Genomic DNA, 144179 nt, shown 5'->3' with positions numbered 1-144179 from the left:
AGATGGGGGGGTGATATAATATGTATATATCAGGGTATAGTATAGATGGGGGGGTGATATAATATGTATATATCAGGGTATAGTATAGATGGGGGGTGATATAATATGTATATATCAGGGTACAGTATAGATGGGGGGGGTGATATAATATGTATATATCAGGGTATAGTATAGATGGGGGGGTGATATAATATGTATATATCAGGGTATAGTATAGATGGGGGGGTGATATAATATGTATATATCAGGGTATAGTATAGATGGGGGGGGTGATATAATATGTATATATCAGGGTATAGTATAGATGGGGGGAGTGGTATATGTATACCTGGGTATAACATAGGGGGGGGAGGGGGTGACATAATATAATATGTATATATCAGGGTATAGTATAGATGGGGGGGGTGATATAATATGTATATATCAGGGTATAGTATAGATGGGGGGGGTGATATATGTATATATCAGGATATAATATAAGGGGGTGATATAATATGTATATATCAGGGTATAGTATAGATGGGGGGGGGTGATATATGTATATATCAGGGTACAGTATAGATGGGGGGGGTGATATATGATGTATATATCAGGGTACAGTATAGATGGGGGGGTGATATAATATGTATATATCAGGGTATAGTATAGATGGGGGGGGGGGGGGGGTGGTATATGTATACCTGGGTATAACATAGGGGGGGAGGGGTGACATAATATAATATGTATACATCAGGGTATAGTATAGATGGGGGGGGTGATATAATATGTATATATCAGGGTATAGTATAGATGGGGGGGGGGGGTGGTATATGTATACCTGGGTATAACATAGGGGGGGGAGGGGTGACATAATATAATATGTATACATCAGGGTATAGTATAGATGGGGGGGGTGATATAATATGTATATATCAGGGTATAGTATAGATGGGGGGGGGTGATATAATATGTATATATCAGGGTATAGTATAGATGGGGGGGGGTGGTATATGTATACCTGGGTATAACATAGGGGGGAGGGGTGACATAATATAATATATTACCTCTCGGACGTCCTGCAGGCACTCCAGCACGGCCAGGTTGTTGTTCCACGAGTTCTTGGGGCAGATGCGGGTGATGTCCTCCCGGCAGGCCTCCTCCTCTATCAGTCTGACGCCGGGGAGCCTGCGAGGCTGGGAGGCCCCGGGCTGAGCCGCCACCACTGCCCCGGCTGCCGCCACATCCTGCGCCTCAGGCTGGAGCTCCGTCCTCCCGTGCACAGCCAGCCCCACGCTCACCACCAGGCACCACCACAGCCGGACACGTCCGCAGGCCGCCATCTTGGGATCAGCCAGTCACGGAGCTGCAGGCGCGGTCCTGTCCACCGGGTAATGCCGGAACGCGCACGTCGGGACGCCAAAGGCTACGTAATGACGTCAACACAGTCGCTGCACGACCTGGCTTTACCCTGGCCAAAGATGGCGGCTCCTGTCACTGTCCTATGACGGAAATCCCGCCGTCTGAGCGTCTGATTGCAGCGTGTGAGTGGGGGAGAGGCCAGTACCTGGAGCACCGCTAGTATTCCCAGAGTAAGAACCAAAGCCACGTCCCTGTCCGCCGCTGGCTTCACATAGCTAAGGTTCCTGGTCTCCAAGGAAATGGCGGCGGCCGTACTCTGTGACGCCCAGAGAGGCCATGATTGCGGTGACATATACCTGGCTGAATAAATAGAGGACAATACATGGGCCCCACACATTTATACAGTGGCCCTTGGCACCTACACACAGTAGAGGCTGTCATTGTGTGATCTAAATCAATATTTATATTTTCAGTTTAGTAGCAATTAGTGGCACCTCTGTGGAATGAGGCACTTTGTGCCTCTGTGTCAGTGAATAAATTAGTTCCAAGTGAATTTATAGGCCACACCCTGACAAATACTGTGTTATCTCACCATACCAATCTGCTCCTCATAGCATTGTGTATAATATTGTTACCCTAGTAAATACCGGGGAGGTGGGCAGTGTATTTCAATGTATTGTGTCTGTTGTAATCAGTGATGGCCAACCTGATATATATCAAGGGCCGCATGTGCCCACATTGTTCATCCCACTTGTCAAAAAAAATGCAACCACAGATCCAACCTGTACCGCAATCCTCTACCACTTGCCACTCAGACCTCGCATGCCCCTCACCCTCCCCGGGTATCCTGCCATTGTGCAGAGGTCATGTGACGTGTAGGTCGCTGCTCTTGTTCAGTATTATAACGAAGCAGAGAATAAGAGGAGCCGGATGGGGGGGGCTGCAGGTAAAGGCTCCCTGGCCCGCCTGGTGCCTATCTATATATTGCGTGTGTGTGATGCAAGCGCACAAGCTGGTGAGAGGTACAAGAGTTAACCCAGACTCCCCCTTCTGGTAAATGAAACATCCTAATATGGGAGGGAAGGTATTGTCATCTGCTGTAACAAAGATTGGACACATTTATTCAGCCATCTTAAACCCTTTGAATAAACTATTACTGAGTCCACTGGGTGATGGTTTGTAGGTACCTACAGATGGGGCATGCTTTGGGGGCAGCTTACAAGCACTATTATGGATGCCACCATGAAAAAAGTTCTCCAGGTATCTAGGGCAAGGAAAGCAATATTGAGTATATAGGTGTTTCTGTTGAGGGAGCTAAACTCAAACAACATTTTTGTGTTTCAGATAACATGTGAGGGAGACCTGGGTCCTTTTCTGGTGGTGAATGGGTATATATCCTATGTCACCATATGAGGCTGTGGCTTCCTAGTTTTAGAAAACACTGCACCCCCCTCCCCAGACCCTAATTTGTACAGACATAGCTACAAGTTATACCGGTCTTTGCTTTATATGATCTCTTCTGCGGATTAAAGAACTGGACACCAATTACAGTAACCTATACAACCTGCCCCCACTCTTTGACCTCCCACTGAGAAGATCAACAACTTCCTTGTCCAGGGTCAGCTCTCTAAATTGTCCCGAAGCTCTGCAGCATACTTCAGTGGGAAACCATAAAATCCCAAACGATCGGTAAATCTCCCCAAATCCTTGCCAACAATCAATTTCTGCCTTGATATACTGCGGCCAGTCCTTAATATTCTTTGTTGGGATTAAACAGGATCAGAATTATTTTTGGAAAGTGTCTTTGCCTTCTGCTCCTCTATCAGATTGAGCAACAGCAGAATAAGTTCTGGATGAGTTCCAGTCCCTCAGCAGCTTCAGGGTATATAATTAATCTCTTAAATATAATCCACGCTATAGACCTAAGCAACGTCCATCCTATAACCACTCCCGGAATGTGCATCCTCTAATCCGTAGTCTTGTAACGATACCAGAGGACTATGATCAGTCTTACACGTTAGATATTCTGTTCTAATTATTTTTATCTTTCAGACAATACATTGTATTAAAGGAATCACAAAACATTGGTTTCACATTGTGTCTGATCAATGGTTCTCATCACAGCACCAGACCAAGGACTCTGCAATTATATACAAAAGGTGAATACTGATGATGGATTATAGATACACTGATCCATGTACTAAGAATATAGAGAAAACCCGCCGGCTACCTCATAGAAGAAATATTCACATGATTTTAATGACTAACCGTTGTGTTTTGGACACAAGTGCCTATTGGATTACCTTTAACAAAGAATCAACATCTCGTAAGTAAAGTGAGACTTCAGCCTTACCACGGTAACTGATTTGGCATTCAGTGTCTGGTACAGAGTAAACACCGCAGATTTTATATACAGTAACCATTACGAGTTTGGCTCAGCTGCAGCACGAGCCCCTACACAGGGCACATAATCCTCCGTAACCAGAGCGTTATATGCTATAACTTGCTGCAGACACAAAGAACACCCAGGATAAAGCTCACTGCATAGTTGATGCAATAAAATTAACAAACCTTTATTCCAACAAAAAAAGGGGGGGAAAAAAAAGAAAGGAGGAGGAGGAGGAATGTCTTTACACGGACAGATACATATGTACAATATACAGAGAGGAAGCAATGATTAATATTCCTGGATCCAGAGAGAACAGGTGCGGTCAGGCAGTGTATTTGGGGAGAGGACAGCCCGAGTGGGGGCACCAGGAATGTAGTCCCGTAGCAGCACTGTGGGGTCTGAACCCTCGTCCATTTTACTCCCATTTGTAGACTTTCACCATCTTTTCTGTTAGCGTGGCCAGCATGTGGCTCTGATTCACTTCTATGGGACAAATGTCCAGCACCGGCTGGTCAGCCTGTAGCTTCTGGAGGAGGGAACCGTTTCCCGAGTGCCAGAGCTGAAACAGAGAAAGGAGAAGGTGGTGAGATGTGCGAGGATCACAGACCACAGTCTACACCGATCCTCAGGAGGGATCAGTAACTGCCGGAGCGACATACCAGATAGGAAGAGACTTAGTAGCCCAACCACAGAATGAATACGTTGTATCATTTATACTAGAGAAGCATGGCCATACGTAAGACACCAGTCCTCACCATAGCCGAGTTGGAGGACTCGTCTCCCGCGCACACCAGGATGCTGCCGTCTCGGTCAGGGCTCTGGAATATGGCGTTCTTGGTGAGGAGTTTACAGGTGGGACCAGCGTTGAAGGTCTGGACCGGGTAACAGGAGCAGCTGTACTCCTCTTGTGCGTCAGTCAGCCGGCTGCTGCTGAGCTCCATCATCACACAGCGCAGGTAGTTGTGGGTCTTACCTGGAGAAGACACAAGGATGTCTGGGGGTGGGGTGTAGACAGACGCACACACCAGCGCTGCTACAAGATGGTTCACATACTTACCTGGGCGGTAAGTCACCAAGCAGTGCCGCGTACTGCTCTCTGTCTGGATGTCGGTGCATCCTCCGGGCTCTAAGGGGAGAAGGTGGGGCCTGTACTGAGCGTCTTTCATCTCCCAAAAACAAGCTCCCTCCAGGGTCCCAGCCAGCACGCCCCCACAAGGGAAGACTTCAGAGGCAGCCCGGGGAACGTAAGAGAGCGAGACCACAGGACAGCTAGGGTACAAACGGTACATCATGAAGCACTACATTCTGTACAGCGTTACAGAACAGGGTGGCGCTATGAAAACACCTACCGAGAACCTAGTGGCACCAGCTCCTTTACATACTGGCTGGTGTCTCTCAGGTCGTACACCAGCACGGAGCCATTAATCAGACCGGCATAGACGTAGTTGGTATCATCAGAGCACCAGCAGCAGCTCCACACCGGCCGGCCGGCGTTGTACGTCTGGACCACGGTGTTTGTCAGCAGGCTGCAGAAAGAGGAGAGCACTTAGTGTAGAAGACACAAGCGGCATCGTCCCATGTATGTGTGTGATGACCGTCCTCACCTGGTGAGTTTCACAGTGTTATCCAGAGCAGCAGAGAGCAGCAGCCCGTCGGAGCGGTCGTTGAAGGCCAGGCCCCTGATCTGCTTGGAATGGATGGGGACGTACTGGCTGCTCTTCAAATTGGCCGCACTCAGCTTCTTAACCCCACAACCTGAAGAGAGCAGAGATAGTGGTCACAAAATACTCCGAGACCTCGCAGCTCCTGACAAACTAACGCAGATCAAACAGGTATCAATGTTTATCTATGGAACACTCCTTGGTATGATATCGGGAGAAGAGAACTAATAAACAAAAAATAATGACTGTACTCAGATATTTTCAGGACTTCAAAAACCTGTAAGAAATTTAAACACAAAACCCCTTTCCATCAGCCCATGTGAGTCTTCACCAACTGGCAAGTAGAAGATCCGGCCGTTACCAGATTTGGGCTCCTCCGACTGGCAGAAGGGCCCGGGGCCCTCCCCAGCATAACAGAGACGTAACGTGGAGAACTCACAAAGGTTTTGGGACAGTGCCGAGGAATGGTGGCAGCTGTCTGGTGCTGCATTGATCCAAATGTGTCCAGATATCAACCCCATCACCTTTGTAAGTTCTCTGTCTGAAGGACACACTGCACACAGGACTTACTAATAGAAGAGCTCACAGAAGGGACCTTCGCAATTCTGCTGCAGAAAATGTTCAAATCCTTGTAGAAGTTAAATAACAGCTGCCAGAAGCATTGGATTTTCTAAATACATATAAATGACTAATTATCAGGTCTTACCAGGGACGAGTGTGGTGTGGGATGATGGCTGCGATACCACAAGGCAGCTCAGGCGCTCACAATACGACATGACGCGACAGTTCCCCCCTTGAGAGATCAGGATGGCCTTTTCAAAGTTGTACTTGTGCTGACCTTGGCTGGACGACAGCGAGCCGGACCCCCCGACCCGTGAGAAGGAGGGCTGCTGAGAAGAGCTGCTTCCATGCTGGGCCATCAGCATCTTAAACTCCTGTCAGGAAGAACCAAGCGGACTGATCAACTGGCATAAACCCCTAAACTACTCTACCGCCTACGGAGGAGACACCGTGGCTTAATGTGCCCACACATCAGTACGGTACAGAAGATTCGCCAGAAGTTAGAAAAAAAAATCTTCAGAAATATAAACGGAAATCGTGGGCTTCTATATATTATAAAGATTTCTTTCACAAAATAAGATAATTAAAAAACTTGATATAAACAGATATCAATATCTGAAAAATAACTTATAATAAACACTCATGAATGAGTAAGTAAGTTTCTGAATCTGTGGATTCTTGTAGAATCTATTCAGCAGCATTTGAATCTTTATTAGAAGTTATTTTTCAAATATTGATTTCTTTGAATATCAAGTTTTATAATAATTTTATTTGTGAAATAAAAAATAAATAAATAATAAAAAATAATAATCTATAATTGTACATAGAAACACACAATTTCCGTCACATTCCTGAAGATGTTTTCTAGCTTTCGGCGCACCTTTCTTATGGTTTCGGGTATTGTTTTTATTTAGGGATCGGGACCTCTAAGATAGGTAGCGACAATAGGTCATTATATAGTGTGAGAGCCTGAGAGATTATTTTTATTTACACATTTATTTGTAAGTTTCATTTAATCAGGAGCAGAGGTTGGAAAACGCCTTTCATAACAAACTACCCCCAACTACCCGATGATACAAGGACATGGCTGAAAACGCAATGCAATTAAAGTTTCAGGCAGATTAGTCTTAATACAAATCAATAACCCGAGGACAGAATCTCTGTCTACGGGTGTAACTAGAGGAGCTTATTTTCCTTTTCAAGATCTCGCTATGCATTATATCAGACTGCAACTTGCCCACGATCCGCTCACCTGGATCTGTTTGCGGAGTTTCCCACATTCATCTGTCAGAACCTGGACTTGAAGTCGGCATTGCGCAGACTCGATCTCCGCCTTCCGCCGCAACGACTGTTCATTCTCCAGGGAACTGAAAGGACATTACAGAGCGTATACAGGGAAGATGAAGGGGTTTTATTGATAGGAAGGAAAAGCCTGAAATAACCATAAAGTTTTCTGATGCGGATCCTCGAACAAGTGCAATTCAGAACGTCAACGGCTTAATATTGAAGGACTTTTCCCCTTCACAAAACAGTCACAAATAATATCAGGAAGTCAGCTTAGTAATGCACTTACTAGATGTGGGTGCAACATTTATTAAAATCTTTCCATATACTGAACAAATGTTTTGTTAAATATACTATATTTACATCAGAAAAAACTAATGTCATTTCCTTTGTTGAAAGTGCTTCTTCCACCATCATTATTCAGAGTTACTATTAAAATATTTTTTAAAAACTTCAAAATCACTAAAATTCTTTTTTGATAACTACTTTAATTAAAACATTTTAGAACTTGCTAGATTTGGTGGTTGTTTATATTCCAGAGTGTGTCCCAGAGCAGTAGTCCCATCTGGCTCAGGTGCTGCCAAAGAACGTTCACGGCTTCTCCAGCGTGAACAGAACACAGGAAGCGGAGAGGCCGCATTCACACTAGGAACCGCCAAACGGCTCCACTGAGATAGGCTACGAGGACGACCTGCTGACGGACAGCACCAACTCATCTCCACATACAGAAATATTATATTACCTCTTCATACGTTCCTGCTCACTGGTGTCCAGAGCTTTTAGTGTGCGAGCATAGAGAACCACAATGTCTGAACGCTTGGCCTTCTTATTGCACTGGGGGGGTCAGAGAGAGATATAAGTTACTGAAAGAGGAGACACAAAGATTCCATATTAGAACATAGGAAAACACAGTTATTACACCCCGGTCTGTGCAGGAAGAAACAAAGACCCAACATACACTGATGATACCGACCTGCGGACACTTGGCTGCGCCTCCCTTCAGCCAGCGGTCAATGCAGGTAAAGCCAAAGAGATGACCACAGCGAAGGGCAGAGAGACGGTGCTGCCCAGCATTGGTCCACGATTCAAAGCATATGGCGCAGGTGTCCCCTTCATCCTCCTCCGCTGCCGCAGGGGCCGCTGCCGAGGTCGTCTTCACTGGCGTCCGCTGTGGAAAGGGAGTTCAGAATTAGACGAGTGATTGGTCATTCAAGCAGCACAGGAAACGAAGGGGAACTAATGTGGCTGGTGCGGTCACTGGCAGCAATCAGACATGCGCTGTCATGTTATACCATGGCCAAAAGTTCTCAGAATGACCCAAGTATTGGTTTTCACAAAGATTGGTGCTTCAGTGTTTTTTAGACCTTTTTGTCAGATGTTATTATGTTATACTGAAGTAAAATTACAAGTATTTCATAAGCGTCAAAGGCTTACAGGATTACATTAAGTTTATGCAAAGAGTCAATATTTCCAGTGTTGACCCTTCTTTTTGAAGACCTCTGCAATTCGCCCTGGCAGCTGTCAATCAACTTCTGGGCCACATACTGATGGCCGCCGATTCTTGTCTAATCAGTGCTTGGAGTTTGTGGGTTTTTGTTTGTCCACAAGTTCTCAATGGGATTAAAGTCTGGGGAGTTTCCTGACCATGGACCCAAAATTTCAATGTTTTGATCCCCGAATCACTTTTGCCTTACGTCAAGGTGTCCATCATGCTGGAAAAGGCATTGTTCATCACCAAACTGTTCTTGGGATGGTTGGGAGAAGTTGCTCTTGGAGGATGTTTTGGTACCATTCTTTATTCATGGCTGTGTTCTTAGGCAAAATTGTGAGTGAGCCCAGTCCCTTGGCTGAGAAGCAACCCCACACATGAATGGTCTCAGGATGCTTTACTGTTGGCATGACACAGGACTGATGGTAGCACTCACCTTTCCTTCTCCAGACAAGCGTTTTTCCAGATGTCCCAAACAATCCGGAAGGGGATTCATCAGAGAAAATGACTTTACCCCAGTCCTCAGCAGTCCAATCCCTTTACCTTTTACAGAATATCAGTCTGTCCCTGATGTTTTCCCTGGAGAAAAGTGGCTTCTTTGCTGGCCTTCTTCACACCAGACCATCATCCAAAAGTCTTCACCTCTCTGTGCGTGCAGATGCACTCACACCTGCCTGCTGCCATTCCTGAGCAAGCTCTGTACTGGTGGTGCCCCGATCCCGCAGCTGAACCAACTTTAGGAGACGGTCCTGGACGTTCTTGGGCGTCCTGAAGCTCTCTTCACAACTACTGAACTTCTTGATCTAATAAATGGTTGATTTAGGTCTTACTGGCAGCAATATCCTTGCCTGTGAAGCCCTTTTTGTGCAAAGCAATGATGACTGCACGTGTTTCCTTGCAGCTAACAATGGTTGACAGAGGAAGAACAATGATTTCAAGCACCACCCTCCTTTTAAAGCTTCTAGTCTGTTGCTCTAACTCATTCAGCATGACAAAGTGATCTCCAGCCTTGTCCTGGTCAACACTCTGACCTGTGTTAATGAGAGAATCACTGACCTGATGTCAGCTGGTCCTTTTATAGCAAGGCTGAAATGCAGTGGAAATGTTGTTTTTGGGATAAAGTTCATTGTCATGGTAAAGAGGGACTTTGAAATTAATTGCAGTTCATCTGATCACTCTTCGTGACATTCTGGAGTATATGCAAATTGTCATCATAAAAACTGAGGCAGCAGACTTTTTGAAAAGTAATATTTGTGTCATTCTCAAAACCTTTGGCCATGACTGCCCTAGAAAACACCTGGAATCACCTGTTTGATCGGGACGGGGGAGGCGGAGGGTCCACTCTCATTTACAGCCACCGCTTCCAAGGTCTCTGTGGCTTCTGACCCAGCTTCTACAAGGTTTATTCGAAGCTCTTCAGGAGCTAAAAACAAAAAAAAACAAAACAGAAGATATAACAATAGTCCACATTAATGAATGCCTGGTGCTTATAAACCATATCTGGGGCAGCGATACCATGTCCTAATGATATAACAGGGGGCAATACATTCGCACACCTGGCTCGGCCGGCTGAGCGGCTCTAGCATCATTTTCTCCTTCATCCACTTCAGTGGAGCTCCCCCCTTCATCATCACTCAACTCCACGGTCTCATCAGAGCTTTCCCCCGCATTTCCTGTGGACTGCCTCAAGAACTCTGATGGCAGAAGAGAGCGCGACAGGGCGGACCCCTGACTTCTGTTGACTTGAAAGAAGTTCATAAGTCCTGTTCGAGAACTGAAGACACAAAACATTAGAGTCTGAAACGTCAGTCGGCTGTAGGACAAGGATGGCAGGGAGGTTCACCGACTCTTACCTAGTACCCGCAGTGCGTTGGGAACCACCTCTCTGTTGTCTTCTGGCATTTCTCCTTAGAGTTCGCGTCTGATGTGAACTTGAGCGATGCTCGGCAGCTTGGCGCAGCTGTTCAAGAGCGCCCTGGAGCATCTGTAGAGCATTGGATGTGTGTGACTCCACCGGCGACGGTATGTGGAGCGGGAGGTCTTCCCCGGAATCCAGTACAATCACCTCATTGTTTGGCTCTGGTCCAGAGATCTCTTCTCTCATGAGCTCAGCGTAAGTTATTGGAGGTGGTAAGAGAAATATGGAATCACTGCCAGGTGACTGGCGAGACGCAGGGTTTTCGGCCGGAAGGTCTAGACTAGAAAGGTCCACGTCCATTTCCTCCTGCGCCATTTCCAGACCTGGAACACAGCAGCAACGTGATAAGTGCATAATATATTGTTAGAGAGTTAATGTTATGCTGTATAAATGTGGAGTAAAACACACAAACATACGTGGAACAACCAAGTTCTCTAGATATGAACATGTGGAGGGTATACTGCCTGCTAGGCCCATCAGAAATGGAAGAGGCAATGTCTGTTTTTAAGTTCTTTCTCTAAGGAGACAGAACTTTGTGCCCCCCCCCCCTCTAAACAATAGTCTGAAAAGAGGAAAGCGATTTCTTAACTGGGAAAAACAAGAACAAAGGTGGTGCTTCAAATGGGCTGTTCACCCGCTGTTTTATGGGGCTCTTGTATAGACAGTAATGGATGAAAGTTATTGTGATCATTTGTCATGTATCAATATTTTTCTTTAGAACGCCATTAGATAAATCAGCCACAGACAACGCAACAGCAGCACTAGTTGTTAAATTCTCCTAAAATATTGTGGCACAGTTACATGACCTCACCCAGCAACACTGTCTCAACACAGTGGGGGATAGCTATGAAAACCAACCATGAAAAACTGGCCTTTCCCAAAGCAGCCAATCCAATCCCTGCTTCCATTTTCTAAACTGTACTATGAAAATAACAGCTAGCTTCTGATTGGTTGCTATGGGTAGCACCAATATTTTCGACAATGCTTCCACATGCCTCTTAGACAGTGGTTCTATTGTTTAATTCAGCAGGTAGCACTATGAACGGCTTTATTAACAGGCATAGAATGTGCACCTATTGAAGTTTTCCTCTCCTGCTTATTAGCCAATCAGGTCATCTTAATGCTCACATCAGCACAGAGTATTTCAGCAGACGAATGCACTGATCTTATAGTATGCAGTGACCTATTCACTGGCGTTATTGTGTAACTAGACAGTTTTAGCATTATTGATATTTAGTGTTAGTGATACCATATATTGGTATATTTTAATAAGAAAAACATCTCAGTATGTGTTATATTTTGTTTTTTCCTATTAGAAAATGAATCAAAAGACACAAATTTAATGTTAATGGTTCATACTAAAGCTTGAATACATAAACACTGACAAAAGCAGCCAGCAGTTATTGCTATGTGAATTCATTAACCTTTCATAATTAGATGTAGCTCTACTGCCACCTACTGTCTTAAGTTATAACTTGTCTTCCACGGTAATGTTGCTTTCTGAGCAACATGTCGGGATCGAACTCATGACCGCAGTGCTGTGAGGCAGAAGTGCTACCCACTAAGCCACCGTGATGCCTTTGTATTCTATAAGTAATCAGAACCAGAGAAGAGACATTTTCACATAAAATGTCTGTCAAAAACAAATCTATATAAGACAACTTTGGATAAATAATCCCCTTTTTCATGATTTCAAGCCACGTCCTGCCTCAACCATACCAATTCTCCCTCATTTAGAGAATAGCATCAACATCATGATGCGAGGAGGGAAATAGAAATAAGCAGGGACCCACAGACCGTTGTATAGTGGAAGGGGCAGAATTCACAGCAGCACATAGTATTTCAGGAGTGCATGTCCTCATGTTCTAATACTACTCTTCTTTTGATAGAAACTTTCAAATATATGAAAGTTTCTATCATGTCCCCCTGTTCCCTTCTCTGCTCCAAACTATACATATTAAGATCTTCGAGTCTTTCCGGATAAGTTTTGTGCTGTAGGCCATGCATCATTTTAGTTGCCCTACGTTGTACAGTCTGTAATGTATTTATATCCTTCTGGAGATACGGCCTCCAGAACCGACCACAGTATCTAGATGAGGCCGTACCAATGACCTATACAGTGGTATTATTACTTCTTTCTTTCTGCTACTTATTCCTCTTCCTAAACAACCCAGCATCTGACTTACCTTCCTCATTGCTCTGTTACATTACTTACCTGCCTTTATGTCACCTGAGATAGTGACTCCTAGATCCCTTTCCCCCTCAGTAGTTTCCATTATTGTGGCATTAATACTACATTTAGCCTTTGGGTTTTTGATACCCGAATGCATGATTTTGCATTAAATTGTAGTTGCCACACTCTTGACCATTGCTCTAGTCTATCTAGATCATCAGTCATTTGTTGTACCCCCCCTGGTGTGTCTACTCTGTTGCATATCTTGGTGTCATCGGCACAAAGACATACTTTCCCTTCAATAACATTTGCAGTATCCCCAATAAAGATATTAAAATGCACTGGTCCAAGTACAGATCCTTGGAGTACTCCACTGGTAACCTATCCCTCCTGTCAATGTACTACATTTATTAGAATCACAGAAGACTATTAACCATTCATCCCCCATGATCTCTTGCAGCTCAAAATCGAAGCCTTTGCCTCACCGGCTGCACTATGACATATAACATACGCACCAGTTATGTTATCTCATTAAAAACAGCTTCCACCACCGGCAACGACCTGGTGCTCAGCGCATGGAGAGAATAAATACACTGAGCCAAGATTCACACACGAGAAAGACGTAAAAAGCAGATAACGCCGCACCAGTAGGCGTTTCACATGTAGCAGCCAGGGGATAGTAAGCAGAGGAATATACCCAAGAGCGTTTTCACTGGGTCAGCCAATGCAAAATGCACCTAATGTCCATACCCTGATATACCAGTGGTTACTTCCTAGAGAGGAGAGGAAAGCCCAACATGGAACATACTACAACGGGAGCATAAGGGTGAATGCTGAGAATGATGCTCTGCCCCTATACAGAGGGACCATGCTGGGAACGTTCACCTGCAATTTACAGATCACAATGGCACCATATCCTGGCAAGGAGAGTGTTAATGCTCACTTCTCCGGAATACTGACCACGTGACGCACAGTACAGACGTCTTATGCACAGAGGTCCCTGCTGGCTGAAGTGATGAATGATGCTCCTGCCAATAGGATTGTCCCAACTACAGATGCTGGAGTTATTGGGACTGGCTCAAAGTTCAATCAAATGTGACATATTGGAGTGTACACGGTACGATTCTGATTTATTGGGCCTGTTAGATTTAGCAGCAGCCAAGTTTCCGGACACAGCTCCAGTTGCCATTTTCTTGTATTTTTTCATTTCAAAACAGAAATCATCATCGCATTCAAGTTTGAAGCTTGCATTATACCATACATACACTATTTAAGATTGAACATGGTCAAACCCCTTCACCTTGGTTGAAATTAGCTCCGTTTTTTTGAGTCTATGTAAACTTTAGAAAGAATTTAATGCAAATAGTCAAACTTTAGAGCCAATTTGACAAACAAATTTGAAACACGTATCGGCATCTCTGGTCCCAGTTCTAATGAAGGAGGATCTACATTGGATAAGCAACTAAAACAATTACATATAAAAACTGGAAAAGAAACATGCATGGAGGGCTCTTATATACGTTACCCCGTATTAATACCCCAATTAATTACAGACAAGAGCATCTGATTAGCAGAAGCACATTGACATTGGAACCAAGGCTTCTCAAATAACTTAAATTCATGGCTTAAATCCAATAACTTGCTGTCTGGGTGATGAGTGCTGGGAAAAACAGTTATTTGGGCACCGAACATCAAGACGTAGCACCTAAGAGATCAGTGCTCCAACAGTCGCAGCCATCACAGGGCCCAACAAGCCAACATCCAGGATGCGGTGATCAAGTGTTGGGAACTAAAGGGTCTGTTTCCGGGACCAACACGGCTGCATCCAACAGTTACACAGCCCGCAGGAGACCAAGGTATAGTGTGGTAGAGCACCCGCACTCATCATCATCACCATTTATTTATATAGCGCCACTGCTTCCGCAGCGCTGTACAGAGAACTCACATCAGTCCCTGCCCCACTGGAGCTTACAGTCTAAATTCCCTAATAAACACACACACACACACACACAGAGACTAGGGTCAATAACAGTCAATTAACCTACTAGTATGTTTTTGGAGTGTGGGAGGAAACCAGAGCACCCGGAGGAAACCCACGCAAGCACATGGAGAACATACAAACTCCACACAGATAAGGCCATGGTCGGGAATTGAACTCATGAACCCAGTGCTGTGAGGCAGAAGTGCTAACCACTGAGCCACCCCTTGGCCATGGTGACATACCAGGACAGATGAATTGCCCTTTGCAATCCATCCAGACCAATATGCAACATGTGACTCTTACCCCTTTCTACCACTCTCCTATAGATTGTAAACAGCACCCTCTTACCACTTTGTCTATCTGTTAATACCCAGACATGTTTTATTACAGTGTTCACTCCTAGGTGCACAGTGCTGCAGAGGATGCTGAAACCACTTCCATACATCCAGCCTGCAATTATGCAACTATATATGAATGACAGACACATGTACTGACAGAGGTGGAACCATTCTGTACCCAGAAGACCGTCCACCCCTACACTAAACACATAGTACAATCCACGACAACCTTTTATCACTACAGACAGAACCATCATACAAGTGAGAGGTACTGATGTCTTCTCCCCCTATCCTGCACAGATGGAGTAATCCAGGATAATGTTATTAAATATCAGAGACAGACCACTGGTGTCACATACAGGGGTATTATGTCTACGCACATAATTCATACTACAGCCACATCACTAACCTCACTACTGCCCGAGCACAGTATATCCGTGGCCCGTAAGACCACCACCAAATGTCCACTCACTTCAGATCATTCTCCCCGCCAACCACCGCTGCTCCGCCCGCTAATCCCGCTCAATTGCTATTGGCCAGTGACACTGCCACTCCTAGGAAGGTCAGACCGGTCTCTGTAGCAACAACAACTTCCGGAAAGTCTCTCTGAATCTGATGATTGGATGAGCAGAACTGTCAATCAAATCTAATCACGTGTTTGTGTTGAGGCGGGAAAAATGGTGAGAATTTGACGGAGATAAACACGTCAATGACTATTATTATATACAGTATATTATATATCACCTACTATTATTATATACAGTGTATTATATGTCACCTTCTATTATTATATACAGTATATTATATGTCACCTTCTATTATTATATACAGTATATTATATGTCACCTACTATTATTATACAGTATATTATGTGTAATCTACTATTATTATATACAGTATATTATATGTCACCTACTATTATTATATACAGTATATTATATGTCACCTACTATTATTATACAGTATATTATATGTCACCTACTTTTATTATATACAGTATATTATATGTCACCTTCTATTATTATATACAGTATATTATATGTCACCTACTATTATTATACAGTGTATTATATGTCACCTACTATTATTATACAGTATATTATATGTAATCTACTATTATTATATACAGTATATTATATGTCACCTACTATTATTATATACAGTATATTATATGTCACCTACTATTATTATATACAGTATATTATATGTCACCTTCTATTATTATATACAGTATATTATATGTCACCTACTATTATTATATACAGTATATTATATGTCACCTACTATTATTATACAGTATATTATATGTCACCTTCTATTATTATATACAGTATATTATATGTCACCTACTATTATTATATACAGTATATTATATGTCACCTACTATTATTATATACAGTATATTATATATCACCGACTATTATTATATACAGTATATTATATGTCACCTACTATTATTATATACAGTATATTATATATCACCGACTATTATTATATACAGTATATTATATGTCACCTACTATTATTATACAGTATATTATATGTCACCTACTTTTATTATATACAGTATATTATATGTCACCTTCTATTATTATATACAGTATATTATATGTCACCTACTATTATTATACAGTATATTATATGTCACCTACTATTATTATACAGTATATTATATGTCACCTACTATTATTATATACAGTATATTATATGTCACCTACTATTATTATATACAGTATATTATATGTCACCTTCTATTATTATATACAGTATATTATATGTCACCTACTATTATTATATACAGTATATTATATGTCACCTACTATTATTATATACAGTATATTATATGTCACCTACTATTATTATACAGTATATTATATGTCACCTTCTATTATTATATACAGTATATTATATGTCACCTACTATTATTATATACAGTATATTATATGTCACCTACTATTATTATATACAGTATATTATATATCACCGACTATTATTATATACAGTATATTATATGTCACCTTCTATTATTATATACAGTATATTATATGTCACCTTCTATTATTATATACAGTATATTATATGTCACCTTCTATTATTATATACAGTATATTATATGTCACCTACTATTATTATATACAGTATATTATATGTCACCTACTATTATTATATACAGTATATTATATGTCACCTACTATTATTATACAGTATATTATATGTCACCTACTTTTATTATATACAGTATATTATATGTCACCTTCTATTATTATATACAGTATATTATATGTCACCTACTATTATTATACAGTATATTATATGTCACCTACTATTATTATACAGTATATTATATGTAATCTACTATTATTATATACAGTATATTATATGTCACCTACTATTATTATATACAGTATATTATATGTCACCTACTATTATTATATACAGTATATTATATGTCACCTTCTATTATTATATACAGTATATTATATGTCACCTACTATTATTATATACAGTATATTATATGTCACCTACTATTATTATACAGTATATTATATGTCACCTTCTATTATTATATACAGTATATTATATGTCACCTACTATTATTATATACAGTATATTATATGTCACCTACTATTATTATATACAGTATATTATATATCACCGACTATTATTATATACAGTATATTATATGTCACCTACTATTATTATATACAGTATATTATATGTCACCTACTATTATTATATACAGTATATTATATATCACCGACTATTATTATATACAGTATATTATATGTCACCTACTATTATTATATACAGTATATTATATATCACCGACTATTATTATATACAGTATATTATATGTCACCTACTATTATTATACAGTATATTATATGTCACCTACTTTTATTATATACAGTATATTATATGTCACCTTCTATTATTATATACAGTATATTATATGTCACCTACTATTATTATACAGTATATTATATGTCACCTACTATTATTATACAGTATATTATATGTCACCTACTATTATTATATACAGTATATTATATGTCACCTACTATTATTATATACAGTATATTATATGTCACCTTCTATTATTATATACAGTATATTATATGTCACCTACTATTATTATATACAGTATATTATATGTCACCTACTATTATTATATACAGTATATTATATGTCACCTACTATTATTATACAGTATATTATATGTCACCTTCTATTATTATATACAGTATATTATATGTCACCTACTATTATTATATACAGTATATTATATGTCACCTTCTATTATTATATACAGTATATTATATGTCACCTTCTATTATTATATACAGTATATTATATGTCACCTTCTATTATTATATACAGTATATTATATGTCACCTACTATTATTATATACAGTATATTATATGTCACCTATTATTATTATACAGTATATTATATGTCACCTTCTATTATTATATATAGTATATTATATGTCACCTACTATTATTATATACAGTATATTATATATCACCGACTATTATTATATACAGTATATTATATGTCACCTTCTATTATTATATACAGTATATTATATGTCACCTACTATTATTATACAGTATATTATATGTCACCTACTATTATTATATACAGTATATTATATGTCACCTTCTATTATTATATACAGTATATTATATGTCACCTACTATTATTATACAGTATATTATATGTCACCTACTATTATTATATACAGTATATTATATGTCACCTACTATTATTATATACAGTATATTATATGTCACCTTCTATTATTATATACAGTATATTATATGTCACCTACTATTATTATACAGTATATTATATGTCACCTTCTATTATTATATACAGTATATTATATGTCACCTACTATTATTATATACAGTATATTATATATCACCGACTATTATTATATACAGTATATTATATGTCACCTTCTATTATTATATACAGTATATTATATGTCACCTACTATTATTATACAGTATATTATATGTCACCTACTATTATTATATACAGTATATTATATGTCACCTTCTATTATTATATACAGTATATTATATGTCACCTTCTATTATTATATACAGTATATTATATGTCACCTACTATTATTATATACAGTATATTATATGTCACCTACTATTATTATATACAGTATATTATATGTCACCTACTATTATTATACAGTATATTATATGTCACCTTCTATTATTATATACAGTATATTATATGTCACCTACTATTATTATATACAGTATATTATATGTCACCTTCTATTATTATATACAGTATATTATATGTCACCTACTATTATTATATACAGTATATTATATATCACCGACTATTATTATATACAGTATATTATATGTCACCTTCTATTATTATATACAGTATATTATATGTCACCTACTATTATTATACAGTATATTATATGTCACCTACTATTATTATATACAGTATATTATATGTCACCTTCTATTATTATATACAGTATATTATATGTCACCTACTATTATTATACAGTATATTATATGTCACCTACTATTATTATATACAGTATATTATATGTCACCTACTATTATTATATACAGTATATCTCACCTACTATTATATACAGTATTTTATATGTCACCTACTATTATTATATACAGTATATTATATGTCACCTTCTATTATTATATACAGTATATTATATGTCACCTATTATTATATACAGTTTATTATATGTCACCTACTATTATTATATACAGTATATTATATGTCACCTGCTATTATTATATACAGTATATCTCACCTACTATTATATACAGTATATTATATGTCACCTACTATTATTATATACAGTATATTATATGTCACCTTCTATTAATATATACAGTATATTATATGTCACCTACTATTATTATACAGTATATTATATGTCACCTGCTATTATTATACAGTATATTATATGTCACCTACTATTATTATATACAGTATATTATATGTCACCTACTATTATTATACAGTATATTATATGTCACCTGCTATTATTATACAGTATATTATATGTCACCTACTATTATTATACAGTATATTATATGTCACCTGCTATTATTATACAGTATATTATATGTCACCTACTATTATTATATACAGTTTATTATATGTCACCTTCTATTATTATATAGTATATTATATGTCACCTACTATTATTATATACAGTATATCTCACCTACTATTATATACAGTATATTATATGTCACCTACTATTATTATATACAGTATATTATATGTCACCTTCTATTATTATATACAGTATATTATATGTCACCTATTATTATATACAGTTTATTATATGTCACCTACTATTATTATATACAGTATATTATATGTCACCTGCTATTATTATATAGTATATTATATGTCACCCATTATTATTATACAGTATATTATATGTCACCTACTATTAATATACAGTATATTATATGTCACCTGCTATTATTATATAGTATATTATATGTCACCCACTATTATTATACAGTATATTATATGTCACCTACTATTAATATACAGTATATTATATGTCACCTGCTATTATTATATAGTATATTATATGTCGCCCACTATTATTATACAGTATATTATATGTCACCTACTATTATTATATACAGTATATTATATGTCACCTTCTATTATTATATACAGTATATTATATGTCACCTACTATTATTATACAGTATATTATATGTCACCTACTATTATTATATACAGTTTATTATATGTCACCTTCTATTATTATATAGTATATTATATGTCACCTACTATTATTATATACAATATATTATATGTCACCTTCTATTATTATATACAGTATATTATATGTCACCTATTATTATATACAGTATATTATATGTCACCTGCTATTATTATACAGTATATTATATGTCACCTACTATTATTATATACAGTTTATTATATGTCACCTTCTATTATTATATAGTATATTATATGTCACCTACTATTATTATATACAGTATATCTCACCTACTATTATATACAGTATATTATATGTCACCTACTATTATTATATACAGTATATTATATGTCACCTTCTATTATTATATAGTATATTATATGTCACCTACTATTATTATACAGTATATTATGTGTAATCTACTATTATTATATACAGTATATTATATGTCACCTACTATTATTATATACAGTATATTATATGTCACCTACTATTATTATATACAGTATATTATATGTCACCTACTATCATTATACAGTATATTATATGTCACCTACTTTTATTATATACAGTATATTATATGTCACCTTCTATTATTATATACAGTATATTATATGTCACCTACTATTATTATATACAGTATATTATATGTCACCTACTATTATTATATACAGTATATTATATGTCACCTTCTATTATTATATACAGTATATTATATGTCACCTACTATTATTATATACAGTATATTATATGTCACCTACTATTATTATATACAGTATATTATATGTCACCTACTATTATTATACAGTATATTATATGTCACCTTCTATTATTATATACAGTATATTATATGTCACCTACTATTATTATATACAGTATATTATATGTCACCTACTATTATTATATACAGTATATTATATATCACCGACTATTATTATATACAGTATATTATATGTCACCTACTATTATTATATACAGTATATTATATATCACCGACTATTATTATATACAGTATATTATATGTCACCTACTATTATTATACAGTATATTATATGTCACCTACTTTTATTATATACAGTATATTATATGTCACCTACTTTTATTATATACAGTATATTATATGTCACCTTCTATTATTATATACAGTATATTATATATCACCGACTATTATTATATACAGTATATTATATGTCACCTACTATTATTATACAGTATATTATATGTCACCTACTTTTATTATATACAGTATATTATATGTCACCTACTTTTATTATATACAGTATATTATATGTCACCTTCTATTATTATATACAGTATATTATATGTCACCTACTATTATTATATACAGTATATTATATGTCACCTACTATTATTATATACAGTATATTATATGTCACCTTCTATTATTATATACAGTATATTATATGTCACCTACTATTATTATATACAGTATATTATATGTCACCTACTATTATTATATACAGTATATTATATGTCACCTACTATTATTATACAGTATATTATATGTCACCTTCTATTATTATATACAGTATATTATATGTCACCTACTATTATTATATACAGTATATTATATGTCACCTACTATTATTATATACAGTATATTATATATCACCGACTATTATTATATACAGTATATTATATGTCACCTACTATTATTATATACAGTATATTATATATCACCGACTATTATTATATACAGTATATTATATGTCACCTACTATTATTATACAGTATATTATATGTCACCTACTTTTATTATATACAGTATATTATATGTCACCTTCTATTATTATATACAGTATATTATATGTCACCTACTATTATTATACAGTATATTATATGTCACCTACTATTATTATACAGTATATTATATGTCACCTTCTATTATTATATACAGTATATTATATGTCACCTACTATTATTATATACAGTATATTATATATCACCGACTATTATTATATACAGTATATTATATGTCACCTACTATTATTATATACAGTATATTATATATCACCGACTATTATTATATACAGTATATTATATGTCACCTACTATTATTATACAGTATATTATATGTCACCTACTTTTATTATATACAGTATATTATATGTCACCTTCTATTATTATATACAGTATATTATATGTCACCTACTATTATTATATACAGTATATTATATGTCACCTACTATTATTATACAGTATATTATATGTCACCTTCTATTATTATATACAGTATATTATATGTCACCTACTATTATTATATACAGTATATTATATGTCACCTACTATTATTATATACAGTATATTATATATCACCGACTATTATTATATACAGTATATTATATGTCACCTTCTATTATTATATACAGTATATTATATGTCACCTTCTATTATTATATACAGTATATTATATGTCACCTTCTATTATTATATACAGTATATTATATGTCACCTACTATTATTATATACAGTATATTATATGTCACCTATTATTATTATACAGTATATTATATGTCACCTTCTATTATTATATACAGTATATTATATGTCACCTACTATTATTATATACAGTATATTATATATCACCGACTATTATTATATACAGTATATTATATGTCACCTTCTATTATTATATACAGTATATTATATGTCACCTACTATTATTATACAGTATATTATATGTCACCTACTATTATTATATACAGTATATTATATGTCACCTTCTATTATTATATACAGTATATTATATGTCACCTACTATTATTATACAGTATATTATATGTCACCTACTATTATTATACAGTATATTATATGTCACCTACTATTATTATATACAGTATATCTCACCTACTATTATATACAGTATTTTATATGTCACCTACTATTATTATATACAGTATATTATATGTCACCTTCTATTATTATATACAGTATATTATATGTCACCTATTATTATATACAGTTTATTATATGTCACCTAATATTATTATATACAGTATATTATATGTCACCTGCTATTATTATATACAGTATATCTCACCTACTATTATATACAGTATATTATATGTCACCTACTATTATTATATACAGTATATTATATGTCACCTTCTATTAATATATACAGTATATTATATGTCACCTACTATTATTATACAGTATATTATATGTCACCTGCTATTATTATACAGTATATTATATGTCACCTACTATTATTATATACAGTATATTATATGTCACCTACTATTATTATACAGTATATTATATGTCACCTGCTATTATTATACAGTATATTATATGTCACCTACTATTATTATACAGTATATTATATGTCACCTGCTATTATTATACAGTATATTATATGTCACCTACTATTATTATATACAGTTTATTATATGTCACCTTCTATTATTATATAGTATATTATATGTCACCTACTATTATTATATACAGTATATCTCACCTACTATTATATACAGTATATTATATGTCACCTACTATTATTATATACAGTATATTATATGTCACCTTCTATTATTATATACAGTATATTATATGTCACCTATTATTATATACAGTTTATTATATGTCACCTACTATTATTATATACAGTATATTATATGTCACCTGCTATTATTATATAGTATATTATATGTCACCTACTATTAATATACAGTATATTATATGTCACCTGCTATTATTATATAGTATATTATATGTCACCCACTATTATTATACAGTATATTATATGTCACCTACTATTAATATACAGTATATTATATGTCACCTTCTATTATTATATAGTATATTATATGTCACCTACTATTATTATATACAGTATATCTCACCTACTATTATATACAGTATATTATATGTCACCTACTATTATTATATACAGTATATTATATGTCACCTTCTATTATTATATACAGTATATTATATGTCACCTATTATTATATACAGTTTATTATATGTCACCTACTATTATTATATACAGTATATTATATGTAACCTGCTATTATTATATAGTATATTATATGTCACCCACTATTATTATACAGTATATTATATGTCACCTACTATTAATATACAGTATATTATATGTCACCTGCTATTATTATATAGTATATTATATGTCACCCACTATTATTATACAGTATATTATATGTCACCTACTATTAATATACAGTATATTATATGTCACCTGCTATTATTATATACAGTTTATTATATGTCACCTTCTATTATTATATAGTATATTATATGTCACCTACTATTATTATATACAGTATATCTCACCTACTATTATATACAGTATATTATATGTCACCTACTATTATTATATACAGTATATTATATGTCACCTTCTATTATTATATACAGTATATTATATGTCACCTATTATTATATACAGTTTATTATATGTCACCTACTATTATTATATACAGTATATTATATGTCACCTGCTATTATTATATAGTATATTATATGTCACCCACTATTATTATACAGTATATTATATGTCACCTACTATTAATATACAGTATATTATATGTCACCTGCTATTATTATATAGTATATTATATGTCACCCACTATTATTATACAGTATATTATATGTCACCTACTATTAATATACAGTATATTATATGTCACCTGCTATTATTATATACAGTATATCTCACCTACTATTATATACAGTATATTATATGTCACCTACTATTATTATATACAGTATATTATATGTCACCTTCTATTATTATATACAGTATATTATATGTCACCTACTATTATTATACAGTATATTATATGTCACCTACTATTATTATATACAGTTTATTATATGTCACCTTCTATTATTATATAGTATATTATATGTCACCTACTATTATTATATACAGTATATCTCACCTACTATTATATACAGTATATTATATGTCACCTACTATTATTATATACAGTATATTATATGTCACCTTCTATTATTATATACAGTATATTATATGTCACCTATTATTATATACAGTTTATTATATGTCACCTACTATTATTATATACAGTATATTATATGTCACCTGCTATTATTATATAGTATATTATATGTCACCCACTATTATTATACAGTATATTATATGTCACCTACTATTATTATACAGTATATTATATGTCACCTACTATTATTATATACAGTTTATTATATGTCACCTTCTATTATTATATAGTATATTATATGTCACCTACTATTATTATATACAGTATATCTCACCTACTATTATATACAGTATTTTATATGTCACCTACTATTATTATATACAGTATATTATATGTCACCTTCTATTATTATATACAGTATATTATATGTCACCTACTATTATTATATACAGTATATTATATATCACCTATTATTATATACAGTTTATTATATGTCACCTTCTATTATTATATACAGTATATTATATGTCACCTACTATTATTATACAGTATATTATATGTCACCTACTATTATTATATACAGTATATTATATGTCACCTACTATTATTATACAGTATATTATATGTCACCTTCTATTATTATTATATACAGTATATTCTATGTCACCTACTATTATTATACAGTATATTATATGTCACCTACTATTATTATACAGTATATTATATGTCATCTACTATTATTATATACAGTATATTATATGTCACCTTCTATTATTATATACAGTATATTATATGTCACCTACTATTATTATACAGTATATTATATGTCACCTACTATTATTATATACAGTATATTATATGTCACCTACTATTATTATACAGTATATTATATGTCACCTTCTATTATTATATACAGTATATTATATGTCACCTACTATTATTATACAGTATATTATATGTCACCTGCTATTATTATACAGTATATTATATGTCACCTACTATTATTATACAGTATATTATATGTCACCTGTTATTATTATACAGTATATTATATGTCACCTACTATTATTATATACAGTTTATTATATGTCACCTTCTATTATTATATTGTATATTATATGTCACCTACTATTATTATATACAGTATATCTCACCTACTATTATATACAGTATTTTATATGTCACCTACTATTATTATATACAGTATATTATATGTCACCTTCTATTATTATATACAGTATATTATATGTCACCTATTATTATATACAGTTTATTATATGTCACCTACTATTATTATATACAGTATATTATATGTCACCTGCTATTATTATATAGTATATTATATGTCACCCACTATTATTATACAGTATATTATATGTCACCTACTATTATTATACAGTATATTATATGTCACCTACTATTATTATATAGTACTAGCAGAATACCCGGCGTTGCCCGGGATTTAAAGAATTTTAAGACACAACTGTGTTACAAAGTGTTTCTCTGAGTTTGAAGAGACCAGTTACTGGATGAAGCGGCATTAAACCATTCCCAATATTTAACAAATGATCAGCAAACTGACCGTCCATTGTGTTGCCATGCAGAGAAACTTTCATATTTGTGGTTAGTCGCAAAGTGCGAACATGCCTGCAAAGATGTGATTATTTAAGGCATGCATTAATTTCATCCGCCATTGTTCCTTTTGGAATGACCGGCAATGTTTGTCGAAAATCTCCAGCCAATACAACAGTGACTCCACCCATTAGTAAATCATTGCTTCTTAAAAATTGAAGTGTTTGATTGAGAGCCTGTAAAGCATTTTTGTGTGACATGGTGCATTCATCCCATACAATGACCTGACATTGCTGCAGAATCTAAGTTTTTTCTGTTCGTTTAGTGATATTGCAGACGGGAGTTTCACTTCGGGCCAGATTAAGCGGTAACTTGAAAGCTGAATGTGCTGTTCTTCCACCAGGGAGCAAAGTTGCAGCAATTCCAGAAGAGGCCACAGCAATAGCTATCTTGGAATGTACTCGAATTTTAGCAAGTAACAACTTGATGAGAAACGTCTTACCTGTTCCTCCGGGTGCATCCAGAAAAAATATATTTCCCCTTTTTTTTGGAACTTCTTCCAAGACATTGTTCCAGACATTCCAGAGTTATGGTCGTTTTCGATGATTTTAAGTTGTTACCCCCCTCGCCACCCCCACCCTTAGGAGTGCTAGGGGTGTTTTGCCCCCACAATATTTGTTGTCAGACTGTAAGTCATATGTGTACCAGGTTTGGTGTAAATTGTTCCAGACATTCCAGAGTTATGGTCGTTTTAGATGATTTTTAGGTGTTACCCCCCTCGCCACCCACACCCTTAGGAGTGCTAGGGGTGTCTTGCCCCCACAATATTTGTTGTCAGACTGTAAGTCAAATGTGTACCAGGTTTGGTGTAAATTGTTCCAGACATTCCAGAGTTATGGTCGTTTTCGATGATTTTTAGGTGTTACCCCCTCGCCACCCACACCCTTAGGAGTGCTAGGGGTGTCTTGCCCCCACAATATTTGTTGTCAGACTGTAAGTCATATGTGTACCAGGTTTGGTGTAAATTGTTCCAGACATTCCAGAGTTATGGTCGTTTTCGATGATTTTTAGGTGTTATCCCCCTCGCCACCCCCACCCCGTAATGAATTTCAATTTCAAAAATTTTTAGTTGCCTCCGTCATGTTTTAATACACTCGTATGCAAAATTTCATGATCTTCGCTTGAAAAATGTGGATTTGTATAGAAAGACAGACAGAAGGACAGAAGGACAAATTTTCTCTTTTATATATTAGATATTATATGTTACCCGCTATTATTATGCAGTATATTATATGTCACCTACTATTATTATATACAGTATACTATATGTCACCTATTATTATACAGTATATTATATATCACCTGCTATTATTATATAGTGTATTATATGTTACCCGCTATTATTATACAGTATATTATATGTCACCTACTATTATTATATAGTATATTATATGTCACCCACTATTATTATACAGTGTATATTATATGTCACCCACTATTATTATATAGTTTATTATATGTCACCTACTATTAATATACAGTATATTATATGTCACCAACTATTATTATACAGTGTATATTATATGTCACCTACTATTATTATACAGTATATTATGTCACCCACTATTATTATACAGTGTGTATTATATGTCACCCACTATTATTATACAGTGTATATTATATGTCACCCACTATTATTATACAGTATATTATATGTCACCCACTATTATTATACAGTGTATATTATATGTCACCCACTATTATTATACAGTATATTATATGTCACCTACTATTATTTAGGGGTGTGCACCGGGCACTTTTCGTGTTTTGGATTCTGATTAGCTTGAGGTTTTGGGTTCTGATTTGTTTTGCCAAAACACCTGACGAAAGGTTTTGATTCTGATTTAGGGTTTTGGGTTCTGATTTATTTTTAAAAATGCATAAAAAGCACTAAAATCCAGTTTTTTGTTTTTTTTACACTCCTACGCTATTATTAACCTCAATAACATTCAATAACAATCATTTCCACTAATTTCCAGTCTATTCTGAACACCTCACACCTCATAATATTCTTTTTAGTCCAAAACGTTGCACCGAGGTAGCTTTCTGGACTGCGTAGTGGAGTGGCCCCGGTACCCAATTTGGTACCGGGGCCACAATATCTCCTCCAACTGGTCTGAATTCCACTGCACAGATGGCTGCTCCTCCATCCTCTGCAGCATATAGAGGGTGGAGTTCTAGCGCGTCAATACCTCTTGTTTTCGATCATGACAGTGCATTTTAATTATTTTTGGATTTGCCCCCAACACTGAATGTAGTTTAATATCTGATACGCATCTATCTGGACTGCGTAGTGGAGTGGCCCCGGTACCCAATTTGGTACCGGGGCCACAATATATCACCCTTAACAGGTCTGAATTCCACTGCACAGATGGCGGACACCGGATGGACGTCTAAAACCAACATGGATGTTAAGACCACAGTTCCTCTTTTTTGGGACTGCACAAACAATTAACGTAGTAATATAAATGGAAGTTACTATTTTTTTGAACTACAGAAAGAAAGAACGTAGTAATAAAAATGGCAGTTACTCTTTTTTGGAACTACAGAAAGAATGAACGTAGTAAATGTTATATAGATTGCAGTACCTATTCTCTTGCACTGCTTAAAAATTGAACGTATTAAATGTAATATAGATTGCAGTACCTATTCTCTGGAACTGCTTAAACAATGAACGTAGTAAATGTAATATAGATTGCAGTACCTATTCTTTAGAACTGCTTAAATATTATTTTTTTTTATTAATTTTGTATAATTTTTAAAATATTTTTTTTTTAGTAATTTTTAAGAGATTTTAATAATTATTAAATTTGTATGGACTTAGCACAACAAAGCACAGGACTAAAGCACCACTGGACTCAGCAGGACAGACACTGGCCAAAGCACCACTGGACTCAGCAGGACAGAGCACAGGACAAAAGCACCACTGGACTCAGCAGGACAGAGCACAGGACAAAAGCACCACTGGACTCAGCAAGGACAGAGCACTGGACACAGGCATAAAGCACCACTGGACTCAGCAAGGACAGAGCACTGGACACAGGCATAAAGCACCACTGGACTCAGAAAGGACAGAGCACTGGACACAGGCATAAAGCACCACTGGACTCAGAAAGGACAGAGCACTGATCACGCAGGAGCACCACTACCCTACACACCCTCCCTCTTCCCTGATGTCGGGCGAAATGAAGATGGCGGCCGCAAGGTGAGTATTTATGACATCCGAGTATCGCGAGATCTGACGCGAGACTTGGATGTCATAGCCTCGTTTCGGATTCCTTTGGCGGCCGGAAGTACCCGAACAGTGCTCGGATCCCGTCGGATCCGAGACAGATCCGGGTATTGGCGCCAAATTCAAATCTGAAACCGAGGCTCTGACTCATAATCCCGTTGTCGGATCTCGCGATACTCGGATCCTATAAATTCCCCGCTAGTCGCCGCCATCTTCACTCGGGCATTGATCAGGGTAAAGGGGGGGTGTGTTAGGTGGTCCTCTGTCCTGCTATATCTCGTGCTGTTCAGTTCAGTGCTGTGCTGTGCTGTGCTGTGCTCAGTCCAGTGGTGCTGTGTCCTGTGCTCTGTCCTTCTGAGGTCAGTGGTGCTGCTGGGTCCTGTGCTGTGTCCTGTTCAGTCCAGTGGTGCTGTGTCCTGTGCTTTGTGCTTCTAAGGGCATAGTTATTTCCCCATTATTCCCAAGTTTTTTTTAAAAAAAAAAAAAGTTATAAAAAAAATAAAAATAATTTTTTTTTAAAAAAAATATAATTATAACCAAATTTGCAAAACCAATCCAGCAGTATAAGCCCATTGGTACTGCAATATTACCAAGTTCACACATTCAGCAGTAAAAGTCCAGTGGTACTGCAATATTACAAAGTTCACACATTCTGCAGTATCAGTCCAGTGGTGCTGTGTCCTGTGCTCTGTCCTGCTGAGTTCCGTAGTGCTGCTGGGTCCTGTGCTGTGTCCTGTTCAGTCCAGTGGTGCTGTGTCCTGTGCTCTGTGCTTCTAAGGGCATAGTTATTTCCCTATTATTCCCAAGTTTTTAAAAAATAAAAAAAAAGTTATAAAAAATAAAATAAAAAATAAAAAATAAATAAATAAATAATTATAACCAAATTTGCAAAACCAATCCAGCAGTATAAGCCCATTGGTACTGCAATATTACCAAGTTCACACATTCTGCAGTATCTTGTGCTACATATAATGGAGACCAAAAATTTGGAGGATAAAGTAGGGAAAGATCAAGACCCACTTCCTCCTAATGCTGAAGCTGCTGCCACTAGTCATGACATAGACGATGAAATGCCATCAACGTCGTCTTCCAAGCCCGATGCCCAATCTCCTAGTACAGGGCATGTAAAATCCAAAAAGCCCAAGTTCTCAAAAAAGAGCAAAAAGAGAAACTTAAAATCATCTGAGGAGAAACGTAAAGTTGCCAATATGCCATTTACGACACGGAGTGGCAAGGAACGGCTTAGGCCCTGGCCCGTGTTCATGACTAGTGGTTCAGCTTCACCCACGGATCTTAGCCCTCCTCCTCCTCCCCCCCCCCTATAAAAAATTGAAGAGTTATGCTGTCAGCAACAAAACAGCAAACAACTCTGCCTTCTAAAGAGAAATTATCACAAATCCCCAATGCGAGTCCAAGGGTGTTGGTGGTTGTCAAGCCTGACCTTCCCATCACTGTACGGGAAGAGGTGGCTCGGGAGGAGCCTATTGATGATGTAGCTGGCGCTGTGGAGGAACTTGATGATGAGGATGGTGATGTGGTTATTGTAAATGAGGCACCAGGGGGGGAAACAGCTGATGTCCATGGGATGAAAAAGCCCATCGTCATGCCTGGTCAGAAGACCAAAAAATGCACCTCTTCGGTCTGGAGTTATTTTTATCCAAATCCAGACAACCAATGTATGGCCATATGTAGCTTATGTAAAGCTCAAATAAGCAGGGGTAAGGATCTTGCCCACCTAGGAACATCCTCCCTTATACGTCACCTGAATAACCTTCATAGTTCAGTGGTTAGTTCAGGAACTGGGGCTAGGACCCTCATCGGTACAGGGACACCTAAATCCCGTGGTCCAGTTGGATACACACCAGCAACACCCTCCTCGTCAACTTCCTCCACAATCTCCATCAGATTCAGTCCTGCAGCCCAAGTCAGCAGCCAGACTGAGTCCTCCTCAATACGGGATTCATCCGAGGAATCCTGCAGCGGTACGCCTACTACTGCCACTGCTGCTGTTGCTGCTGTTAGTCGGTCATCTTCCCAGAGGGGAAGTCGTAATACCGCTAGTCTTTCACAAAACAATTGACCGTCCAACAGTCGTTTGCCATGACCACAAAATACGATAGTAGTCACCCTATTGCAAAGCGTATAACTGCGGCTGTAACTGCAATGTTGGTGTTAGACGTGCGCCCGGTGTCCGCCATCAGTGGAGTGGGATTTAGAGGGTTGATGGAGGTTCAGGCTGTTGCAGAAGCAGCTGGAGAAAGTGAGGGAGGAGCTGGTAAGCCATTGCGATTACACCAAGCATGTAGCTCTTGTGGATGTAGCCCTTCGTACGCTTTGCCAGGATCCGAGGGTGGTCACTCTTTTAAAGTCAGAGGAATACATTCTGGCCACCGTGCTCGATCCTCGGTTTAAAGCGTATGTTGTGTCTCTGTTTCCGGCGGACACAAGTCTACAGCGGTGCAAAGACCTGCTGGTCAGGAGATTGTCCTCTGAAGAGGACCGTGACATGCCAACAGCTCCACCCTCATTTTCTTCCACATCTATGGCTGCGAGGAAAAAGCTCAGTTTTCCCAAAAGAGGCGCTGGCGGGGATGCTGATAACATCTGGTCCGGACTGAAGGACCTGCCAACCATTGCAGACATGTCTACTCTCGCTGCATTGGATGCTGTCACAATAGAAAAAATTGTGGATGATTACTTTGCTGACACCATCCAAGTAGACATGTCAGACAGTCCATATTGTTACTGGCAGGAAAAAAAGGCAGTTTGGAAGCCCCTGTACAAACTGGCTCTATTTTACCTGAGTTGTCCCCCCTCCAGTGTGTACTCGGAAAGAGTTTTTAGTGCAGCGGGGAACCTGGTCAGTGAGCGGCGAAGGAGGTTGCTTCCTCATAACGTTGAAAAAATGATGTTTATAAAAATGAATAATCAATTCCTCAATGAAGTACAGCACTGCCCTCCAGATAGTACAGAGGGACCTGTGGTTGTGGAGTCCAGCGGAGACGAATTGATAATGTGTGATGAGGAGGAAGTACACACTGTAGGGGGAGAGGAATCAGAGGTTGAGGATGAGGACGACATCTTGCCTCAGTAGAGCCTGTTTAGTCTGTACAGGGAGAGATGAATAGCTTTTTTGGTGTGGGGGCCCAAACAAACAATCATTTCAGCCAAAGTTGTTTGGTAGGCCCTGTCGCTGAAATGATTGGTTTGTTAAAGTGTGCATGTCCTATTTCAACAACATAAGGGTGGGTGTGAGGGCCCAAGGACAATTCCATCTTGGAACTTTTTTTTTTGCATTATATGACCAATCAACAGTCGTTTGCCACGTTCAAAAAGTAAAACCAAATTTAAACAAATTCAAGAAATTAAACCAAAAGTAAAATGCCCTGTCATAATTTAAAACAAGAGGTATTGACGTGCTCTAAAACTACTGTATTGTTGTTTATATTTTATAAACACTACACTTGAAAGCTTGAGTCTTTCAATGAAAAAGTAACTGTCCATTGCACGAATATTTGCAACAGGGACAATTTTAGGGTTAAGAAAGTCAACTAATAACACTTCGACGCTGTCTGTCTTTATAAACACTACACTTGGAAGTTGGAGGAGGTATTGTGGCCCCGGCACCAAATTTACTACCGGGGCCACTCCACTGTGCAGTCCATATTTAGGTGTATCAGATATTAAACAACGGTGACAGTTGATGCCCAATTTTTTAATTATATTGTTGGCGCTGTAAAAAATTGTGTTCCGGGCACACCACACTACGCAGTCCATACCCTTTTTTGGTGGAATTCTGACCCGTGGAGGGTTTTTTAATTATATTGTGGCCTCGGTACCAAATTGTGTACCGGGGCCACCACACTACGCAGTCAAGATAGATAGATAGATGCGTATCATAGATAAAGTACATTCAGTGGTGTGGGGCAAATTGAAAAATATTCAAAATGCACTGACATTATCAAAAACAAGAGGTTTTCACACGCTGAAACTCCAACATGTATATGATGGAGAGGATGGAGGAGCAGCCGTATGTGCAGTGTAATGCAGACCTGTTGAAGGTTTTTTATATATTTTATTGTCGTGCCCAGTGCCCACTACTCTACGCAGTCCAGATACTATTTTTGGGTGTAATTCTGACCTGTTGAAGGTTTTCTATATATTATATTGTGGTGGCCAGTGGCCAGTCCTCTATGCAGTCCAGATACTATTTTTGGGTGTAATGCAGACCTGTTGAAGGTTTTCTATATATTATATTGTGGTGGCCAGTGGCCAGTCCTCTATGCAGTCCAGATGCTATTTTTGGGTGTAATGCAGACCTGTTGAAGGTTTTCTATATATTATATTGTGGTGGCCAGTGGCCAGTCCTCTACGCAGTCCAGATACTATTTTTGGGTGTAATTCAGACCTGTTGAAGGTTTTCTATATATTTTTTATTGTGGTGCCCAGTGCCCACTACTCTACGCAGTCCAGATACTATTTTTGGGTGTAATTCTGACCTGTTGAAGGTTTTCTATATATTATATTGTGGTGGCCAGTGGCCAGTCCTCTATGCAGTCCAGATACTATTTTTGGGTGTAATTCTGACCTGTTGAAGGTTTTCTATATATTATATTGTGGTGGCCAGTGGCCAGTGGCCAGTCCTCTATGCAGTCCAGATACTATTTTTGGGTGTAATGCAGACCTGTTGACGGTTTTCTATATATTTTTTATTGTGGTGCCCAGTGCCCGCCACTCTACGCAGTCCAGATACTATTTTTGGGTGTAATTCTGACCTGTTGAAGGTTTTATATATATTATATTGTGGTGGCCAGTGGCCAGTCCTCTACGCAGTCCAGATACTATTTTTGGGTGTAATTCAGACCTGTTGAAGGTTTTCTATATATTTTTTATTGTGGTGCCCGGTGCCCACTACTCTACGCAGTCCAGATACTATTTTTGGGTGTAATTCAGACCTGTTGAAGGTTTTCTATATATTATATTGTGGTGGCCAGTGGCCAGTCCTCTACGCAGTCCAGATACTATTTTTGGGTGTAATTCAGACCAGTTGATGGGTTTTTAATTGTATTGTGGGGAACACTCCTCTACGCAGTCCAGAAAGATACCTCGTTGCAACGTTTTGTATTTAAAAAAAAATAATTATTGTGAGGTGTTAGGTGTTCAGAATAGCCTTTAAATTAGTGGAAATTATTGTTATTGAATGTTATTGAGGTTAATAATAGCGTAGGAGTGAAAATAAGCCCAAAAACTTGATTTTTACACTTTTTAGTTTTTTTTCAAAAAAATCCGAATCCAAAACCTTAAATCCGAACCAAAACGTTTCGGCAGGTGTTTTGCAAACCAAATCCGAACCCAAAACATTGAGAAAATCCGGATCCAAAACACAAAACACGAGACCTCAAAAGTCGCCGGTGCACATCCCTACTATTATTATACAGTATATTATATGTCACCCACTATTATTAAACAGTGTATATTATATTATATGTCACCCACTATTATTATACAGTGTATATTATATGTCGCCCACTATTATTATACAGTATATTATATGACACTTACTATTATTATACAGTGTATATTATATGTCGCCCACTATTATTATACAGTATATTATATGTCACCCACTATTATTATACAGTGTATTATATATGTCACTCACTATTATTAAACAGTATATTATATGTCACCTACTATTATTATATAGTATATTATATGTCACCTACTATTATTATATACAGTATATTATATGTCACCTACTATTATTATACAGTATATTATATGTCACCTACTATTATTATACAGTGTATTATATATGTCACTCACTATTATTAAACAGTATATTATATGTCACCTACTATTATTATATAGTATATTATATGTCACCAACTATTATTATATACAGTATATTATATGTCACCTACTATTATTATACAGTATATTATATGTCACCCACTATTATTATACAGTATATTATATATGTCACTCACTATTATTATATACAGTATATTATATGTCACCTACTATTATTATACAGTATATTATATGTCACCCACTATTATTATACAGTATATTATATGTCACCCACTATTATTATACAGTGTATTATATATGTCACTCACTATTATTAAACAGTATATTATATGTCACCCACACTTATTACATAGTGTATATTATATGACACTTACTATTAATATATAGTGTATTATATATGTCACTCACTGCTATTATACCGTATATACTATATCAGTGTATACACTGGTATACACATTGTATACTATGTCACCCACTATTATTACACAGTATTATTATCACACACATTGTATTTCTACACACATGGCTTTCTGTCACACGCTATATTATTACACATGGCTATCTGTCATTCTATATTTTTACACTCGGCTGTTTGTCACACACATTATAATACACATGGCAATGTGTCACACACTACATATTACACACAAGTTATAGTCACACACTTTTATTACAGTGTGTATACAGTATATTGCTGCACTTGTGGTATTTGCTGTAACGTTTTCTGTTCTCTCCTCTTGGTAGGAATTAAGTACACATGAGCAGGGGATATACGAAACACTGGCGTAAGTGAAATATCATCTTTAGTCTATATATTGTACTAACATTTTACACTGCTGTTTGTTCATTCACATAAATCCCTGCCCCAGTAGAGCTAACAATCTAATTTCCTCATCTAGAGCCAATTTGCAGCCAAACAACATACAAGTGTTTTTATTTACTGTGGGTGGAACTGGATGCAACATACAAGCTCCGCAGATAGCACCCTGGTTTGAATCGAACCCTCGACCCCATTGTTGCAAGGTAACAATACTAGCGCAGTGCCACCCTAATACAGGGCATGCTGAATCCATGTCTGTATGTGCTGTTGGCATGTTCTTTGTAGGATTATTTAGTGCTATTTGCTGTGATGAGTAAATATGGTGATGGCAGCTCCCAGCAATAGTATTACAGGCTCGCTGCCTGTATGAGATCACAGTGGTGTGACAAGGGCAGTGTGATGCTTTGCCTGACCCATATCTCCCATCAGCCACTTTACACTCTCTGTCCACTATTATTATACAGATTATTAGTGTATTGTGCTCCTCCTCCAGTTTATAATTAAATCTGACAATGCCAGCACTTGCTATTGCTTGTTTTATACTGTGTGTTTCATGTAGAAATTATATTTGCGTAATGTTTGTACAGCTGAACATGTCATGTTTTTACACTGTTTTACTATGTGCAGTATATAAATGCTGTCTCTGTGGGATTGTAATGTATAATATAAATGAGGATGTGTAGTATTTTGTTATTAGAAGAGTTGAATGTTTATTTTCTGTTTGTTGAGGTTTATTGTAAAATCATTGTTGACTTTTTACATGCTGAATATGTTTATTATTTCTATTGCTTCTCTGCTATGTGACTGTAGATACTGTGCTGTGATACAATTTGCTGCCATATGATACCTAGTGTTGCTTTGTGATGCCACCAGTAGTATTCTTATGGCCTAGTCTGCTTTATATCCTACAGCGGAGAATAAGCTTTAACGAGAGCAGCCACATTCTGCATCCTGTGACCTCCTCTGCACAATGCATGGAGGTCAGGTGACAGGCAGCACATCCAATCAGAGGTGGAGGAAGGAGTGCAGTGTATTTAGCTCCACATGGTCTTTCTCCATGCTCTGTAGGCTCCAGATATGCGGCCTTGAAGTGTATCAGGTTGGCCATTACTGATATGCACTATATCAGGGTACCTCTGCCCCCCTCATGTTTACAATCCACGTGCCCCCTACTATCTATACATTTTTACTAAGTAATTTCTGATCTGATGTGTGTAAATTTAGGGTGGGGCCACGTGAGAGCTTATTGTGCTGCATTTTTTCCACCCGGGAGAAACAGATTTTCTTTTAAACATTCCTTTTAAATGTTGTGTCTTGTCGGTGGCCTCAATTTCTGTTTCTGGGCTCTTTGTTAAGAAATATCCTGCATCATAGCGGCTGCCTTATCCACCATGGGTGCTATAAAGAGGGTGGGGTGGTGTGGTAACACATTTTATTGTACTTATTTACTGTGTGATACTTTATACTGCCATGTGGTGCTACCTGTGCTTCGTTGTGATATATTGTACTTTGTTGTGTAGCTTTACATAGCCAAGGTCTTTACAAGCATGGTTGTTGATCACTGTTCCTGAAGCTGAACTGGCGAACACAGGTTTTTTTTTATCACTAATACTTAAAGACGCAATACCACCTAGTAAAAGACTTTACTAACCCATAAACAGAGCCTTGGGGGCCGCTGTTTTTCACCTTTAAATGGCAGTATATGTAAGCAGAAGACAAGCTACAATCTGTTGTAAACATAGAGTAGATAATATGCATATAAAAACCACCTAGAAAGAGACTGAAATAGACGGTGTATTGTTCCTTATACTACTAGAATAATATATATGATTATATAATCATTATCCTTTATTTCTAAAGCCCCAACATATCACTCAGTGCTGTACCTTGAGCAATCATGATATAAATAAATTGCAAACAATGATATGGAACAAAAAAGTAAAGAAGCTATATCTTATAATGTAAGCCTTAGTTGTAGTGCTACTGCTGCATACTGTCCACATCATTTATACGTAGAGTACTACTGCCATCTACTGTCTGAAGTTATTATTGAGTTATAGCCACACTGAAGAATGTATATAAGAATGTGGAAGGAGGGAGGGTGCTTTGGAATCTGTCAGTTGGATGGAGAGACATTGTTCAGTGTCCTCAATGTGAAGATTGTCTTTGGAGTGACGTGGGATGCAACCTAGGTTAGCATAGTGATCCAGAGTATTGTAAAACCTCATTAATCAAAGTTGAGTAAAATAATTTCTCTATTCTTTTATCCATATATTTTGTGTCGTTTGTCATAGCTGATGATGATGATGAGGATGCTTCTTTGCTAGTATTTCACGATCTTAATAACCTGATAAACTGTTTCCTCTGTCCAGACTCCCATCCCACCACGACCTCTCTATTGTCGTCAACAACACCACCATCTCCTCTGTCACCCAACTCCGCTGCCTGGGGGTCACCCTCGACTCCTCTCTCTCTTTTGCCCCCCACATTCATTCCCTTGCCCAAGTCTGTCGCTTCCAACTACGCAACATCTCCCGCATCCGTCCCTTTCTCTCTTAGGATGCCACCAAGACTATCATACACGCACTCATCATCTCCCGCCTGGATTACTGCAACCTCCTCCTCACCGGCCTCCCCCACTCCCGTCTCTCCCCCCTCCGCTCTATACTCAACGAGGCCGCAAGACTCATCTTCCTCTCACGCCGCTCCTCCTCTGCCTCCCCTCTCTGCCTCACCCTACACTGGCTTCCCTTCCCCTACAGAATCCTCTTCAAACTCCTCACCACCACCTACAAGGCTCTCTCCCACTCTACTGCCCCCTATATCTCTAACATCCTCTCCAATCACACTCCTGCCCGCTCCCTGCGCTCAGCCAATGATCGCCGCCTCTACTCCACTCTGATCACCTCTTCCCATTCCAGAATCCAAGACTTTTCCCGTGCTGCCCCCCTTCACTGGAATGACCTCCCTCGTTCCATCCGTCTCTCTCCTACTCTGTGCTCCTTCAAACGTGCACTGAAAACCCACCTCTTCCTCAAAGCCTACCAACCATCTGTATAACCCCTTCACCTCCTCCACTCGCCCTCGCCCCTTGCCTCATCTGGCTCCCCTTGTGCCTGTTCTGTTTTCCCTCCCTTAGGATGTAAGCTCACATGAGCAGGGCCCCCTTCCCTCCTGTCTCCCTACCTGTTCTTTTGCTCCATGTTTACTGCATCAACCAGCCTGGAGTTTCTGAAGTACAGGTATTTTTTTGTTTATTGTTTTGTACCGTTTCACCCTGTATAGTGTGTATAGTGTATAGTGTACTGTTTGTATGGTGTACGGCGCTGCGGAAATCTTGTGGCGCCTAACAAATAAAGGATAATAATAATAATAATAATAATAATAATAATAATAATCACATTTTAAATTGATCTCCCCCTTCAATGCTACATGGTTTTACCTTACTTGCTTACTTTTGCTTAACTTTGCTTAATGAATTAGGCCCATATGTATTAAGAAATTCATGTAATGTGAGACAACTTCCAAAGACGTGTCTGGACGAGTAAATGTGTTTAAAGACTGAAAGTGCCTTATGATCCCTGGTTAGGGAGTCAATGTAATGCATAATTGGGAAAGTAGTGAAACTGCTCCCTTGAAGATGCTTTATGAAGGGATTGAATGTTAGAGAAGAGCTGGATTTAATTAAACCAGCACAGATTAAACATTCTGGAGAAGCTCCTGGAGTTCATTGACTGAAATCCACCCGAGTCAGCCTAGGGGAAAAATAGGTAGCCTTTAATTCTCGCCAAGGGTAAATATTGAGACATAAGGTTATGAGTCAATATAACAGAGCTCCTTCCTGAGGAGACTGAGATAATTAAGATGCAGGTGTAGAGGAGAGAACATAAACTTTTCAATCGCAGCCTGATGGCAGTTGGGTATTTCCAAAGATCCATATTGAGGTCTCTGATTTGGCATGCAGAGCTGACTAGTGGTGCACTATTTAGGAGGCCTGATAGTACTTAATTAAGCTGGATACACCCATTCCCTTCAGTTAGTGAATATACATAGTTTCAGCCCTTATTCTCAGGCCAGTAGACTACCAGAGAAAGGACCAAATGTTTTCCTGCATTAGCCAAAGAGTGGAACTGCGGAAGCCGTTTGTAAGGACTCTAAAGTAATATAAAAGTGTATGGAGGAAGGACATCTTTATGGTATAAATATATACTAGCCAGGGAAATTAAAATTTGCTCCAGGTGTCCGGATCGCTACTCAAATGCCAAGAGAGCTGAACAAATAGAGGTCTTTATATGTAGTAGAAAGTGTTATACCCAAGTACTCCATGGTAGACTTGAAACAAGAAGAGTCAAAATTCAGCTTCAGTCATTTCACCAACAGCTTTGGCAATGCAATATTGAGGGCATGCTATCACTATTTAAATAATCTGAGGCAGGAGTGGGCAACTGGCAGAGAGTTTTTACATTAAGGCCGCTTGCTGATGTTAGCAGGTGTGCACCGTGGCATTAGGTAAAAGGGCAGAGTGTGCCAGCCTCATTCAGAAATGCTGCCACGCATAGCGCGGTGTGACATATCCTTCTTCATAAAGTGCACATGCCAAGTTTCATTGTCTTTTCTGCAGGGAGTACCTCTTTTTTCACAAACCATACATGCCAGGTGTATTTATCTACGTATTGCACACCGTGCTAACTTGTAAATGACGATCACGCTGTAAAAATGTTTTCATGTTCTTTCAACATGTAACATATGATCAGCTTATTATACTTATATAATATTCAGCACTGAGGTATGTACTTTCAGTATAGAACAACAGAAAAATGAGCTTGCAATATGCATCCTTCAATTTAGCAACCACAGGCATCTACATTGTAGGTTAATCCCCCTAGTACTTTACTGTAATCTTGTCTCCACAAAGTAACTTTTTCTGATTCACTAGAACATCACAACATTACAGCATAACAGATGTTTACTTCAGAAATCCTTTGTTATTCTTCATCGGCTCCTGCCTTCTGCTGGTTTATAAGGCTGGTTTATGATCCCTGCTACTTTAGTTTTGGAAAGGGTTCACATTAACTAGGATTAGTGTTATTTGTTAGATCCAAGACTGTATGGTTTATGAGCTGATAACATTTCATGCTGGACACTTTTGTACCTCTATTCCACTGCCCATTTCAGCTATAGGATAACAGCCAACATCTCAGCAGTATTGGGGGATATCGGGTGAGTGCTGAATGATGGCTTGTATTACGTTTAATCATTATTTTTCCAGTAAAAGCAAACATTTTACAACAAAGACTGTAGTTCACAAGGAAACATGATGGTTGGATTTAAGCCAGTTTAATATATCTAAAAATTTTTTTTAAAACTGTGATAAATACATGGCTCAGTTTGACCTCAAAATCCAGGAGAGGTGTGAGAGTCCCTGAGTGGATTAATGTGATAGTAACAGTGATTCCAACTCTGAACTCTTGGAGTCTTTTATGTCCTTGTGTGGAACAGCCGCTCCAATACATATGTTCATCTCCTCGGACAGGTCATTGTATCTGGCCTACAGGTTCCTAGGGTTCTGTCTGGCCCAGGTGAGCAATCAGTATATCAGCAATTTCTGCAAACAACAAGAATAGTCATCTCAAAATGTTTTATAACAATATAAAAGACTATTAAACAGGAGTGGGATTCATGTTGTAGCACTACATGTAGGAACATTATGGACTTCCTTCTAGCAGTCTGTTGAGTCTTGGCACAAGAAATAAAGCAGACATTTATCTTCAATGCTGGATTTACAAATCAGATGAGAATTATTGGGCCCTGGTAACTATAAATAGCAGCAAGACCCTCTTGAAGATCTGCTTATTTATATAGTCTGGATAATAATGTGAGGACTGTAAGTTGATTGAGGACATTAGGTAATGGGCTGGTATTAGGGCTGCTGTTCCCCCCATGTCTAAGATGACACACATGAACCTCGACACTGTATATATGCGATATAGATATAGTCAGAGAATGTTGCACCTTGTGAATTGACGTCACTAAGTATTGGCTTTCTACAAACCTCCAGCTGAAGGACGACCACCTGGATCCCTTCCCAGGCTCCTGCTGATGATGTCACGTAGAACAGGGGGACACGTGGTAGGGAGGTTGGTGTTCACCTCCGCACACAGCTTCTGATGTATGTTGTCCAAATTTCCATTAGAAATAGAAAGGCCTATGGTGAAACAGAAACAAAGCACATCTATATGAGAAGAACTTAGAGATACGTTGCCTAGGCCGGGAATCAGAAAGAAGAAGTGTTAAATCTGTCTATGAAGGGTCACATAATGACCCAAGGAACCCCCTGTGAGCTGCTGATGGAAGCCATACCTTACAGAACAACTAGTTCCAGATTCTCAACATTTTGAATTAAATGTACAGTATTTTCTATAAGGATCAGCGTTAATCCTATATGATTTTTCCAAAACATTGTAGATAGGATCCACTGTGCTCATTGTATATGCCGCAGAGAAACCTCTTGTGACGCAGTCAGTTCAGCAAAGAAAACAAATAAATATGATGTTACAATTTCTTTTATCAGGGTTATGTTATTGTAAGAAAGGTTTTTTTATCCTGAAAAGTCACAGCTACATGTATCTAATCATCGTTGTGTCATAGAGTCTTGTATCTTTCCTGTAAAACAGCAGTCCCACTTTTTTCTTTTAAATAGCAAATTAAGTACCTCTTAAGCATGCATCTGATCATGTTATGTTTCTTAGCTGTCCTCCTACAAGTCATTATCTCATTTTCAAAATCTTTCTAGAGGGGAGACAAGTATAAATGCCAATCACACTCAGCTGGAACGCATTTGTGTGTCAGTGAATCAAGCTTGTTCTCTGTTTCCTCAGAGTTGTGTGCAGAGTAGGAAGCTTGTGTGATGGCAGAGGGGGAGAAGGCGTGAGCTCAGGGGGGGCATTCTAAAGACTCATTGCTCACCACAACATGTACCATGTGACTGTGTTTCCCATGGTACTCACACAACACTGTGCAAACTATAAATCATTATTAGCAGCCTAAAGAAACAAACCAAGGAAACATGATTATTACCAAGCGGCTTCTTATAGTCTGACAATAATTTATGTTGAAAAAAAAAGCATATCTAATTTTTTCACAGTATTGCTACGTTAACTCATTATTTGTACTTCCCATACATTGTACTTTATTATATATTGTTAAGCTGTGTGTGACTGTTTAAGACACCTGGCCAGGGGGACAGATTATCTGCACAATAAATGCTCTAATCCCTTTACTATCATAAAATGGGTTTGTCCTCCTTCTTTACACATTCATTCCAGTGATAACATTTCAGATCATAAAGGAAAAGTAACCAATCCAGCTAAATATACATTTTTTTCCACTTCCTAACCATTGTACTCATAGGGGGCTGAAGACTCCCACTACCACTCCGGGCTCATCATCATCAACAACATCTATTTATATAGCACCAGCACATTCCATAGCGCTTTACAGTTGGGAACAGATATTAATAAACAATACCAGGTAATACATACAGACAGAGAGGTAAGAGGGCCCTGCTCACAAGCTTACAATCTATGGGACAATGGGAGTTTGATACACAAGGGCACGTGTTGCATATTCCATATTGGTACAGCTAGAATGCAAAGGTAAAAGTATTGAGTGGGCTGTGTGATCAGTCACACAGAAATGTTGGTCAGAGGGTTGTTGTCTTGTGTTAGCTGTGTAGAGGGTGGCAATAGGGTAACCTAGGGAGATTAAGATGCTGGTTGAGGAATATTATAACCTTGCCTGAAGAGGTGGGTTTTCAGAGAACGATTGAAGGTTTGAAGACTATAGGAAAGTCTTACTGTGCAAGGGAGGGAATTCCACAAAATGGCTGCAGCCCGAAAAAAGTCCTGTAACCGAGAATGGGAGGATGTGATGAGAGTGGAAGAGAGACGCAGATCTTGTGCAGAACGGAGGTGTCGAGTTGGGAGATATTTTGAAACAAGTGAGGAGATGTATGTCGGTGCAATTTTGTTGATGGCCTTGTATGTTGGTAGAAGTATTTTATATTGGATTCGTTGAAAAACAGGCAACCAATGTAGGGACTGACAGAGTGGTTCATCAGAGGAAGGGCGGTTTGCAAGGAAAATCAATCTAGCCGCTGCGTGCGAAATATAAGCTCATGCAGGCTCATGTACGTTTTTCTGGTTCAGTAATTCCCAGGATACATAGCCTTACCTTGGCAGGAGACCCATAGTTACTGCTTCCTGGATAGGCCTAGATACCCTTCATATTTTAGGAGTCCCAGCCAAACACCACCCTCCAAAATCAGTCTAGACACTGATGGCCATGGACCTGACAAAGGTCCAGATAATATACTGACTGTTATAGCTCTGCCTATATTTTATATGTGGCAGCAGTACCTCAAATCTACCAAAAGTGCTGCTGTTCTGCTCCTGAACTTTACACCATGCCTGTAGGAGTTAATCTCCTTGCCTGATTAGAACTGCACCTGTCTCACAGCTTCAAATACCTGCGTCAATCTGTGCTCCATGCAGTTCATCGCTAATCCCTGGCTGCTGCTTGTTTCTCCCTGTTCCAGTGTTTGTGCTACTGCTGCTTGATCTCCCGTTGTGACCTCGGCCTGATTACGGTTTATGCTTATTCGCTTGTGACCCTGAACTCTGCCTGGATACTGGATACTGCTTGAACTCTTGTTGCCCAGACCTCTGCCCGGTCACTGGTTTCTGCCACTCTGTTGTTTCACTGGACAGACTCGTGCATCCTGGCAATAGGGTAACTCTATACTTGTTCCTGCATTTTAACTGTATCTGTCAGTGCATGGAACCTATTGCTCTGTGGACTTTCCACGCATTTATCACACCTATTCATATTTGTGTACTGGAGTTATTACTGTTTATGCTGCTACCTGAAAATCTGCATATTCCATGAACTGAATCCTTGTTCATATATTTTGCCTGAATGAAGACATTTGGGTTTTATACTTCTGTTGCCGCTTCCTGAGTTCGTTGGGAATCATAACACTAACCTGCATGTTTAGAACAGATGGACAGTCCAGCAGTGGGCATATTGAGGGACTTAGCTTCTTAACCCTGAAATGACTTCTCTGATTAAGTACTGAATAGCAATCACCCCTGAGAACCACAACGTCACACAGAAATAAGGATGAGAACAGGAAAACAGTAGCTACATCTTCCAAGGGGGATGGGTGTATTTTAGTGACACTCTACTACAAGCGTTCACATAAAAAGCAATATGATTGGCGCTACATAAATAAACAATAATAAAAAGCAGATGCAGAACAAATATATCAATATACAAATGTAATTGTCCAGCTGTACGTGCCAGGTTCATTCACAGAGAACCTTTACCCTGTCTGTAATGAGGGAGAGCTAAAACCAATCTGGGCATTGCAGACAGTAGGACTTACCCTGTAATGGGATTTCACCAGTAGCGATCTCGTAAATCACCACACCCAGACTGAAAGAGAAGATGTGGATTAATTAGTCTATGGATGGCAGAAGTGTTACAGTATATGCAGAGCGCTAAGAAAAATAAACCTCCCATAGTAATGTTAATTTATTGAAAAGGATAAAAATTTGCAATTTTTTGTCAGAGAATATATAAGCTTAGGTAATTTAGCCACTGTGCAATCAGGTTAACCAGGATCCAAAGAGTTCCTATGCTACACTCTAAGGGAACAGTTCCTTCAACAGGCAATCGCTTGATCTATATGAGGTTTATTGTTCTCTAGTGTTCTCCATACTATTACAAATTCAGCATTCAACTTCCTGACCAGAGGTGAGCACTGGGAGGTAACTCCCTGACCAGAGGAGAGCACTGGGAGGTAACTCCCTGACCAGAGGTGAGCACTGGGAGGTAACTCCCTGACCTGAGGAGAGCACTGGGAGGTAACTCCCTGACCAGAGGTGAGCACTGGGAGGTAACTCCCTGACCAGAGGTGAGCACTGGGAGGTAACTCCCTGACCAGAGGTGAGCACTGGGAGGTAACTCCCTGACCAGAGGTGAGCACTAGGAGGTAACTCCCTGACCAGAGGAGAGCACTGCGAGGTAACTCCCTGACCAGAGGTGAGCACTGGGAGGTAACTCCCTGACCAGAGGTGAGCACTGGGAGGTAACTCCCTGACCAGAGGTGAGCACTGGGAGGTAACTCCCTGACCAGAGGTGAGCACTGGGAGGTAACTCCCTGACCAGAGGTGAGCACTGGGAGGTAACTCCCTGACCAGAGGTGAGCACTGGGAGGTAACTCCCTGACCAGAGGTGAGCACTGGGAGGTAACTCCCTGACCAGAGGTGAGCACTAGGAGGTAACTCCCTGACCAGAGGAGAGCACTGCGAGGTAACTCCCTGACCAGAGGAGAGCACTGGGAGGTAACTCCCTGACCAGAGGTGAGCACTGGGAGGTAACTCCCTGACCAGAGGTGAGCACTGGGAGGTAACTCCCTGACCAGAGGTGAACATTGGGAGGTAACTCCCTGACCAGAGGTGAGCACTGGGAGGTAACTCCCTGACCAGAGGTGAGCACTGGGAGGTAACTCCCTGACCAGAGGTGAGCACTGGGAGGTAACTCCCTGACCAGAGGTGAACATTGGGAGGTAACTCCCTGACCAGAGGTGAGCACTGGGAGGTAACTCCCTGACCAGAGGTGAGCACTGGGAGGTAACTCCCTGACCAGAGGTGAGCACTGGGATGTAACTCCCTGATCAGAGGTGACCACTGGGAGGTAACTCCCTGACCAGAGGAGAGCACTGGGAGGTAACTCCCTGACCAGAGGAGAGCACTGGAAGGTAACTCCCTGACCAGAGGTGAGCACTGGGAGGTAACTCCCTGACCAGAGGTGAGCACTGGGAGGTGTCACTCCACTCTGGTACGTGGTTCTCCATCTTTCCCGCTCACACCTGTGTGGAACCGCGGCCGTCCGCCATCCTGTCGCACTGCGCATGCGCAGGTCCCTTTAACAACTACACCTGACCACTAATGTGATTGATGGATCAATCACCCCTCCCTACTTAAGGCTCCTGCAGCCTTAGGTAGTTGCCTGTTCTTGAAGTCTCACTCCCAGTGAACTTCTATAGGTGTGTGCAGTTTCCAAACTGCTTCCAGCTCTACTCCTGTGTGCAGTTTCCAAACTGCCTCCAGCTCTACTCCTGTGTGCAGTTTCCAAACTGCTTCCAGCTCTACTCGTGCTTCAGCTTCCACGATGCTCCCTGCTCAACTCAGCTGCGGTTCCCATACCGCTACAACGCTTCACTTCTCAGCTGATTCCGGATCTACACATTTGGGTATGCTCTACTGACTATTGACTATTGCCTATTGCTCGCATACCAGGTGTATCCATTGTTGTTTGCTGCACAGGGTACAAGTACCCATATAGACTGTGTTACTGCATTGCTTCATTTAGGACAAGCTTTCACTCAAGCTACGATATCTCCTCACGCTACTACTTAGCGTTATTGTGCATATCTGCTGTGACCAGCTTCTCCTCCCTGCAAGGCATCTACTCCATACAGACTATGCATTGTGCCTTCCATCTCTGCCTCACAAGACATTGCTCTACTCGCGCTGTTCCCATACAGCCACAGTTTGCCTCTCAACTTCACTCTCCTGCACCTGGACAAGTCCTCCTATCACAGCGGTGGTACAACTTGCTGCACGCAGACCACTGACTTCCCTATTACCTACCTACACCTGGACCAGACTCCTCACCATAGCGGTGGTACAACTTGCTGAATGCAGACCACCGACTACCCTGCTTCCTACCTGCACCAGTACTATTCTTCCCATCACTGCAGTGGTACAACTTGCTGTACGCAGACCACTGACTCCTCCTCTACCTACCATCACCTATCCACGTCCACTCCTCGTGTTACATTATCTTCAGCCTCCAGTTTACTGCTCCAAGTCGCTGACTTTCCTCTAACCATAGCTGCAAGTCGCTGACTTCCTCAGACTATCTCTACTCTCCTGCTGTTGTGTCGCTCCAATCATTCACCTGCCTGCTTTGAGGTGCGTGCCATATCCCCGCCTCTCTAGCAGAGTTCCATCTGGTGAAACTCGGGTAAGCAACTCCTAGTGCCCGTGACAGGAGGTAACTCCCTGACCAGAGGTGAGCACTGGGAGGTAACTCCCTGACCAGAGGTGAGCACTGGGAGGTAACTCCCTGACCAGAGGTGAGCACTGGGAGGTAACTCCCTGACCAGAGGAGAGCACTGGGAGGTAACTCCCTGACCAGAGGTGAGCACTGGGAGGTAACTCCCTGACCAGAGGAGAGCACTGGGAGGTAACTCCCTGACCAGAGGTGAGCACTGGGAGGTAACTCCCTGACCAGAGGTGAGCACTGGGAGGTAACTCCCTGACCAGAGGTGAGCACTGGGAGGTAACTCCCTGACCAGAGGTGAGCACTGGGAGGTAACTCCCTGACCAGAGGTGAGCACTGGGAGGTAACTCCCTGACCAGAGGAGAGCACTGGGAGGTAACTCCCTGACCAGAGGTGAGCACTGGGAGGTAACTCCCTGACCAGAGGTGAGCACTGGGAGGTAACTCCCTGACCAGAGGAGAGCACTGGGAGGTAACTCCCTGACCAGAGGTGAGCACTGGGAGGTAACTCCCTGACCAGAGGTGAGCACTGGGAGGTAACTCCCTGACCAGAGGAGAGCACTGGGAGGTAACTCCCTGACCAGAGGTGAGCACTGGGAGGTAACTCCCTGACCAGAGGTGAGCACTGGGAGGTAACTCCCTGACCAGAGGTGAGCACTGGGAGGTAACTCCCTGACCAGAGGTGAGCACTGGGAGGTAACTCCCTGACCAGAGGAGAGCACTGGGAGGTAACTCCCTGACCAGAGGAGAGCACTGGGAGGTAACTCTCTGACCAGAGGTTAGCACTGGGAGGTAACTCCCTGACCAGAGGTGAGCACTGGGAGGTAACTCCCTGACCAGAGGTGAGCACTGGGAGGTAACTCCCTGACCAGAGGTGAGCACTGGGAGGTAACTCCCTGACCAGAGGTGAGCACTGGGAGGTAACTCCCTGACCAGAGGTGAGCACTGGGAGGTAACTCCCTGACCAGAGGTGAGCACTGCGAGGTAACTCCCTGACCAGAGGAGAGCACTGGGAGGTAACTCCCTGACCAGAGGAGAGCACTGGGAGGTAACTCCCTGACCAGAGGTGAGCACTGGGAGGAAACTCCCTGACCAGAGGTGAGCACTGGGAGGTAACTCCCTGACCAGAGGAGAGCACTGGGAGGTAACTCCCTGACCAGAGGTGAGCACTGGGAGGTAACTCCCTGACCAGTGATGAACATTGGGAGGTAACTCTCTGAACAGAGGTACAGCTGTAAGTCTTTCCTTTAGCTATACACACTTGGGTGCTCTTACTCTTCCTTCCTTTGGTGAAAATGTTGCAGTAAGATCTGGCCTGTGTGATGTCATCCTATAAACCACACCTTTGTCCTTAAAATAGAAATAAGCCCCCACTTTTCTTATATCGTAAAACTAAGACTTAATTCTGACTTTAGATAGTTATTAGAAGGCTGCAGAGATAATGTTAGATGCTAATAATATCTAAAATGTTTACTTTACCTAATACCCCCCACCCTTACCCTTTACCTTCTGATATTCCTAATCAGTAAATACACCCATGTCCCACCCGAATCAAGCAATGCCCTTAACAATGTAAGTGCTGTAACAGCTTCATGTCTGTGTATTGGAGAGTGGGAATAGTTCAAGCGACGCTGTGTCAGCTCCTAACAGAGATACAGAGAGGACTGAACTGTGTCTGTGCCCTTCTCATGGTTGTTGACATTGGCACAAGTAGTGTTGCTGCACTCACTGATTGAGTTCCCTCAAACTGCAGAAGTCCATTGCTTCAGTCTCCTGCAGTCCTGTAGTTTGGAGGTAAAGGTAATGTTTGTGCCGTCAATAAGGGACACACCTGCCGACAGTTGTGACGTTCAAATGTGGATAGTGGATATATTTTAGTAAATGTCTTATGTTTACAGCTGCACTGGGTTTTATATTTCAAATAGCAATTGATTGATGTTCAAACAAAATACAGATAATTTAGTCTATTATGTTTTGTCAAGGACTTGAAGCATTCACATAACATTTTTCAGCATCACATTATCTGTGACTAATTGTCGGCACTGACCTGTAAATCTCGCTGCGTTTATCGTATGCGTTGATGTCCTGCAAGGTCTCGGGGGCGATGTACACCAGCTCGCTGCTGTCTGTGGCTCTTTTTACCGGATTTCTTCTCATAGACGATTCAGTCTTTGAGAGCTCAAACCCGGATAACTGTGCAAATAATATGGGGCTGGATGAGCAACTATAAGACATTCCAAGAATGCTTTCGGTATGTTTCTTATTTAGTGTCTCTGACAGTTGTATTAAGGTCTTAGGGCTAGATTTACTAAGCTGCGGGTTTGAAAAAGTGGGGATGTTGCCTATAGCAAACAATCAGATTCTAGCTTTCATTTATTTAGTACTTTCTACAAAGTGACAGCTAGAATCTGATTGGTTGCTATAGGCAACATCCCCAGTTTTTCAAACCCGCAGTTTAGTAAATCTAGCCCTTAGTGTTCATATAACAGACTGTAACGGCACAACGATCAGTGATTGCTCTGCTTCTTTTCTCTCTAGTCTACAGGTGACTGTCTTATTGGTCACAATTGATTATTATTGCCTTTGGAAAGCTTCTTTCTAGAATACAATTATACCCAATACAAAAAGCACATTCTCTAAAACAAAGCAATAATAATAATTCTCAACCAGGCAATGCTCTTACATGACTTGTTATCTATCTATCTATCTATCTATCTATCTATCTATCTATCTATCTATCTATCTATCTATCTATCTATCAGTCGGTTTGTATGAGTAAACCACAATCCTGTATGTGCTCAGTTGTACTGCACTACAGAATATGGTACTGAAACTGAGAGGGGGGATGTAACTGTAAGAATCTCTTTTCTTACCTTGACACAGTACGTCCCATCCACCAGGAACTTAGAGCTGCTTAGATTCCCATGGAGAATGGCTTTTATCTCCGTCTGATGTAACCTGTATATCGAGATCATGATTAGAAATAAAGCCAATTGTAATGGTTTTATCTATATGAGATTTCCCAATTATCTCCAGTTCTGGCCCCTAAGTTAGAACTTTAAGTAAATACTTATGTTGTTAAATTTAGATAAGAGATTAAATACAGCACCGATATAGAGCCCTGGCAGCATCTAGTGCCATTAGAACTCTCCGCTCCCATGTCAGGTCTGTCTCTTTTTTGAGCAGTTTTCTCAGGGTCCCTTTCTCACAGAACTCTATTATCAGAGAGTAACAGAGTTCTGTACCTGAAACAAAGGAGAGAAGGGAGAATGAGGACAGGAACCAGAGACAGGAAACTAGGAGTAACAGGGTTCTGTGCCTGAAACAAAGGAGAGACGGGAGATTGTTGACAGGAACCAGAGACAGGAAACTAGGAGTAACAGGGTTCTGTGCATGATACAGAGGAGAGAAGGGAGAATGAGGACAGGAACCAGAGACAGGAAACTAGGAGTAACAGGGTTCTGTGCCTGAAACAAAGGAGAGAAGGGAGAATGAGGACAGGAACCAGAGACAGGAAACTAGGAGTAACAGGGTTCTGTGCCTGTTACAGAGGAGAGAAGGGAGAATGAGGACAGGAACCAGAGACAGGAAACTAGGAGTAACAGGGTTCTGTGCATGATACAGAGGAGAGAAGGGAGAATGAGGACAGGAACCAGAGACAGGAAACTAGGAGTAACAGGGTTCTGTGCCTGTTACAGAGGAGAGAAGGGAGAATGAGGACAGGAACCAGAGACAGGAAACTAGGAGTAACAGGGTTCTGTGCATGATACAGAGGAGAGAAGGGAGAATGAGGACAGGAACCAGAGACAGGAAACTAGGAGTAACAGGGTTCTGTGCCTGTTACAGAGGAGAGAAGGGAGAATGAGGACAGGAACCAGACACAGGAAACTAGGAGTAACGGGGTTCTGTGCCTGTTACAGAGGAGAGAAGGGAGAATGAGGACAGGAACCAGAGACAGGAAACTAGGAGTAACAGGGTTCTGTGCATGATACAGAGGAGAGAAGGGAGAATGAGGACAGGAACCAGAGACAGGAAACTAGGAGTAACAGGGTTCTGTGCCTGTTACAGAGGAGAGAAGGGAGAATGAGGACAGGAACCAGAGACAGGAAACTAGGAGTAACAGGGTTCTGTGCCTGTTACAGAGGAGAGAAGGGAGAATGAGGACAGGAACCAGAGACAGGAAACTAGGAGTAACAGGGTTCTGTGCCTGTTACAGAGGAGAGAAGGGAGAATGAGGACAGGAACCAGAGACAGGAAACTAGGAGTAACGGGGTTCTGTGCATGATACAGAGGAGAGAAGGGAGAATGAGGACAGGAACCAGAGACAGGAAACTAGGAGTAACAGGGTTCTGTGCATGATACAGAGGAGAGAAGGGAGAATGAGGACAGGAACCAGAGACAGGAAACTAGGAGTAACAGGGTTCTGTGCCTGTTACAGAGGAGAGAAGGGAGAATGAGGACAGGAACCAGAGACAGGAAACTAGGAGTAACAGGGTTCTGTGCCTGTTACAGAGGAGAGAAGGGAGAATGAGGACAGGAACCAGAGACAGGAAACTAGGAGTAACGGGGTTCTGTGCATGATACAGAGGAGAGAAGGGAGAATGAGGACAGGAACCAGAGACAGGAAACTAGGAGTAACAGGGTTCTGTGCATGATACAGAGGAGAGAAGGGAGAATGAGGACAGGAACCAGAGACAGGAAACTAGGAGTAACAGGGTTCTGTGCCTGAAACAAAGGAGAGAAGGGAGAATGAGGACAGGAACCAGAGACAGGAAACTAGGAGTAACGGGGTTCTGTGCCTGTTACAGAGGAGAGAAGGGAGAATGAGGACAGGAACCAGAGACAGGAAACTAGGAGTAACAGGGTTCTGTGCATGATACAGAGGAGAGAAGGGAGAATGAGGACAGGAACCAGAGACAGGAAACTAGGAGTAACAGGGTTCTGTGCCTGTTACAGAGGAGAGAAGGGAGAATGAGGACAGGAACCAGAGACAGGAAACTAGGAGTAACAGGGTTCTGTGCATGATACAGTGGAGAGAAGGGAGAATGAGGACAGGAACCAGAGACAGGAAACTAGGAGTAACAGAGTTCTGTGCCTGAAACAAAGGAGAGAAGGGAGATTGTTGACAGGAACCAGAGACAGGAAACTAGGAGTAACAGGGTTCTGTGCATGATACAGTGGAGAGAAGGGAGAATGAGGAAAGGAACCAGAGACAGGAAACTAGGAGTAACAGGGTTCTGTGCATGATACAGAGGAGAGAAGGGAGAATGAGGACAGGAACCAGAGACAGGAAACTAGGACAGAGAGTAACAGGGTTCTGTGCCTGTTACAGAGGAGAGAAGGGAGAATGAGGACAGGAACCAGAGACAGGAAACTAGGAGTAACAGGGTTCTGTGCCTGTTACAGAGGAGAGAAGGGAGAATGAGGACAGGAACCAGAGACAGGAAACTAGGAGTAACAGGGTTCTGTGCCTGTTACAGAGGAGAGAAGGGAGAATGAGGACAGGAACCAGAGACAGGAAACTAGGAGTAACAGGGTTCTGTGCCTGTTACAGAGGAGAGAAGGGAGAATGAGGACAAGGAGCAATGATCAGAAACAGGATAAGAAGCACATAGAATGGATGGGCAGCTGGTTTTTCTCACTTGAATTATCAATGCAGATGCCGTAAAGACGTAAAATGTTTGGACTTTCATATTTCTTCATAGTCTGAGTCTCGGAATTGAATGTCTTCCTTATATAGCTGTGAAAAAAACAGACATCTGCAATGACACCTCTTGATATCGATAAAGTGTTTCTGAGACACTATGTTTCTCCTGTGCCCAGGAACGACACTGGGTGACTCACACATCATCTCTGCTCAGCTGGCCCTTTAAGACTTTGATCACCACTCGACTCTTGTGGTACTCTCCTAAGTACAGACTGTGGCTGTCCTTCATCAGACCAGGTTCCCCCAGTAAGTCTCCACGTTTCAGATCTGTAGCTCGAATTTCTTTAATATCCCATGGTCTGGCAATGCCTGAATTTACTGTGAAACCATAAAACATAATTATAACATGATGAGAGGAGTCCTGTTATGTTTCCGTGGATTGATGAAACAAGTTTGATGTGCAGTATATTCACATAGAGCCACATTTCTCATGTTTATTGTTTCTCTAGTTATATCTGATAACAATTGGAAGCTGTAGAACCATAGTAGACGTCACTTAGGAAACGTCCCATGCACAGGGATTCCCTGCTGTGTGCAGCACAGCCTTTCCCACTCCACAAAACAATTCATTTTTGCACCAGTTCAGAGCTGCGGTTTGTGGGTCTTATCCAATACTTTTAAGGGGACAAATTTGGCACCACATGTAATAATAAATGTCTCAATGCCCCCTTTCACTCATAAATACAATAAAGCATAGATGAGGCTAAACCAAGTAGTGTTTTAGGGAAGGTTCTTAAGTGGTAGAATGTTAGACTTTGACTTTGATTTTACACTTACACTTTTGGATAGTCCACCTCTGAACATTTATTCGCTTGCAGAGGCATCTCCCAAGAGTGGTGATGTGCACAAGTACAGAACCAAGGATTGTGCATTGGGGTGGGGTTTGTAACATGACTGTCGTACACCACTATGTTTGTAATTGCTGTCTTGAATATTGTCAGTTGTTCCTGGGGATCAGGGTTACATTACTTACTGGTACCTAACTGTTCCACTAATTGCTACCTGGACTGTTCTCAGTTGTTCCTTTGGATCTGGGTCGCATTAATGTCCTGTAACTGAATGTTATACTAATCTCAGCCTAGACTGTCCTAAATAATTTGGGGGGAATCTTGGTCATATTAATGTCTGACACCTAATTCATCCGATAGATCTATTCTTGGAGTATTCTCAGCATTCCAGGGATTTGAGTCATTTTAGTGTCCTACACCTATCTGTTTCAGTGATTACTGCCTGGACTGTTCTCAGTTGTTCCTAGAGATTTGGGTTACTTTACTGTTCTGCACTTGACTGGTGCCCTGATTTCTGCCTGGTCTGTTCTCTGTTGTGACCCAGATCTCCAGGAATCTTACTATCCTTTATCTGACTGTTCCACTAATCGCTGCCTGGACTATTCTCAGTTGTTTCTGGATATGCAAATCACATTACTGTCATGTATCTGACTGTTCCACTGATCACTTCCTGCACTTTTCTCAGTTGTTTCTTTGTTTATAAGTCACATAACTATCCTGCACATGACTTTTCCTCTAATTGCTGCCTGAATTTTTCTCAGTTGTTTTGGGGATCTTGGTAACCTCACTGTCCTGCACCTGATCATTCGTCTAATTATTGCCTTTTCTGTTCTCATCTGATCACTGGCTTTATGGTCTCAGGGTTACAGGAACGTTACATATTGTAATCAGTTATACTTACATATTTCTCGAAAGTTCTTTAATTCGCTATATGTGGAGTCCACCTTGTCACCTACAGATCTTAGCTCAGCTATGTCACCTGCATCAAATAAATGTTCAAAATGAGTGTGTGAATTCTAGCTTGTGAGACATACAAAGCATTGAACAGAGGGGTAATAACCTCACTCCAGCCATTATTGAATGTATAGTCGACAGTTACACATATGTAAAACTCCACATTTCAGCATTGATATCACTCATGAATAACGCGCTGTACGAAGCTTCTACCCACTGAAAGATATTGGGAGCAACGTTAGTGGAATAAGGGAGTAGTCGGGATCAATGTGATGGAGTTACGTTGTTTATCATTTTGCTTTTATTGAACCTTTAAGGCAATTGTGTATTTACAGTTTCTTAAATACACATGTTGTAGTAGACAAATTAGAACAGGTTAAAACAAGGGTACTGCTATTTCTGTGTGATGCATCATTTGTAAAGTAAGTATACTGAATAGCCTGGATTACTCTTATTTCCACTGCTGTCTATGAAGAGGCTTACATGTTGGCCAAATTCTATCTAAAGGCGCAATTCTCAAAGTGCCATATTGAATATTATACTGACATATTAAGCAATTAAAAGAAGAAAAATGTTGTGTGCTCAACACTGCCTATCACTTCACTAGTATTTAGAGACATCATTAAAATATGAGGCACTACCCTTGGAATGCTTAAAGCAGAGATATTAGATATAATTTACTTAGACAGGAGAGCTACTGTTCCTGACATAGAAAAAGGTGGAGTGAAATCTCAGAAAAAGTGGGGAACATATATTGAATCGTTAGAACATACAGTTCAGTAAAATATTTTTAAATTATTCAAATTTACTACTTGGTACTTACTTAGACAATTGCGTTAACTGAGTATAATTGATAAGATATGCCTAAACCCTATAAAAAAAAGGGGAGAGAAAAATGCTGTCCTGATGCCCCTCTTCCCTGGTCCTCACTACACCCCTCGAGGACTTTAGGTTGTTAAAAGAGGGGCCTACATCCCTCTCTGTGGCTAATATATAGAGACAACTATCAATCCCTCCGTCCCTTTCCTCCCCTTGATTATTTGTTTTTGGTTGTGTTTGTTCCCCTTTTAGTATCCCATGCATACTAATTATTCTAACAGGACAATTACACTTGCAAATAGGTATTGGTAAGGTAAATTATATTTATATATTTTTTCTCATAACACAAGGAATGCAATTATTTTAATTGTGATAACACTTGATGCTGAATGATTGTATTAAAATGTTATGAGACTCTCAGTTGTATCAAAACTTACTAATGTATGTAACTGATATTGTGCACAATGTCCTTGATACTATTGATCTGCTTTCTTTTTCTTTCAAAAATAAATAAAAAGAGTTAAAAAAAAAAAAAAAATGAGGCGCTTGGTGGCTCATGCCTCAGTGATGTTGCTGGATCCCAGTGATGGATAGACTGAATACGACGCAGCCCACAGTATTGCTGCTCCCATTAGACCTCACTTACAACAGAGGAGCATGGCTGTGATTGTGGAGCAAGATGGCGGCATTCCCTGACAAGTAGGAGTTTGTCCCACCTAATGGGAGGAGTTAGGAGAAATGAGGGTGGTCTTTGGGTGGACCATCCAGTCACACTGCTGCAGAACCAAAGGCGATTCACAAGTGAAGTCTGCTGTGTGCAAATAACACAGCACTTTATTAGAGATGAGCGGGCTCGGATATCTGAAATCCGAGCCCACCCGAACGTTGCTGATCCGAGCTGGATCCGAGACAGATCCGGGTATTCCCGCCAATTGCAAAACTGAAACCGAGGCTCTGAGTCATAATCCCGCTGTCGGATCTCGCGATACTCATATTCTATAAATTCCCCGCTAGCCGCCGCCATCTTCACTCGGGCATTGATCAGGGTAGAGGGTGGTTGTGTTAGGTGGTCCTCTGTCCTGCTATATCTCGTGATGTGCTGTGCTGTGCTGTGCTGTGCTCAGTCCAAAAAAAGTTATAAAAAAAATAATTATAAAAAAAAGAAATTAAAAAAAAATATCCAAAAACAATCCTGCAGTATAAGTCCATTGGTACTGCAATATTACAAAGTTCACTGATTCTGCAGAATAGACTGGGAATTAGTGGAAATGATTGTTATTGAATGTTATTGAGGTTAATAATAGCGTAGGAGTGAAAATAAACCAAAAAACTTGATTTTAACACTTTTTATGTTTTTTTCAAAATAAATCTGAATCCAAAACCTTAAATCCGAACCAAAACCTTTCGTCAGGTGTTTTGCGAAACAAATCCGAACCCAAAACCTCAAGCAAATCCAAAACACAAAACACGAGGCACCAAAAGTGGCCGGTGCACATCCCTACACTTTATAGATTTTGTTTTTCCACCGACTTACTTTCTATTAATGGCTTCAGCTTGGCTAAATCCTCTATAATATCTCTCTGATTCTGCCTCTTCACGCTTTCTTCATTAAAGCATCTGAGAAATTCCGCTCTGCCCTCCACATTGATTAGGACGTGTAAAACCTGTGCTGTATCACTCAGCCGATCATTTATGTGAGCAAACTTTTTCTCTATGCCACTGGCCTGTAGAAGCATTCTCCACCACCCTCGCCTGGTGTATTTATTCACCCAGCGTTCAGCATTTTGCAGATTAATCAGCAGATCCGACAAAGTAGCTTCCAACTCTTTAGATTTGTCTGGGTCGTCTCTCAGCTTCTCTACAGGAACCAGGAGCAGTTCAACCCTCTTCTTCAGACGATTGCAGCGCTTCTTGTTGTTCTCAGCATTGTCACACTGATCGTAAATTGTTTTTGCAACACTAAAGGCACCTTTTACCAACTCCATCTTCCTAAAGGTATTAGAGAGAAACACAATAGGAAATCAGCCTGAAACGTTTTTGATTATTCTTCTAATACCCAAAACATTTTGTGACTGTAAAGTAACCCTGCAAATGTTTCTTCTCTCCATGCAATGATATTTTTGGGGTTTTATATATATAATGAAGTAACAAGATGCTGTAAACTTGGATCTGATGGAAGATTTCATCTTATTTTAAACTTAAGCAACTTATATAATGCAGCCATTTCAGTGACAAGAACCCTCACCCCACTTCACTGCTTTGACATTCAAAATAAAATGGTTTATGTGGTATGTCTTACAAGGGAACTCCAGCTAGAAGATAACTTTCATTCCTAAGCATCAGTCAGGACAGATATACCCACCGCCTAATTCATACACCCAGGGTGTCCCATGTCGTATGATAGCTTAGAAACCTTCCAATGCAAACATCCATTGCTGGGCTGTTAGAGAGATTCTGATTGGTCGCAGCCGTAATTTGCCTAATGATTTCTTCCCACAACAGTTTTATCCTTGAAAAATTATCTGCTGCAGGCTGAAGTTGGTATATCTTGAATCTACTACCTGGTATGAGGGTGGTTTAGGATTAAAAGTCACCTTATGGTAACTCTTTAACCTCTTAGGTACCAGTATAAATTGTTTTTCGCCTTCATATGATTGGCTTATACCCTCCTGCTTTTTTCTTTAAAATACATTCCGTTCCTCTCTATCTCCCATATTTGCTTTTCAACCTTTTATTAATATCAGGCAGGTAATTTAAGTGGCTGCAAATGATGCTGTATTTCGTGATACTGTGTGCCTCTTTTATTGCCAGTGTCCCTGTTTTTACAGTCTTTTCTATAGAGTTTGAGGGTGAGAGTATATTAATGGGGAATGGACCAGGTGAGGTTTAGCTCACAGTCTTCCTGTAGGATGCTGTGGAGGTTCTGGTTATTGAGAGTGGACCTATATGGCCAATTGGACACCTTTTACACCTTCTTGTTAGGATTGAGGACCTGAAGTCTGATATCCTAGTGCAGTTTGGTCCCTTAAACCAGGATTTCTGCAGCTCTCTTTACCTGCTTTTCAGCAATGCAGCAGTAAACCATTTTTCCTATGGCAGCTAATTGCCACAGCTGTTGCATGCCTATTTATACCTGCAACACCTGTCTCATAATCTCATTATCTCATTAAATGTTTCCTAGCATTCCACTGATGACTTTTCCTGTTTTCTGCAAAGTACCTGGCCTATACCCTTTAGACCAGGGTTGTCCAACCCGCGGGCCGCATGCGGCCCAGCACGCCTGTAAATGTGGCCCAGACGGAGTTTTGGTTGTGGCAAGGGGGCAGCACTGTTAATGGAAAAAAAAATCCTGCAAAAAAAAAAAGAAAAGAAAATACTTACCTTGCGGTCACACGGTCACGTCAGCTGGCTCCCCCCCTTGTCTCCTCCTCCGTGCGGTGCTCGCAGTGAATGTCGGGCGTGATGTCATCACGCCCAACATCCATTGCGGAGCGCAGCACAGAGGAGACACCCGCGCGGGAAGAACAATCAGCAGCACAGAATTGGAGAAAAGAAGAGAAGAGGACAGGAGAACAAGCCGATTAAAAGGTAAGTTAAGGGGGATTTTTTTTATTATTTCAAGGGACGCTGACAAGTGAATAAAAGTCACCTGGTCCTGGAGCATCATGGACCTTATCTCCCTGCTACATACTTAGCCTTAGTTATACACATTTACACATATGATAACCCATCCACTATCTCACAGCACTGTGAATAGCATGGTATTTACAAACAGTGCCCTCATTGGGACATATATTCATGTGTTTTTGTTCAAATTGAGAGCAAAAGAGGACCCCACATTACTTATAAATTGATTGAGCAATTATCATTTTGTGTATTACTGTTGGTGAGGCCTGCATGGTGTCACTAGATGACAACCTAATCAATGACATAGTTTGGCAAGATGGTTACAGTTTCCTTACCATGGATGTAGAGTCTCATTATACCAACATCCCTCATTTCGAAGGGATGAATGCCCTTAGCGATCATCTCAGAAATGAGAGTGGAATCTCGGAGGACACTGTAAATCTATCACTGATGCTATTTTTTTTCATATTCATGCACAAGTATTTTCTGTTTGACCTTTCTTATTATTTACATGTGATGGGAACGTCCATGGGAACCAGGTTCGTGCCCAGCTATGCTAATTTGTTTATGGGTGACCTTGAGTCCCGGTACATCTGGGGCAGAGGCTGGGATGCACACTAGGTTCTCTATGACCATTACATAGATACTTATTTTTCATTTGGAATAGGGAGGAACGCTCATCACTCAGTTTTGTATCTAAGTACCAATGAACACAAATACATTTTCACTCATACATATAGTAGAATCTCCACAAACTTTCTGGAACTGACTCTGTCAGTTCAGAGTTCCAAGATTGTTACATCCACTTTCCAAGAAAAAAGTTGATACTAATAATTACCATCACTAGAATAGTGTACATTATGGCCTTGGAAGCATAATATTCCAAAGGGCCAATTGTTATGTCTGAAGAGAAATTGTTCTTCAGATAAAACCTTTACTACAGAAGCGAGGGGTATGTTGAATAGTTTTCTTGAGAAAGGCTATCCCCACTACATAGTACAATGAGCCAATGAACATGTCAGCTAGATGGGAGTACTCTTTTGACTATGAATAAGAAAGATACTATATTGCAAGATGTAAAGATGACTTCTAGTAATAATAAAAATATAATTTAAATATAGATAATTTAATATGAAAAATATAATTTTTAAAAATGTTGAATTCTAAAACAAGATCAAACACTTGATACTTTAATTTCTGAGAAACTAGTTGTAGTTTTTAAAATAATAGCAAATGAAAGGATTTGGCAGCTCCAAATCTTTTTGATGGATGTAAAAGATCTCGTTCCATAGATGGACCAATAAAAGCAACAGATTGGCTCCCAAGGAGCCCGTTAGGCTGCTTTAAATGTGGATAGACCTCATCCATAACCTGGTAACATATGGCCAATAAAGTAACATATTTTCATTCATGTGTAAACAAGAAAAGAATTGTTATTAAAAATGTCACTAATTGTAATTTGAAATATGTAATTTTATTATATTCAGTATATATATCATCATCACCATTTATTTATAAAGCGCCACCAAGTACACAGCGCTGTACAAAGAATGTTTGTCATTCACATGCCCCACTGGAGCTTACAGTGTAAATTCCCTAACACACAGACAGACTAGGGTTAATTTTGTCAGCAGCCAATTAACCAACTTTAGGGTATGTGGGATAATAGAACACATTGGGCCTGATGCAGGGTTGCATAGCGTAAAATCTGCAAATTTGTACTATGCATGCCTACATAAAGGCCAGGTATATGCAGATATACCTGCATCTGACACTTGTGCATGCTTGCGTCTGAAGAGGCTAATTACTAACGGACGCAGACCTGCACCTAGACACATATATGCCCGTCAGTAGACCTATGACTTGCGGGTGTCTGAGGGCTGGTGCAGATACACACTGATGATGACGATGACGCCAGTACTAGTTAGCCGCTGCTGATTGGCAGATTGCAGATTAGTCTCTGAATCTGATAGGTGCTTTCTTCATTGTGATAATAATTTAAAAATATTTTTTTTTGCTACTTTCATTTGTATGTAAGAAGGAGTATTATGCCTGCTGTATTCTAGAGGCTTTTATGTGACTTAAATCAAACATAATGGTGAATGCCTTTTTCTCTATTAAAACAATGTTTAAAAGCTTTTGTTATGCGTATGACCTGGTTATGTGTATAAGTGTACGGCTGATGTAAACCTGGCACATACAGTAAGCTGCTGATACAAAGCATACATCTTATATGTGTATATTTACTATTTAGACCAGGAAATCTGGAATTTGAAAGTGGAAACTCTGGTTGAGAGATTCATTGCTGGAGAGGAGTATAAGTGCCATGTGTATAGAGTGTTGGATTATCACCCACAGTCAGAGGGTATGTGGGGAACTCACCTCACTAAAGAGTGTCAACTTGTGCAGAGTATAATCCACTTCCCTTGTTAATGGAGATATTTACAAGTGTGACTCCTGGTTCCTTCTTTCTTCCTGAATCTAGCAGGACATGAAACTCCTACTTTGTTTTCTATCCAGGAACCTCCGCCCTTAACTATTCCTAAACTTAAAGCAGATATGCGACAGCTGTGTGTGATTTACATGTCCCCTCCCCCCTAAAGTGTGCGATCTGCATGTCCCCTCCTCCAACAGTGTGTGATCTGCATGTCCCCTCCCCCAAAAAGTGTGTGATCTGCATGTCTGCTTCCCCAGCAGTGTGTGATCTGCATGCCCCCTCCCCCAGCAGTGTGTGATCTGCATGTCCCCTCCCCCAGCAGTGTGTGATCTGCATGTCCCCTCCCCCAGCAGTGTGGGATCTGCATGCATTTCCCAGAAAGCACAGGCTTTCTGTAAATGAGGTGTTTTAACTTTCGCTTTCTATATGCACAGAAGCACTGAAAATATAAATCTGGAGTATAGAAAAGTATACATATGGAAGGCAAGAATGTGCCCTGGCTGGAAATCAGGAAGTTTCCACATAACTCTAAGGCTTTGCGTTCACTTAACCCATTTGTAGCTTTTTTTTTTATTTCAAAGCCTGGAAACAGTGCAAGACATAAGTTAAAAAATAAACAGTGTGCACAGAGGGTGTGTAACGTTGCCATAGTCCGCGACCCCAAAGGTCCCTTAGGGGGCAAGGGTCTTCAGAATCCCTTTGACGCAAGACCAGGGGGGCCCCTTTTGCCCCTGGGATCCGCTGAAGCTCCACCCAGGGCATGACAACTGGCCTACCCCCAGAAGGGTGAGCAACGATGGTGGTTCAGGGGGGCCGGAACCTAAGGACCACACAGCCCCGCCTAGATGGTCAAGGATAGAGCCCATAAGGGTGTGCCTGCACCCCTAAAATCCAAGAGAAAAAAATACAAAAAAGTAAGTGACAAACAAAAAGATGTAATAAATAGAAAAATAAAAGAGTGCAGAGTAGTTATGGCCCCATCCTCCTGGCTGGGCATTTATAAAAAAAAATCCCACCCAGACTGGGGCAAAAAGGAAGGCGAGTGTGTAAATGAATGTGGTATAATGTGCTAGGTACCAGCAAGGTCAAGGTGTAACACTACTGATTTATGGCACCCCCACGTTGTCACTCTGGGGGCACATGTATAGTCATGTGAGTTACAGCTGATAGCAGAATTACTGTGTGTAAAGCAGGGAGATGAGAGAACGAGGCCGAGGGAGACTTGCTCACACATTAGACTATAGAGAAAAATGTTAAGAGGTTATATTTGCTGCTGACCAGGGTGTAGGGTGGGCTCTGCCCAGAATACAAATGTTGGGGGCAGTATGTAACATCCTGTCGGCTGTCTGCTGTTGTTCTTCCTATGGTTAGGGAGCAGGCAGTATCTGTAGCTGTGTTTGTTGATTAATTTATAGCTACAGAGGATGGGACTAGCTCCAACTCACCTTTGTGCTTGCACTGATGCTGTTACTGTTATATACACTATGGTGGTAGCCGATCAGAGGTCATTTATAAAGCGCCCCGATGAGTCCAGCAAAGCACCTTGGTTGTGCACCGATGGATGTTGGCAGAAGATGCAAAGTATAAACGGCACAGAGTCCAGCGTCCAACTTTTATTTCACAACACTTTTCAGTTTCTCTCCTAAAATCTTGCCTGCTTTAGCAGAAATATATCAAAGGGCGGAGAAATCAAGAATGTTTTTTTTTTGTTTGCAATTCTCTTTTGTTTGTGATTCAAATTCTTATTTTATTTTGTATTTAAACCCGAAAGGTGAGAGGGAGCAAAATAAAAGAGTGGGACAGAAGGGCAATGGAGGGTAATAATAGTGCAAATACAGATACATATGTAACCTACATAGATAAAATGTATCACATTTTGTTTATACATAATACAGAAGTACAGCAACATTCAGTAGAGGTGTATAAATGTTAGACGTAAGGAGCATTGTAATAGGCATAAAAGGGAATACAAATATTATAATATACTCATGAGGGGCAAGTTAGTTCTCATTTAGATTAATCTCAGGATTCCAAACCTTTGGAAGAACCTGGCAGTCTTTCACTATTTCTGCAAGTATTTAGAGAAATTAATATTGAGAAAAGCCTTGACATCAGAGATTGTGATCACCCATCCCATATTAGATATCTGGGGAAAGACTTATCTTAACATTTAAATGCCAATTTCCATCCTATCACAATCAGACTACGTAACTGAGAGTGTCAAGACAAAAATTGACCCTTTCCACAGCCGAAAGTGCTTACAGTGGGCTTGTGAGCGCCAGAACTGGACCATGGAGCAATGGAAGAAGGCGGCCTGGTCTGATGAATCACGTTTTCTTTTACATTATGTGGACGGCCGGGTGCGTGTGCATCGTTTACCTGGGAAAGAGATGGCACCAGGATGCACTATGGGAAGAAGGCAGCCGGCGGAGGCAGTGTGATGCTCTGGGCAATGTTCTGTTTGGAAACCTTGGGTCCTGGCATTCATGTGGATGTTACTTTGACACGTACCATCTACCCAAACATTTGGGTAGGTGGTACCTGTTAAAGTAACCCCTTCATGGCAACCGTATTCCCTGATGGTAGTGGCCTCTTTCTGCAGGATAATGCGCCCTCCACACTGCAAGAATTGTTCAGGAATGGTTTGAGGAACAAAATTCCCCAGATCTCAATCCGATCGAGCGTCTGTGGGATGTGCTGGAAAAACAAGTCGGATCCATGGAGGCCCCACCTCACACCTTACAGGACATAAAGGATCTGCTGCTACCGTCTTGGTGCCAGATATCACAGGACACCTTCAGAGGTTTTGTGGAGCTCATGCCTCGACGGGTCAGAGCTGTTTTTGTGGCACAAGGGGGACCTACACAATATTAGGCAGCTGGTTTTAATTTTTGTAGCTGATAGGTGTATCTCAAATGGAGCATATAACAAGCAAACAATGAAACGCCTCTGCATCTTCCACAAGTATGGGTCCCTTGGTCATCCTATCACAACCAAACTCTTGGTCTCTGTCCCCTCTGAGTTTTGGTTTCCTCTTTTGTAGTGCACTGCTTTCCCTCTAGATCCTTATTTGTGTGGCTTGTTGTCTGATAACAGAGGACAATAGATTCCTGTGAGGTATTACATTTGAGTTTGTAAATCTTCCATTATTGGATCAATTTGTATTGCAGGTTTAATGACCATTTAATATTTTGTTGTTCTAATTTCTTTCCCTTTGTGACTGCGTCTCACATCGCCTGATTATTGTCATAAAGGAGATATCAGGAGAGGGGGACCCCTTGGGTCTATCGTACTCAGGAGCGTAGGTCCTGCCCTCTGCAAAGATCACCCCAATAACCTGCACTTTGTACTTCAATACCTTGATTTATTTCTCTGTTACTTTACAGTATATATCTGTACCTCTGCTGTGAGTGGGGAGACAGCTGTGTGTGCATAAATATATTTCATTTGTCAGGAATAGTGATAGTGAGCTCAACCATCTTTTTCATTAAATAATTTCATAATATCTATTTCAAAATAACCACAATCATGAATTATATACTCAGAGTTGATAATTCTAATAAACAGTTCCTAGAGGAAGTCAATCATTCAGTGCTCCTATAAAGGGAATTAGTCTTCTGAAGACTGTGTACCAGCGCCTGCTTCTTACCAATCTATGTATATAACAATGTATAAGAAATACACAATAAGTCCGCCTGTCAATATAATCGAATACATTTAATATTAAAACTGACACATAAAAAAGTATATAAACAAATTAATTAAGCATTCATAAAAGTTACTGGCCAATCAATCACTATGATTCAGTACTATTTAATTTCGATATATAGTGATTAGGTGATACACTGTATTCTGAAGAATATTACAGACAACACTAAGATGATAAAGATCTGCAGCTCCGAATCATCCAGGGCTTAGTAGATCTGTAGTAATAAAGGAGGGGGGTGGCTCCATAGTGCAGATAACATAAATGTAACAGTTTTAAGGCCAGATGTGATTGTTTAACAGATGTGATACCAGAAGCACAAGGTTATCACATATTACCACTGCTCCACATTAAAGTTTACAAGACTGAAACATTTACTTTTCATGAGTTGTAGAAATGCAGGAAGCAGTAACATCAGTTTCGGCGCAGTGCTGCGTTTGCTTCATGTCACAGTAATTGTGATAATCTGTCATTACCGTGCCATGCTGGAATATGAAGTTGGATCACCCTGCTTCATATGAGACGCTCAGGCAAATGTAAATATGTCGCATAGCGACTAATTAAATGTCTGCTGTAACTGCACCAGACTGATGAGAGCTAATGTCTGATTGGTTGCTATGGGTAACAGCACACTTACAGTATGTGCAGCTTGTTACAGACTGTACAGAGGATGAACATACAAACACTGTGTCTGAAGATTATTCTGCAGCCAGACGTTGTAACATGGATTGTGACGGTCCAGGAGCTCCTTGTTCTGTGTAACCAGACTCACAGCGAGAGGCTCACAGATTTATAATGAAGATTTTTAGGACTCTCTCTGGTTCAAATGAGCCATCAGCTGGTCCACAAGAACTGCAAAGACAAGGAAGAATTTCTAGAGACACTCATCACAATTGTGTATAAATAAGACACAGGGCCACATAGGCAGGACTATAGATAAATGCAGAGGGTGGCGCTTTTTATCTTCTGAAACAGACTGATTTTTTTTTCGATCTGTTCCAGATCTGCTCTGTCTGCCGTGAGGATTAGGGCATCTAGCGTCATAAGCCAACCTCATTACCCGGAGTGCTCCACCTGCTTATAGAAAGTTACATGCAGCACGCTAACTATAGCTTAATCGTCACAAGGAAACGTCAGCCGAGTAGCGTTCAGGCGAAGGAGCAGCCTCTGTAACCAGTCAGCACTGGGGAGCGAGTATGGGAGGACGTAGTAGGGTGTTTGCTCTGGCCATAGCGCTGTTTGCTGACATTTGGAAACTATATGCTGGCAATATTAGACACCTGAGGCCATACAACGGTACTATGGGGCTATATATTGCAGCATTATGGGGCTGTATACAGCGACATATGATGGCATGTGATGTGGAATGTTCTGCATGTATTGTACATTATAATATCACCCGGAGGGCTCAGTCTGAAGTCAGAATAACTGTGTAAAACTAGTTACCTCCAGCAGAGGGGCGCCCACTAGGATTCTTCTGCAAGCTCCTTTTAATGAGGTCGCGTAAAACAGGCAGACAGGAAGCAGAGAGCTCAGCATCTACCTCCTCAGCCAGCTTCTGCTGCATGGCAGCCAGGGTGCTCTCCGTGACCGGCAGGTCTATAAGGGTAACAGACACATCTTCTATAAAACCAATTGTGCAATCCCAGCTTTATAACAGAGTTACATGTCCTAACTGACCACATTAACCTCAGTCTTGTGCAATGAATGAGGAACCAAGAATCCCTGATACAACAGATGGAAACATTCTAAACTGTGACATGTAAAAGTTTTTAAACCTGTGATTTCCCCTTTATGAATTGATTTTTGTGAAACAGAATGGAGGGTGGGGTAGCAGAACTTACCCTGAAATGGGAGTTTTCCTGTTGCAATTTCATAAATCACCACACCGAGGCTGGAAAAGAAGATGGTAGGTATTATGCTCTGCTTATTAAGCAACAGCGCTGAGACCAGAGAGAAAACGGCCCTTGGGTAAAAATGACACATGCAGTTTAACACCTACCAGATTGGTGTAGCCCTGTGCTTATTATTATGTTTTATTTATGGAGTGCCAGCAAAGTACTCTGCTGTATACAAATAGAGTACATACAATGACAAGAAGGTAAAGATGATCCTGTCCAAAGAGCTTACAATCCAAGAGGTGGCCCTAAATGAACTAACAAGCCAGAAAAAAACCCAACCTTCTCATTCTCATCATAGCTCTCCTGCTAATACGCCAAAACAGGAGCTATGGACTTGCGTCCCCAGGCCTAGATATGCCCAAGGCCGCCAGCTGCTCTGCCTACTGCTTGACCTGGCCCTGACTCTTCCCCTACACACAGCTCAGACCATCATTCTGAGAACTCACAAAACGTGATGTCACATCTGCATTCTCAGTCCCACAATAGCTGCCCCCAGTGTGTGTAGACAATTGATAGATTCTCTTTTATAATAGTTGACCTTTAGACTGACTTGTATATATTATGAAGGCAATAATAAGTGCAGCTCCTTCTGGATCTGACCTGTAAATCTCACTGCGTTTATCATAGGCATTTATGTCCTGCAAGGTTTCAGGAGCGATGTACGCCAGCTCAGTGCTCTCCTTCCTCTTCTCCACGTTAGATGGTTTCCTAATGGACGACTCCGTCTTCGATAACTCAAATCCAGAAAGCTGCAAAGTCCAGAACAATAATCTATTATCCAACACATGAGTTTATATCCTGTTAGAAGAGATCAGGCTCCAGTACCCATAATATCATTACCATTCCTCTGGAGTCTCATTTACTGCTCTAACATGTAAGTTCAGTTATGAAAGTGTTTCCCATAAACACATTTGAAAAAGTACTATCGTTATTAGTTAATTTCATGTAACATTGCTCTGTATATAGAATCATTTCCCCCGCTCGTATATTACCTGCTCATTCGACAGAGTTAAAGTTATTAACCATATATACACTATAGCAGTGCCACCTAGTGATCAAATTATATAACTACAGTAAGGGCTTTAACAATAGCTCTGGAAACAGGTTGATTCCAACAACTTGGTTTCACGCTGGTGCACCTATATGGTCTGCCCAGCACACATCAATGCCCGTGCCCACACGCTCGCAATCAGGAGATGCCTCCGCGACCTAGAAGGGCAGCTAGGTGTGCGGAGAGGTGGGAAAGCCTGAACAGGTGCACTGTGCAAATGATAAACATCACATCAATGACGTCACATCCACGGGCATGCCTACTCTTAGCAAGGAACGCCCCATCTGCACATCTCCCATCAGTGCGAACTTCTGCTCCTCCAAAAACATCACCAACTTCTTCTACAAACCCTTGTGCTCTGGCAGATCTCTAGGTACAGATAGACTCGTACAGCGCCATGAAAGAGAAGTTTAAGCTGCGCGCTGCCCATTTTATGCTTAATAAATGAGGCCCAGTATTGTATATAGTGCTTATTATTTCAATCAGTCCATATTTGGTAAACAGGTTTGGACTGATCAAAAAACTTTGCTGGCTGGTCCTACATGCTGCAGTTTGATGCTGGGTAATGGTAGAGGAATCTGGGTTGGGGCTGTCTATTACCTTCACACAGTACGTCCCATCCACCAGGAACTTGGAGCTACTCAGACTCCCGTGCAGAATGGCTTTTATCTCCGTCTGATGTAACCTGTATGTCAAGATCAAGGATATAAATAAAGTGTCATAATGGTCTTATCTATAGAAGTCCAAGAGGGTTGGATCTTATTCATGATATAAATACTTGTGATTGTGAAATTGAGATAACAAATAAAATACCGCACCGGTATAGAGCCCTGGCAGTGTCCAGAGACATTAGAACTCTCTGCTCCCATGTCAGCTCCGGCTCTCTTTTCAGAAGTTCTCTCAAGTTCCCTTTCTCACAGAACTCAGTCACCAAAGAGTAGCAGGGTTCTGTGCCTGTAACAGAGGAGAGAAGTGAGAATGAGGGCAGGAAACTAGGACAGAGAGTAACAGGGTTCTGTGCCTGTAACAGAGGAGAGAAGGGAGAATGAGGACAGAAAACCAGGACAGAGAGTAACAGGGTTCTGTGCCTGTAACAGAGGAGAGAAAGGAGAATGAGGGCAGGAAACTAGGACAGAGAGTAACAGGGTTCTGTGCCTGTAACAGAGGAGAGAAGGGAGAATGAGGGCAGGAAACTAGGACAGAGAGTAACGGGGTTCTGTGCCTGTAACAGAGGAGAGAAGGGAGAATGAGGACAGGAAACTAGGACAGAGAGTAACAGGGTTCTGTGCCTGTAACAGAGGAGAGAAAGGAGAATGAGGGCAGGAAACTAGGACAGAGAGTAACGGGGTTCTGTGCCTGTAACAGAGGAGAGAAGGGAGAATGAGGACAAGAAACTAGGACAGAGAGTAACAGGGTTCTGTGCCTGTAACAGAGGAGAGAAGGGAGAATGAGGACAGGAAACTAGGACAGAGAGTAACAGGGTTCTGTGCCTGTAACAGAGGAGAGAAGGGAGAATGAGGACAGGAAACTAGGACAGAGAGTAACGGGGTTCTGTGCCTGTAACAGAGGAGAGAAGGGAGAATGAGGACAGGAAACTAGGACAGAGAGTAACAGGGTTCTGTGCCTGTAACAGAGGAGAGAAGGGAGAATGAGGGCAGGAAACTAGGACAGAGAGTAACGGGGTTCTGTGCCTGTAACAGAGGAGAGAAAGGAGAATAAGGGCAGGAAACTAGGACAGAGAGTAACAGGGTTCTGTGCCTGTAACAGAGGAGAGAAGGGAGAATGAGGACAGGAAACTAGGACAGAGAGTAACAGGGTTCTGTGCCTGTAACAGAGGAGAGAAAGGAGAATAAGGGCAGGAAACTAGGACAGAGAGTAACAGGGTTCTGTGCCTGTAACAGAGGAGAGAAGGGAGAATGAGGACAGGAAACTAGGACAGAGAGTAACAGGGTTCTGTGCCTGTAACAGAGGAGAGAAGGGAGAATGAGGACAGGAAACTAGGACAGAGAGTAACGGGGTTCTGTGCCTGTAACAGAGGAGAGAAGGGAGAATGAGGACAGGAAACTAGGACAGAGAGTAACGGGGTTCTGTGCCTGTAACAGAGGAGAGAAAGGAGAATGAGGGCAGGAAACTAGGACAGAGAGTAACAGGGTTCTGTGCCTGTAACAGAGGAGAGAAGGGAGAATGAGGACAGGAAACTAGGACAGAGAGTAACAGGGTTCTGTGCCTGTAACAGAGGAGAGAAAGGAGAATGAGGGCAGGAAACTAGGACAGAGAGTAACGGGGTTCTGTGCCTGTAACAGAGGAGAGAAGGGAGAATGAGGACAGAAAACCAGGACAGAGAGTAACAGGGTTCTGTGCCTGTAACAGAGGAGAGAAGGGAGAATGAGGACAAGAAACTAGGACAGAGAGTAACAGGGTTCTGTGCCTGTAACAGAGGAGAGAAGGGAGAATGAGGACAGGAAACTAGGACAGAGAGTAACAGGGTTCTGTGCCTGTAACAGAGGAGAGAAAGGAGAATGAGGGCAGGAAACTAGGACAGAGAGTAACGGGGTTCTGTGCCTGTAACAGAGGAGAGAAAGGAGAATGAGGGCAGGAAACTAGGACAGAGAGTAACGGGGTTCTGTGCCTGTAACAGAGGAGAGAAAGGAGAATTAGGGCAGGAAACTAGGACAGAGAGTAACGGGGTTCTGTGCCTGTAACAGAGGAGAGAAGGGAGAATGAGGACAGAAAACCAGGACAGAGAGTAACAGGGTTCTGTGCCTGTAACAGAGGAGAGAAGGGAGAATGAGGGCAGGAAACTAGGACAGAGAGTAACAGGGTTCTGTGCCTGTAACAGAGGAGAGAAGGGAGAATGAGGACAGGAAACTAGGACAGAGAGTAACGGGGTTCTGTGCCTGTAACAGAGGAGAGAAGGGAGAATGAGGGCAGGAAACTAGGACAGAGAGTAACAGGGTTCTGTGCCTGTAACAGGAGAGAAGGTAGAAAGAGGACAGGAAACTAGGACAGAGAGTAACAGGGTTCTGTGCCTGTAACAGAGGAGAGAAGGGAGAATGAGGGCAGGAAACTAGGACAGAGAGTAACAGGGTTCTGTACCTGACACAGAGGAGAGAAGGGAGAATGAGGACAGGAAACTAGGACAGCGATTAACAGGGTTCTGTACCTGACACAGAGGAGAGATGTTGACAGGAACCAGAGACAGGAAATTGTCGTAACACAACCCGAATGAGCGGTTTGTTTTCCTTACCTGAATTATCAATGCAAATTCCAAAAAGCCGTAAAATATTTATACATTCAAATCTCTTCATGGTTTCACTCTCGGAACGGAATGTTTTTCTTATATAACTGGTAAAGAGAAGACATTTTCACTTTAGAAATCATATATAATATGTTTTTTTCCATTTCACTTTAGGGCTTGTATCTTTAACAGAGTAACTTACTCTTCATTTTTGAGAAGTTGTCCCTTAAATACTTTGATAGCCACTGGGCTCTTGTGGTACTGTCCTTGATACAGAAGATGGCTGGGTTTCTCTAACAATAGCGCCCCGCGCTTTAGATCTGTTGCTCGGATCTCAGTGATATCCCAGCATGAGCGCTTACCTGCAGACACAAGGAACAATTTAATTTCCACTCAGGATATGTACTAAAAGCTAGGCAATTACCGCTTGTACTCTATTAAAGAACATTTCAAGCATTGGTGTATTACTGGGTGAATATAACTGAAAGAACTGAATGTGTGTATACTACTAAGCTCAGAGAAAGTAGCTATTGCTTATGAGAAGGCCTTTCTATATTGCATCATTCTGGCATGTGTGAAACCAGAACTGATACCAACTACCTGGAATGGGGAAGGAGAATTGCTCACACCAACTTCACTTTTTCACAGAACTGCAGTGGGATGTCAGGGCATGCGTCATCAATGCATTTACAATTTGGGGTTTAGTTCTTAAAGACAAAGGGCTAGATTTACTAAGCTGCGGGTTTGAAAAAGTGGGGATGTTGCCTATAGCAACCAATCAGATTCTAGCTATCATTTTGTAGAAGGTACTAAATAAATGACAGCTAGAATCTGATTGGTTACTATAGGCAACATCTCCACTTTTTCAAACCCGCAGCTTAGTAAATCTAGCCCTAAAGCTTAATTTGTGGCTGTTACAGAATGGAGACACTGAGAGATGCGCCCAATGTAAATTACAATCTTAACGTTGGTGCCCAGAACACATATTCTAATCTACAAAGATTGGAATATTATTATCACCTTATTATTAAATAGCAAACTTTGCTTACACAGAGGTTAAAAACGTAGGAAATGTGTGGCTCTCCAGCTGTCATGAAACTACAAGTTCCAGCATGCTGGGGGGCAGCCTCACAATAACTGGAAAGTCATATTTTGCCTGTGTCTGCTCTATAATCTTTTATGTACAGTATTTATAAAGTGGGCGGTCACTAGTGATGTCTGCTGGCTCTGAATTCACACAATCATTGAGGGTAGATGTCATATAACATTGTTCTATCAGAGTTTACAGCATGGATGGCCAAGAATATCTATAGATACCACAAAGAACCATGCCATGCAGATCTTCCCACATGTCCCGCTAAACTCAGACCTGGCCACGTGCCCCTAACATGCTCATGTGACATCCCCCTATTGCCTTTCCAACAGACTCAGAGTAGAAGAAGGAGGGGGAGCACACTGCACTCCCTCCTCCGATTGGTTGTGCAGCACTGCTACGTGACCGCCCTGTGGTGTGCAGAGGACATCATGTGACATGGATGTCTGCTGCTCCCTGTCAGTCTTATTCTTTGATTGACGACAAAGTGGAGGTAAAGATTGGAGGGTGCAGGTGAAGGCACCACTGATCGATAATGTTGGGAGCCACATTTAGAGCCAAGGGTTGGCCACAGCTACTATACAGAATAAGATGTAAGATATGATTGTTTGCTAGGGGTTACAGCACATATGTGCACATTGCACCATGTTGTAGTGTCGGCAGCACTTACATGCAGCTCTTATTGTTTCCATCTCACGGAGAATGTCACTCACTCCATCGGCCACCTCGTCCACTTTTCCCGATATGCTGGACACACAAGCTGTAGGAAACCGAATAATACATACATTAGTATCACATCATAGAGAGGACATTATTCTGATGTAACAAGGTAATCTCCAGGGTCACTTAGCTGTGGACCTACAAGCCGTTCATAATGTGTTCTACAAGGCCCACCCTACGCTGCAATCCATATTGTAGCTAAACTTAATGGGACATAATAGGACCAGTTCAGTCTTGTGCAATAGGTGAAAATTTAAGGACACACGACAAAGCTTTATATGCATTTATGCACCCAAAAGTTCTATCCAATTCAGTGGAAGCACCTACTCAGCAGACCTTGAAAGGCAAGTGCGGTATTTGGCAAACTGGAAAGGTTAGCGCAAAACTAAAAGTTTAGTGAGCAGGGCTGATTTCCCATCTGTTTCTGCCTAAACCATTGAGGAACTGCTGCAGCTATTGTGCAATGTTGATGCTTGTTGAACCACAAGCACCAGCATGCCATTCCAATCAATGACTGCTTGTGCATTCTGCAACATTTGTTCCACAATAGCAAAACAAAGTTTAGTTGAATAAAACAGTAACATAAACATCTATAATATATAATAAAATGTTCTCTTTACATCCTCTGTGTGTCGACGTAACTACTCTCTATGAGTGCACGCTGCTGAATGTCTGACCTGGAGCGACAGAGACTACCCTTAGCCCCTAACCATCACAAGGCTAATTGCTTGTGATTGGCTAATGGGGCTCTTGGTCATAACAGGTCACAGTCATCCAGTGGCAGACGCTCATTGTGAGCAACTGCATCCCCTTTTTATGGGGGTTATTTTTCTCAAATTGGATTCCAATGGCTGAACAAAGAAATACAGTTTTATTTTATATCAAAGTAGTTAATAAGGGTTTAGGGACTGATAGGCCTATTAGCAGAATTGGAAATGCACTGCCTGCCTGTATATTGTCTGGTTCTTTCTACAGCCTTATTCAGTATTGCTTTTGTATCTTCTATAACAGCAACAATGTAGATAATATAATAATAATAATAATAATAATTATGGGGGGCAGGAAATCTAAGCGCAGTTAGAATAACGTTTTCAGCGTATATCACCCCAAGGTCTATTTGGCACAATTAAAAAGTGATATTTACAAGTTAGATAATTGTTCAGCTCCTTCAAGTCTTCTTCTATATCTTTCTGATTCTGCCTTTTCCTGGTATGCTCAGTAAAGAAACGAGACAAGTTCTCTCTGTGCTCCGCTGCCAGGAACAGACATAACTGGCTGGCTGCGTCCCCGAGACGGTCATTGATCAAATCAAACTCTTCCTTGATGCTGTTGGCTTGAAGTATCATCCTCCACCATGCGTTATGGGAGTATTTAATGACCCAACACTTGGCGTTGTCCAGAGTGACCACCAGCTCCATCTCCACCGCCTGCAGTGATTGAGGCTTATTCTGCTGGTTCTCCAGCGCCTGAGCAGTCAGCACCAGCATTTTAATCCGCTTCTCCAGACGCCGACATTGCGACTTGTTGGAGCTGGACTGTTCACATAGGTCGTAGATTGTCTTGGCAATTTGCAAAACTTGACCCAGCACGTCCATCCTCTACAAACAGAAGGAGAAAAACATACTCAGACTCTAATACTATCTGGCTGGTAATTTACAAGGAGAAGTACTTAATGCATACCAGAAGGAAGGACCTAGGTGTCAAGGAAGCTTGCAATCATTTCCTAATCAGTTATCTATTTTGTGGTGTTTACATGAAAGGAGATTTAAACACCTGTTTTAAAACTTCCGGTAATAGACATTGATACATGTGAAAGGGATACATTGGTATTCTATATCACTTATATCTCTGTACAATCTCAGCATCTCCTGACTGGAAGCCGCCATGATGATCTTAGTGGGTGGAGCTGTGCTGTATGTACTGAGAATAAAGACAAAAAGCCCTGACATTTCCATATGACAGAATTTATCACCGCGATAACTGATAAACTCCAACAAAGACTATATTCTTATATCTCAACATCTCTTCCCTACATGTGAAAGGGGAACGAACTATATTATTGTTTCTGACTACGCACCCCTAAATCCATTAATATCCACAATGGGCTACTGTTAGACAATTTACAAGGAGCAGGAGATTCCCTGGGCATCTGAGCCCATCCAAGACCTTCCGTCGACATCTCCAATCCATGGGGCACAACTTTGCCGACAATATAGAACACTTAGACAATACCACACTATTTTGGGAATACCTCCAAAGCTGAGAAGACATATCATATCCTATATACATAGTAAGACCAAAGGCGTCACAAACAAACTCTCAGACCTTAGCATTGTTCTCACAGCAGCATGCTGGGTAAATGCAATGGAATATGCTGGTGCTATATAAATAAATGTTTATAATAATAATAATATCTACAACACAGATCAAACAATGCTCCTGGTAAGACCAACTGTTTCCATGCTAAACATATTCATGACACTCTGCTCACCAAAATAGCTCAAAGACAACACAACATTTTAAAGAATACATTTTATTGATTTGGTTATAAATCTGGCAAACCAGTTGCAAACATCACAGATCCCACTACAATATGTGACACATTTATGCAATACTACAAAAGTCTACACAAGAGAACAGGACAATAAGAAAGAGGGATTAAAGTTCCTAGAGTAATCTAACCCACCGAAACTCTCAGCAGAGGAAAGGTCGCTACTGCCATACACAGAATCCACCAATAACATCAACTCATTAGTAAACCTCCCAGACCAGATGGTTCCAGTGCAGAATATTACAACATCTGACACTCGATATCCAACCACATCCTTCTTCAGGTCAACCACAGGATAGATGGAACAAAGCCAGATTCATGGTCAACCCCAACAAGATATTACAAACCTACCTCACCTCTTAACCGAAATTTTAATACTCTTACTAAAAAATGACCAATAGACTGCAACCTCTTTGGCCACGTCTGGTCTCACCCACAGAATGAGGCTTTTTAGACATGCACATTCAGTGGTATCTAGACAGCAATAACAACTATCACCACCACACTTTTGGCCAAGTTTAGAGACAACATTATAGTAAACACTGATGCTGATAAACGTGTGACAAAATTCCAACTCTTTAGTTCGATCTTCCGAAACCAATTACGCACCAAATACTCGTAACAACATTAATTCTAAACCATTTTAGCTGCAGAGATTAAGTAGGTTGTGTTGTCCACCGCTCATCCCTTAATCCGTTACTTGACACTTTAGACAGACTTCATGGCATAAATATGGAACCAGAGAGCTCAAATTTACATGTTTTGCTGATGACTTCCTCTTATTCACGTTACCTCCAATCCTAAGCAGTTGATACCCGTAATTAGCAGTACAGATCATATATTTGCATTTTTTTCGGGGTCTACCATCCATAACCTTTGCTAAATCTGAAGCCCTGGCAATGTTTGGTTGGGTCAGGCTGGTAACACAACTTTCCCTTTCACTGGGCCCAAAAATATCTGACCTACCTGGGAGTGGCATCCCCTCACATCATAACAAAGTTTACACCCACAATATTAAAACAGTCATCCAGCAAGTCACAGAGACTTAAACTCCTGTCGAGAAAATATCTTAGGTCAATGCAACTTGTTCAAATTGTCTACCTGTAAAACTAGTATCAGCATAACCAAACTGCAACAGCAGCCCACCGAGGTAGTCTGCCAAATATTACATTACACAGTCTCCCTTTTGTGGGGAACTCGGAAATTCAAAAAGTTAAAGCTAAACACCCCACTGATGAATGAGCTTATATGGGAATCACTAAACTTAAAGACCTTTTAGATGCATCTCACAAACCTCTCTCATACAATGAGGCCCCAGTGAACTACAGCATTCTACCCCACCACAATTTCCCATTTATGCAAGCAGCATACTATATATATACCATATATATATATATATATATATATATATATATATATATACATACAAGTTAACCCGTGCATGATACTCATGCATTCTAGTCAAATCAAGCTACTTAAGGTGTTAAAAAGGTTCTTGTCATGCATTTGTGCCATAGCCCAGGCCTCAACCACCAACCACTCCCCACTGTCACCCCCGGCAACCACCAACCACTCCCCACTGTCACCCCCGGCAACCACCAACCACTCCCCACTGTCACCCCCGGCAACCACCAACCACTCCCAACTGTCACTTCTCCTTCAAGAAATATATATATATTTTTTTTTAAATCTTTATAAACACTTTTAACAATTAACAAATTAAATTAACAAATTAAAAACATCTTAGTATACCAAATTTCAGCCCTTTCTGATTTTTTTTTTCCACACACACTAAGAATTTAGTAGGTCAGTGTATAACTCTGCCCAGCAGGTGGCGCTGCAGCTTGGTTTTATTTTTTCCACAGACAGACAGACTAACACACGCCACTAGACATTTATATATTAGATATATATATATATATACTTTCCACTGAGTTGTGGAACAACATCATGAATTAGTGAAACTAGATTTACTAAGAATCGAGTTTGGTGGCGGTTTGAAACCACCACCCATTGCTGGCGGTTTAGTGGTCCAAACCGACGCCTTTACTATACGGCGATTTGAGTCTGCAATTTGAAATGGCTGGCAATGTGTGGCGGTTTGGAAACCGCAACACCGCCGCTATCAAAACCCCCATCCAAAAGACAGGTTTTTAAATACCTGCCTCTGGTTGGCTAACTGCTTGCTGTTTGAGCTATTTTGCCATTCAGAACATAAGAGGAAGCATGAATCATATATAAATTATTGAGGCAATCATTATTTATTGATTAAGGTGCAAAATTAATTTATAATTTACTTATGAAAATTTTAAGGGGGCAAAATTATGTAATTATTATATTAATCTGGCACTAGGTAATGCCAAATTGTGCAATCAAAACAATAATATTCACTGTTATCAATCACTTAATATTATTAATATTATATTTGTTGCACAATTTGGTATTACATAGTGGCAGAATAATATAATAATTCAATAATTTTGTCCCCTTATTTTTTTTTTCTATTTTTTTTCCTCATAAGTAAATTATGAATTAATTTTGCACCTTAATAAATAAATAATGATTGCCTCAATAATGTATATATGATTGATGCTTCTGCATATATTCTGAATGGCAGCATGCAGTTTGAGCAATCTCACCACTCACAGCCACCTCTTTCATTTTGGCTGTTTGGATGGCTGTTTTGTGGCAGTTTGAAAACCCCAGCTTAGTAAATCTTGTAGTTTGTATGTTCATCGTAAAAATCAGGATGATGATTTGTAAAGGTTTTGAAGAATGTCAATTCTAGCCGTTTTAACGGCGGTTTGGGCTTTAGTAAATCCAGGGGTTTCAAAACCGCTGGAAAAATAGCCAAAAACCGGCGGTTTGACCAAATCGTCCTTTAGTAAATCTAGCCCCAAGACTCACTCATACAAATTGTCTTACACACTACTTCAGCCATTTCTACAAGAATTGAACAAGTGTTAACTCAGGAATCAGAAAGTGGACTCAACACTTTTCAAAAATGAGGGTGCTCATATGAGGGATCTCTCATATTTATAGCTCCACCAATTCCGCAGCACTGTACAGAGAATGTTTGCCATCAGTCTCTGCCCCATGGAAGCTTACAATCTGAATTGACATCTCACACAGACAAGGGTTAATTTTGTCAGCAGCCAACTAACCTACCATTATGTTTTGTGGAGTTTGGGAGGAAACCCACGCACACACTGGAAGAACATACAAACTCCACACAGATAAGGCCCTTGTCGGGAATCAAACTCATGCCCTCAGCGCTGTGAGGCAGAAGTGCTAACCATTAAGCCACCGTGCTGCTCAGCCAGTAACTATAGATGCATGGAATACAAAATCTTTCACCAGGCTTATATGTCACCAAAGAGGAAACACCCGATTGACCTCTCCTCAGAGAGGACCTCCACAAAATACGGAACGGTTGGGCAGCACAGTGGCTCAGTGGTTAGCACATCTGCCTCACAGCACTGGGGTCATGAGTTTGATTCCCAACCATGGCCTTATCAGTGTGGAGATTGTATGTTCTTCCTGTGTTTGCGTGGGTTTCCTCCATGTGCTTCCGTTTCCTCCCACACTCCAAAAACATACTGGTAGGTTAAATGGCTGCTTTCAAAATTGACCTTAGTCTGTCTCTGTCTTTCTGTCTGTCTGTGTGTGTATATTAGGGAATTTAGATTGTAAGTTTCAATGGGGCAGGGACTGATGTGAATGAGTTCTCTGTACAGCGCTGCGGAATTAGTGGCGCTATATAAATAGATGATGATGATGATGATGTAGGCCTCTTCCACTGCCTATGACAATATGTATCTACCCAAGCTTTCTGGATAGATGGCCCAGCATGGTAGCACAACATCACGTTTATCCTCTGATTGTACTTCCATAATGTGCTATATTTGGCTGCCTGACAATGCAACCAAGTATTCTGTGTATAGACAAAAATGTCTAATGTCACAAAGCCATATTGCTGCCGTGGATCCAAAACACCATCTCAATGCCAGACATTTAGAAGAGAGATCTTAGCAGCCTTAATCCAATACTGGGGGCCCCTCTACTACACGTTAAACAAGCAATTCGGAGATGATTGGTGCACATGCTGGTATTCCTCTCTCCTACTTCCAAACCAGACCCCAATACACTTACATAAAACTTAACCCAAACCCACTATTCCAGCTAAAAATTTCAAGACCGACCACGACGCCATAAAACCAGATTATATCTCCATGGAGGGATCGCTGACGTTACAACTCCAGATGAGCAGCCACTGTAATTCTGCATTTTGTTACTATTATAATATACTAATCATGTATTATATCTGTATATAACCAGCTCCTAAAATATTACTGCATACAGTATTTTCACAATGCTACAACTTCAAGATAGGACTTTTACCAAGTTAATAGTTTAGTTTAATATTGTCCATCTGCCTTGTGACAAATGCTACCAATGTGCTTACTGCATCTCTTGCTTTATAGCTTGGAGAGGCAATGTGACATATTTTCTGGGAGGGGAGACATAAATTGAGCATTTTATTTAAAAATCGATATAAGTTAAAGGAAGAAAAGGATGATCTGATCATATGCCTGATGTGTAACCCTATGAATACGGAGTTAAGTAATCCGGAGTCACTGCAGATATGTAGGAACACTTGTTTCAGCGCAGTGATTGTTAGCTCCATAGAGTGCAGCTAATACCCCTCCTAGGAGAAATGTACTTACAGCATCTGTCTGAGAGCAGGTTCCACACAGCCGGTCAGTCAGGTCTCTAAACTCACACTCTCCTATCTGTCACTTTATAGCCCAGGATAACACTACTCCCATTTCCTCTTATTGTTTCACCAACTTTCAGTACAACCCTTCCTGTCCCTCACTCCTGGGTGATTGCAGATTAACCGCTGAGGCCCCTGAATGTAAACAGACTGCAAGGAGTTAAACTTACTTTGCTATGTAAAACCACTGCTTACAGTGTTCTAAACAAAGGACAGGAAGTGCACATTAACATGATATATATTGCACTACTTGATTCTAAATAACACAGCATAAGTGTAACCCCTGCCTACCTGGATCAGCCAACCACTCGGCTCAGTCTCTCAAATCCCTTATGGGTTGAATTTAGCAGGCATCCCTCCCTAAATTTGTTAACAAGTGCAGCAGCAGGTGTAGGGGTGAACACAGGGGCATTATGAGTGGGGTGGCCGCCCACATGTCTGATATGGGTCTGGTGGTGCCCAGTGGAGCCCTATTTGGGCTTTCAGTCTCACTTTGATGGATCCCATGCATGCTCAGAAGTCTGGGGCTACAGGCCCACTGAGCAGATATACATCGAAGAGACCTCCCCTCCAAAAAAATTATTGCTTTAAGGCCTGGTGACTGCTAGCTTTGCCCCTGGGTGCACAATACCACCAGGGAAATGACTGGGTATCAGGTTAGCTTTGTTAAATAAATAATCATTAACAATTTCATTATATACAGTCTCCTGTATTTCAATTCACAGCACAAATCACTTAGTTGCATTAGGTTATGATGCCGTTAAAATTAAATCAATTCAAGTTGTACTATCACGTCCCATGGCAGTAGTACTTTATGAAACATAAGTCTTGACGGAGGAGCTGACACTCATTCACACTCCACCTTGCTTGCTTTACACTGCAGCCTTCACGTTAACGTTCTCTCACACTCAGATTCAGACTCCCTCACTTTATTCTCAACTGCACTTAGGGCTCAGTTAAATGCAGTAAGATACCTCTCAGAGATCACCATCCAGGTCAGGCTAGTGGCAGTCTGCTCCGACCTTACACTCTCAAGATTTTATTTGATAGGTAGCTGGAACCCAGACTGGACCTCCTAGACGTTTATAAACATCCATTCAGAGATGGGGTGGAATGGAGATTTATAACATCCTAAGGGGCATATTCAATTGTCCCCGTTACTTGGAAAAGTAACTCGGCATGCGCACTATTACCGTCATAGTGCTCGTAATTACCGTTATTACGGTACCTTTAACGCTGGCTTCCTGAGCTGCGAGCTGAAATCCGACTTAGAATTACTGTAATAACGGTAATAGTTTTAACGCAGTGTAACACGGACAATTGAATATGCCACTAACAGCCACAAAGGATTCATTTAAAGGGAAAAAAAGCTCTTGTGGATATTGGTATTGTCCTCTCATAGGGCTCTCACCAAACTCTATGCTTTATTTTATCAGACCCTTACACCAGCACAGACCCCCTGATTATTCTGCAGTGACCGTGTCTGGGACAAAACGAAAGTAAAATGAATCATTCTTTCACAGGGAAGGAATGCTGGATTTCCCAGAAGGGCAGGTTCTGTTTACAGCAGAAGAAGGCTGCTGACGGACATATTCCTCCCTCCTTTGGGCTATTCCCGCTAGTGACAGTACTACCATTGGTGCAGCAGGTGCAGTGCATTGGGGCCCATGTAGATAATGGGGCCCGTTGCATGGCAGATGCAGAGGGTTGGGGGCCCAGGTTCCCTCCTGCCCGCCTCCCTGCATCGGGTCCCATGGAGATAATGGGGCCCGCTGCATGGCAGATGCAGGGGTTGGGGGCCTCGGGTTCCCTCATTCCCGCCTCCTTGCACCGGTCCCATGGAGATAATGGGGCCCGCTGCATGACAGATGTAGAGGGTTGTGGGCCCCGGTTCCCTCCTCCCCGCCTTCCTGCACGGGGGCCCACAGCTCACCAGTTCCACCTCTAATTCCCACACATATCACCAGACATAGGTCCCTATTTATCAGAACATAGTCCATCTGCAATGTGGGAAGATAATGTATGTATAATATTGTACTGTGCTGCTGTATTTATTAATGATATATAAATTATATAGTAATGATAATAAAATACAGGTCAGGGAAACCTTTTTTTTTATACAGAAATATTTCATTTGTGTTGCAAAATGAAACTATGAAGAATATGAATTCAAAGAACAATACAGAAGAAGCCCATGGGAATTCCCAGCTACTTGCGGTACACGATGAAGCAATGTTACTGTTGGGCAATAGCCTTTCCCAGATGACTTTGCAACTTGCGTTGTGACAACACTACACAGACTTACACTGTACACAGAGCTGCGCGCCACGGGCTCTGTTTATCAACCAGAGAAAAGCCTGACGAAATCTGGTGTTTTCATTGGAGATAGGACTTCTCCTTATCTATCAAAGGGTCACCGCCGGTAGTGCCACGATCTCACTGTCAAAAGCTTTCCTGTGGAAAGTATGTGGAAGGCTACATGTACCAGCACAATCCTTATTCTGTTATCATCATCTCTGGATTGATTGTATCTGAATCTTATTTGTCAATATTTCCTGCTTAAAGTAAACATACATTCATCACAGAAACATATTCATTCTGTAATCTCTCTAATACACTAATAACAGATAATAATATTATTCCTATTATTTGACATTTATTTATATAACGCAGCATTCAGTGTTTGAGTATTGGAAATAAGCATAGTAATGACTGGATGAAAGCTCCAAGAGACAGTGCCTTGGTGGGGTTCCTGGCTGAGCAGTCGGGGTCTTCAGACACTCATAGCCGGCAGAAGAGGACAGGGAGTAGCCCCCATTATCAGACAGGCAATAGAGATATGGTCGTTGGCTCACAATATTTTAGGTGAGAGCGATATGACCCTGATACACCTTCCTGGCAATCTGCAGGAATTACATAAACTTTGTAATGGAGGAAATTAGGTGAATCTACACTGAGACATATATATATTGTGACAGGGCACTTAAATCTTTTGCCCAGTTAAAACAAGATTTTGATCTGCCCATCTCCTCTAATTTTTAGTTATTTACAATTGCGACATGCTATTATTTCTCAATTTCATGTCTCTTCCCCACTAACCTCAATCTCTCCTATTAGACGATTACTGTCTACGAGAAGGAGAATGATTTCCACCCTATACTCAGATTTTAATTCTGAATTTGACCCCGATGAATTACTCACTCTCAAATTTAGGTGGGAAACTAACCTAGGTCTGATGAAGACTGGCACTTAAAAGCCTTCAGGACCCCACCTCCTGCAATCGATTACAAAAGATTCACTTATTTGTATTTCACAGGGTATATCTTACACCAGTGTCTCTGTTTAAAATGGGTGGTAGACAGGACATTTAGGGGCCTATTTGTCATACAAAAAAACTCTTAAACTGTTAAATCGCAAAAGTCAGATTCATGAATCACAGCATCGCAGCAGATAGGCATCTCTCTTCGTTTTACTGAGCAGTCCCCATAACAGTGTATGGGAAGTGCTCAGTAATGCTATTTAACAATGAATGAAATGAAGTTTTCAATCATGTTAAGGTTAATATAATTGAAAACTTTCACTGCTGATAGCTCTGTGCACAGCAGATGTGTGGAGGGATCATGTGATCCCGTCCTGTCACATGATTCTCATCGTTGGTCAGTGGTGTTTGCACTGCAGCGGCAAAAGGTAAGAAGTTCTCAGTGCGCATGCACAATATTTTTGGTCGGCGCATACGCACTATGAACTTCAACAAGACGCTGTGAAGACACTTCAGTTTGCATAGTGCAGAGGCTGAGATAGTAGTCAGCAGTTTAACGTGACTGCTGTCCCTGTTGAAGTTTTTTGATAATTATGAAAGTTAGTTCAATCCTTATCAATGCGAGGAGGATTGAAAACTAACTTTCATATTTTGTGGTGCTTCTTAAATATGCCCCTTACTGTCCGAAATGTGGATCCCATGACGGTGACTTCTGGCACCTGTTGTGGGACTGTCTGGCAGTTCAGTGGTTTTGGGTAGATGTGTGGAGGTGTACCAGGTGCAGCCCAGCTTACCCCTCTGATCTGTCTGTTTGTTGTCTCATTAGAGGATACCCTGAATAAATCGATTTGCAAATATATCTTTATTCTCCTGACACAGTAGCCTGTATGTAGTTTGCTGCTGATTACCCTGACTTACAAAAATGTCGAGTTCTGGTAAATGATGTTATGGGCCATGAACGCTACATGTACAAGGTTACTGGTGCCAGTCAGTGGCGCACGCAGGGGGGGTTTCTGAGTCTCTAGAAACCCCCCTCTGCGCTAACTAAGTGGCCACTGTCCTATACAGCAGCCGCGGCGCTGTCAAAGAAGCGTCCGCGGCGGTGCTGTATTGTATACAGCACCACCGCAGACGCTTTTTAGACAGCGCCGCGGCTGCTGTATAGGACAGCGCTGGCGAAACGGCGCAGCAGCTCTCTCTCATTTTTTTTTTTAGTTTTGTTTTTGGGTCGGCGGGGGGAAACCCCCCCCCCCCCCCCGACAATCCTCCGTGCACCGCTGCCAGTCATAAGGTATTATCAGGTATGGTTTCCACTGGTACCACTCCAAGTATAGATACATTCTGGAGATGGGGAGGTTTATGTGCCCCCTGACTAGTATATCCACAGGCTTTCGGGGTCCCTGGCTGCCATTGTCCTGCGCACCCACCTGTTTATGAGTTATTTTATGTACAGGAATTTGTTTTATATGATTTGTTAGTTTGTTCGCTGACACAGCTATATATGTTTCATATCTCTGTACTGGAACAACTGCTCTTATCTCAGCCCTTTCATCACTGATTGTTTATAGCCTATAGTTAACCATTCACCTAACTAGTTACTCACTTAGGGGCATATTTAAGACACCGCAAAATAATAAAAAATAGTTTTTAATCCTTATGGCATTGATTATACTTACCTACTTTTTGCTGGCTCCCACCGGGAGATCACTGAAGATGGGTGTAGGGGGAGGACAGAAGGGGGCGCGGAATTGTGAATTGCGTCAATTTGGCCCCGACCTCAGTGACGTAATGTCTGTTTTGGGTCTTTATACACTGGTAAAAAAAAACAAAGCAGGCACACACTCCCCTGACCTCTGGTGCTCAGTGACTCATAGTGACAGAGCTGAGTTGGCATCTGATTAGCAGAACCACCTCAAACCAGAGTAACAGCAGAGAGTCAGAACTTGAAGCAGTTCCGTATTATGCAACCAGTTTCCCTCCAATTGTTGGGGAACTACAAGCCCCTACCTGCCCGGTATGCTGGTGCTTGTAGTTCTACAGTAGCTGGAGCCTGTTGGAGGGAATAGAAGGGTCTTAATCAAGTTCTGCTATCAACGTTAGAGTTTTTTATTATTAAGCTACAAGCAGGGCGGGTGCTATGATGTTGTGCGCCCTCCTGCAATCTGTACATCGGCGTCCTCCACTTTTATAAATTAACATTTGTTCACACATATGTGGAGATGTACCAGGTGCACCCACATTACCCCTCTGATCTGTCTGGTTGGTGTCTCATTAGAGCATACCCTGAATAAAACCATTTGCAAATATATCTTTATTCTCCTGACACAATAGCCGCCCTGTGTGTGGTTTGCTGAGCACTCACCTTTTTATAACCTGTGTACTCTGTCTGAGAAGGAGAACAGTGTTTGTCCCTAATCGTCACCTGAATCTGATTACTTCATTCGTTCACACAACACTTGCAATCCATTACTTAATTGAATTGTTATAAGAAATTTCCACAAAGGGTGGAATCGGAATAAAAACATTGGCGTCCTAGACCCCGCCTTGCTGGACTGTTAATAGATTTGGCCTCTTTAATACCTATGGAAAGGAGGCAGAATCATCTGGAGGTGAGTCACCATGCATCTTGTTTTACAGATAACAGATAGTGACAGCCTCATGCAAAGCTGATTATACATTTAGATTACCATGTGTAATACAGCTATGGTCAGTTTGTTGATGCTGGGACTTGTAGTCCCACAGCAGACGGTTAGTACATGCAGAATATGCTTCAGTATATTGCTATTGCAGCTGGACATTCCATATACCTAGGTATCACCAACACATAAATAACATGATAAAACTGCTTGCATGGAACACATAAAGGTCAGTGTTATACAGCTGTGTTTACCTGCCTACTGGCTTCCACTTGTCTGAATGCAGCTTGCCATGTGCAGGAAGTGTGCAGAGGAAGCTAACAGCCGGGGTTCCTGTCCCTTTATTACTCATAACTCACCACAGTCTGCATCCACCTATAGGGGCCTATTTAAGATGCATCGGCAAATATGATAGTTAGTTTTCAACTAACTTTCATATTTATTTAAAAACCTTCACACGACCAGCAGTTCCTGTGAAGTGCAACACTCACCTTTCACTTGCCTCTCCTCTTCTCCCATGTGATGCCGACTGCATAGATGTTTACTCCTTGTAATCTCTGTGCGCATGCCCGAGTTTTTCGGTCGGGCGCATGCGCACAGAGATTACAAGGATCCTGGACTGCAAGAAGGTGAGTCATGTGACAGGGAGGGATGACATGATCCCTCCATACATCCATTGTGCAGCTCTGCTCTTCAGAGCAGAGCTGTTTTCAGTGAAAGTTTTCAGTTATGTTAATGCACGCCAGCTTGAGCTGCCGTACATTAATATGATTGATAACTTAGTTTCGGTCATTGGTACATAGCGTTACTGAGCACTCCTCATAGACTGTTGTGGGGAGTGCTCAGATAAACGATAAGAGATGCAAAGCAGAGATATCTGCTTCGATGCTACAATGATACATACCTATTTTGCGGTTAATCCCCCCCTGTTAAATAAATTTAACAGGGGGGGAAACTTTGATAAATAGGCCCCATAGTATGCTGAAAAAGGGTCTCCACTTTACACGCAACAGACATTTTATAGAAGCTCATTCGGATAAACACTATTCCAATGGCTTCTGTAAAATGGCTCCTATATTGGAGACAGGGGTGGAACACAATATATTTTATAGCATTTGAAAATATATCGTTAGGGCCCACTGTGACAGATACATGCTTAGCTAGTGGATTGTTAACCTCTTACTTTATGGTGTACCACCAGATCACGTGATTCAACAATAGGGGGTTTCTGGGCAATAGGAAACCACCCCTTTGTGCATGCCTGGACCTTGGAATGTTGGGGTTGTGTTTGGTAAAGAGATACTTACATACTGTACATACATACGTAGATCCTAGCAGCGGAGATCATAAGAAAAAACATTCCCTCGAGTGCTGCAAATAGTCCTGACATACACACAAAGCCATATTTCAACACACAGGGTGGATGAGGTTGTTATATCATGTGGCAGTGGTGTGTGCAGCCTCTCCATCCTGATCATTCCACAGAATGTCTCTACAAGCGTGTTCCCATCTGCCTTCATAGAGTGATGCAATTAAGTATACCTCCGGGAAGGACAGGAAAGCAAGTTTTTCATTAAAAAAGTGCAATTTAAAGGCGTATAACTTCAAAACCAGTGCACATATCAGCCTAAGGTTTGGAGGTTTTCTTTACACCCATGACAGCATTTATTATATCAAATTTCATTACAATCTGAAACGGTCAGCTTGAAGCCCTGTGTTGATTTGTGGAATGACCCTCCTTTGCTATTGAAGATGACTTGGACGTTGCTGCATTCTCTTGCAGTGTGATTGTTTTATGTGCCTTAATGAATCAGGTACAGGGTGTCTGACCTCACCCCAGCCTGAGAGTCATTATCATCATCATCATCATCAACATTTATTTATATAGCGCCAGCAAATTCCGTAGCGTTTTACAATTGAGTCCAGACCAGAAGCGGGTACGTGGTTCCTAACAGAATACCCACTGCTGCAGGTGATAAGTGATCTTCCTGGCTCAAATCCACCACTTAGAAAACAGTCTTTCCCTGACACTATACTGGAGACAGGAGGCAGCTAAATGCACATCTATTAAATCAGTCACGGAACAGGCCCGAGTGTGCAGACAGGAGGGGCATGTCCTAACTCATCTCTAAATCACAGCACTAGAATAGAGTTGCCCAGCATTTGTGTGCTTCATGTCAAGGCAGACAGTGTTGTCCTGCATACAAAGAAAAATAACATGGTGCAAATTTCCACCCTTGGCTGGATTTACTCCTGACTCTAAACATGATTATAATTGTATATGATTGCATGGCTCACTAACTGGCAAAAGCTGATATCTCTATATCTGTGGACAACACAACAAATACCCTAACCTCCAATCTCAGTGCCTAGGTGTCATGTGTGAGTCAGAACTGTGCTTTGTTCCCCACATGCAATCTGTATCCAAATGCTGTTACATAAAAACATTTCCAGAATACGTACATATCTCAGACAAGACCCTGCAAAAATTGTAATCCATGTACTCACCATCTCCCGCATTGACTACTGCAATTCCCTCCTTCCTGGTCTTCCCCGAACCAGACCCTCAACGTACAATCTTCCACTGCTGTTCCGCTCGGTCTGCCTCTACATTAGTTTTCTATAGTTTATCCAATCCAATATATAATACTTGTACTAACATACAGGACCATACACAAAACTGCACCAACATACATCTGCTCTCTAGTCTCAATGTCAGGGTCATCCAGCTCTCCAGGTCTATAGGAGGAAACTGGCAGCAGACCAGCCTATACATCTCTCTAGTTGTTAAACCAGTGTGACCATTATGTTTACAGCAATGAATGGGGCTGGGGTGGGGTAAGTGTAGAAAGTAATAACATAACACAGTATTACTGTTACTGAACATTAACCAAGTCTTGCCGGCGCTCTCTAACTTAAAGAAAATGTCATATAGAGTTTCTAACTATGACCAGATGGCTAAGTGACAGTTCCAGTCTCTCATCTATCATTGTCCCTGCTTTTCCTTTATTTCACCTCTGTGGTCATACTGTGGTAAGCCTACCAGTCTCCCACCTAACGCCATGCTTTCTGCCCAGTCTTTTCTGACTACATCCTCACTCTTGGCCCTATTCATGTAAATCATTTTACATGCAGCATCTTGCTCCGAAACTGCACATGATCAGACACAGGCTTTAGCCCAATGAATGCAATGCATGTCTGAACACAAATTACATGATTACCTACAGCCTGACATGCGGAACGGGGGTGAGAAGGGCTGGATGGATGTAGACAATGTGCCGTAAGTGCGTTCCGATGCAGATGCAAGTCCCAGCTTTCTTGTACATTTGTTTTATCATTTGTACCCACTACAGAGCAAGTGTCAGTGATGACTTATAGTGATGACTGGCACAGCATAGTCTTTGTATTAAAGCTACACATATCCTGCCACTAGATAGCACAGAACATGTGTATGCAAGGAAATAGACTTTAAAACACATTGTATGTGCAGTAGGTATTAAAAGCATCTTTATTTATGTATTTAATGTAAAAATAAAACTTGAAAATAAATGTAAATCCATGTTTTATTAATGATTAAACTGTTAAGAGTTGTTCAGTTAGTTTATTTGTGTTCTGATGTCACCATAGATTGCACATACGCTTGTGCGTATCCTGCAGTCTGTTCTGTCTGTCTACATTCAACAAGTAACATTTAGGCAGAGTGTTACTTACACCCAGATTCAAATTGAAAAGTATCTTGAGATCCGCTTGGATTTAAATACAGTCGGAACTATGCTGAAGTTCTATGCTACTTGTTTAAAAACAAAACTTGCGTGCAGGTTGTATTTGAACATGAATCAAGACCTCTGTGTTACTCCTGTCTTGTCTCAGCCTCTCCTCTTCCCATTAGATTGTAAGCTCTTATGAACAGGGCCCCTCTTGTCTTCATGTTTACTCCCACCTTGTCTTCCTGTGTGTCCTTGCATTATGCCTCTTCTATGTTCATTGTGACGCTGTGTGTTTGTTCGGTACCTTGACCATTATGTATTATACTCACTGCATTTTTGCCATAGGGCTTCTTCCATGTTCTGCTTTAAATGATAATAATAGTAGAATTGTAACTCTATGCTATAGTCATTGAATTAATAATTAGGAAGTAGATTGTCATCAAAACTTGTATCAGAACTGAGCAAAGCAACAGATGTGTAAATGGTCAAATCCAGCAATTTCAAATGAAATAAGGGAGTGAAATTGGCAAATAAAATAGTTTTTCCTTTAATGAATGACTTATTTGATCATTTTTCACAGTATCAAAACTAAAGATAAGACGGTCAGTCAGATGTAATATTTATCAGGGTTAGTAAGATGTAATTCTGTTACTTGCTTACAGCTCCTTGAACATCCGTGCTGTTAGGAGTATGTTAAGGCGATGGGCTGGTCCGTCTCGATCTTCCTATAAGACGTTGTGTAAGCCTCTACTTCTGGGATGATCTGGGGACATTTACAGCTCAGAATGGGTTTCCTTTTCCTTCAGCAGCTCCTGCATTTTCTCAGGAAGAATTGTCGTCCAGAATTTAAATTTTTCAGCTTTCAGTCCTTCTGCAGGAACCTGCTCCAAATTAATTTTCAGGTAACCTTCGTCTTGGTCGTATTGAGGCCAGTTGATAAGCCCCGGCCCATTGGGATTACTGAAAAAGATAAAATCAGAGATTGTTTAACATAAAAAAAAAAGAAGAAAAGCGTCAGAAGAGATTAGCGTCTCAGATACTAAAATAAAAATAAAAAAAATGTGGTCTGATGGGCAAACAAACTGTATACACTGAATGCTATATGCAGAATAACAGACGGAAAGAAGTTCTGCTTATCTAGACAAAGAAGTAAGCTTAATTACAATGAAATGTGATAAATTGTATAGTTATTGAGGTACAAAAGTGTCAAGGTTTTTTTGGTTTGTTTTTAAAATTTAACACTTAAACATACTATCAAATTTCATATTGTGGCCAATTCTAGCCATCAAAGGGATAACTGCTGTAATAAAATTTGCCTATTAGTCTCTTTACCATCCATGACTTATTGCAGACAGAACTGCTGTAATACTTACCCGCTCCACGATCCTCCGCTCCGCTGGCCGCCTGTCACTTTTGGTTGCGGCAGTCCCGGCGGGGAATTCAAACTCCTCCTCCGCCTGTATAAAGATTGCGCTCTGACACAAGCCTTGTGTCAGAGCAACAGGTTACTCACCTGACTCCTGCCTTCCTGCGCCTGCTTCTGTGTCTGTTACTTGGACCTCCTGTTGACTACTCTGCTAGTGTGTACCAGACCCGGCTAGAACCTCACTACTCTATTGGATTCTCCTTTTGCACGGCTGTCATCTGCTATCATGTACCAAAGCCGGCTAGTTCCTTACTACTCTGCTGGAATCTCCTCTGCATGTCTAACAGCTGCGTCTGTGTACCCAAACCACCTGCTTTCAGACTATTCAGCGATTCCTCCAAAATCTCCTGCAGGTATCATTCCTGTATTATATTACTGCTTCTTCTATCTGTCTCCCATGTTATTAGTCTTAATCAGGGGCCACGACCTGCAGTTTCACAGCAGCCAAGCCCATCCTGCCTTGCGGGAGTTCTTGGTGAAGACCTGAGAGGCTGTTAGACTCCGGGCCCTGCTGTCACTCCATCTACCTCTCCGCAACTCCGCATTTCCAATCTAACCAAGTTTGATGGTGATCCTAAGTTTACCGGGGTTCCTTAAATCAGTGTGCAGTACAGTTTGAGTTGCAAGCGGCCAACTTCCCCACTGAAAAGACAAAGGTAGCTTTTATTATTTCTCTTTTGTCAGGACAAGCCCTGGCATGGGCCTCCCCACTGTGGGAGGGCAATGATCGTTTCCTCCAGAATTATAGCTCCTTTCTGGAGACGTTCAAGAGAATATATGACGAACGTCTACGTCAAGGAACATTAACCCTGGGTCAATATGCCATCCAGTTCCGTACTTAAGCTTTGGAGCTACGGTGGAATGAGGAGCTACCCTTTTCATGAAAAACAGGACCTTAGAGGAGACTATAATTTAATTTGAGTCAAGAATGGGGATGAATGGAAGACAGCTTTTAATACGCTAGACAGTCACTTTGAATACAATGTAATGCCCTTCGGGCTATGTAATGCATCGGCAGTGTACCAACACTTCATGAATGAGATCTTCAGGGACTTACTTTATCATTCTGTAGTAATCTAATTAGATGACATCCTTATTTTCTCTTCTGACTTAAGAACCCTCCGAGAAAATCTTTTAACTGTTCTGAGGCGACTCCGGCAAAATCAATTATTTTGCAAGTTGGAGAAATATATTTTTGAGTCTAAACAGCTGCCATTCCTGGGTTATTTTGTTTTCGGTTCTGGACTTCAAATGGACCCAGAGAAACTCAAGCCTATTTTGGACTGGCCCCATCCCTCTGTCTTAAGACAACACAATGGTTTTTGGGATTCACCAATTATTACAGACAGTTCATTCAAGGCTTCTCTTCTCTGGTGACACCCATCACCGCCTTGACAAGACGGTCCGCTAATTCCACCTGAAGCAGTGGAAGCTTTCTCACAATTTAACTTTTACTTCTGCCCCTGTCTTACAACAGCCGGATACTTCTCGTCCTTTTATTATGGAGTTTGATGCATCTTCTGTCGTGGTCGGGGCTGTCTTGTCACAAAGATCTTCTAAGGAAGATTCTTTCCCTATGGATTTTTCTCCTGAAAACTGTCCCCTGTAGAAAAGAATTACAGAATTGGAGACCGTGAGCTGCTTTCCATTAAACTAGCTTTAGAAAAATGGAGACACCTACTGGAAGGCGCTTCTTTTCTTGTAACTATCTTTACCGACCACAAAAATTTGCTGCATCTCCAATCAGCTACTTGTTTAAACCCACGACAAGCAAGATGGTCCCTGTTTCAATATACAGATCACTTTCAGACCAGGAGTTAAGAACATCAAAGCTGACGCTCTCTTGTTCCTTTGACACCTTGGACCAAGAGGAGCCAACAAACTAAAATATATTCTTGATCCTAAAAGTATTGTGGCAACTTCGCCCACACCCAAGCAATTCCCAGAGGGAAGACCTTTGTGTGCCTCTTCACCTTCGTGGTAGTCTTCTTAAATGGGCCCATGCCTCTCGCTTCGCCGGTCACGCTGGCATCAAGAAGACCAAGGAACTCATTCTCCGCAACTATTGGTGGCCGACCTTGCCCTCTGAAATTCATCAATATGTCTCCTCCTGCACCATCTGTGCACAAGGTAAATCTCCTAGACAAGGCCTGTATGGGTTCCTAAACCCCCTTCAGGTGCCTGATCGTCCTTGGAGCCATTTATCTATGGATTTTACCACCAATCTTCCCCAATCCAGAGGATATTCAGTGGTCTGAGTAGTCACGGACCGCCTCTCCCGAGCAGCTCACTTCATACCCTTAAAAGCTCTTCCATCGGTTTCTTCTTTAGCCCAACTATTCATTAAAGAGATTTTCCGGTTGCATGGATGTCCTGATTAGATCGTTTCGGACCGTTGCACTCATTTCGTGGCTAAATTTTGGAGAGCCTTTTGTCATCTCTGTGGAATCAAGCTAAAATTCTCCTCCGCTTACCACCCTCAGACCAATGGTCTAACCGAAAGAACAAATCAAGAATTGGATAAATTTCTAAGATGCTACATTTCACCAACTCACGATAATGGGGGTGACTTGCTACCCTGGGCCGAATTCGCCCACAACAATTTATCTCATGAATCAACTTCTGTGTTACCCGTCTTTACCCTCCAGGGCTTCAATCCTAAACTCCCTCCTTTCTCCAATCTTCTTCTAGCGTTCCAGCGGTAGATTCTTTACTTCAAGACAGCTCCTCCCGGTGGACTCAAGTCAAACCAAATCTAACTAAAGCCTCTTTTTCCAATAGAAAATTCTTTGACAAGAGGAGATGGCCTTCACCCCTACTTAAATCAGGAGATATGGTATGGCTGTCCACGCGGAATCTTCAACTATGAGTGCATTCTAGGAAATTCTCCCCTAGGTTCATCGGTCCATTCAAGATTTTGGAAGTTATCAATCCTGTAGCTTTAAGACTTGAACTTCCACTTACCTTGAAGATTCCAAATGTATTCCATGTCTTTCTACTTAACATGGGAGACAGATAGAAAGTCTGAAAGCAGGTGGTTTGTGGTAATTAATAAATTCACCTTTTTTTTAGAAAAAAGCCTCCTGCTATTTCTGTACAAAATCAAGAATTTGAAGTCAAGGATATTATTAATTCTCGCATCTCCAAAAGAACCATTCAGTTCTTGATTGATTGGAAAGGTTATGGGCCAGAAGATCGTACTTGGTTTCCGGCTCGGGACATTCATGCACCTCATCTCCTAAAACGTTTTCACTTGAGATTTCCCAACAAGCCATTTAGGGTGTCCAGAGTCCACCCCTAAAAAGGGGGGTACTGTAATACTTACCCGTTCCACGATCCTCCGCTTCGCCGGCCGCATGTCACTTCCAGGTTGCGACAGTCCCCATCATGAGATCTCTGCCAGGGAATTCAAACTCCTCCTCCGCCTGTATAAAGATCGCACTCTGACACAAGCCCTGTGTCAGAGCAACAGGTTACTCACCTGACTCCTGGCTTCCTGTATCTGCTCCCCGTGTCTGTGTCATAAGGGATGGAGGTAAAGGGGGGGGGGGGGGGTAAAACGTAGGGCTAGAAGTTGTGATTACACAATCTTGTGCAGTTTTCAGTGGATTACCGCATTAGTTAATAATAAGGCTGTTTATTAATATAAGATCACAGCAGATATCAGAGAAATCTTCTGTGCGCCCAGCCTCATCGTTCACAGATCCAGTTCCCATAGGGGTCTATCATTATGCACTATTTATCTGACAATGGCTTTAGTTGTTCAATTCTATGGAGAGGACATCACATGAGAGGGATCTTCGGAAGGTTCCTCCTCCTCTCCCATCGCAAATCTTCACAGACCATTAGAACCTGTAAGTAAACTTATTGCGATCACTTACTACAAACTATTCGCCGGGTCAGGCTCCTAACGGTCAATGTTAATAAATAGGCATGTTATATAATTTCTTATTACTGCGATAACAAATGATAACTGGTGCAAGGAAAATACATTTGGTCAGAAATAGACCCCTAAGTCTCCCATAAATATGAGTCTCCTGAGCACTACGCCTCCTACACCTCAATGAACATAAAGTGTCAAAGGGCGATATGGATTCTGTTGGGTCAGAGCAGACATGGGATAGAAAACACATCTGTCCGATGGCTCCAGATCGACCTGTAACCTCTTTACGGTTATATTTGCTGTTTAGAAGACTCTTATGCTCCCAGTCCACATCTCACCCCTTTAATATTAGTATTTGATACTAGCGCACAACCTATGACAACTGAGCCACTGGATTTAGGTAAAGAGAAGAGTGAATGTAGATGGGGCCTTGGTAGTACAAGGGCTCTGGATATTCAGTCACAATACTGTGGTCTCTGATCTTTTACCAAGTATTGGGGCTCAGACAAGTGACCCCACAGGGCGCAGATACCATGTCAGGACCAGGGGAGATCAGCAGATATCTTACCCAGTGCGGGCAAAGTTGGCCCAATATTTCATGACTTTCTTACTCAGAACCTTTTCTTCTTCCTCAGCGGCACCTACAGAGACACAATAAAGGTGTTAGTAAGACCACAAAACAACATGCAAAATAGATCCCTTCTATGTGTGTACGACAGACAATAGGTGGGTGCACTCGGGTGTTTCTCAGGTGTGAGAGAAGCCAGGAAGATAAAACAATCTATTTAATATGAGCTGTCAGACAGCGCACAGCAGCAACATGTTCCTCCTGGGTGTAACCCATAGACCTTGTCACAGTGATTTGGAGGAATGGGACGCTACGTACCGATACCTGATGAAGGCACATTGTTGCTCTTTGCACCGTCTTATGTAATAAGCCCCATTGAGGATTATAATATAAATAAAATAATCTCCATCAACTTTTGTACTTTTGCTGACGTCTTAAATCAGAATTGGGATGGTGCTAATTTCCTGCCACATTAAGTTCCATTAATATTCCCCAAACCCATGGTCTGCATTAAATGAAGGATAATATTATTCTGAAATCTGTGACGTCACCGTCACTGGTCCCCTCCACTGTTCCCAGCGATTGAGGCCCAGAGACAGCTGGTTTCTCCACCTCTGTTTACTCATCACGTCTGTTGCATTATGACACCTCCTTCCTTTATCTACCTTGTCTGGTCTGGTTTTATGACCAGACGTTACTGATCTCCATAACTTTATTACTGCCAGATTCTATCCTACTTCCTGCCTAGACACCATATTGTGCCGGACTTGTGCCAGGCATTCCTATAATATGCCCATTTCAGGGCTCCTCTCAGCCTTTAGGGAAATTACCTGTGAACATTAGACCGCCTTTCAGAAATGGCCCTCCTATAACAAAGAACAACTCATCTCCGTGGTCGGCCTTCACAAACGCTGGCTTAGAATCCTTAAAGAATGAGAGTCGGTGCTGGAATTCATAGAAGTAGACTGGGTGACCGGCATCTGTTGGGCAGGAGGTGAAGTGTAGTGATCATGGCACAATATGAAGAATCAAAGAGACATAAAACATAAAGCTGTGCATTCAATAAATGAGGAGGAATACCCTACCTCGTAACCTTGCCCCCTCTTCAGCTGGGACAGGGGGTTGGGCACGTCACAATGGGGGCACTGCCACATCGCTAGGGGTGTGTGTGGTCCCATCCCTGGGGGTGTGACTAGCGCTTTTGAAGTAACAGGCTGCCCCGTACTCTCCTGCCCTCCCCTCCAAACACCAGTCACTCAACGTTACCCAATCACTGCTGCTCTGACAGGCAGATAATACCTACCACTTTACCCACCCGCGGGACAAAACGTCTCGATCAGGATGGCAGGACAGAACCCTCAAATCAGGACTGTCCCGCGTAAATCGGGACAGTTGGGAAGTATGGAATAGAAATTTTGGATTAAAGTGGACTTGTCACCAGGTCCTACCATGTTATATTTTTGCTCTGCACAATATATATTAAGTCAAAAACATGGTTTCCCTAGAACACTGCTTGCACGGACTGAGCATTGTATTCTGTGCACTATACTCTCTCGCGGCCAGGCTTCTTCCAGAGCACACAGGAGAGCAATGTGGTGTAGAGCTGGCTCAGGACAAACATACTACAGTATTAAAGTTAGACTTAGGAGGTGAGCTGGGCTGTTAGAGTAGACAGCGCACTTCCGGGCCGGCTTCCTCTATAGTTCACAGCTCTCCTGCGTCCTGGAGGAAACCTGCGTGGGAGAGAGAATGGCGCATAAACGGATATCTCCCAAGTGAACATAGCGCTAGGGAGAACCTGGCTCTTCTGCTAACAAAATGAACATCACAGGACCTTTGTAACAGGTCCCTTATAAGTTGTCTAACAGAATTTATTTCCTAATCTCCACATTATATAATGTCATATCACAGTCATTTCCTCTTCCACTTAGTATGTTAATGAGTAAAAAATATGTCCGAGTAAAAGTTTTGATGATAATAGAGAGTATTTATATATATAAAGAAAATTAAAATTTTCTTAAGGAATGAAACTTTCTATAAATAGAAATAAACTGCTATAGATCCACATTAAGCGTGTATCGGTCTCGTACCTCGGTGATATTTAGCCGTCTTCAGGGCCGGTATTACAAACATGAGGTCTCCGCACAGATCCACAAAGCGGCTGCGGATTTCTGCAGGATCAGTCGCATCGCATAGATATTCCTCCAGCAGCAGAGATGAAGCGCTGGACAGTGAACCCTGAAATATTTTTAGATATTTTCAGCTGCGACCTCAGGTTCCGTAAGATCCAGAACATGGGACACATACGGCAACAGGAACTGCCTGAGACAAACAGGGTGAAGTGGGATTGTGACACTTATTTCACATGAGGAATCAAAGTGAGACAAGCTCAGCTCTGCACACTATGCAGGTTGTTCTCCCCACAGTTTTTCCCAAAAGTTTTTTCTTAAAAACAGATAACAAATAGAAAATCGGAATCAAATAGAAAACAATAAACGTGACTCTTCAATCCTGCGTTCTCTCACTTCAGGGCTTATAACTTAATTACAGTTTTACATCTCTTTTCTAAATTACTGTTCATTGGAGCCCTATTGATGTCTAAAGTCATGAGAGTGTGAGGCCGTAGGCCTACTGAGGACTACAATGAAGTAGAGCACTAACCGGTATTGGCACTACTGAACTAGTAGGTGCGGAGTCTAACGTACCCCTGGTATTTGCCAGGGATCCCGGCAAGGAGGTTTGGACTTTGCTGCACAGGGCACGCAGGTCGGTCCTACTAGCCAGTTGCCGGTGTAGTGTAGAAGGGTCAGACGGTCCGGGTCAAGCCAATCGGGAATGCAAGGTACCAGGGAGAATCCAGAGGAATACTCAATTAGCCAAGGTTGCAGGAACAATATGGGTCACACAGATAGAAGGGATGGTCGCCAAGCCGGGTCACAACAGGAGAGCAGGTAAACTGGGAGAAAGGTCTGGGAAACTGAGCAGGAAGAACCAGGAACACTAGGTGAAGAACCTGTTACTTTGGTACCCTAATTGCACCAGAGCCAGGTTTAAATAGAGCAGTATAGGCAGGGATTGGAGGAGCCAGGAGGTGGCTCTAATGAGTAAAAGTAGCGTCCCATTGCCTAGCAACGGGACGGAGCAGCGCAGAAGCCATGCTTCGTCCCGACAGGTGGCAGAGGCGGAAGCCGCATCGCGTCTGTTACTGGGCAACAGAGCGCTGCGGCCCCCGGAAGACATGCGTCCGTCCCCGTCTGACAGGAGATCAGCGGGGACAGCGCCTGTCAGAGAGTAAGAGGACACTGGTACTGTGCCACATTTGTACATGTGACTTATTGCATAAACCGCACCTAGATGGCCCAAAAAATGTCCCATTTAAGTGCATGGTCACGGCCTCCTCGATGATCGGTCAGTTTCTCTCCTCCAGACTGTGTGGACACTCACTACCCCGCGATAGACTCTCCCCTTCAGATGAGATGAGGGGAGCAGGTACAAGACTGAGGAGAGTAGGAGGGATGTAAGGAGAGCTAAGATTTCTAACACATTGTTCCCTCCTGCAGTATAATAATTATATAATGTGTCAGTGACAAAGTACTTGAATATCACACAGACTGTACAGATCTTACCAGAATGGGGGTGTTTTTTAGCATTACATGGGCAGCTTCTCTATCCATTCCATCTCTAACTCCGGTAATATTCATGGCCTGCCAACAAAACACACATCAATTAACACAGATATAACATCCCCGTGTCACAGATTCCTATTATCACAATCCTTACCTGGGGTAGCTGCCTCCTTCCAGAATTTCCCCTCGCGTGCACATTGTGCTCACTGACATAACTGAATCTGTATGGTCACTAGGATCCTCGGGCTTTGCTAGGTTGGTGCAGGTTCTAAGGTAGAGCCAACGAGGCTACACACTTAGTCACAAGGGCTGTATGCTTATTTGTAACCATATTAACTATTGTATTCAAGACAATGTAACTACTGGTAATGCACGTAAGATGCGCACAAACAATTCTACATCCACTAGATGAACATGTGTCCAGTCATCCAGGCGTCCCTACTTCCGTTCTGATATAGGACTGATGCCATCATGGAATCACTTGTCACATTGTTGTGTTGAGTGTCTGTGACCCAGTATCCTACCTATACCTTCTGGTTACGGAGCCTGGCTTGTACAACTTCCTCCCCAGCTCTGGCTTCTCATGACTACCCTCCCGGGTCTGAATGTATGGACTTGTCTTACCACTTTCTCTGACATTAACTTGTTTAATCCAGAATCCTTTCCTCCCAGTACCGGCACTTCCCATAAACACATCAGACGTGTGCACAAGACCTGGAGGTAACCGAGTGGGTAAACATATCTATCTTTATGGGAAAAGAAGCTGGTAGAGGTGGAGAGCACACTGTCCCCGACACTCATGTTTATGGCGCTCTACACACCAAATGTGTTTCCATCACAAATGTAAGAAGAAATGACAATAACTTTTTCTAACCAATTCCTCACCATATCCTGGAAAACCCTTTATTATTATTATATGTAAGTAATATTGTACCATTGGAAGAATCCAACCGAATTCCTGTTCCGTTACGCCAGTCATAAATGAGACACTATTAACCTCCTTATCAGATAAAATCTGTTCCGCAGGCTTCGGAAGAAACACCCCATCGATACTTCCCCACAGACTCAGGAATTTCTGCAGAGATAGATAATGGTCATGTCAGAAATGCAGGTGAACCCCAACTACAGAGCCCCTCCCCAAAGAAACGTGTGCAGATTCTAAATGATGGGAAATGTAACACGATTTTACTGTATTCATCATGGCCTAAGTCAGGTAAACATTTTTCGTGTTTTATTGTGGGGGTCATTTGTTTGGTTTGCAGGAAGACCAGCACTCACAAAAAGGGAGACACGGAAGGCAGAGTGCCCACTGTAAGCACTAGGATGGTCTTCCTGTGTGTGCTTAATGCCTGCCTTCTGAACCAATGTTTCTTAGTAGCTGTAATTTTCTCTCCAGTGTTTGGGAGAGAATAATACCTAGCTTTGATTGTCCTGAAAGAGTTGCTGCCTCTACCTACCATGTGGGGTGTGTTACAGTATTATGGTCCATTTGCATATGCTTCCCGCAACGCCATTGGCTGCTATCCCTCCCTTGCCAGCATGGTTTTATTATCATCACCTACAAATACCAGGCCTGCAAATCCTTTATGAATGGTATGAAGTGAGAGAAAAATAAAGTTGTGATGGAAGACTGCTGCTAAATCACTGTCTCTCATGTGATCACTGGCATGGCTGCAAGCAGGCAGAGGGCACCCCACATATCTCTGTTCCCTCATCTTGCCCCTGCTGGAGGAGAAATACGAGACCATGTAATGAAACTATGCTTTATTCCTCTTCAAGGTTTCATTTATGATGCAACATTACGGTTTGTGTGTCTCTGAATCAGAGGATCTATTAATATTAAAGATAAACCGAATGTGAACAATACTTACAGGAAGTCTGGTGTGCATAGGAAAAGTGCTTCCCCTATAATCATGTCTTTATTGTACATAAATTATGTCCTAATTTACTAAATTAATGTTTGCATACAGTATATATTTATGAATGTTAACAGTCACTGTTTTATATGTAGCAACCAGTAATATACATTGAAGGCTTCTTTAAGTGAAAGGCGAGATTCTTATGGATGATACTAATTGATACAACATTCTATTTCTGCCCAGTGTGATATTCTAATATTGGACAATGTGATTTACAGTACCAGGCTAGAACTTATAGAGATGATCTCTTCTTCAGATTTTAACTTGAAACAATCCACCAATGTATTCTGGTCACAGCCAGTCACGTTTGCAATTATCTGCAGAGAGAGAGTAATTTGGTTACAAGAAGAACTGCAATGATTTCAAACAAGATGCATCTGAACACTTTTTTGAAGTAGATGGGGATAGAGCAACTTAAACTAAGCAGATCACAATATTTACAGCAGCATAGAGCATTAAAGGACCCAAGTGTGCAGACCTTGTGGAAGGCAATGGAATGTCCACTCATGATTGTATAAGTGAGGGCTGCATATTAAAGGCAGTGTCATGATGTGAGGAGGGGAATGGAGGCAGCAGGAAGCCACAGATTGAGAGTTATATAGTGGAAGGAGCAGGGTCCCCAACAGCACAGAGTAGGGATGTCAGGCTTCTGTCACACTGATACAGGAAGCCACAGACTGAGAGTTATAATGTGGAAGGAGCAGGGACCCAAGCAGCACAGATTAGTAGTTTATCTTTCCCCAGGAATTGATGGATCTTTGTGCAAATGGTACAGGAAGGATGTGGATGCATTAGCCACCAGGTATCGGTATTGGCTGGTGTAAGAAAGCCGTTATTGGCACAGTAGTTGGCGCTATAAACACAGACGGGGTAATTCCATTAGAAGGAAAATATACTTACATTTCTGATAAAAATAACTTCCTCGACAGACTTGGCCATCAAACCTGGCATGATGGCTACACCGCTCTCCGCAATGGCTCTGTGGAATAAGCCTTTGGCTAAGGGAGATAGCACCTAAACATGTGAAAAACACAGAGGGGGGAGAAGAGATGAGAGCTTAATAATCATGTTTCCAGAATCAGGATAAAAGGATATTTTTATATCAGTAGGTTTGTCAGAGCACTATACACTCATCAGTCACTTCCTGGGTGAGCTCTTTACATGGAGAGACAACCTGCACGTAACGTCTGGTATTCTGAACTTACAAAGATACCTGTGCTGTCTAGTATCATCATCATCATCATCATTTATTTATATAGCGCCAGCAAATTCCCTAGCGCTTTACAATTGGGAACAAACATTAATAAGACAATACTGGGTAATACATACAGACAGAGAGGTAAGAGAACCCTGCTCGAAAGCTTACAATCTATAGGACAATGGGAGTTAGAAACACAAGGGCATGTGCTACATCATATTGCACAATGGACTAGCCAGACTGCAAAGGTAAAAATACTGAGTGGGCTGTGTGTGTTGCAATGTTGGTCAGAAGGTTGTTGTCTTGCGTTAGCAGTGTAGAGAATGGCAATAGGGTAATCTAGGGAAATTAAGATGATGGTTGAGGAATATCATAACCTTGTCTGAAGAGGTGGGTTTTCAGTGAACGCTTGAAGGTTTGAAGACTAGAGGAAAGTCTTACTGTGCGAGGGAGGGAATTCCACAAAGTATGTGCAGCCCGGAAAAAATCCTGTAACCGAGAATGGGAGGATGTGAAGAGAGTGGAGGAGAGACGTAGATCTTGTGCAGAACGGAGGTGTCGAGTAGGGAGATATTTCGAGACAAGTGAGGAAATGTATGTCGGTGCAATTTTGTTGATGGCCTTGTAGGTTAGTAGAAGAATTTTATATTGGATTCGTTGAAATACAGGCAGCCAATGTAGAGACTGACAGAGTGGCTCAGCAGAGGAATAACGGTTTGTAAGGAAAATCAGTCTAGCCGCTGCGTGCAAAATAGATTGTAGGGTTCAAGTCTGCCTTTGGGAAGACCAGTAAGGAGAGAATTGCAATAGTCGATGCGGGAGATGATGAGTGCATGAATTAATGTTTTTGCGGTGTCTTGTGTCAGATATGTGCGTATTCTGGAAATGTTCTTTAGGTGTATGTAACATGATTTAGATATAGAGTTGATGTGGGGAATAAACGACAGTTGTGAATCAAGGATTACACCTAGGCAACGAGCTTGCGGGGTGGGATTTATGGTCATGTTATCGACAGAAATAGAAATGTCAGGCAGGAAGCTTCTGTTCTTGGGTGGGAATATTATTAATTCAGTTTTTGAAAGATTGAGTTTGAGTTGGCGAGAAGACATCCAAGATGACATGGCAGAAAGACAGTCAGTAACGCAAGACAACACAGATGGTGAAAGATCAGGAGAGGATAGATAAATTTGTGTATTATCCGCATAGAGATGATACTGAAATCCAAAGGAGCTTATTAGTTTTCCAAGAGAAGTGGTGTAGATAGAGAATAGCAGAGGACCTAGGACTGAGCCTTGTGGAACTCCAACCGATAAAGGAAGCGGAGCAGAGGTGGATCCAGAGAAATTAACACTGAAAGAGCGATTAGATAGGTAGGATGAGAACCAGGATAGGACAGTGCCTTCAAGACCAAGGGATTGCAGCGTTTGTATGAGGAGAGAGTGGTCAACAGTGTCAAATGCAGCAGAGAGATCCAGGAGAATTAGAAGAGAGTATTGGTTCATTTTTTTTTGCAGTGATCAAATCATTGACAACTTTGGTCAGCGCAGTCTCTGTGGAGTGTTGAGAGCGAAAGCCTGACTGAAGATGATCCAATAAGTTGTTTGCTGTAAGAAAGTGTGTGAGGCGAGTGTAGGCAATTCTCTCGAGAAGCTTGGAGGGGCATGGGAGCTGGGAGATGGGGCGGTAATTTATGAGAGCGTTAGGGTCAGAATTCTGTTTTTTTAAAACGGGAGTAATCACTGCATGCTTGAATATAGATGGAAAAATACCAGTAGAAAGAGATAGATTACAGATTTTAGTTAGAGGGGGAATGAGCACAGGAGACAGGGACATACCCATTTGTGAGGGAATGGGATCAAGAGGACAGGAGGTAGAGTAGGAAGATGAGAAGAGAGTAGAAACTTCCTCTTCATTTGTGGGATCAAATGAAGAGAGAGTGCCAGAGGGTGCTACAAAGGAATTGAGCAGATTGCTTGTCAAGGGAGATGATACCATTTCAAGCCTGATCTTATCTATTTTGTCCTTGAAATAGGAAGCGAGATCCTGTGCACTGATGTTAGTTGAGGATTTGGGGCGGGAGGATTCAGAAGAGAGTTAAATGTGTTAAAGAGGCGTTTGAGGTTAGAAGCCTGAGCATAGATGAGAGATCGGTAGTATGCTTGTTTTGCAGTGTCCATAGCATTTCTGTAGGACTGGTAGATATCAGTATATGTGATGAAATCATTAGAGGCACAAGATTTACGCCAGTGACGTTCTGCTTTACGAGAAAGTTTTTGTAGTGTTCGTGTTACTGTAGTGTGCCACGGTTGGCAACAAATTCTACGCGAAGTATGTAGTGTCGCTGGAGCCACTTGATCCAGAGCAGTTGCTAGGGTTTGATGAAAATGGGGTACTGCCCGATCAGGGGAGGAGAATGTAGAAATTGGGGAAAGAAGGTGTTGGAGAGAGGTGGAAAACTGTTGAAAATCAATAGCGTTGATATTCCTGCGGGTACGAGGAGGCTTGGAAGAGTTTGACACCAGGGAGGGTAAAGAACTGGGGGTGAGCGCGTAGCTAATAAGGTGATGATCCGAGAGGGGGTAAGGAGTGTTAAGGAAATTAGAAAATGAGCATAGTCTAGAGAAAACAAGATCAAGACAGAGGCCATCCTGATGAGTAGCAGATTCAATCCACTGGGAGAGGTCAAGTGAGGATGTTAGAGAGAGTAGTTTGGAAGCAGCATTGGAACGTGGATTAGAAATAGAGATGTTGAAATCACCCATGATGATGGTGGGGATATCAGTAGATAAGAAGTGAGGGAGCCATGCAGAGAAGTGTTCAAGAAATTGTTGGTGTGGACCAGGGGGGCGATAGATGACAGCAACACGCATGGAGAATGGGTTAAAAATCCTAATAGCATGTACTTCAAAAGATGTGAATGTGAGTGAAGGGATACTTGGTAGAACTGTGAATGTGCACTGTGGGGAGAGAAGTAGTCCAACCCCCCCTCCTTGTCTGCCTCCTGGTCTGGGGGTGTGGGTGAGATGGAGACCACCATGTGAAAGGGCTGCAGGTGAGGCAGTGTCTGAATGCGTGAGCCATGTTTCTGTTATTGCTAGAAGGTTGAGGTTGTATGAGAGGAAGAGATCATGTACGGAGGTAAGTTTGTTACAAACAGAGCGTGCATTCCAAAGGGCACATCTAAAGGACTTTGGAAGAGAGGGGAGACAGATGATGTGTTTGAGGTTTGCCAGATTTCTGTAGTGTTCAGATATATGTGTGTGGAAGAAGTGAGGGGGACCTGGATTAGGTGATATATCACCAGCTAATAGAAGCAGGGAGGAAGAAAGGTAGGAAAGATGATTGTAAGATGTGTGTCCTTTTAGTTTCTGGCGGCAGGGTGAGGCTGTTAAAGTTATTGAATTTAAATAGCAAAAGAGTTCATGAGTGTTCACTAGAGGTGAGTGAAGTAATGAAGGGGCAATGTGGACACAGGTGTGTGTTGCAGGAGGGGTGAGGGATGATATAGTCCTAAAGATAATGCCATGAGAAGAGAGAAAGAAAAATATTTTGGCAAGCATTGGGACTAGTAGTCAAATAGCAAAAATGAGGAATTAAAGGAATTGCCTAATTGCAATGTCCAGTGTAATCAGATAAGTAGTGTAGAGCTAGGCTGCAGTAAATGTAGTGTATTCCTGGATGTCTGGATAGTATAGAGTAATGATGTAGGGAGCCATGTGGGGGAGTGGGTGGAAGTGTTGAATGGAGAGTAATAAAGAGCAGATAATTGAGTAGCTGAGATTTTACAGACTCATGAGAGAGGAGATTGGTTGAAAGACAGTATAATTTCTTCCTACTTGTAAAGGGAGACAAAGCTTAAATAGAATTGAAGTACAGTGGTGAGATAGGGGACTGAAATAACTGTAGCATGGGAAGGGAGTGGTTGAGCAAGTAGTACAGCAGTCGGATTAAACAGAGTGGATTTTGCATTGAAAACAAACTGACAAATAGAACAAACTTTCATGAGATGAGAGGAAAATGAGATCAGAGTCCAAAACAGTCCTCATGTTGCATGTAGCTTGTAGCCAGAGTGAGTTGAAAACATCAGAGGTAGAATAGGGAATTTCAGGTGAATACTGACTGTTGTCCTTGTGTAGCTGAGTTAATAGGCAGAAAGTTCTTCTCCTGTTTCCTTCAGTTTAACTCCGGTATAACTCCGAATTATGCTGTTTAAATTTTTTGTTTCACACTTGTATCTATACACTTGTATCTATACACTTGTATCTATACACTTGTATCTATACACACTAACTAAGCAGCCATCACTGGCTTTGCAGCCATTCTACTATGAATATATCTGCTTAACAGACACATGTGATCAGAGTACTTCAATCAAGCCCTCAATTAACCCCCCCACCCAACAAACCTTAGCAGTAAAATGTTTAAACAAACAGTGAAAGGACAACTTGCAATAAGGCTGTAGTAATTACCATTAGAAATAGTAGTAAATAGTAGTAAATAATTTGATTTGTTCTGTAAAATAGAGCGATATTTTAAGTTATGCTCAGTCCTAGAGGTTCTTCTCTCATCTTTAGATTTCTGTCTGTCTGTCGGTATGTACTAAATAAACAGATAACACCCACCAGACTTCATTGCTAGAATATGAAACTACTAAGCTACATGAGAATCTCTCTATATAACCAAGTTATTTTAGTAAATAGAACATACCAAGGCAGAGACACTGACGGCCCCAGCAGAGTCCCCAAATATAGTGACAGAGTTGGGGTCACCTCCGAAATCAGCAATGTTATTCTGAACCCACCGGAGTGCCTCCACCTGATCCAAGAATCCATAGTTTCCAGGCGCCCGTTCATCACCGGAGCTGGGACAGAGAATCACAGTAAGTTTGTACCAACTTTCTGATCTGATCATCTGGCAGGAAATATATAAAAACACTTCAACTTTCAGAATTTTTTCAAAGAAATGATGAAATAATGTTGTTTCCCATTTATTAGTATAAACCCAAATGCAAACCAGTGTGGGCATTTATTATGTAGCACAAATTGAATTCAAAGGCAAAATCAATGCCATGCATGAAGAACTCTCCTTTCACCAGATTTCACCCCCGTTCTCCAGCAATCACCTACCTACCCTCAGTTCTTCCTCTCTTGTTACTGAGGGCCAGGAGTTCACACTTCTCATCTTCCTTCTCAATCTGTCTTCTCAAACCCATTCACTCTCAACTTATACCCCAATTCCCAATACTCAAGATTTCTCCCGTGCTGCTCCCCACTTATAGAACCCCCTACCCCACCTGACCAGACTCTCCTCCAACTGTCAATCTTTCAAGCACTCTCATAATCCCCCTCTTCACTATAGGCTCTCCCACCCCCATATCATACTACTGCCTCTGCATGTTCTGTCAGCTCCAGTCTCATGTCCACTCCAAGTACCACTATCTCTTAATGTCTCAGCATCGCCCTCTCCCTGTAGACTGTAAGCCTCTCACTGGCAGGGCCCTATCTATTCTCTGTCTCACGTCTGCACCTGTTCTGTTTTAGGTATATAGTTTGACTGATTAAAAATTCTGACTGTACAGCGCTGCAGAATTTTATGGTGCCTAACAAACAATGATGAATTACTGTGTACATTTGTATGTTACAAGCAAAATGTGAGTTACCTGAGAAAGCCCAAGATCCCCAGTCGATACTGGATAGAAACAACAATAACGTTTTCATGGGCACTCAACGCTGAGCCCTCAAACATCATAGCCCCTCCGATCGACAGAGCACCTCCATGTATAAATACCATCACCTGGGCAAAAGCATGAAATGTAACGTTACATTAGTGAAATACAAAGATCTGCACGTGTCTGTCTGCAAATTCCCACCTGCCCATTACGGGAGGGCAAGAAACCATCCAACATTTCTGCTTCTCTGTACACAGTAAATGTACCCAGGATTGGCAGCACCCATAGGAATGTCCAGAACAATTGTTAATATCACAGAAACAGCTGATGCCCTCTTTCTCCAAAAACATGGTATATAAGAGGAGTAATTGGAGCACTAGGCCGGGGCCCCAGATGTTACTCAGACCCAGCAGCGCAATTATGACCTGTAAAATAATCTGTGTGTGACACTTGCTTTATACAATAAGGTAGATTGGCTTCTGGCATTTTACTAAATTGGATATATTTGTGGCTCATATCTGACATACTCGGAGATGGGGGCACATTTCCAGCCCTGTAACGGTGATTATATTATCTTGTCATACAACATAAACATAATTTGAGCTAATAATATATTTGTGATCTACAAATATGTATTCATTGGTTAATTAAAGCATTAAATATTCATAAAATATGTTAAACTTTACAGGTGATTTCACTATCCATCGCCATATCCAAATTCCCAGACCATCTGCTCTTCCACTCAAGGAAACGTTATTATCTCAAGATTTCTATACAATTTATATGAAAATATAATACATAGAGTAAAATATAGTATATAATGCAAAAGCCAATATCAATATTTAAAAACATGCATATGCAATATATTATGGCAAAACCTAACAAATATAATTAAAATAATAATTAAACCATTAATAAATCTGTGACTGATTCCTAAATTCTGTGCGGTGGACATCTTGAAGTGGGCTCCGGTGTCAGGAGGGTTAATACCTGGTGCTGGAGGGTTTAATTCACCAGTGCTAGGCTTCAGGGAGTGTAGGACTGTATGTTTTAAATTAATAAATGTAATGTATGGGCGCTGTGACGCTAGTTATTAACCGTCGTGCGACGCCGAAAGGGTTAAGTCCCAACGCTGGGAGTGTAAATATATTTATTTTCATATTGTTTATGTAGTGATTTATTATGAGACTTGGAGCCAACTTGGTTCTGTAACATTTCTGAAGAAAGGAAATCCCATGCTAATTAATCATTTTCATCTGAGAGTGACCAACACATCTTTTTAGCCTGAATGCGCAGTAGGGGGTTGTTATCCTGTTATCATGTGTGTCCTGTTAAAAGAGATAGGGGAACTATCTGAATAATGTAACAGCAGGTCATTTGGGATATCACAAATTGATGTAAATTTTGTTAAGTTTAAATGGCACTAAATCCAAGTTTAAAGAATGTATTGCATCCTGATGCTAAACATTGAATGTGATATTTTGGACGTTGTGGTGCCAGGTATGGGCAAGCATCTGATTTACCCCCTGCCAACACGTGTTCCAGAAACAGTATAAAAAGAGCTGACTTTTGTATTTCAACTGTTATATACCATCTGTACTCTTGAATGATCACTAATACCTCTTACTAGTGTGTAACAGTCTTTTTAAGGACCCTTGAGCAACAAACCATTACTGCTTGAAGATTCTGCCTGACACCTATTGCCAGCTGTATCCTGTGACCGACAGATAAAAGCTTACACTCTAATCTGTTCCCCGGCTGTCCTGTGTTGAACCCAGCGTCTCTGGGACCGATCTGCTCGCTACCCAGCAGTAAGCGGTCAGGAGGTACCAGCCAGCCGACAGCAAAGAGGTGCTGCAGCAGCTATACCAACTACCCAGAAGTAATCAGTTCCAGGTGCCGGTGAAGGAGCCCGGTGGTGCAGCCCTATCCTCCTACAGCTATTGTGCAGTTAACATTCGCAAGTTGTTGAGTGTCTGGTGGTCAGTGACACCACTAGGACTGGTCAGTAACAAACAGTAGCTGACGGTGAGAAAGCAACGAAGATACACTGTATAAGATCCACCCAGACCGGTCACAATATGTATTTAAAGCAATAGCCAAAATCAATATTTACTTAAAGAAATATATTCATATACAATTTTATTATGATAAAACAGTAAAAATATAATTAAAATAATTAAGAAACCATTAATAATACATTGTAATATCTTAGGTTAGAGTGCCATATTTACAGCTAATTTCACATTGTCCTCTCGGTCTGCTGGGGTAAAGATATTCAGGTACAGACAGTCCTCCGACACGGGCGGTAATGTAATTGTGGCCTTAACCATATCTAGTAGTTGTTGCATGACCTCTCTTCTCTGCAGACACCTGTAGACAGGATGATGAGAGTTTATGTATGAGACAATTAGACCAAACCTGAGGCCAGATCAGCATCTGCTGAACTTCATCCATTCCCCTCCTGTATACTTACATGGGGGGATTTTCCGTGGCCTCTCTCACAGAGCTCCATGGCTGGGGGGGTTCTGGACTTGCAAATCTTAATGGACCAACTGGAGGCTTTGCAAAGGGAACACCATAGAAAGCGTGTACAGTTCTGTCCGTCTCCTTCGCCGATACCGTCTTCCCTCGGAGAGTTCCGTACTGTGTCTCCAACAGGGGCCTGTCCTCCTCCTGTCCTAAAATCACATCCACAATAATAGTGTGTGGACTGCTAAGTCCAAATATTGCACAGAAAAACAGCTGCTCCAATGCTGGATGTATTAATACAGGTATTCTAGGCAACTCCCACGTTTCAGGATAAGTGACCCCACCAGCGTTGTACCTCATCTTCTCTATGCGTAATCATCCTCGCCCACATTTCAAGTGCAAACACCTTGTCAGTTACTAAGACAAACCAGCCCTAGACCGGTCAGCACAGTGTAGTATTACCTAGGGAAATGGGATGGGGTCCGCAAATAGAAATGCAACCCCCCCCCCCCCCCCAACCCGCCTCTCGGTTTAACCAGCCGCCCGCTGATAGGACTAGTGCTCCTCCCACACTCCTGGGGCGGTTGGTTTGGGCAGGGGTGCCCAGATGGGGGGGATACCTGATCCTGCCTGAGGGGCCCGGCCTTCCACTGGCAGCGAGCAGCCAGGAAATTACTTTTCATTTTTCCATTACATTTTAGTCCTGTAAATCAGGGAGAGCTGGTAATTATGTAACATACAACTTTGTGTGTTACAGGTCAATGGCCTCACAAGCTGTATAGAGAAATAATTGCAGAGATAGTAATCTTGCAGGCAGGTCTTTCTTATCTCTCTGTCTGTATTACTAAGTATTGTTTTTTATTACTAAGTTTGTTCCTAATTGTAAAGCGCTACAGAACTTGCAGCCTCTATATAAATAAATTATGATAATGCTGCTGAGGTCATGGATCAGTGCAGCAGAATCTGCCTCTTGTGTTAGTTCAAGCATCATCTTTTGTTACTAATTTGCCTCATTTTCATATAAAACTCTTTATTTCTTCACCTACAGGTTGCTTCAATAATAGAGCAGGTTATGTAACTTCTACACTATCTTGGCAAGACTTAAGTTAGTGCAATTTATTGTAATTCTGAAACAATCTGCATCTAAATAGGAAATAATATATATTCACAATGCAACTAGTGTTAGATTACCCTTTCTGTTACTGCACAGACCCCGAGATTCTCACACACACTGATACATTAGTAGCTGCATAGACCCCGAGATTCTCACACACTGATACATTAGTAGCTGCATAGACCCCGAGATTCTCACACACTCTGTTACATTAGTAGCTGCATAGACCCCGAGATTCTCACACACTGTTACATTAGTAGCTGCACAGACCCTGAGATTCTCACACACACTGATACATTAGTAGCTGCACAGACCCCTAAATTCTCACACACACTGATACATTAGTAGCTGCACAGACCCTGAGATTCTCACACACACTGATACATTAGTGGCTGCACAGACCCTGAGATTCTCACACACACTGATACATTAGTAGCTGCATAGACCCCGAGATTCTCACACACACTGATACATTAGTAGCTCTATAGACCCCGAGATTCTCACATACTCTGATACATTAGTAGCTGCATAGACCCTGAGATTCTCACACACTGATACATTGTAGAACAGACAATCAGCATTTTGCCTATCCTAAGTACAATGTAACTGCCACCTGTGTGGCCCTTCAGTTAGAGCCATGAAAATCATGTGATGTTTCTCACCTGTTACCAGAGCCCCCAGTGTGAGGGTGAACAGTATAATCCCTCTCATCATTGTCCCCATTATTCAGGAATGAGCAGTGCTTGCAGCCCAGGAAGAAGATCTCTGGAACTATGAATGAGAGAATTGCTGTGGGCTGGAATTTAAACCTCTGGGCAGAACTATAACATGACTTGTGATTGGCTGCTAAAGATAAACTCTAAGGGCCTGATTCAACAAATGCAAAATGAACATAAGATGCGTTATTTAAAAACCGCACGTACATCAGGCATATGCACATCCATATTCAACAGGAAGTGGATATAAAGATACATCTGAATTCAGGTCTAGGTCCGCTCTGCTCTAGCAGACAATACGTCCAATACAGGATACGTCCAATACATATGTGGAATTTCAAGTCCCAAAAGAACGCACAGAAAAAAAAATTCAATAACATCACCTGTTATAGCCATTAATGACAAAACATAAAAAAAAAATGTTTTCCTTGCATAAACTACATATATTAGGATGTTCTTAATGTCGACTGCACATAAAATACATAAATACATACAGTTGCTCCTGATAAGGGCCACCATCAGGGGTGTATGGCCGGTACAGCTATGAACAGCCCAGACAGATTAGGGGCCCATACAGACCCCTCCGTCTGTCCGGGCCCCCTGATCTGTCAAGGGCCCTTAGTCTGACCGCCTACCTGCTGCGGCTCCCGGGTAATTGATAGACTGGGAGCGTGCTGTGCGGCGACATCATCTCTGCGCGCTGCGGTCCCTGTCTTTCAGTGACCAGGAGCCGCTGCATTGTGTGAACAAGAGGTAAGTGAATTGCAAATTTATAATGATTTGGGGGTGAACATTTATTCTGATAGAGTAAGGGGGAGCGAAGCACTTACTGTGATGATGGGGGAGCGGAGCATTTACTTTAATCAGTGATGTGAGCGGAGCATTTACTGTGATGAGGGCAGGTGGGTGGAGGCATGTACTGTGATGAGGGCAGGTGAGTGGAGGCATGTACTGTGATGAGGGCAGGTGAGTGGAGGCATGTACTGTGATGAGGGCAGGTGAGTGGAGGCATGTACTGTGATGAGGGAGTGGAGGCATGTACTGTGATGAGGGCAGGTGAGTGGAGGCATGTACTGTGATGAGGGCAGGTGAGTGGAGGCATGTACTGTGATGAGGGCAGGTGAGTGGAGGCATGTACTGTGATGAGGGCAGGTGGGTGGAGGCATGTACTGTGATGAGGGCAGGTAAGTGGAGGCATGTACGGTGATGAGGGCAGGTGGGTGGAGGCATGTACTGTGATGAGGGCAGGTGGGTGGAGGCATGTACTGTGATGAGAGCAGGTGGGTGGAGGCATGTACTGTGATAAAGGCAGGTGGGTGGAGGCATGTACTGTGATGAGGGCAGGTGGGTGGAGGCATGTACTGTGATGAGGGCAGGTGGGTGGAGGCATGTACTGTGATGAGGGCAGGTGGGTGGAGGCATGTACTGTGATGAGGGCAGGTGGGTGGAGGCATGTACTGTGATGAGGGCAGGTGGGTGGAGGCATGTACAGTGATGAGGGAGTGGAGGCATGTACTGTGATGAGGGCAGGTGGGTGGAGGCATGTACTGTGATGAGGGAGTGGAGGCATGTACTGTGATGAGGGCAGGTGAGTGGAGGCATGTACTGTGATGAGGGCAGGTGGGTGGAGGCATGTACTGTGATGAGGGCAGGTGGGTGGAGGCATGTACTGTGATGAGGGCAGGTGGGTGGAGGCATGTACTGTGATGAGGGCAGGTGGGTGGAGGCATGTACTGTGATGAGGGCAGGTGGGTGGAGGCATGTACTGTGATGAGGGAGGGGAGGAATGTACGGTTATTACTCAACCCCACAGTTTCTGATGACAGCCCTGCTCCTGATAGCATACACATGTTCTAGCATTCATACACATGTTCTAGCATGCATACACATGTTCTAGCATGCATACACATGTTCTAGCATGCAAACACATGTTCTAGCATGCATACACATGTTCTAGCATGCATACACATGTTCTAGCTGCATACACAGCCATCATCACTAGTAATCAGCACTTACACCTGACCTGTAGCTGCTGCAAGTGATATGACTAAAAATTTAAGATGCCCAAAGCTTGAGTCTGACGCTGCTGCGTGTGCTTCAGCTTGGCACTGCCCTTACTGTACACCGACTACCTGAATACGCCCATTTTCCTGTTTGTTCCGCTCCTGAACTAATAGGCTGTAGTCGGGTCCTTAGCGCGCTAACACATGAATAGAACCTTTCTGCATTCTCTGGTGTACGGTCCAATTTTTCGTTCCTTAATTAATTCAGCCCTGCAAGTTTCATGTCTATATCAGGACATGTAGAAGCTCCAGATTTCATCACCTGTATCACATTGTATCAGGATGTAGCAAAACATAAATGTAGCCAAGAAGATCTGCATTGTGTCCAGTCATATTCTGGCGGGTGCATGAAATATATGTCTCATTTCCTAGGGCACTTTGCTGCTGACAAGGAGTAAACATTACTCATAGACTGAGCTTCTCAGAGCATAGAGCTCTGAATGACTTTGTTGTAGGGATATAGAATTGTCACTGACTCCATAGGAAAGCAGTGATGGTGGCACCTGTGTGACGTGGGCATAGGGCAATGCCAGGCCGGCTCTTTACAATTCTGAGACTCTCTGACCAGCCGACCGCAGCTTCAAAAGTGATGAAATGATCTGTCATTATATGACAGAGAATGGGGAACGCTGCTCCCGGCTACAGCACTAGTTTACTATCAATCAATTTATGTTATCACCATAGAGCAGCAGAGACATTAATAACAGCTTATTCATCATCATCATTTATTTATATAGCGCCACTGATTCCGCAGCGCTGTACAGAGAACTCATTCACATCAGTCCCTGCCCCATTGGAGCTTACAGTCTAAATTCCCTAACATACACACAGTCAGACATAGAGAGAGAGACTAGGGTCAATTTTTTCTTGATAGCAGCCAATTCACCTACTAGTATGTTTTTGGAGTGTGGGAGGAAACCGGAGCACCCGGAGGAAACCCACGCAAACACAGGGAGAACATACAAACTCCACACAGATAAGGCCATGGTCGGGAATTGAACTCATGACCCCAGTGCTGTAAGGCAGAAGTGCTAACCACTGAGCCACCGTGCTGACCTGACGTATTTTAATACTCTCTTAATGCACATGTTCAGCTGGCAAACACTGAATAACAGGATAAAATGTCCAACAACCACCCGTAATATGTAAAAGTGCAACATATGTAATATAACCATTTACACAATACTCTGTATATAACAACAGGATACAATAACACAGCAGAGCTCTTGCATGGTGTAATAAGATGCTGCTCTGGTGCTGAATCGGCTCCGCTGGGTCTACTCATCACCAAGAACATCAGTGTTGCTGCTGCCGTTGGCCCCGCTGCTAGTTCATTTTCCCCTTTATAGGTAGAAGACAATTGGACAGAACATGAATTGGAGAATAAGTTGGAGAATATGTGAGATATTGTGTGTTCTGGAGCCTGGGTGGGATCAGACCTGGAGCCCGTGTGTAGCACTGATGGGTGATATGTGGAGGGTCCTGGTGCAGACACTAATATAACGCTGCTGAAATGAGGTTTATGAATCTATTGTCGGCTGTGTAACCAGAAAAGGCAGATGTGCTAACCACTGAGCCACCGTGCTGCCATCAACTGGAGAAGATTAGTTAAAAATGTGTAAAAGTCTGTTCACAGCCTGGAATCCATTGTGGTTAGGAATGCTATTAGGAATGCTTAGTGTTATTTCCCATCCACATAACATTTGTATGTATAGCACAAATAGATCATATTGATCTCCCCTATACAATTCCTGCTGAGTGGTTTCCTCGCACACAAGTATCACCTGTGGCAAAATGGGCAGTTTGTCACAGATTGTTAATAGAATCACTGATAGTCTTTCTAGGAGTCAGCAAACTCCTGCTGCAGACAGGGTTAATCCTTCTCTGCACACGGAGCACAGGATCACTGATAGAGCACATGGGTGTGATTCATTTCTGGTTTAGTAGGTAGTTCGTTTTGGGAACAGGACCTGATCATCCACTAGGCTGCAGCCTAGGGGGGTGCAAAACTGTGATAGGAGAAGTATAAACTGAAATTCCTTTTAAAATAATAAATAACATGAGAATAGCTATTCTCCAAAATAAGAAGAAAACATGAAAGATAAATGTAGTAAGGTTTCAATCTTGACGTATTCCCATGGTAAAGGCTGAAGACACTGAGTCCTCCTCAGGCAGGCGCTTGAAGATAAGCGGGTAGGAGAGAGAAGGGTGGCGGCAGGCGTAACAGCCCCTCCCCCTTCCCGTTAGCAGTTCACGTTCACGTCTTTGTTCTGCAATACAGTTCTGATGTTTATAAAAATTAAATGAGTGACAAAGATTGTTGTGACCCTTTTAAAAAACCAAGTGGATCTGAGATTCAAAAACAAGAGAACAAAAACACTGGTGAGGGGAAAGGAAGCTGGATTTTAAATTAAAGACAAGTTCATTTTACCTACCTTGTATTAGCCTGGCGTGGCAACTGAGTGGGCACTGAGGACATATTAGCCTAGGGCGGCCTGAACCCATAATCAGGTCCTGGCTGGGAAGGACGTATAAATAGCTGATTTTGTGTTGTGACGCTGGTGGTTAGTGAGCTGACTGTTTAGCTAGAAGCAGGGTCACGGGAAACTGTAAATACTTTTGTGTATTTGATGCTGGAACTACACCTCCTGCTGCACCATCCTGACATCCCTGAATAAAGTGCAGCAAAGTGGTTCAGCACAATCCATATGAGCATCATCTATTTGCTGTGCTTATCATACACCCCTCTTGCCATCAGTATATGCAGACTTGCCCACTGTCCCTGTTTTCCTGGGTTGTAAAAATGTGCCCCATTTTTCAGTAGTGATTATAAACATGATCTCCGGCACCCTAGAGGCTTTATGAACAGGATAATGTAGACTCTGAGCCTATATCTCCGGCACCCCAGAGGCTTTATGAACAGGATAATGTAGACTCTGAGCCTATATCTCTGGCACCCTAGAGGCTTTATGAACAGGATAATGTAGACTCTGAGCCTATATCTCCGGCACCCCAGAGGCTTTATGAACAGGATAATGTAGACTCTGAGCCTATATCTCCGGCACCCCAGAGGCTTTATGAACAGGATAATGTAGACTCTGAGCCTATATCTCTGGCACCCTAGAGGCTTTATGAACAGGATAATGTAGACTCTGAGCCTATATCTCCGGCACCCCAGAGGCTTTATGAACAGGATAATGTAGACTCTGAGCCTATATCTCTGGCACCCTAGAGGCTTTATGAACTGGATAATGTAGACTCTGAGCCTATATCTCCGGCACCCCAGAGGCTTTATGAACAGGATAATGTAGACTCTGAGCCTATATCTCCGGCACCCCAGAGGCTTTATGAACAGGATAATGTAGACTCTGAGCCTATATCTCCGGCACCCCAGAGGCTTTATGAACAGGATAATGTAGACTCTGAGCCTATATCTCTGGCACCCTAGAGGCTTTATGAACAGGATAATGTAGACTCTGAGCCTATATCTCCGGCACCCCAGAGGCTTTATGAACAGGATAATGTAGACTCTGAGCCTATATCTCTGGCACCCTAGAGGCTTTATGAACTGGATAATGTAGACTCTGAGCCTATATCTCCGGCACCCCAGAGGCTTTATGAACAGGATAATGTAGACTCTGAGCCTATATCTCTGGCACCCTAGAGGCTTTATGAACAGGATAATGTAGACTCTGAGCCTATATCTCCGGCACCCCAGAGGCTTTATGAACAGGATAATGTAGACTCTGAGCCTATATCTCCGGCACCCCAGAGGCTTTATGAACAGGATAATGTAGACTCTGAGCCTATATCTCTGGCACCCTAGAGGCTTTATGAACAGGATAATGTAGACTCTGAGCCTATTTCTCCGGCACCCTAGAGGCTTTATGAACAGGATAATGTAGACTCTGAGCCTATATCTCTGGCACCCTAGAGGCTTTATGAACAGGATAATGTAGACTCTGAGCCTATATCTCTGGCACCCCAGAGGCTTTATGAACAGGATAATGTAGACTCTGAGCCTATATCCATATTTCTACATCCACAGAGAACTTTACTCTTTGCAGGACAGTTATCAGTTATTCATTTCTTACTATGCCGGATACTTTACAGTGATCTTTGATCTTGGAGCAGAGGACGGTTCTCCAGCAATTGTTAGATGATTGGTTACAATAAAACAAGTGTAGGGTGTGGGGAATAGACTTGTGCTCCCCCGTGATGATGTCTCCTATTCAGCGCCCCCCTTCCTTCTCCTCCGCTATATTTACTGGGGCAGACAGGTGATTGGGAAAGAACAAGATGCAGAAAAAAGGGAAAACATTATACAGAAAATACAGTGAACATAAATGAATGTCTATGTCCATAAGGTAAATATAGCCCCCCGTGACCTCCCTGCAGGGGATGTGGGGAAATGCTTTAGAAGAAGAAATTTGATGCTACAGAATCACTTCTAAGACCTGAATTCCCCTGAAAAGGTTTCTGAATCGGTTACAACTTCACTTTGAGAACCCTGTTAACATCTATAATCGCAGCTATTTACCATTAAAATCTTGTCAAGCCAGTCTTCTGCCTCTGCGCATGCGTAACTGCGGCGGTACTTGTAACCCAGTGAAATGCTTTGCCAGCTTTAACTCCTTGATAAATTGAATTATCTCCCAATAATAACTCCACCCATTAGAATTGGGTGTACAAATACCGTACTGAGCATGTGCACCAAAATGCGTCTGTATCTAGATTTGCGTGTATCTTATAACCCTAATATATAACTTATAAATATTTTCTGAGACAGTGATGCAAAAGCCTGAAAAACTTAAGAGACCTGGCTGAAAAAAAATAATTTAATCAATAAGTTATTTTTTCAGTGGTCTCCTCCTCATTAACACAACAGGCACTGAAGTGGTACAAATACTGCCATGATATTTGATAAATAGGCTCCCCATACTAGTCGGGTTATCGCTAGATGTGAAGCTGCCCTTCCATGCTGGCGATTGCTTTAGCTCGGGCCCCAGGCTGTTCCATGCATCCATTTTCCCCAGGGCTGGATTCCAGGCTGTGAACAGGTGCGTCCTACTAACAGGGAATTTACACATTTGTAACTCATTTTATTCAGTTGATAATAAGATGATTCACAATAAGCTGTTATTAATGTCTCTGCTGCTCTATGGTGATAACATAAATATATTAAAGGGCTTCTCCAAGCATTGATTGATAGTAAACTAGTGCTGTAGCCGGGAGCAGCGTTCCCCATTCTCTGTCATATAATGACAGATCATTTCAGCACTTTTGAAGCTGCGGTCGGCTGGTCAGAGAGTCTCAGAATTGTAAAGAGCCAGCCTGGCATTGCCCTATGCCCACGTCACACAGGTGCCACCATCACTGCTTTCCTATGGAGTCAGTGACAATTCTATATCCCTACAACAAAGTCATTCAGAGCTCTATGCTCTGAGAAGCTCAGTCTATGAGTAATGTTTACCCCTTGTCAGCAGCAAAGTGCCCTAGGAAATGAGACATATATTTCATGCACCCGCCAGAATATGACTGGACACAATGCAGATCTTCTTGGCTACATTTATGTTTGGCTACATCCTGATACAATGTGATACAGGTGATGAAATCTGGAGCTTCTACATGTCCTGACATAGACATGAAAACTTGCAGTTTATCAGCCAGTGACTGACATCTTCAGCAGCCAATCACAAGTCATGTTACAGTTCTGCCCAGAGGTTTAAATTCCAGCCCACAGCAATTCTCTCATTCATAGTTCCAGAGATCTTCTTCCTGGGCTGCAAGCACTGATCATTCCTGAATAATGGGGACAATGATGAGAGGGATTATACTGTTCACCCTCACACTGGGGGCTCTGGTAACAGGTAAGAAACATCACATGACTATCATGGCTCTAACTGAAGGGCCACACAGGCGGCAGTTACATTGTACTTAGGATAGGCATAAGGCTGATTGTCTGTTCTACAATGTATCAGTTTGTGTGAGAATCTCAGGGTCTGTGCAGCTACTAATGTGTCAGTGTGTGAGAATCTCAGGGTCTATAGAGCTACTAATGTATCAGTGTGTGAGAATCTCGGGGTCTATGCAGTTACTAATGTATCAGTGCGTGAGAATCTCAGGGTCTATAGAGCTACTAATGTATCAGTGTGTGAGAATCTCAGGGTCTGTGCAGCTACTAATGTATCAGTGTGTGAGAATCTCGGGGTCTATGCAGCTACTAATGTATCAGTGTGTGAGAATCTCGGGGTCTATGCAGCTACTAATGTATCAGTGTGTGAGAATCTCGGGGTCTGTGCAGCTACTAATGTATCAGTGTGTGAGAATCTCGGGGTCTATAGAGCTACTAATGTATCAGTGTGTGAGAATCTCGGGGTCTGTGCAGCTACTAATGGATCAGTGTGTGAGAGAATCTCGGGGTCTAGGTAGTAACAGAAGGGATTAGGTAATCTAACACTAGTTACATTGTGAATATATATTTCTCTCTCCTATTTAGATGCAGATTGCTTATCAATAAATTGCATTAATTCAAATGTTTCCAAGATACTGTAGAAGTTACATAACCTGCTCTATTGTTGCTGCAACCTGTAGGTGAAGAAATAGTTTTTTTTTACATGAAAATGGTGCAAATTAGTCACAAAAGATGATGCTTCAACTAACACAGAAGAGACAGATTCTGCTGCACTGATCCATGATCTTAGCGGCATCCTCCTATTTATATCACTATAGAGGCCACTGACCTGTAACACAGGTTATACTGTATATAGTTACCAGCTCTTTCTGATTTATAGGAACAGGTTTGAAATGTTTGCCCCAACAATGTTTACCATCAGCCAGTGACTGACATCTTCAGCAGCCAATCACAAGTCATGTTACAGTTCTGCCCAGAGGTTTAAATTCCAGCCCACAGCAATTCTCTCATTCATAGTTCCAGAGATCTTCTTCCTGGGCTGCAAGCACTGCTCATTCCTGAATAATGGGGACAATGATGAGAGGGATTATACTGTTCACCCTCACACTGGGGGCTCTGGTAACAGGTAAGAAACATCACATGACTATCATGGCTCTAACTGAAGGGCCACACAGGCGGCAGTTACATTGTACTTAGGATAGGCATAAGGCTGATTGTCTGTTCTACAATGTATCAGTTTGTGTGAGAATCTCAGGGTCTGTGCAGCTACTAATGTATCAGTGTGTGAGAATCTCAGGGTCTATAGAGCTACTAATGTATCAGTGTGTGAGAATCTCGGGGTCTATGCAGCTACTAATGTATCAGTGTGTGAGAATCTCGGGGTCTATGCAGCTACTAATGTATCAGTGTGTGAGAATCTCGGGGTCTGTGCAGCTACTAATGTATCAGTGTGTGAGAATCTCGGGCTCTATGCAGTTACTAATGTATCAGTGTGTGAGAATCTCAGGGTCTATAGAGCTACTAATGTATCAGTGTGTGAGAATCTCGGGGTCTATGCAGCTACTAATGTATCAGTGTGTGAGAATCTCGGGGTCTGTGCAGCTACTAATGTATCAGTGTGTGTGAGAATCTCGGGGTCTGTGCAGCTACTAATGTATCAGTGTGTGTGAGAATCTCGGGGTCTGTGCAGCTACTAATGTATCAGTGTGTGAGAATCTCAGGGTCTATAGAGCTACTAATGTATCAGTGTGTGAGAATCTCGGGGTCTATGCAGCTACTAATGTATCAGTGTGTGAGAATCTCGGGGTCTGTGCAGCTACTAATGTATCAGTGTGTGAGAATCTCGGGGTCTGTGCAGCTACTAATGTATCAGTGTGTGAGAATCTCGGGGTCTGTGCAGCTACTAATGTATCAGTGTGTGAGAATCTCGGGGTCTTTGCAGCTACTAATGTATCAGTGTGTGAGAATCTCGGGGTCTGTGCAGCTACTAATGTATCAGTGTGTGTAAGAATCGCGGGGTCTGCGCAGCTACTAATGTATCAGTGTGTGAGAGAATCTCGGGGTCTAGGCAGTAACAGAAGGGATTAGGTAATCTAACACTGGTTACATTGTGAATATATATTTCTCTCTCCTATTTAGATGCAGATTGCTTATCAATAAATTGCATTAATTCAAATGTTTCCAAGATACTGTAGAAGTTACATAACCTGCTCTATTGTTGCTGCAACCTGTAGGTGAAGTAATAGGTTTTTTTTACATGAAAATGGTGCAAATTAGTCACAAAAGATGATGCTTCAACTAACACAGAAGAGACAGATTCTGCTGCACTGATCCATGACCTTAGCGGCATCCTCCTATTTATGTCACTATAGAGGCCACTGACCTGTAACACAGGTTATACTGTACATAGTTACCAGCTCTTTCTGATTTACAGGAACAGGTTTGAAATATTTGCCCCAACAATGTTTACCAACTACACAGTGCAGCTCTCTGTCTGCTGCAAATACTATGACTTCTCAGTTTCCACATTCCTTGGGCTTAATAAATGAACATTTATTGAGTATTTAAATGACCACTAAACCACAACATGGAAATGTTCATATATGAACCATGGAGGTAGATCACTGCCGCTCTGTTACAAATTAATAACCCACCACTCCCAATTACAGACAGCTGAAGCTCCTCCCATATCTTCTGCAGGTAAAACCACTGAGACTGAAGTTCTTTGTGTTACTATTAGTTCACTGGTCGTCCCCTGTGTGTGAATCCACACAGCAAGTGTGACAGGCTGTCACTCAAACTCTGCTCAGGTAGAGCAGCCCCTCCCTCCAAACATGGCAGCCTGCTGCAGAGAAGTGAGTGAGCATGGTGGACATATTTATCATTTATATAGTATATTATACAGCGCAGTAATACAAATATGTTCATCAATATTAATGATGGTGCCAATAAATGACACTATAAGTTCTGAGAAGATGACTTATTGTGGTCCATGGAACAGACTACGCTGAATGTGACTAAACGTGGTGCTTTGGTTGTAACGTAGCATAGGATGAATGCAGGCAGTGATGTACGGTGTGACAGAGCAGCAAATACTGATGTCCGATCCTTCCTCTGCTGTACAATTTGCATACATGTCCCTATAGCTACACAGATATAGAATATCCAGCTTCCCACCACAATGTGAAGTCTTATTGTCCCCAGACATCAACTTATTACTGTGTCCCTCTCCCACACTGGCAGCCGGGTATCCCCCCCCACCTCCCTCCTGGAGCTGAGAACCCAGTCCTACAAGATTGCTGTATAACACAAGGGTAGAGTATTGTGTTCTGGAAGGAGTGCAAGCTCTATACATACAAAGCTTTCCCTGGTATTATGGCCTATACCTTATGCTGCTAGTTAGTGTATAATGCTGATAACTGTCCTTAATTTCCATGAACAGTCCCAGGTTCTCTAGGTTTGTCCCTGGTATTTGTTGCTGGAAATGTCTCTATTTTTATGTATTTGCCAAGTGCAATTCCACTTTTTCTGCATTTCAGATGCATCTATTACCATCTACTCTTATTATCTGGGCTTCACCACTCTATATTTGTAGAGGATTTTGTAAAATTTAAAAAGGTGCAGTGTTATCACATTCAGTAAACCTGGCACAATGGGGCTGGCAGTGCTGCAAGGTCTGTGTATATCCTGTGTGGGTCATCTGGCTCAGCAGCAGGGGTGGGACAGTGCATTGCTGCACCCAGTGTCGGACTGGGGCATGAAGGGCCCACCGGGGAATGTAGTGATAGGGGCCCACTACATTGGGGTGTGGTCTACTGTAAGAGTGGGTGTGGCCAGTCAAGGGGGTGTGGTCAGCCCATGGAGGGCAACTCACAACGTAAAGAACAAGGACACCTGGTAAATATATATATATATATTCATAATAAGGTGCCATTTAGATGGGGTCTGCAGTATGTGTATTGATTCCATTCCCCCATTTCCCTCAGGGCTTCTCTGCTCCTTTCTGGTGAAAAAAAAAATGACAGGCTGGCTGGCTTGGGATGGCACTCACCTACCTGTGTGGAAAACTCCAGCATCCTGCTCCTCTGGGCGGCCGTGATACCAGGAAGATGGCACACTCCTCCCCTGCTGAAGTGAAAAACACACTACTGCACAGATGCAGAGAGCTCAGACATGGCTCTCTACACCTGTGCGGTAGTGAGTTTGTGACGGAAATGGCCCCGCCGCCCAGAGCTGGATTAAGGCTTTGGGAGGGGGCCCCTGATAATCTAAAATTAAGAGCGTCTTCATTGGGTATAATGCTGTAAACATTGACACATCCTGCATTACGACACCTGTAGCCCGCTAGTACGACATTTACAGCTCTCCCAGAGGGCTCACCTAGCTTGTCTGCACAAGAAAAGTCATTACTTCCACAAACTAAAATACTTTACATTAAAACAATCATCAAAACCCCACATTAAAATGGGCATTGACACCACACATTAAAACCAGCAATGATACCGCACATTAAAAATACAACTGATACCGCACACTAAAACTAGCAATGATACTGCACACTAAAACTAGCAATGATACCGCACATTAAAACTAACATAAAAAAAATAAACATTGATAACATAACACCAATTTTGACTATATATGTCTGTATGTGTGTAGCTATGTTTGTATACCCTTATATAATGCAGCGACTATGTTAGAGGATCCTCTATTTTATTAATCAATAGTAAAGCAATTGTTGAAGCCTGCCACTTATATTAAATCTTTTAATTAGATTACACACACACTTTATATATATATATATATATATATATATATATATATATATATATATATATATATATATATATATGTATGTATGTGTATATATATATATATATATATATATATATATATACATACACTAAATTCTCATTCAAGCTTTAATATAAGTGGCTGGCTTATGTCATTACTTTACTAATGAAACATTAATATCAATGTTCAGTGTATATTTATTGAGATATAGCTGATAACAAAAATAAACATGTATATACATATTTAAGAAGACCCTTCATATCATGATTATTACTTGACTGCTTGATTAAATATGTCAAATGTAGCCACCTATAGCAGCAAGAAAATATATATATTCTCACTGCTATAGGTAACATATTTAATCAAGCAATAAACATGCTATGCTGTGAAGGGCCTTCTTGATATTTATTTATATGTGATTGATTTGTTTTTAACTGTATAAATATGTGTCCAGTGAAACTGACACTCACCTGCTCACTTGTTGTTGCTTCCTGAATCTGCTTCTGCTGCACATGCGCAGAAGCTCCAATTCAGACATTTTTGACAGTAGTACAGCAGCACCGCAGCTGCTGTACTACTGAGGAGATCATCTGATGCGGGCAGCGGGGGGAGCCTCGGAGAGAGGGGGGCCCAAAGCACATGCCCCCTATGCCCCCCACGATGATAGCTGACCTCCGGTAAGCTCCGCCCCAACAGCGGAGGGGGCGGGGCTTAATCGCGCCCTGGCCTACCGGTGTATAGCCCGGCTGGCCGGCAGGCCAGTCCGAGGCTGGCTGCACCCAATAGATACATGTTTGGCAGGGGACCAGCAATGCCCTCTAGCTTCCCAGGCCCTGCACCCTCCATAGTTCCGCCCCTTGTTCAGTAGCAGTGTGTCCTTGGTAGTAACTTGAATTCTGTACTGGTCATGTGACATGTCCTCTGGACATGGAACAGTGTAAGTGTAATGGATTTTTCTACCCAAAATGTAATGCTTCATTACCACCGCCCATCCCCCCCCTAAACTAGCAGAACTGAAGTTGACACTGGACAGGGGCCCCTGCAGTGTACATGGACTGGGCCCCACTAGCTCTTTGCCCAGTCTCCCCTCTATAATGACAAAAGGAGGAATGTGACTAGCAAACAGCGCAGCCTTAGCAACTGACAAGGTGTTTGCACTTGAAATGTGGGCGAGGATGATTGTGCATAGAGAAGATGAGGTACAACGCTGGTGGGGCCACTTATCCTGAAACGTGGGAGTTGCCTAGAATAGCTGTATTAATACATCCAGCATTGGAGCAGCTGTTTTTCTGTGCAATATTTGGACTTAGCAGTCCACGCACTATTATTGCTGATGTGATTTCAGGACAGGAGGAGGACAGGCCCCTGTTGGAGACACAGTACGGAACTCTCCGAGGGAAGACGCTATCAGCGAAGGAGACGGACAGAACTGTACACGCTTTCTATGGTGTTCCCTTTGCAAAGCCTCCAGTTGGTCCATTAAGATTTGCAAGTCCAGAACCCCCCCAGCCATGGAGCTCTGTGAGAGAGGCCACTGACAATCCCCCCATGTAAGTACACAGGAGGGGAATGGATGAAGTTCAGCAGATGCTGATCTGGCCTCAGGTTTGTTTTATTTGTCTTATACATAAACTCTCATCATCCTGTCTACAGGTGTCTGCAGAGTATAGAGGTGATGAAACAACTACAAGATATGGTTAAGGCCAACTTCACAATACCCCCCGTGTCCGAGGACTGTCTGTACCTGAATATCTTTACCCCAGCAGACCGAGAGGACAATGTGAAATTACCTGTAAATATGGCACTCTAACCTAAGATATTGCAATGTATTATTAATGCTTTCTGTATTATTTAAAATATATATTTATTTTTTTTAGTGCTTTTATCATAATAAAATTGTATAGCTTTTTTTGGTGTTTTTTTAGTAAATATTGATTTTGGCTTTTACTTTATGTACATAAGTATCTCTATTTGTATCCAGTTACTATATATATTTTTCCATATACATTATATATAAATCTTGAGGATAATCACTTTATATTATTAATCACCATTACAGGGCTGGAAATGTGCCCCCATCTCTGAGTATGTCAGATATGAGCCACAAATATATCTAATATTATGAACGGCAATTTGGTAAAATGCCAGAAGCCAATCTACCTTATTGTATAAAGCAAGTGTCACACACAGACCCAGCAACGCAATTATGGCCTGTAAAATAATCTGAGTAAAATCTGGAGCCCGGCCTATTGCTCCAAATACTCCTCTTATATACCATGTTCTTGGAGAAAGAGGGCATCAGCTGTTTCTGTGATATTAACAATTGTTCTGGACATTCCTATGGGTGCTGCCAATGTTGGGGAAACTTCCTGGGTGTATTTACTGTGTACAGAGAAGCACATATGTCAGATGGTTTCTTGCCCTCCCGTATTGGGCAGGTGGGAATTTGTAGACAGACAGACAGAAACGTGCAGATCTTTGTATATCACTAATGTAACGTTACATTTCTTGCTTCTGTCAAGGTGATGGTATTTATACATGGAGGTGGTCTTTCGATGGGAGGGGCTATGATGTTTGAGGGCTCTGCATTGAGCGCCTATGAAAACGTTATCATTGTCTCTATCCAGTATCGACTGGGGCTCTTGGGCTTTCTCAGGTAACTCACATTTTGCATGTAACATGCAAATTGCACAAATGTACACAGTAATTCATCATTGTTTGTTAGGCACCATAAAATTCTGCAGCGCTGTACAGTCAGAATTATTAATCAATCAACATATATACATAAAACCAGAACAGGTGCAGACGTGAGACAGAGGATAAATAGGGCCCTGTCTGTGAGAGCTTACAGTCTACAGGGAGAGGGCGATGCTGAGACATTAAGAGATAGTGGTACTTGGAGTGGACATGAGACTGGAGCTGGCAGAACATGCAGAGGCGGTAGTATGATACGGGGGTGGGAGAGCCTATAGTGAAGAGGGGGATTATGAGAGAGTGCTTGAAAGATTGACAGTTGGGGGAGAGTCTGGTCAGGTGGGGTAGGGACAGAGCCGGATTTAGACCTCATAGGGCCCTAGGCAGGATACTGTTTTTGGGCCCCCTCCCTGAAACAATCCATAGCACTATATTTTTGCAGCCTACCATATACCCCTATAGTTAAGTAGAAGTGAAAGCACTATGCCCATTTATTGCCACTTTTGTCCCTTCAAAATATCACCTTTGTGCCCTCTCACTGTCACCTCTGTGCCCTCTCACTGTGTCAACTCTGTGCCCCATCACTGTGTCACCTCTGTGCCCCTTCACTGTGTCACCTCTGTGTCCCTTCACTGTGTCACCTCTGTGCCCCTTCACTGTGTCACCTCTGTGTCCCTTCACTGTGTCACCTCTGTGTCCCTTCACTGTGTCACCTCTGTGCCCCTTCACTGTGTCACCTCTGTGCCCCTTCACTGTGTCACCTCTGTGTCCCTTCACTGTGTCACCTCTGTGCCCCTTCATTATCACCTCACACTATGTGGCTCCGTTTAACTTACCTGTCTTTTTCTCTTTTGTATTCCACTTTTCTGTCTTCTTGTCTTCCTGTCTTCTTTTTTCTCCACCACGCAGCTCCTCGGTTAGTCCTCACACAGTGGCCGGAAACAGACTTTAAAATAAAAAAAAAAAACAGTCACGTGATCGCATGACAGGTCCCAGCAGTCTCTCCTCCTCTCTGTTTCCCCTGAATGAGGAGGAGAGACTGCCGGGACCTATCATGCGATCACGTGACTGTTTTTTTTTTTTATTTTAAAGTCTGTTTCCGTCCGCAGTCTCTTTTACTATGTCGGCGGACAGAGAGGGATGGCAGGCGGAGGGGAGCACTTCTCCGCCTTGCCTACCCCGCTCACCGCCAGTCCTGACTGGGCCCTCTGGGGACCGCTAGGCCCTAGGCAGTTGCCTAGGTTGCCTAGCGGGAAATCCGGCCCTGGGTAGGGAGTTCTATAAGTGGGGAGCAGCACGGGAGAAATCTTGGATGTGGGAGTGAGAGGTGGCGCAGGTCCGAAGGAGATCTAAGAGGATGGCGAGTATCTGGTGTCGAGGACAGTGATATATAAAGTGGACGTGTTGATGAGGGTTCTCAAGGTGAGGTTGAGCTTTAAGTAGTGTTAAGACATTTAAGTGGAGATGATGGAGATGCGCTTGAACACACCCAGGATAAAAGAGAAGGCGAGAGGTCAGGGGAGGTCAGGTACATTTGGTTTTCTATCGCCATAGAGGTGGTAGTTGTGGCTGAGAGAAGAGGTATAAAGAGAGGACAGCAGATGGCTGAGAACAGAGCCTCGAGAGACCCCAACAAATAAAGGGAGTGCAGAGGATGGTGTCAGAAGTAGAGACACTGATAGACTGTTTACAGAGTGAGAGATGAACCAGGAGAGAACAATGCTATCAGGTCCAAGGGAGGGAAAGGTGTGGACTGTATGGAAAGCAGCAGGAAAGTCGAGGAGGATGAGTAGGGAGTAACTGTCCGTTGACTAAGCTGAGTAGATTGTTGGTCATTTAGTGAGAGCCGTGTCCTAGTGTAGAGGACTGAAGAGGGTGAGGGTGGTGGAGACAAAGTGGGTCAGGTGTTGTACACAAGACTCTTAAGTAGTTGGAAGCAAAAGTGAGGAGACAAACGGCTGAAGCTGGAGAAAGAGGTCGGGCCAAGAGATGGATTTTGAGTACAGGAGAGATGAACGTACTTTTTGAATATGGAAGGGAAAGTGTCAGTAGAGAGGGACATGCTGAAGAGGTGACTTACGTGCTGGCAATTTTTGGAAATCGGGGTATAATTTGACAGTGAATGGGTTTGAGGGGACAGATTGAGGAGGAAGATGAAAAATGTGAACTCCTGGCCCTCAATAACAGGAGAAGAAGCGCTGAGGGTTAGGTAGGTCATACTTGCCAACTCTCCCGGAAAGTCCGGGAGAATCCCGAAATTCGGGTCAGTCTCCTGGGCTCCTGCGGGAGATGGCATTTCTCCCGCAACCCGGATTTCACAGAGAATCGTGTCAATGACGCGATTCTCGTGAATCACGCCATTTTAGAGGGCGGGAGGGAGCGGGACGAGGCGAAACGTGCCATTTTGGCCCCGCCCCCCGCAACGCAAATTATGTTTTCGCGGGGGGGGGGGGGGGGGCAGGGCCAAAATCACGCGATTGGCCTCGTCCCGCCCCCTCCCGCCCTCCAGTCTCGCCCCCTCTCCCGGAAACAAGTTTCCGGGAGTTGGCAACTATGAGGTAGGTGAGTGGTGGAGAAGGTGGGTGAAATCTGGTGAAAGGAGATTTTGCCTTTGAATTCACTTTCTGGTACATATTTAATAACCACATTGGTTTGCCTATGGGTTTACACTAATAAATAGTAAAATATTTCATAATTCCCCCCCCCCCCCCCCCAAGTGTAGTGTTTGTGGGTGTTTTTGTGGCTATTTCCTGCTAGCCACAGAGATCAGACAGTTGGTACCACCTGATATAAACTTCCTGTGATTCTCTGTCCCAGCTCCGGTGATGAACGGGCGCCTGGAAACTATGGATTCTTGGATCAGGTGGAGGCACTCCGGTGGGTTCAGAATAACATTGCCGATTTTGGAGGTGACCACAACTCCGTCACTATATTTGGGGAGTCTGCTGGGGGAATCAGTGTCTCTGCCTTGGTATGTTCTATTTACTAAAATAACTTGGTTATATAGAGAGATTCTCATGTAGCTTAGTAGTTGCATATTCTAGCAATGAAGTCTGGTGAGTGTGGTCTGTTTATTTAGTACATACCGACAGACAGACAGACAGAAATCTAAAGATGAGAGAAGAACCTCTAGGACTGAGCATAACTGAAAATATCGCTCTATTTTACAGAAATCCTATTTACTACTAGACAGCACAGGTATCTTTGTAAGTTCAGAATACCAGACGTTACGTGCAGGTTGTCTCTCCATGTAAAGAGCTCACCCAGGAAGTGACTGATGAGTGTATAGTGCTCTGACAAACCTACTGATATAATAATATCCTTTTATCCTGATTCTAGAAACATGATTGTTAAGCTCTCATCTCTTCTCCCCCCTCTGTGTTTTTCACATGTTTAGGTGCTATCTCCCTTAGCCAAAGGCTTATTCCACAGAGCCATTGCGGAGAGCGGTGTAGCCATCATGCCAGGTTTGATGGCCAAGTCTCTCGAGGAAGTTATTTTTATCAGAAATGTAAGTATATTTTCCTTCTAATGGAATTACCTCGTCTGTGTTTATAGCGCCAACTACTGTGCCAATAACGGCTTTCTTACGCCAGCCAATACCAATACCTGGTGGCTGATACATCAACATCCTTCCTGTACTATTTGCACAAAGATCCATCTATTCCTGGGGAAAGATAAACTACTAATCTGGGGTCCCTGCTCTTTCCACATTATAACTCTCAGTCTGTGGCTTCCTGCTGCTTCAATTCCCATCCTCACATCATGTCACATGCAGCCCTCACTTATATAATCATGAGTGGACACTTCATTGTGTCCTACAAGGTCTGCACACTTGGGTCCTTTAATGCTCTTATACTGCTGTAAATATTGTGATCTGCTCATCTATAGGTTGCTCTATTCCCATCCTTCAAAACTGTGTTAAGATGCTAATCATATGGACCGCAACAAAATGCTGTCAACTAGTAATTGTTTAGAATCATTGCAGTTCTTCTTGTAACCAAATTAAATGTTACTCTTGCAGATAATTGCAAACGTGACTGGCTGTGACCAGAATACAATAGTGGATTGTTTCAAGACAAAATCTGAAGAAGAGATCATCTCTATAAGTTCTAGCCTGGTACTGTAATGTAATCATATTGTCCAATATCATAATATCACACTGGGCAGATAGAGAATGTTGTATCAATTATTATCATCCAGAAGAATCTCAACTTTCACTTAAAGATGCATTAAATGTATATTACTGGTTGCTATATATAAAACAGTGACTGTTAACATTCATAAATATATATTGTATGCAAACATTAATTTAGATAATCTGCGACATGACTACAGGGGAAGCACTTTTCCTGTGCACACCAGACTTCCTGTAAGTGAGGCTATTGGGAGACTACATACATGCATTTTATATGTATTATTGTGACTGTTTACATTGGATTTATATCAATAGATTCTCTGCTATAGAGACAGCAATTCAAGGTTTCATTTATGATGCAACATTACTGAAGAGAAATTAATCAGTTTGATTACATGGTCTCATATTTCTCCTCCAGCGGGGGCAAGATGAGGGAACAGAGGGGGGGTCAGGGGTACCTAGACCAAGATGAATACTGTAAAATCGTGTTACGTTTCCCGTCATTGAGAATCTGTACAAGTTTTTGGGGGGCTCTGTAGTTGGGGTTCACCTGTATTTCTGACATGACCATTATCTATCTCTACAGAAATTCTTTACTGTGCCTGGAAGTATCGATGGGGCTTTTTTTCCGAAATCTGCCGAACAGATTTTGGTTGATAAGGAGGTTAATAGTGTCCCATTTATGACTGGTGTAACGGAACAGGAATTCGGTTGGATGATTCCAATGGTACAATATTACTTACATATAATAATAATAATAATAATGTGTTTTTCAGAATTTGGAACGTAATTGGTTAGAAAATGTTATTGTCATTACTTCTTACATTTGTGTGTGTTTGTAGAGCGCCATAAACACGAGGCTCAGTAACCAGAAGGTATAGGCAGGATACTGGGTCACAGACACTCAACACAACAATGTGACAAGTGATTCCATGATGGCATCAGTCCTATATCAGAAGGGAAGTAGGGACGTATGGATGACTGGACACATGTTCATCTAGTGGATGTAGAATTGTCTGTGTGCCACCTTACGTGCATTACCAGTAGTTACATTGTCTTGCATACAATAGTTAATATGGTTACAAATAAGCATACAGCCCTTGTGACTAAGTGTGTAGCCTCGTTGGCTCTACCTTACAACCTGCACCAACCACCTCCCCCTCCTCATATAAACACGCTCTTATCTCTCCCATCCTAAAAAAAAACAATCTTGACCCCACCTCTCCTGCTAACTATTGCCCTATTTCACTTTTTCCCTATGCCACCTTACATGAACGTGCATTACCAGTAGGGCAGCACGGTGGCTCAGTGGTTAGCACCTCTGCCTCACAGCACTGGGGTCATGAGTTCAATTCCCGACCATGGCCTTATCTGTGAGGAGTTTGTATGTTCTCGCCGTGTTTGCGTGGGTTTCCTCCGGGTGCTCCGGTTTCCTCTCACACGCCAAAAACATACTGGTAGGTAAATTGGATGCTAACAAACTGACCCTAGTCTGTCTGTGTGTGTTAGGGAATTTAGACTGTAAGTCCCAATGGGGCAGGGACTGATGTGAGTTCTCTGTACAGCGCTTCGGAATTAGTGGTGCTATATAAATAAATGGTAATAATAATATGACTAAATGTGTAGCCTCGTTGGCTCTACCTTAGAACCTGCACCAACCTAGCAAAGCCCGAGGATCCTAGTGACCATACAGATTCAGTTATGTCAGTGAGCACAATGTGTACGTGAGGGGAAATTCTGGAAGGATTGTGATAATAGGAATCTGTGACACGGGGATGTTATATCTGTGTTAATTAATGTGTGTTTTGTTGGCAGGCCATGAATATTACCGGAGTTAGAGATGGAATGGATAGAGAAGCTGCCCATGAAATGCTAAAAACCTTCCCCATGCTGGTAAGATCTGTACAGTCTATGGGGGGAATTCAATCAGCCGCGAAGTCTCACGACTATTTCTGAAAACACTTTGTGGCGGAGATTTTGACAGAAATCTTGTCTCCCTTTTCCTCTCGCTCCATAGAGGCGCGAGGAGAAATGAGCAAAGATTTCTACCGTAATATAGGATAAAAATACACATCCGCGATGTTGTGAGGAATATCACAGCTAATTGCACCCCCCCCTTGTGTAATATTTTGGTAGTTTGTCACTGTCATATTATATAAATATTATACTGCAGGAGGAAACAATGTGTTAGGAGACTTAGCTTTCCTTACATCCCTTCTCTCCTCGGTCTCGTACCTGCTCCCCTCATCTCACTGTGTCTAAAACTGCAGAGTGAGGTTTTGTCAGAACAGTGACGAGAGACGACCATGGTGAAGAATGAATTTTATCTTTATTGCATATTTATTTAACCATTCCTGCTTCTAACCTATTGTGAGACCACATAATGCGGAGGTGCTAGGAAACACCGTTTCCTCTCTTGCGTCATCATGTTCCTATTGATATTACATCTGAGATGGCAGCTCCCACACGTGAAGCATCATTTTGTTCCTTGTGATGGCGGAAGCAGATCATTGATGGATATTGCACAGTCCCAGTGTCCTCTTAGTCTCCTGACTTTAGACATTAATGAGGCTCCAATGAGCAGTATTTTAGAAATGAGATGTAAAGCTGTAATTAAGTTGTAGGCCCTAAAGTGAGAGAACGCAGGATTGAAGTGTCCTATTTATTGCTGCCGGCATGTGCATCTCAATCATCTTTGGCAAGTCTGCAAAGTGTTGTGTATAAAAATTAGAATAGGACAGTGTTGACTAACCTGTGACACTCCAGGTGTTGTGAAACTACAAGTCCCAGCATGCTTTGCCAATATATACCAGCTTATTTCTGTAAGGGTATGCTGGGACTTGTAGTTTCACAATACCTGGTGTGTTCCAGGTTAGCCAACACTGTAATAGAACTATGTACTGTCTATGTGCTTTGCTTCCAGTTTGTAAATGAGTCTCAAAGAAGCTCAGAGCAGAATTCAATACTGTCTTGTATTAACAGAGCGTGCACTTACTGTTACCATAATATAAATCATAGCGAAATGCTCGTGTAAACCTTTCATGCATTTCGAATTTACTATATTATATCACAAGTGGAGGCAGAGATCTGTGAAAGTGCAAAACTTATTAGTACACTTGAAACCAGACAAAAACTGACAATGGTTTGGGAGTCCTCAGGCCGGAGAGATATATCAGGATTGCAAACTGGTAGCAGAGCGTCGGGAACTCTGGATAGAACACACAGAGCAGGTGTTGGAATCTCAGGGAGCAGAGTGATAAGAACTCAGGATTGTACACTGGTATCAGTGTCACTCACCAGACTGTGAGTGCTTCTTCCCGTGTGTTTAGGAACCGTGGCCGTCCACCATCCTGAGGGTCTGCGCATGCGCAGCCCTTTCAAACCTTCAGTACCTGTTCCTTTTAGTTTATTGGCTGATCAGGCAACACTCCCTATTTAAAGCACCTGAGTTCCATACCTCGTGGCCTGATCTTGGAGTCTCATTCCCCATGAGCCTCTGAAGGTGTTCCTGTGTTTGCTCATGTATTCAGCCCAGCTGATTCCTGTGGTTTCCAGACCACTTCAACTCTCCTGTGGTTTCCAGACCACTTCAACTCTCCTGTGTTTCATCGTGACTGTATTAGCTGATTCCTATCCGCTGCCTCCGTGCACTACAGTTATCAACTCACTTCAACTCTCCTGTGGTTTCCAGACTACTTCAACTCTCTTGTGTTTCATCGTGACTGTATTAACTGATTCCTATCCGCTGCCTCTGTGCACTACAGTTATCAACTCACTTCAACTCTCCTGTGTTTCATCGAGACTGCACCAGCTGATTCCTATCCGCTGCCTCCGTGCTCAACAGTTTCCAGCTCATCTCAACTCTCCCGTGTTTCATCGTGACTGCACCTGCTGATTCCTATCCGCTGCCTCCGTGCTCAACAGTTTCCAGCTCATCTCAACTCTCCCGTGTTTCATCGTGACTGCACCTGCTGATTTCTATCCGCTACCTCCGTGTACCTGCAGTGTCCTGCTTGCCGCTACCTTTCAGTTCTACTCGTGTCTGCAGCCAGCTGATCCGCTCTCCGTGCTTCTACAGTGTTCCTGCCTGTGTCAACTCGCCAGTCTGCATCGGATCAACGCCTCGCTGCTTTCATCTCGTCTAGACCATCTCTACTCTTCAGGGTTCTCCAGGTGTCCAGTTCTATATACTACTGCTTCCTGAGTATTGTTTATATCCTTGCTGGTCTACCTACCTGTGCGCTGCACCTACTTGATTACCGCTTCCACCCTCCTGGGACTTCGTATCCTGCCGGCCTCCAGCCGTTTAGGTATCTCTGCACCTCTCTCTGACAGCCTGCTCTCCTGAACCACGGTATGCATACTTCTCATTGACTGTGCTGGTGTATTGCATATCTTGCTGGACTGAGTTGTTCTCCTCTGGAGTTTACTATCCACTGGGACTATTGCTATCATTTGACTGTGTTACCTTTTGCACGGATAGTTCCTGTGACTTTGTATTATTGTGCAGTGCTGTTCAGTCATTACTATATTGTGCATATCATCGTGGGATCAAGTTCAGTGTGCCCGTGTATACTCTGTATTGCATTTCTCTCCCCGTGCTCCTCCTCACATATATATTCAGTGGTACAACTTGCTAGAGGCAGACCACTGTTCCCTGTTTCCTGAGTCACCAGTTTCCAGTATCCTTTCACATAGCAGTGGTACAACTTGCTAACGCAGACCACTGACTTCCCGGATACCTCCACCTGGATTCCATTCCTTCACCTAGACAGCGGTACAACTTGCTAATCGCAGACCGCTGACTCTCATCACCTCCTCGTTGCTTCTGGACATTCCTCCTCACTATAGCAGTGGTACAACTTGCTACCGCAGACCACTGACTACCCTCACGTTTCCTTTGTCCATTCAGTTCCTCGTGTACTACTACCTATATATTACCAGTGCTGCTAGTCATAGACTTTCCACGAGCATTCTCTACCATCTGCTGTCTCCTGTTCCGTGATCACCCCGCTACCAGAGTACCATATTACCATCTATACTGCTCTGGTAAGTCCATCACCTGGTGATCCCTGGGTAAAGACTCCTAGTGCCTGTGACAATCAGGGTGTCAGGAACTCAGGATTGTACACTGGTATCAGGGTGTCAGGAACTCAGGATTATATACTAATAACAGAATGGCAGGAATACAGGACTGCATACTTCTTAGCAAGGTCAATAAAACACAGGATACTAGGTACATTAATGGAGCACTAGACCTACCAGTAAAATAGCATAAGCTCAACAATGATCAGGCGCTAATGGTAGGAAAAGTACAGCCTGTTCGGGTGTCTTGTGGCTGAAATAATAAGTTGTTTTCGGTAGAGTTTTATCCAGGAAATAAATACACATAAAGCATACAGTGATATAAGTAGTGTATATAGTGGTTTATGTGTCCTTCAGTTTATAGACCGCTTACGAAATGTAGCAAAGTTACAGTACATTCTCTATTACACCAAATGTGGATGGAACTCCTTATCCTTCTATGCTCAAGCACAGAAATTAGGGATACAATGTCATTTTAATTTTCCTGTCACAATGACGACAGACCTTACAGTGATGTTAAAATACAGATGAGTATAATAAAGACAAGCACACAATGTAGACTTATCTAATACACAACACAAAATCTACACCTGCCATCTAACCGACAGTGACTATTTACCAAACGCTTAATGCCCGGCACATCTAAAGCTGGGTACACACTACAGAAATTTTGACCAACTTTTTATGCCGAGCGATTTTACATGCGACCGATGGTCCGATCGCTCGGTCCATGGACTGTATACACACTAGCCCTGTTTAGGAAGAGAAAGGGAAGAGCGATGTCCCGTTAGCGACTTTTTATAGCCATGTTGTCGTGAGCAGTGACTGTAATTTCGTACTCACTGTTGTGGATCGGTCGGAAGTTTATACACATTACACAGCGGAAACGAGATTGGAACGAAAATATTAAACGGTACAACCAACCAAATGAGGCGACAATCGTCCATTTGGGCAGACTTTCGACCATCATGTCACTGCACACACTGACCCGACTTTTGAACGAGCGGTCGTATGTCGGCTGTTTGAGCCAATTATTGGACGAAAACAGTGTAGTGTGTACCCAGCTTAAGATACGACGCTTGTAATAGTGATAATGGCATTTTTTAAATAGGCAATGGCCGGACCCACCACCTGGATTATATTATAAAGGCTGTCTATTAGATAAGTCTACATGGTGTGCTTGTCTCTGTTATACTCATCTGTATTTTAATGTCGCTGTAAAGTCTGTCGGCGTTGTGACAGCTTATTAATCCTACCACACCCGGGCACTTACAGGTATATTTATAATCTTGGTCCTGCCAGTACACAACCAAACACATGCCCTTTAGCAGTTTTCATATATCCAATCTTACTAGAACATATAATCTGTTTTATTTATCTTTTTTGCTCTGTTTTGTGAATGTGAGACAACCTGTATGTGCTATATATATATATATATATATATATATATATATATATATATATATATATATATATATATATATACACCAGTTACTGCACACTACTCGTCCATAGATCACACACTCAGGTAAGCCTTTCATCTGCACACAAAGTTCTTCTAATACTTACTGTCTGTAGTTCTTTTACAGGAGAATGATACATGTAACATAAGCCTGTGTTGTCATTTTTGTTAATTCACGAATTAAATACATTAGGAACGAGCATAAAACAGCTTCATTCTGTATAGATTGCAGAGCTGGGATTGTCTCCCTTTGTTTCCTCACATGAAATAAGTGTCACAATCTCGTTTCATCCCGTTTGTCTCAGGCAGTTCCTGTTGCTGTTTGTGTCCCATGTTCTGGATCTTGCAGAACCTGAGGTCGCATCTGACATTCTGAAAATATTTCAGGGTTCACTGTCCAGCGCTTCATCTCTGCTGCTGGAGGAATATCTGGGCGATGCGACTGATCCTGCTGAAATCCGCAGCCTCTTTGTGGATCTGGTCGGAGACTTAATTTTTGCATTACCGGCCCTGAAGACGGCTAAATATCACCGAGGTAGGAGACTGGGCCAGAGCTTAGTACAGCTTAATGTGGATCTATAGCAGCTTATCCTTATTTATGGAACGTTTCATTCATTATGAAAGTGTGTGTATGTATATATATATATATATATATATATATATATATATATATATATATATATATTAGTGTATGTGTGTTCTTTCTCCTCATTAGACAGCATCATTTCCTAATATAATAATTTGGAGTCCGATGCAGTGTGCTGCTAACTAAACCAGCCATACGAAATGGAAGAGGAAATGATTGTGAAATAACATTATATAATATGGAGATTAGGAAATACATTCCGTTAGACAAGTTATAAGGGACCTGTTACAAGGTCCTGTGATTCTTTTGTTAGCAGAAGAACTAGGTTCTCCCTAGCGCTATGTTCACTTGGGAGATATCCGTTTATGCGCCATTCTCTTTCCCATGCAGGTTTCCTCCAGGATGCAGGAGAGCTGTGAGCTATAGAGGAAGCCGGCCCGGAAGTGCGCTGTCTACTCTAACAGCCCAGCTCAGCTTCCAAGTCTAACTTTAATACTGTAGTATGTTTGTCCTTAGCTAGCTCTACACCACATTGCTCTCCTGTGTGCGCTGGAAGAAGCCTGGCCGCGAGAGAGTATAGTGCACAGAATACAATGCTCAGTCCGTGCAAGCAGTGTTCTAGGGAAACCATGTTTTTGACTTAATACATATTGTGCAGAGCAAAAATATAACATGGTAGGACCTGGTGACAAGTCCACTTTAATCCAAAATTTCTATTCCATACTTCCCAACTATCCCGATTTAGGCTGTACAGTCCTGATTTGAGGGTTCTGTCCTGCCATCCTGATCGGGACAGCTTTGTCCCGTGGGTGGGAAATTTGGGAGGTATTATCTGCATGTCAGAGCAGCAGTGAATGGGTGCCGTTCAGTGACTGGTGTTTGGAGGGGAGGGCATGAGAGTATGAAGCAGCCTGGTAGGTACGCCCCCAGGGATGGGGCCACACACCCAGGGATGGGGCCACACACCCCTAGCGATGTGGCAATGCCCCCATTGTGACGTGCCCAACCCCCTGACCCAGCTGAAGAGGGGGCAAGGTTATGAGTTAGGGTATTCCTCCTCATTTATTGAATGCACAGCTTTATGTTTTATGCCTCTTTGATTCTTCATATTGTGACTCTGTCGCTACAATTCTCCTCCTGCCCATCAGATGCCGGTCACCCAGTCTACTTCTATGAGTTCCAGCGCTGTCCATCTTTGTTTAAGGATTCTAAGCCAGCGTTTGTGAAGGCCGACCATGGAGATGAGTTGTTCTTTGTGATAGGAGGACCATTTCTGAAAGGCGGTGTAATGTTCGCAGGTAATTTCCCTAAAGGCTGAGAGGAGCCCTGAAATGGGCGTTGTGAAAGGACCTGTGGTTGCACCTCACATGCGCACACTGTCCTCTTATTCTGTTCTCAGATGCACTCGATATAAAACTCTCACTTTTCCTTTCACAATGTTGCCTTACTCAGTGTTTTGACCACACTAAATAACACTTAAGCTTCACAGAATTATTTATCTAATAACTACTGTATCTCAGCAGTACTTCACAGTATATTTTCGTTATAAATAACCAATACTCACAACATATGTATGTATTTAAATCAAAGTATTTTACTGTTAACACAGAAAGGCTTGTATTCAGAGTTCACACATATATCATAACGAGGTTCAACATAATATAGTATATCAATATACAATTAACCCTAGGTTCACCACCGTTATTACTTACACTATCCTAGCTTTACATATGTATCCTTGAAAAGAATCAGTATTTATAATATTGATTCAATTATCGCAGATATCAGACAATAGCTAAACAGTTATATGTATATAAATAGTTAAATCCACATTATAAATACACATATAGCTTTATGGATATATATTAATGATACTGATCAAGTTCTCGTATCCTGGATCCAATTCTTCATCCACAGTGTAGGGAACGTTTCTGTAGCATTGAATACTTTCTTGTAGATTAGTGTAGGTTTTCTGTAGTATAATGTATATCTATTTTCTGTAGTGTAGTGTGTCCCTATTAGTATAGTGTTCCTATTAACCCTTTCCTGTAGTGCAGTGCAGTGTAAAGCTCGTTGTCCAGGGGCAGCAGGCAGCAAGAGAGAGGGGGAGTCCCGGGTCTGGACTTTTATAGTCCAGACCTGGAAACTCCCAGCCTGCCCAGCAGCAGCGTGTGTGTGGTGATTCACCACACACTTGGAGCTTCTTGTGTCCAGGGGTGATGATGTCATCACCCCTGTCGGTTCTCCCCACTGTGTATGTGTCCAACAGTAAAAAGCAAGTGACCCTCCCAGTGTCCCAACACCCGCATTTGTCTATGGTCAGTTTCAGATAACAGCTTTGAAACCTGAGTTGTGTGTGGGGTTTTACAAACACATGCAAAATAGCTAATGTTGCCATGTGGCT

General features: G+C 41.5%; 5 protein-coding genes and 1 long non-coding RNA gene across 9 annotated transcripts in view; 2 read left to right on the top strand and 4 right to left on the bottom strand.

The window, feature by feature from the left end:
• Positions 1-3895: 3895 nt before the first annotated feature.
• Positions 3896-15681, bottom strand: RFWD3 (ring finger and WD repeat domain 3). Its single transcript, XM_075189395.1, has 13 exons — positions 15542-15681; positions 10576-10963; positions 10279-10496; positions 10030-10145; positions 8207-8401; positions 7976-8067; positions 7202-7316; positions 6095-6323; positions 5332-5482; positions 5077-5253; positions 4785-4996; positions 4483-4700; positions 3896-4286 (listed from the first exon to the last, which is right to left on the bottom strand). Exons 2-13 carry the CDS (start codon positions 10953-10955, stop codon positions 4143-4145), a joined length of 2247 nt encoding a protein of 748 aa, XP_075045496.1. The 5' UTR covers positions 10956-10963; positions 15542-15681; the 3' UTR covers positions 3896-4142.
• Positions 15682-30310: 14629 nt separating this feature from the next.
• LOC142103701 (uncharacterized) lies at positions 30311-37545 on the top strand. The gene is made up of 3 exons (XR_012679426.1): positions 30311-30686; positions 37272-37312; positions 37427-37545. It is a non-coding gene; the product is annotated as an uncharacterized LOC142103701 (long non-coding RNA).
• A 5123-nt stretch (positions 37546-42668) lies between these two features.
• Positions 42669-65854, bottom strand: LOC142104614 (mixed lineage kinase domain-like protein). 2 transcript variants are annotated; one of them, XM_075189394.1, is made up of 11 exons: positions 65256-65854; positions 59281-59735; positions 56875-56952; positions 55323-55503; positions 55121-55218; positions 52588-52723; positions 52352-52436; positions 51526-51671; positions 46793-46842; positions 43400-43552; positions 42669-42952 (listed from the first exon to the last, which is right to left on the bottom strand). In XM_075189394.1, exons 2-11 carry the CDS (start codon positions 59729-59731, stop codon positions 42906-42908), a joined length of 1425 nt encoding a protein of 474 aa, XP_075045495.1. In that variant the 5' UTR covers positions 59732-59735; positions 65256-65854; the 3' UTR covers positions 42669-42905. The 2 variants fall into 2 exon arrangements, with proteins under 2 accessions (XP_075045495.1, XP_075045493.1); XM_075189392.1 differs by lacking the exon at positions 65256-65854 and adding an exon at positions 63756-63963.
• A 1654-nt stretch (positions 65855-67508) lies between these two features.
• On the bottom strand, positions 67509-83013 carry LOC142104613 (mixed lineage kinase domain-like protein). 2 transcript variants are annotated; one of them, XM_075189391.1, is made up of 11 exons: positions 82798-83013; positions 76664-77117; positions 75470-75559; positions 73909-74068; positions 73716-73813; positions 71287-71422; positions 71069-71153; positions 70018-70166; positions 69361-69410; positions 68963-69115; positions 67509-68368 (listed from the first exon to the last, which is right to left on the bottom strand). In XM_075189391.1, exons 2-11 carry the CDS (start codon positions 77112-77114, stop codon positions 68322-68324), a joined length of 1419 nt encoding a protein of 472 aa, XP_075045492.1. In that variant the 5' UTR covers positions 77115-77117; positions 82798-83013; the 3' UTR covers positions 67509-68321. The 2 variants fall into 2 exon arrangements, with proteins under 2 accessions (XP_075045492.1, XP_075045491.1); XM_075189390.1 differs by lacking the exon at positions 82798-83013 and adding an exon at positions 78206-78256.
• Positions 83014-92988: 9975 nt separating this feature from the next.
• LOC142104612 (pyrethroid hydrolase Ces2e-like) lies at positions 92989-115122 on the bottom strand. Its single transcript, XM_075189389.1, has 13 exons — positions 114986-115122; positions 113214-113418; positions 112972-113110; positions 110729-110862; positions 109777-109930; positions 104772-104885; positions 104093-104188; positions 102887-103027; positions 101953-102030; positions 100417-100564; positions 99157-99306; positions 98327-98399; positions 92989-93409 (listed from the first exon to the last, which is right to left on the bottom strand). Exons 1-13 carry the CDS (start codon positions 115044-115046, stop codon positions 93223-93225), a joined length of 1680 nt encoding a protein of 559 aa, XP_075045490.1. The 5' UTR covers positions 115047-115122; the 3' UTR covers positions 92989-93222.
• An 8894-nt stretch (positions 115123-124016) lies between these two features.
• The window catches only part of LOC142104608 (fatty acyl-CoA hydrolase precursor, medium chain-like), a 22752-nt gene continuing 2589 nt past the window's right edge, over positions 124017-144179 (top strand). Inside the window, exons 1-11 of one of the 2 annotated variants that reach the window (XM_075189383.1) lie at positions 124018-124142; positions 129156-129360; positions 129464-129602; positions 130333-130466; positions 133322-133475; positions 133902-134015; positions 134529-134624; positions 135229-135369; positions 136458-136535; positions 141577-141724; positions 142924-143073. In XM_075189383.1, the coding sequence (XP_075045484.1) occupies positions 124082-124142; positions 129156-129360; positions 129464-129602; positions 130333-130466; positions 133322-133475; positions 133902-134015; positions 134529-134624; positions 135229-135369; positions 136458-136535; positions 141577-141724; positions 142924-143073 (1420 nt within the window). In that variant the 5' untranslated portion in view covers positions 124018-124081. Of the gene's footprint in view, positions 124143-129155; positions 129361-129463; positions 129603-130332; positions 130467-133321; positions 133476-133901; positions 134016-134528; positions 134625-135228; positions 135370-136457; positions 136536-141576; positions 141725-142923; positions 143074-144179 lie in introns of both variants that reach the window. The other variant, XM_075189384.1, reaches the window with a different exon arrangement.

Source organism: Mixophyes fleayi, chromosome 10, assembly GCF_038048845.1.
Source record: "Mixophyes fleayi isolate aMixFle1 chromosome 10, aMixFle1.hap1, whole genome shotgun sequence".
NCBI lineage: Eukaryota > Metazoa > Chordata > Amphibia > Anura > Limnodynastidae > Mixophyes > Mixophyes fleayi.
This window is presented reverse-complemented; position numbering and strand designations above follow the sequence as displayed.

Coding starts and splice junctions, on each gene's coding strand:
- RFWD3 (XM_075189395.1), bottom strand. CDS start 10,955: ATGGCGCAGGAGGAAATGGACGTGGACCTTTCTAGTCTAGACCTTCCG. Junction 5,254..5,331: donor AACACTGTGAAACTCACCAG/GTGAGGACGGTC, acceptor CTCTTTCTGCAG/CCTGCTGACAAACACCGTGG. Junction 4,997..5,076: donor CTGGTGCCACTAGGTTCTCG/GTAGGTGTTTTC, acceptor TTTGTACCCTAG/CTGTCCTGTGGTCTCGCTCT.
- LOC142104614 (XM_075189394.1), bottom strand. CDS start 59,731: ATGGAGTTGGTAAAAGGTGCCTTTAGTGTTGCAAAAACAATTTACGAT. Junction 51,672..52,351: donor ATGGGACGTACTGTGTCAAG/GTAAGAAAAGAG, acceptor TTATTTGCACAG/TTATCCGGGTTTGAGCTCTC. Junction 46,843..51,525: donor AAACGCAGCGAGATTTACAG/GTCAGTGCCGAC, acceptor CTTCTCTTTCAG/TCTGGGTGTGGTGATTTACG.
- LOC142104613 (XM_075189390.1), bottom strand. CDS start 78,241: ATGGCAGTAGCGACCTTTCCTCTGCTGAGAGTTTCG. Junction 71,423..73,715: donor AATTTGCATTGATAATTCAG/GTAAGGAAAACA, acceptor CCTCTGTTACAG/GCACAGAACCCTGCTACTCT. Junction 71,154..71,286: donor ACTGCCAGGGCTCTATACCG/GTGCGGTATTTT, acceptor CTTGACATACAG/GTTACATCAGACGGAGATAA.
- LOC142104612 (XM_075189389.1), bottom strand. CDS start 115,046: ATGGGGACAATGATGAGAGGGATTATACTGTTCACCCTCACACTGGGG. Junction 104,189..104,771: donor AAGTTATTTTTATCAGAAAT/GTAAGTATATTT, acceptor CTCTCTCTGCAG/ATAATTGCAAACGTGACTGG. Junction 98,400..99,156: donor AGGCGGTCTAATGTTCACAG/GTAATTTCCCTA, acceptor GTGTCTCTGTAG/GTGCCGCTGAGGAAGAAGAA.